This window comes from Molossus molossus, unplaced genomic scaffold (assembly GCF_014108415.1).
Source record: "Molossus molossus isolate mMolMol1 unplaced genomic scaffold, mMolMol1.p scaffold_m16_p_13, whole genome shotgun sequence".
NCBI classification, from domain to species: Eukaryota; Metazoa; Chordata; class Mammalia; order Chiroptera; family Molossidae; genus Molossus; species Molossus molossus.
Genome location: NW_023425348.1, coordinates 86256787 through 86400965, shown reverse-complemented (window position 1 = coordinate 86400965; position 144179 = coordinate 86256787). Strand labels below are relative to the sequence as shown.

Here is a 144179-nt window from a genome sequence, read left to right as displayed (position 1 = left end):
TGCCACCGAGTGAGGGACTACAATGCCTCTGGATTTCGCACCAGCTAGCAGAAGCTTTCCCCCTATGCCCGGCTTTTAAAAGGGCAAGGTCCACATTCAGCTTACCAATTTCTGTAGAAAATTTACCAAAACACGCTTTGCAGGTCTGAGCTGTGCATGCCAGGATAAAGGGAATTTTATATTCGGGAAAAGTCTCTGCTTCTTATTTGTTCCTGGGAATCTGTCTTCGTGGAAGCAACTTTCCAGGTGAGAACTCAGTTCGCTGGGGGAAAAACACTGCTTTGTAACATACACACCCTGTTCTCCCTTTTCTCCTACAACAATGACCATGGTGGGGAAATCAAATGACCTTGTTGGATTTCGATAGGAAGTGCTTGAGCTTATTTAGTGATACTTGGCCGTGGGAAAGGGAGTGTATTCCATCTGAGAAACAACGTTTCTGTATCTGCTATGTAGACAGTAGATGTACTGTGGAAAAACTTCTTGGAAGGACTAAGTCAGTTACCCATTCTGAACAAATAAATGATATGAAGGGATTTGGGAAGCTGGTGGGTGAATGGAGAGGTAATAACATTGGCAAGAAAAGATGCTTGATCCGAGTAACATTTATTTAGCACCTGTTGTATAGAGACGTTATTCTGTTTATCCCATTCGGAGACATTCTAAAGGAGGCAGCTTGTTCCTTGGATAAACGCAAATCAGGAGAGTGAAGTGCTCTGTTGAAATCAGACAGGAAATATGCAGAAAAATATAGACTGGAATGCAGTCCAGATTTACTGTTCATTTAAATCATGTCAAAAGGAAAGTTAATTTTAAAAGTTTTATGTATAATGCTATGACCATAAAATAGTTGTTTTAACTTTAAAATTTTTGCTTAATAAATGTGAATACTGTTTACAACTTAAAAGTAAACATTTCTTTTTATCCAGCATTTCCACTTCTAAAAACTTTATCTTAAGAAAATAAACATGGCCCTAGCTGGTTTGCTCAGTGGTTAGAGTGTCAGCCTTCAGATGGAAGGTGTCCCAGGCCTGGGTTGCAAGTTCAATCCCCAGCCCTGGTCAGGTTTCGGCAGGAGGCAACCAATTGATGTGTCTTTTATCACACTGATGTCTCTCTTTCTCTCCCTCCCTCCTTTCCACTCTCTAAAAATCAGAAAAAAATATCCTCAGGTGAGGATTAACAAAAGAAATGAAAATAAACATGGATGTATATTAACAGAATATGTTCAACAGAATATTATTGACAATAGTGAAAAACAGTAAACAACTTAAATGCCCAACAATAGGAGATTGGTTAAAAATATATATTGTATATGCATACAATGGAATAAAAAAACATACATATTATGTATAATAATGAAACATATATTAACTATATGTACATACTTATTAACATTCATGTTCTAAACATATTTTATGATATGAATTGTCATTTTAAATTTAAAAACAAGTTACCAAATTGTATATATAACATGCCCTTATTTTGTAAAAAAATAAAATAATGTGTAAAAACAAATGGATACTACCTGGCTGGTGTGGCTCAGTGGTTGAGCATTGACCCATGAACCAAGAGGTTACCAGTTTGATTCCCGGACAGGGCATGTGCCCAGGTTGTGGGCCAAATCCCCAGTCGGGGGCGTGCAGGAGGGGGCCAAAGTTCTCTCTCATCGATGTTTCTATCTCTCCTTCTACCTTCCTCTCTCTCTCAAATCAATAAAGAAAAAAAAAAGTACATTTAAAACAAAACAAAAACAGACGGATGTATATTCTCAAGTTAATATGTTACTCAAGTTAATAGTTACCTCTGGCTTGTGGAATTTTTCTTTTTTTTTTTTTTATAAAATAGTTTTTAAGCCCTTGCCAGTTTGGCTCAGCGGCTGAGCGTTGACCTGTGGACCAGAGTCCTGGGTTCGGTTCGCGCTAGGGGCACGTACCACCAAAAAAAAAAAAAAATAGTTTTTAATATTTTGTTTTCCCTTCTAAATTTATCTTTCTATATGCTTAAAATTCTTATGTATATTGCATATTGAATATGTATAAGCACAGATTTACATAGTATAATGAAAAACTATGTACTGTTTTATGTTCTGCATTTTCTTTTAGTACTGTCCCTTGTGCATGTGTGTACTTATGTGTATGTGTATGTGTGTGTGCGTGTGTGTATCATAGTTCTTATGTTAATGGCTCCTTGCAGTTGCAATGTTTACTAACAGGACATTATTTATGTAACCTTATTCCAGTGATAAAAGAGACCATATCTTATTTTTTTCGATTTGATAATGTTGCTTTATAAAGCTACTCTTTACAACTCAATTTTTTGTTTGTTTGAATTGTCCCCTTTGAAAACATTTCTAGCAAGGGGAAGAATGGATCTAAAATGCCTTCTCTGTGGACTGTGCCCACGGCCAATGCTGAAAGTTCACATATAGTGTTTTATAGCAACTTCAAGTTTCAGAACTGTGGAGGATAAGGGAAATATTCTATCTCTTCAGTATGATGGTGGTTTCATGGGCTTACACATGTGTCAAATCTGTAGACTTGTACATATGATATGGTTTTAATTATCCCCATTTAAACCAAAGAACTTATATACATGTATGCACAACCAGTCGACACAGACTTTACGTTGGGGAAAGCAGAAGGGTGGGAGCGAGGAGAAGGGGGTCTGTGAGAAAAAAGGGGGGACATCTGTAGTACTTTCAACAATAAAAAAATTACTCAGAATTAAAGTTGTTTTTAAAAGATGCAACAAACGCCATAATGATGCCAGCAAAGTCTCGGCTTTACTAAAACTAGTAGGTAGCCTGAGTAGGGATAAAATGGCTATTGTTTTCTCCCAAAGGACTGACAAGGAATTGGGGGTGTGGGGCAGGACACAGGCACATGGAAAAGTCAAGGATATTCACTTGTGCAAGCAATGTCAAACCTGCTCAAACAGCAGGTGCACAAGGTAAATAAGATCTTTGGAACCAGAAACATTTCCCCATTGAAAGCAACCATCACCTGTTCCATCTCTGCAAGTCTCTGTAGCTGATCATTCCCAAAGGACATGGGTTTCTTTTATAAATATGTTTTTTTTTTTTAGAGAGAGAGAAGCACCGATGTGACAGAAACATCGATTGGCTGCCTCCTGCACACCTCCCACTGGGGGTCGAGCCCACAACCTGGGCATGTGCCTTGACCGGGATTTGAACCCGGACCTCTCAGTCCATGGGACAATGCTCAATTCACTGAGACACACTGTTAGGGCAGACATGTGTTTCTTAAACAAAAAAAGAATGTAAGAGAAGAAGGAAGGAAGGAAAGGAGGGAGGGAAGGAGGTAGTGAGGAAGGAAGGAAGGAAGGAAGGAAGGAAGGAAGGAAGGAAGGGAGGGAGGGAGGGAGGGAGGGAGGGAGGGAGGGAGGGAGGGAGGGAGGGAGGAAGGAAGGAAGGAAGGAAGGAAGGAAGGAAGGAAGGAAGGAAGGAAGGAAGGAAGGAAGGGTGTCAAAGATGTCACCCTCCTGGAGTCTGGGCTCGTGCAGCTTTGCATCAGTGAGATGTTTGGGGATTTTCACACCACTGATACCGGTGTTGGTGGAGGTGGCAATGAGAAACCTCTGGAGTGCTCCACGCAGAGGAACTGAATTAAGGGACAGAGGTCCAGTCATAAGTAGCAGGCCACTCACTGCTCAGCCGCTGCAGGAAAACCACCCTCTTGCCTCCGTGGTGCCTAGTGAGCATGGCCAGCATGGTCCCAGGAGCGATGCTGACTGAGGGCTTCTCGGCCCCACAGCTTCCAAAGCCCAACATCTGTAAGATAGTATCTAGGCATTTTGCAAAGCTTAGCACTCGGGTACCACACCCTTGTTGCCACCAACTGGTTTTGCAATGGTTACAAGAACTTTCCCCTTTTTCTTTTCAATCCTGGATTTGGGTGTTGAATACTTGCTCGTCCATGGCCGTTTAGGAATACATAGCTGATCAGGAATACTTGCCAGCTCCTCTGACCAGGACAGGGTTTCGGCTGCCATGGTGCTTCCTCTCCTTGGCCTCGGGGTAATCCTTTTCAGCCTTGCCACCAGCATCAGCCTTCCTGGCTTCATGTTTCTTCCTAGCATCCAGCTTCCCAGCTTCTTCACCCATCATCTTGCAATGGGAAAGAGGCACTAACTTTCTAAGTAGTCTGTTTTCATTAGCATCGGTGAATAAACCATGGCACCAGGAGGGTAGGTAACTTTTTAAAGGTTACCGAGCTTGTTGATGCTGACTCTGGGTTAGTCACGGACAGCAACCTAATCCCGAAAGATGGATATTTAAAGACTATGCTTATTAAAATAAACATGTCTTTAATCAGAATTCAGGGCGGTGTAAAAAAGGGAAGTGAAACCTTTCAGAAAGAGAACCATGTGTTTTCTGCCAGTCTCCTCGTTCCTTGGCCTCCCTGAGCACCTCAGTGAGGGTGGCTTCAAAACAGGGCACTGAAGGTCACGGGCACTAGCATAGGACCTGCGACTCTTGTTTCTTGGTGGTGGTGCCCTGTGAACTTTTATGGAGCTCCTCCTTCATAATAAGGCTAGAAATCTAGTGACTCTACTTTCCTCCCTCTTTCAAGGCAGTTGCCGTAGAAGTGGGCAGAATTATCTTACCTGTTACCTCGAAGATTCAGGTAAAGGTGTGTGGATCTAGTTCCTATTGGTTCAGCATTTTCTCATTCCTGGCTGTTTGTTGATCCTCCCCGTAGGCTAACATACCTGCCAGGATGCTGCACTTGCAGGGTGCACAGATGCTGCAGATGTTAGAAAAATCCTTGAGGAAGTGCCTCCCTGAGTCCTTAAAGGTGAGTGGACAATCTCTGGGAAACAAAGGGTGTGTCTTCTGTGGTAGAAGTGGGAAAGAGAACGAGCGTTGACGAAGCATTTATTTTGTGGTGGAATTGACTCATGCTACATCTCATTTAGCTCACACTGCCCCTTTGCAAGGGAGGTATGGTATGGGACCTCTTGTACTGTCCTTGCCACTTCATGTGAATAAATGAAAAAAGTTGTAAAAATGAAGGTTGGTGTATCCATATCATAGAATGCTCCACAGTAATTAGAATTAAAAATATTAAAGTTATTTTTTTTGATTGAAAAGGAAATATGACTAGAATGTATTTAATCAATAGAGAAAAACATTTCAAAATCACATGTATCTGAAATTTTTCATTTCGTAAACTTTGTTGTGTGTGTACATGAATAGAAGGAAATTTATTAAAATATTTTTTTGCCTTTTTAAAAAATTGAGGTATAATTGATATACATTACATCAAAGTTGTATTAAATTCCACAATGGGAGAGTTTATGATTTTTATTCATAAATGTTATTGGTCTGAATATTTTACGGTATAAATTTTTTTTTCATTTTTTTCTTTATTGAATTTAGAGAGAGAGGAAGGGAGAGGGAGAGAGAGATAGAAACATTGATGAGGGAGAACATCGATTGACCACCTCCTGCATGCCCCCCACTGGGGATTGGGCCCACAACCTGGGCACGTGCCCTGACCGGGAATCAAACCAGAGACCTCTTGGTGCATGGGTCAATGCTCAACCACTGAGCCACACCAGCCGGACATGAATATATTTTTAAAAGATACATTTAGTGGGGCAAAAACTAGAGCTTAAAATTGGTTGGCAGAAATGCTCATTAGATCCTTTTCAATTATAAAATTTCATGACTTCACAGAAATAACCTCGTTCTGATCAAACAAGTTACTTCACCATCTTTTCCTAATACAGGAGTGGGCAAACGTAGATTTACAGTTGTAAGTACACAAACCAGAGCTAATAAAGCTATTGTAATAATCATAACCTGTAGGTCTTTTTCCATACGAACAACTGTAAACCTACTTTTACCAACCCCTGTATATTGACCATCCCACTTTCTTGGAATGCACAGGTTTATGGGACCATCTTCCACATGAACCAGGGAAACCCATTCAAGCTAAAGGCCCTGGTGGACAAGTGGCCTGATTTTAATACAGTGGTTGTTCGCCCCCAGGAGCAGGTAAGGTGCCAGGTGTGGAATGAATGTACATCTATGTTTGTATTTGCTAGGTGTTTATCATGTACCTGATGATGTGGGAGACTCTGGGGATATAGAAATGAATCACTGGGATGGTAAACAAGTCTCTGTCCTAAAAAAAGTCCACAGCCTGGAGGAGAATACAGTGAATCCACAGATAAATTACAGCACAGTATGAAATATGCAGCAACAGAAAAATGGATGAGATAATGATGGCCCAACCTCTGCTCTGTGCACCTGAAACTAATATAAAATAATATGGAATGTCAACTGTCATTGAAAAATAAAAATTTTTAAAAGAAGTAACACAGATGGAAAGGTGATTAAAACAATATATGATACATTTTCATACTCATTCATCATTTTAGTTTGTTTTCAAGACAGAACCCCAAACAGCTTCCTGGTGGTGCTAAAGACCAAACACTCTTTGTTATTTCTTGCATCTAGTTTATGGGAAGAGAGGCACCCAAAGGGAAGTTGTGCTAATTTAAGATTATGTTGATGGCATAGATAAGAAGCTAATCTTTTTTTTAATCCTCACTCAAGGATATTTTTCCATTTTTTGTTCAGATAGAGTGGGAGGGAGAGAGAGAGAGAGAGAAACATCAATGTGAAAGGGACACATCAAGTGGTTGCCACCCGCATGACCCAACCAGGGCTGGGGACAAACTGCAACCGAGGTACGTGCCCTCATCGGGAACCGAACCCGGGTCTCTCTGAACCGCAGGCTGACACTCTAACCGCTGAGCCAAACCGGCTAGGGCAAGAAGCTAATCTTTTGGTAAAAAGAAAAAAGAAAAAGGAACATTTCCCAAATGTAGACATCTACATTGTAATCAATCAGACCCTAGTTCCGTTTTTAACTCTTAACCTATGGGGGAAAATTATTTCCTACCTTTTAAAAACATCAACCTTGAAACCACACCAACTCATTAGTGCTAACTCACAACTTCTCATTGTGACACTGCCTTCTCACTGGTGGCTGCATGGTATTGTAACCAACTGTCATCAATAAAGTCAATAAAATAGGGATTTAAAGAAAAAAAACTATAGCCCTGGCCGGTTTGGCTCAGCAGTTAGAGCATCGGCCTGCAGTCCAGAGAGACCCTGGTTCGGTTCCCGATGAGGACAGGTACCTCGATTGCAGTTTGTCCCCGGTCCTGGTTGGGTCGTGCGGGTGGCAACCACTTGATGTGTCCCTTTCACATCGATGTTTCTTTCTCTCTCTCTCTCCCTCCCACTCTATCTGAACAAAAAATGGAAAAGCATCCTCGGTGAGGATAAAAAAAAAAACCACAAACTTTATGTGAAAGGATCAGAGATGCTTCCTAGTGGAAAATTATCAAAACTGCATGTTAGAGATCAATAAGATTTTCTTATAGGGTGTCAGAGCCAGACTTCATCCAAAGCAAACACAGTAACAGCTGGGAGGCACGAACCCCAAAACAACACAGCAAATTAGGTAAATTAAAGAGCAAAGTGACATGGTTGGAGTTGTTGGTTACATACTGTGGCCATGTAAAAAAATTAATGAGATTAAATAGTTAAAATATTTCAAAACTAAAAATGTGTAATTATATTATAATAAGTCAAGTAAAAATCTAAATTGATTATCAAAGGTGGGAGTCGGCGGGAGATCACATCCACAACACAAGGCCAGTGTAGAGCGAAATGGCTTTGTAGCATGCGCGTGGGTGCAGGCGGGCCAAGCTGAGTGAGCCCAGCACCAACTTTCTTTGTTCTCTGGCTTATCCAGGCACAAACTACAGAAACTACAAAAAACTCCATTTAAAAAAACCCATATTCTCTTGGCGCCTCTTAACTGGTGCCGGGGCTGGTACAAGCTGTCTCAGAGGTGAGGAGTCTGCTCCAGCACAGGTCTGGGCCATCATTAATCTCCTTCTTCATGGTCCCTCCAAGTTTCCCAAGGCCACCATTAACCCCTTGTCTTTATGTTTCCTCTGGGTTTCAGTCCCAGGGTTTTTTAGAAAACTGCTCGGTTGTTTACATGGAGGAATGAAGTTTAATTTTGTTAAAACATGATTAACCCTTTCAATTGATATTAAAATATTAAACCTATTGCTACTGGCATGTAACTTGTATAGAAATAAAATTGGTAAAAAAAAAAAAAAAAAAAGTTACCAAATTAAATAATTTGAAAATACTTTGAATTATTGATAGAAACCTAAAGAGAAATATTATTTGAGCTACTTTCAAAAATACATCTTAAAAATTAGGTTTTCTAGTTTTATGGGAGATCATTGACATATAAGAGTGGGTAAGTTTAAATGCACACTGTGTAGATCTAATACACACATATATTACCGAATGATTACCTCCATAGCTGTGGCTGACATCTCTATAATGTCACTTAATTACTGTTTCTCTTTTGTGATGAAAATATTTAAGATTGTTTTCTCTTAGCAGCTTTCAAGTACATATCTTACAATATTACTAACTGTAATCACCATGCTGTACATTAGATCCTCAGAACTGATTCATCTTATAAATTTTCTTTGGTTTCATTCTTTGTAGGTGGGTATTCTAATTCTGTTTCCTCTATAAATTTTGATAAAGACATGTTCACAGCCCACATGTTCTAAAAATCTTTGGATTACAGTAAGATTTATCCTTTTGGTCAAAGATTTTGCTTGTCATTTTAACTCTTTACTTGAGTTTTATAAAGGTTAGAAAAATAACTTTCTTTATATGTTGCCTTTTTATTTAGAAAATCATTTTTTTTTTTTTATCCTCACCCGAGGACATTTTCCATTTTTTTTTTTTTTTTGCACAGATAGAGTGGGAGGGAGAGAGAGGAAGAGAGAGAGAGAGAGAGAGAGAAACATCGACGTGAAAGGGACACATTGAGTGGCTGCCACCCGCATGACGACCATCCAGGGCCGGGGACAAACTGCAACCGAGGTACATGCCCTTAGCGGGAACCGAACCCGGGTCTCTCTGGACCGCAGGCAGATGCTCTAACTGCTGAGCCAAACCGGCCAGGGCTAGAAAATCATTATTGATGTCCAGAAAGAGCTGACAATTGCATCTGCCTATTCTTAAGAATTTGCATAGCATGGTGGAATGTGAGCATTTTTCCTATTCTGATTTGTTTTAAAAATCATAAGAAGGTAACACAAAGTATCTTTGTTTGCTTGTTTTTACTGGAGCCATTGGAGCTAACACATTTACTACTGGAGCATAAACTTGTACAAAAGGCCTTTTACTGAAAGTCTGACAATCCTGTGCTTTTTGAAAGATATATTGCATTCCAAATGGGTTGTCTTTCTTTGAAATGTTAAAGCAATAACAGAGTTAAGAATAATTTAGTTCAGGACATTTTTATTATTAATTCAATAAGGAAATCCATGACTTGACTTCATAATATAAATAATTCCTAGAAAAAGGCAATACGCTAACAACAACAACAACAACAAAAAAACACTAATATTTTAGTATTTAAAAATAGCATAGTATAATGGAACACTGACAACCAGTATGGCAGTCACGAAAAACAAATCTTTTGGTTGGTTCTAATTTTCCCAACCCACACAGGAGATGACAGATGACCTCGATCACTACACCAATACTTACCAAATCTACTCCAAGGACCCCAAGAACTGTCAGGAATTCCTTGGCTCACCAGAAGTCATCAACTGGAAACAACATTTGCAGATTCAAAGTAAGGAGACTGGGACGTGTGCGAATTGCTAGGATCTCCCATGTCTACATCGGTCGGGTTGCTTTTCGTCTTGAAGAACACCCCCACATTCCATCCATCTTTACTTCAAGCCCCAGATCCTCGGCCTGCTGCCCAGTCTTTCCCTCAGCTGCCACCACCTTCGCAGTGAGCTAGAACCCGAGGACTGCAAGGCATGGGGTTTGCAAAGGAAATCATGAGTGATATAATTTCTTACTAACTGAGGACTCATGATTTATTTCCCATGTTCTGTTAGGGATTGTGGGTATGGGGCAGAGCTGGCCCTTTGTCTCATCTCTATTTTCTCATTGTCATATTTACAAAGGAGAAATCTAATGGTTGAAAATATGCTCTCTGGTCCGGCCGGTGTGGCTCAGTGGTTGAGTGTCGACCCATGCACCAAGAGGTTGGTGGTTCGATTCCTGGTCAGGACACATGCCCAGGTTGTGGGCCAAATCCCCAGTGGGGTGATGCAGGAGGAGGCCAATTGATGTTCTTTCTCATCAATGTTTCTATCCCTCTCTCCCTCTCCCTTCATCTCTCTCTAAAATCAGTAAAGAAAAAAAAAATTATTAAAAAAAGAAAATACGCTCTCTGGAGTCAAACTACCAAAGATTGTTATCCTGTTAAGCCTGTAATTAGTTATGTGATTTGGGGCAAGTAACAACCTCTTTGTGGATCAGTTTCCTTATGGGTTAAAATGAGGATTATACTGCTATTCAAGCCCTGGTTGATTTGGCTCAGTGGTTAGAGTGTTGGCCTGCGGACCAGAGAGACCGGGGTTCGATTCCAGCCAAGGGCATGTACCTCGGTTGCAGTTCATCCCTGGCCTTGGTTGGGGTCGTGCAGGTGGCGATCAATCGATGTGTCTCTCTCACATCGATCTCTCTCTCTCTCTCTCTCTCTCTCTCTTTCTGTCTCTCTCTCTCTCTCTCTTCCTCCCTCCCTCCCACTCTGTCTGAAGAAGGAAAAAAATGTAAAAATATCCTTGGGTGAGAATTAAAACAAAAAAATAGTATTCAAAACATAGAGACGTTTAATTAAATATGATCTTAAATGAGAAGTGCTTAGCACTCACCATGTCTGGTTTTATCCGTTGGTTTTCAAATGATCCAGAAACAGTGACTTCAAACGGCAATAATTTATTAGCTCACAGTTTTGTGGGGCAGCAATTTAGATGGCACTCAGCTAGGTGATTCTTCAGCAAGTCTCCCCTAGCTCATCCACGGCTGCCGTCAGCCGGGGGTGTCGATGGGCTGGTAGGAGCCACAGCCCCGGGCTTGCTGTTGATGCTGGATTTGCTTGTGCTGGCCATTGACTGTGCTGGTAGAAGTGGATTGGGCAATGTATAGAAGACACAGGATTTTCAAAAGTAGAAAGAGAAGGTAAAAAAAAAAAAAATCAAATAAAAATAACAAAAAAAGAAGAAAGAGAATGTAAGACTCAGGGCACCATCCCCTTTCAAGCTTCTTATTAAACTATATTTACTGTTGTTCCATTGGCTAAATCCAGTTTCATGGTTAAGCCTAGAGTCATATCAGGAGGAAAACTCAAGATAGCGAGGAAAGAACAAACCTCTGAGGCCATTGTAGCAACAATGTACTGCACAGAGAGCATAGACTTGTTCCATACATTTTGGTTATCACGTCTCTACCTCATCTCTTTTGATAGTCATAACTGTACTGTGATGTGTTCAGGAATTACAGTGTTATCTTAATGTTTAAATTTAAAACTATGGGAGTGATGTAGTCATTGTACTATAGAGGCCATGTCATGATTGATCACGGGTTTTGAGGACTCTCAAACTACAAACTTTCCAGCTCCTTGGGGCAGTGTTTCCCGACATTGAAGGAACAGTGATATCTCATGTTATTCCTTATTTGCTCCATCTAGGTTCACAGTCCAAACTGGATGAGGTGATAGAAAATCTTGTAGCTGTTAAATTGGGCCAGGTCAAGCGAACACAATGCCTCCTCTACATGATCTTTCAGACAGCAAAGAAATTAGTCCCTTCCCTGCTGGATGCAGAGAAGCTGTCTCCGAGCAGAGGCACGCACAGCTCCATGTAAGTCAGATGGCAGCCGCTCTGCACTCCTCATATCCCATCCCCCCTACTGCAGGAGCCCAGGTGGCCGTCTGCTGACAAAACGATCACCTCAAACTGGGATGGATTCACATCACAGAAATTTACTCTCTGAAGTCAAGGTGTCAGCAAGCCGGTGTTCCCTTCAGAACCTCTGGGAGAGAATCCTTACTTGCCTCTCCCGGCGTCTGGTGACTCTAAGCATTCCTTGGCTTGTGGGTGCATCACTCAGGTCTCTGATTTTGCACTCACGTGGCCTTCTCCTCTGTGTGCCTTCTCTTCTGTCTGTTACAAGGATTGTCATCAGAGATAAGATCCAGGATGATTTCATGTTGAGATCCTTCATTTATTTATGTCAGCAAAGACCCTTTTCAAAACAAGGCCACATTTTCCGGATCCAGGTGGGACCATCTTTTGAGGGGACGCACCATTCAACAAACTATACCTCCCAATTTCTCTTTCAGCTTCTGCTTGGATTCCTTATAACCTATTTTCTCCAAAGCAGCCGGAGTAATCATCTTTTCAAAAATATAAATTAGAACATGTCCCTCTCCTCTTAAAAGACTCTAGTACTTTCCATCTCATCTTGAAATAATTCTGAACTCCTTCATGGCCCTGTAAGAGCATCCATCTACCTCTTAGACCTCATCTCTCTTGCTTACTCCCCCAGCGACACTGGTCTTCCTCCCGCTGTCGATAATTGATCTTCGCAAGCTTAGGCCCTTAAAATCAGTTCTTCCCTCTGCCTAAAAGGTCTTTTCCCCCACCCTGCCCATTCTTTACTCTTATGGCTTCTTTTGTTATTCAGGACTTCTCAAATGGCACCTTACCACTGAGTCCTGGCTACACTACCCACCTAAAGTCATTTCCCACTTATTTTCCACAAATGACCCATTTTTATGTTCTTTTTTTTTTTTTTATCCTCACCAGAGGACATTTTTCCATTTTTTGTTCAGATAGAGTGAGAGGAAGAGAGAGAGAGAGAGAGAGAGAGAAACATTAACATGAAAGGGACACATCGAGTGGCTGCCACCTGCACAACCAACCAGGGCCAGGGACAAACTGCAACCGAGGTACATGCCCTTAGCAGGAACCAAACCCTGGTCTCTCTGGACTGCAGCAGACGTTCCAACCGCTGAGCTAAACCGACCAGGGCCTATTTTTATGTTCTTGATAGCACTGATGATTGTTTGGAATTAGTTAACCTGGGTACATATTTGATGTTTGAACTCTCCCCAACAATATTGCAACCGCCTCCCCCACCTTGAGCAGATACCATCTCTGTCTTGTTCAATCATGGAGCCTCAACAGCTAGAATAGTGTCTGGTATATAGTAGGTGCTTAATAAATACGTGTTTAATAAATTTCCTTCACAGAACAAAAGATTTCCAATGAGGAGAATTTCAACAAATTACATATTTTCTCCCCCTGATGCAGAGCCAAACACTGAAGAGAATTAAAAACTCATGGCAGAGATTTGATCAGGAGACGCCCTACCCCCTGGCCCTGTGTGTGTTCATGTGCAGGGGAAAGTTCCATTCACGTTGCATCACACAGTCCTCCAGAAAGATACCCTCAAACCCATCATCGCATTTGATTTCATGAGATGGACAAGGTCAGGGATATTACCCACCTTCTCCTGCCAGAAAACAGGTCAGGTGAAGAAAGAGCTTGTTCAGGTCACGTGAAGGTCAAGGTATAACTGGGGCTGGAGTCTCCATCTTCCAGTTCTACATGTGGGCCTGTCCCAGGACACCGGCTCAAGCCCCTCACACCGCAGCCGAAGCCTTCAGACTTCTGTGCTCTGTTCCTCGGGGGCCGCCCACACTCCACATCACTGCCCCTCTCTGGACCGGAGCTTTCCCACGGTGGCCAAGGGCCCTCTGCCGCCCACATTCTAAGAGCCCATGACTCTCAGCTCTGGTTCTACATACAGCTAGTGAGCGTGTGCTTCGGGGCACTTGTTTAATTGCTTTGAAACTTCTTCCTTCTAGGTAAAATGAGAATAAAAATACCTGTCCTATCTAGCTTGGAGGGTCATGGCCAAAGCCAAATAAAACCATGGCAGCTCATTTTTGCGGGGTGCTTACTATCTGCCAGGTACTGGTTCTGAGCACCGACATCCATGGGCTCATGCAAGCCTCACAGTGATTCTAGGAGGGAGGTGTCATTCTCATCTCTATTTATTAGATGACAAAATAAAGAAAGTGAGAGATTAAGTAATCAGCCCCAAATTACACAAGCAGTCAATTGATGAACCCAGGCAGCCTGCCTGCAGGGCACAAACTCTTAACTATGCCCCGGGGCTACCTGCCTAGGTGGGGAAATACAATTCTTCACAATATGTATGATATTATGGGCTGTTCTTTTCCCTGTTCCCCATAGCAACCAAGAGATGTTTAAACTCTCATCCCTGGATGTCACCCACGCTGCCCTGGTGAATAAATTCTGGCATTTCGGCGGCAACGAGAGGAGCCAGAGATTCATCGAGCGCTGTATCCAGACCTTCCCCACCTTCTGTCTGCTGGGGCCCGAGGGGACCCCTGTGTCCTGGGCCATGATGGACCAGACCGGAGAGCTGCGGATGGCAGGCACCGTGCCTGAGTATCGAAGGCACGGTCTCATCCTTCATGTCACCAGTGCCCAGATCCAGGCTCTGGAGGAACTTGGCTTCCCCATGTATTCTCACGTGGATAAAGCCAACCACACCATGCAAAGATTGGCCGTCAAAATCCAGAGTGTCCGCATGCCCTGTGCCTGGAACCAGTGGCAATATGTGCCTCTGAGAACACAGGACAGTGCTGGGTGGGCCGGACGTGTAGCAGGAGGAACCTCTGGGTGGATGGAGAGAAGGAATACACTGTAATCAGTGGCAATGGGGTGGTCTCTGGGCTCTGGAGAAACAGTGAGGACAAAGTACAGGACAGGTTCAATCTTGGCACTCCACCCTCATGGACTCCCCTTAAATCGTCTCGGTAGGAAGCTCCCAGAAACATGGCCCCCCACATTTCCAGGACCTTCGTCACACTTCATAATCAGTCACATGCTTTCCTGTGTTGTTCCCCTGGGAACCTGTGCTCACGGGCCCTTGCCAGTTTGCCGAGAGGTGACGCTATTTGGTGGGTTGTATAATTTTTCCCTCTGGCTTTTTACTTATTTTTTAATGTTGGCAGGAGAGTGTCTGTCTTTTCAGCAGGGCACCCTTTCCCAGGTCACTCTCAAGCCTTATTTTATAATCACGTGAAATATAACACACATACACACACACCATATAACTTGGAGTATTACGTAAATGAAATAAGTCACATGGAGATAGAAAATGCCGTATGATTTCACTCATACATGGAATATTAAAACAAACAAACAGCCCGGCTGGTGTGGCTCAGTGGTTGAGCGTCGACCCATGCACCAAGAGGTCACCAGTTCAATTCCCGGTCAGGACGCGTGCCCAGGTTGTGGACCAAATCCCCAGTGGGGGGCATGCAGGAGGCGGCCAGTTCATGTTTCTATCTCTCTCTCCTTTTCCCTTCCTCTCTCTCTAAATCAATAAAGAAAAAACAAACAAATAAAACTCCTAGATGCAGACAGCAGATTGGTGGTTATCAAACAGAAAGGGGGTGGGGGAAGGGCAAAACAGTAAATGGTAAATTGTATGGTGACAGAGGGCAACCAAACCTTTGGTGGTGAGTGTGCTGTAGCATACAGATGTTGAATTATAAGGTTGTACAACTGAAACATATATAATCTTATAAACCGATGCTACCGCAATTAAAAGAGAGAGACAGAGAGACTGTGAGTGCCCAGTGAGAACACTGTGGGGAGAAATCTACACGTACCACGAGCGTTTGCCGAGCACAGCGTGAGGCCCTGTGCTGGTTAACAACATGCAACGGCGACTCCTGGCTGTGAGGATCTGACAGATAAATCATCAGAAGAAAGAGAGGGAGATCACAAGCGCAATCACATCAATACACGTAGACTTAGAAATTTGCGGAGCTATAAAGGCAAAAGTGAAAGTAGATACAAATTTGTATGAGACAGAATCTCAACGGACTTGAGGAGGTGGGAGGCGGCGCCGGTTAGAAAAGGAGGTGGAAGCATGTGCTAAGCCGCTGTGTGTGAAGTGGACTTGAAGAATCTTAGTTTTACTCTGCAGTAGCCATGACTCACTCAGGTAAGTCACTTAAACACCTGGCCCACAGCCCTGCCTGTCTTACAGATGTGTTCACAAGCACATGACATGCTTTCTGTCAAGGTGTTAGGGAGCCGGTCAGTGTTCATCATCTTATTCTCTGCAGCGGATGCCAGTCAGAAACTCTTGCCCCCTTCTTACGATGTGATGGTCTCTCGGGGATCTCGACAGGTCAGAAAATGATGTATCTTCTCTACGTGAACTTGAGGAAGAAGTTCTCTTTTTCTGTTTCTCACCCTTCCCACTCACACCCATCCCCACCCTCTACTCTCTTTTCCCATTCTTTTTAAACTGCCACATCTTTTCTTTTTCTTTATTGATTTTTAGAAAGAGAGGAAGAGAGAGGGAGCAATAGAAACATCGATGAGAGAGAACATCGATCGGCCGCTTCCTGCATGACCCCACTGAAGATTGGGCCACAACCTGGGCATGTGCCCTCACCGGGAATCAAACCAGCTACCTTTTGGTGCATGGGTCGTCGCTCAACCACTGAGCCACACCGGCTGGGCTGACTGCCACATCTTTAAAAGAGCACATTGCTGTCCTGGCAGGTTTGGCTCAGCGGTTAGAGCGTCGACCTGCGGTCCTGAGAGACCCGGGTTCGGTTCCCACTAAGGGCGCGTACCTCGGTTGCAGTTTGTCCCTGGCCCTGGTCGGTTGTGCGGGTGGCAACCACTCGATGTGTCCCTTTCACATCGATGTTTCTCTCTCTCTCTCTGTTCCTCTCTCTCCCTCCCACTCTACCTGAACAAAAAATGGAAAAATGTCCTCCGGTGAGGATAAAAAATAAAAAATAAAAATAAAAGAGCACATTGCTCAAAGCCATTCTTCAAAGCTTCTCCTATCACAGAGCCTTTCCTGAAATGCCCAATTTGAAAATGATTTCTCTCTCCTAGGAACTCCAGCATTTTGCCCACACCTTTCTGGGGGACTTAATTCCGTCGAGTCCACCTCCTTCAAAGTCTGCACAGCTGCTGCCACGGAAGGTAACTGAGCTCAGGGGAAGAAGGGGAGTCTTGCCTCCGGATGACGGAAAGCGATACTGTGAAGTAAGAACCCACAGCAACCTCGAACTGGGGTTAAGTAGTTGAGGAGGACATGATGAGGACATTTCCTTTCTTAGTGGTAGAATTCAATAAATTCATTGATTTTGATCCATTTTGAATTATAATCTGCTAAAGAGGGGAACAAAGAGCCTTCCAGGAAGAAGAAGACCAGAAAAGACAGGCGAGGGATGAGATCAAGTACAAAGAAGTGGTTAGAACAGTTCCTCCCGAGAACTTGCCATGTTCCAGGGACGGCAGAGATGACTTCAGAGGCTGCCGTCAGTGGGAGTGGCAAAGCCAAGGCCGATAAAAGCCCTCTCCTTCATAAAAGCAACGAGAACCCTGGGAAAATGGTCAAAAGAAACTGTCCCAGAACTCTAGAAGTGAACCGAAGGTGTGTAACAATCCAAGGAGCACGTATTCAAGGAAATGGCTGAACCCCGGGAAGAACAGGAGCTGCACAGGGCGGCGTGTGCCCTAGGCCCGTCATCCTTTCCCCAGCTTTTCCGGGGCCAACAGCCCCATAATCTTGGTGAAAACCAGCAGTGGGGAGCATGGGGCAGAACTCCCCAGGACTACATTCTCAGAGGGTTGTTCTTATTTGATCTCTGGCATTTCCCTACAAACCCCTACTCTCAGGGGTTTTCTTTATGGGAACTGAGCTTTGTAAACATAAACAGGAACCTGGAAGACTACGTGTATACGGAGCTGCGTGCACGCCCAGAAGAGTAGAGACAGATCTAAGCGCTCACCTCTGCCTGGCGACCTCGAGGCTGTCCACACAGGAAGCGAAAGTGGGGGCGTCTGCACCCCGCGGGCCTGTGCGCTGAAGGCCTGCCCCAACACAGCTGCAGAGCCGTCAGCAAAGTCTGGGACAGCAGGGGGCCCCATCATGTAAGGAAATCAGCTGACCACTGAGCTAACTGATCAGAAACTTTTGTGACCACACACGACGAACTTTATGAATATATTTACAACCACTACATTGTACACTTTAAAGGGAGGAAGTTTATGGTATGTGACTCATACTGCAATAAAAAAACATAGAAAAATGAATGTACAAAAGATAAGCTAAAGCAATAATTGGCAAAGGCAATGATAGGTAATTCGTAGGAGGAATATTGGTGACCAACCAATATCCAAAGTAAACATATATAAGTGATCATCGATCTTATGCGAAGTCATCAATGTCCTATTAAATAAGATTTTTTTTTTATCCTCACCCAAGGACATTTTTTGCATTTATCTTCAGATAGAGCGGGGGGGGGGGGGGAGAAACATCGATGTGAGAGAGACATATCGACCGGTTGCCACCCACATGACCCCAACCGGGGCTGGGGACAAACTGCAACCAAGGTACATGCCCTTAGTGGAAACCAAACTCGGGACTCTGGTCAGCGGGCCGATGCTCTAACCGCTGACCAGATCTGGCCCGTGGACCAGAGAGACCCGAGTTTGGTTCCCTCTAAGGACACGTACCAAAAAAAAAAAAAGAAAGGAAATGTTTGAGGGATTTTTCTGGCCCTGGTCTTGGAATAAAACGGCAGTTTTATTTTTCCCTGCATTACATAGCTTGTGCTACGTACCCTGTGTTTCTTATAACCTCTGACCTTGATCTCATCCAGAGACCTCCCCACTACCCACAAGTTCATAAGTATGTATAAGCTTCTTAGCCCCTGTCACTGGCTTACTGGGGTACATGCCACACAAAAACCAGCCTAACACCAGGACATCATCCCCACCTCGGTTACCAAGGGCTGCGCTCCTACCAGGCTGTCTCTTTCCCACAAATACGTTCTCACCTTGAATCTGCAAATGTTGCCACCAGTTGACCATGCCAGGCAAATCAAAGACCTCATGCAAATCCCCTAGATTCTTAGAATAAACTCGTTAAGTATTGGTGTAGTGATCAAGGTCATCTGTCATCTGGATGGATTGGAAAAAGACCAAAACATGGATCTGGGGACACTGGAGAATCTATGTAAACAGAAAATGTGTTCATCTGAACTCTGACACAAATATCACAAAGGAATGAGCTCAGGTTCCATTAAGAGAACAGTCACTCCTACCTGGACTTGTGGCCAGTGATGACTGTTAAAATTAGGCCACCTGTCCATCAGCACCTGACGTGTGAGTGGGTTCCTCTGGTGTAGATGTAAAATGGTACTGTAAACCTCTAGCAATCCAAAGAATCGCGAGAGTCGAGACATTGGGAGAGGACAACCCAGCAACCTATAGCTGTGGGTAAACCTTGAAATTAACTCACAGACTCTAAGGTCTGTGGGGGTTGGGGTCTGTGTACAGCATGTTCACCTAGTGGTATCTGCTTGAATGGCTTGAGTTACAGGGAACTCATTACCCTCAAAGACAACCTAATCTGTCCTTGGTAGCTCTGACTATTTTTTAAAAGATGTCTCTTTTCAATCTCAGTCTGGGGCCATGAAGAAACATTGTTCATTTCCACTTGATAGAACGTCATGTGATTGAAGGCTACTGCCTTAGTAACACTTAATGACTCTTTAATAAGCATTTCTCATAAGCCAGCTACTAGCCTAGGCACTGAGCTCACATCATCTAATTTAATTCTTGTAAGTATCTGAGGAGGCAGGTACTATTATTTCCATTTTAGAATTGACAAAACTGAGACTTCGAGTCATAGAGTGGTTGCTTAAATTCATGAAGCTAGGAAATTCCAGATTTATCCAGCTCCTCGCCTCATGGTTATTCCACTTCTCTAGTATGAGCAAAGTTTGGGGAAGGGTTGTGGGAGAAACACTGACAGAAAGAACACATTCCAAGGTGTATTCGTTGGAAACATGGTGAGGTGAAACTGTGGCTTGTCATTTGCAGACTGGCCTGACTTCTCCAGTTCCCGCAGAGGCTGTGACAGAGCCCTCCAGGCAGCACAGTGGGTACAAGTGTGCCCCCTGGAGTCTGGACCGGGGCTCTACCGCTCACTTATAAACAGACCTGAAGACGTTTGCTTGGGTTCTTGGTGCCCCAGTGTTCTTATTTTCTAAATAGGTAAATGATAGCATCTTGGTGTTGTACACATTAAATAAAGATAATGAAAAAAAATGTTAATATTATATCTGGCCTGTGGTAAGCACTCTGTAAATGTTACCTGCTGTCATCTTTGCCCCAAGTGCGAGGCAGAACCAATGCCACATGCCAGGGCTTCAGAACCCAAGTCCAGCGCTTTTATTATTGTGCTTGGGGCTGGATCTGAGCCAGGTGACTGTAGGAGGAGCAACTTAAGTCTCAGAAGCCTTCGTCTGGGTGCAAACTGCTTGTGCCTACATAAGTGAGGTAAGCTCAGAACAACCTTCACCTCACAGGTGATAACGTGGAGGCTGTCCCCAGTTACAGAGGGAAAGGGTTCGATAAGCCAGCGCTCTGGGTTCTTCTTCAAGACGGGTAGTGACCACACACGACAATATTCAGAGCTTTCTAAAAATCTTACAAGGGTTGGCAGCCTCTTTTAAAAATACTTTTATGGCCCTGGCCGGTTTGGCTCAGCGGTTGGAGCGTCCACCTGCGGTCTGGAGAGACCGGGGTTCGGTTCCCGCTAAGGGCACGTACCTCGGTTGCAGTTTGTCCCCGGCCCTGGTTGGTCGTGCGGGTGGCAGCCACTCGATGTGTCCCTTTCACAGTGATGTTTCCCTCTCTCTCTCTTCCTCTCTCTCCCTCCCACTCTGTCTGTACAAAAAATGGAAAGATGTCCTTGGGTGAGGATAAAAAAAATAATAATAATACTTTTATGTTTTATTGTTTTTACCTTTAAATTAGAGTTGCCATACAATATTATATTGGTTTCAAGTGTACAGCATAGTGCTTAGACATTTATATACCTTACAAAGTGATCACCTCATAAGTAACCCTCCGTCACCATACTACACATATACTATTATTGACTCTCTATTCCCGATGCTGGACACTACATCCCTGTGGGTCACTTTATCACTGGCAGCTTGTACTTCTTCGTCCCCCTTCACATTTTATGCCCATCCTTCAGCCTTCACCCCCTCGTTTCTGGTAGCCATCAGCTTGTTTTCTGTATCTATGAGTTTGTTTCTGTTTTGCTTTTTTGGCCTCTTAGTTCAAACTTATAGCTAATACTGTAACCAGAAAAGAGGGGGCTGGAGTGAATCTTACCTTTTTTCTTTTTAAGTCTGTGAACTATCTTTATTTTAATTGAAACGTATTTGCCATATAACATTATGTAAGTTTACATGTACAATGTTCATTTGATACATTTATATATTGCAACAGGATTGCCATTGTAGCCTTAGCTAGCATCTCTATCTCATCACAAAATTGTCTCTTCTCTGTGTGGTGGAAATGACTAAGATCCAGTCTGCTAGCCGGTTTGAGTGAGACGGAGGCTAAAGTCAGGTGTATAGAATCCGCAGGGAAGCAGGACGTCCTTGGGAAAGTGTGTTCAGGGAAGCAGCCCTTGAGGAGCTCGGAAAGGAGTAATGATGCCTTTTACCAAGTAACAAATTCAACCAGGCTTATTCTCCCTTTGTCGTCATGTTCAAAGAAGCTACTGGGCAGTAGGAGAGATTATCTTAATGTTGATATCTAGAATAGTTAAAGTAGAATGGTGGTGTCCAGTCACTGGAGGGAAAGAAAACTGGGGAGTTTAATGGGCATACATTTCAGTTTTACAAGATGAAAACGTTTTGGAGATAGATGGTGGCGATGGTGACACAGCAGTGTTAATATTCCTAATGCCACTGAACTGTGCTTAAAATGGTTCAAGGGCCAGCTCTATGGTATGTGTATTTTTAACCATGTGTATGTGTGTGTGTGTGTGTGTGTGTGTGTGTGTGTGTGTAGGAGGGTCACCCAGTTTCACAAGACAGCCTGCAAGATGTTGTATCTGTGTGGAAGGGGAGCGCCCACCCCAACTGACCACCTAGCTTGCAGGTATTGGTGGATCCTTTGAAGAAGCTAGCTGTGTCCAGTGCCTCTTAAGCTGGGTGTGTGAGCAGGAAATTAAAGAAGACTCTGTCAGTTGTGTTCATAATTGTTTATAAAGGCTTAGTAACATTCATTTCACTTTTCTTGTGGATTTTAATAAAGAATCAAAAGAAGTGTTTATGTTTTGAAAAAAAAAAAAAAACAAAAAAAAAAACCTGCCTGGAGAAGCGAGAGGCTCGGGCAGGCAACACCTGCGGTCTGCACTGCCCCCTGCTGGTAAGTGATGCCAATGCGGAGAGGAGCGCTCCCTGCTTTCAGAATAAAATCTGAATGCTCACCACTAGGGGAGCCTTTTATTTTAGGGGCACTCAGCTTTGAAGACAGGTGGGAAGGCCCTGGCCAGTTTGGCTCAGCGGTTGGAGCGTTGGCTTGCAAACCAGAGAGCCCCAGGTTTGGGTCCCGCTAGGAACACACACCTAGGTAAATAAATAAAAATTTAAAAAATAAATGGAAAACAAATTTAAAAATAAATAAAACAGGCAGAAAGTATACTGGTGGGGTAAGAACTTAGTTAAAATTCTGCACCATAAACTAAGAAGGTGGAAAGTCACCCCTTCTTCATGTTCGCCCCTTGCGCTTGCCCCTGTGTTTCTACCTCCATATCCCCTAAACCACATCGCAGCTTCTACCAGGTAAACCATAACCTGGTGACTTTAAGGCTTAAAAGTGATGATTTCCTCCCAGGATAGTGGTTTCACCTCTGTTCCTGGTTTTATCTCTATAGGCAACGCACTCAGTATACTGGTGGATGGGTGGATTCTATGTCACAAATTCTTCTGACCTTTGGTGGCAAAGCATTTTTTTCCCCTAAATTTCTGGTCTCACCTAAAAAGACTGAAGTAAGGATAAAAGGTTCCATCCACTCAGGAAGCCGAATGTCTTCCATTAACTTCAGCAGGGAACTGGGTGTTTCTACTTTCGGCTGTGTGGAGGAGAAAGCAGGTGTTTGGTTATCTACTGTTATATGACAACCCACCACACAATTTAGTGCCTTAAAACGGTTTTTTACCCCTCACTATTCTGTGGTTTGACTGGTCCACGGGGTGCTGGCCAGGAGGGAGCTCAGTTGGGCTGGATGTCTTTTTTGTTTTTGTTTTTTTATCCTCACCCGAGGACATTTTGTTCAGATAGAGTGGGAGGGGGAGAGAGAGAGAGAAACATCGACGTGAAAGGGACACATCAAGTGGTTGCCACCACAACCCAACCAGGGCCGGGGACAAACTGCAACCGAGATATGTGCCCTTAGCGGGAACCGAACCCGGGCCTCTCCGGACCGCAGGCCAACGCTCTAACCGCTGAGCAAAACTGGCCAGGGCTGGGCTGGTTGTCTATGGAGGCTCACTTACATTTCCTGTAAAGATGGCAGCGGGGCTGGGCTAAGCCAGGACACTGGCAGAGTGGGGCTCTGTCTCTCCAAACAGTCTTATGGTGTCTCCCTTTCCATGCTGCCTCTCCAGCAGGTAACTGTTCAGGGCTCTCAGAAGTGCAGGAGGTAGGCTCCGAACTGTCCCAGCGCCACATCTGCCGCCGGAGTTGGTTAAAGTGAGCCACAGGGCCAGGCTAGATTCACTGTGGGGTAGAACCTCACAGGGGCAGGAATCCTGGGAGGGGTGGTTAATTGGGGAGCATCCTTGGAGGTTGGTTACAACAATGGGTAAGAAGAAGATGCTGAGATGTAGAAGGGTGAGCAGAGAGAAAAGCCTGAATAAAAGCATAAAGTTAGTAAAACAAATAAACAAACACAAGAGAATGGGCTGGTTCAAAGTGTTTGAAAAGAAGAGTAAATGGACTGTGACAAAAATGTGACAGGCACCAGAGAGGTGTTGTGGGACAGCCCCCTGAGTCAAAGGGAGAGGGCTGTCTCCAATCTCGATCCTTATCTTCTCATGTAAATGAATTTATATAGGAGACTCTAGATAATATTTGCATTGTGTTCAGTGAATTATTAAAGCAAGTAAATTTATTTTAAAAGTGAAGCATGCATATGTGTTAATGAAACAAAACAAGCAAACCTTGACATCTGGTTTATGAAGCACAGACGGGCTCTCAGCTAATCTGAAGAGCAAATAGGTTCCTGCTTATATACCTTTCTGTCCATAAGGTTTTTGATGTTTTAAGTTCCTTTGCTAGATATCTTGGCACAGATTAACTCTAAAAGTCTCCTTTTTTCATTACGATTGCTTTCCCACAATTTATGGGAAGCACCTGGCTTTTTTGTTTATATTCCTCTTTTTTCCTCCTTTCTGCTAGTCTAACAACTTCGTGATATGGTCTCTAATTCCTCCTCCTCCTTTTTCCCATCCTGTCCTGCATTTTTTTTCTGTGAGAAGGAGAGGTTTTAACATTGTTCTCTTGTCCAGCTGGTGTGGCTCAGTGGTTGAGCGTCGACCCATGCACCAAGAGCTCGCCGGTTTGATTCCAGGTCAGGGCACATGCCCAGGTTGTGGGCCTAATCCCCAGTGGGGGACATGCAGAAGGTGGCCAATTGTTCTCTCTCATTGATGTTTCTGTCTCTCTCCCCCTCTCCTTCTTTTCTCTAAAATCAAAAAAAGGAAAATATATATATTGTTCTCAATATAAGGCCCCGCTACAAGCAGTCTACAAAGCTTTTTGGCTTTAATTTCCTCCCTTAGTTTCCCCTGTTGCTCCTGCCCTGATATAGTTCTCCTAACAGGACCACTGATTGGAATAGTCAGGAGGCTGAAACTTTGAATGTCAGCTATTTGGATTTCATTTCATCCAGTGGTTGTCACGTCTAACTGAGCCACAGAACCTCCTACAGACTGTGGAATGCCAGCTTCCCCCACATCATCAGTACAACCTGTCAATGTGACAGAGCACACCATCTCAGCAGAGATTTGACAGTGTTTCGAGGGGAAAAGACAGGGCTAGAATTGTTTGAGAATTGGACTTTCGGTTTCAGGCAGGTCCCCCACTGGAGAGGGGGGAGGTCCCGATTACGAGTGGATAGAATCACAAAACAACTATGTAGTTGGAACAGCAAAGTAAGGTAGGCAAAGGGTTTCCATCACCAAAGGCCCAAACTGCCTGTTGGTGCTTTTGTTGAAGAGTTGACAGATATTTTGAAAAATTTTAAGATGAATCATCAAGGCATTTATGGAGGCAAGAATCTCCTGGAATAGTAAAGTTATGCTAATGAGGACAATGGAATAGCAGTGTCATGTAACGTAAAGAGTAAGCTCTGTGGAGTGTAGGTATTTTGGTTCTCAGAACTTTGTCAAAATACAGATTCTGAGAACTCATCTTCAGTAGTTCTTATTCGATGAAACCCAAGAACCTCTGTTCTTTTTCTTTTTTGTGGTATGTGCCCCTAGCGGGAACCGAACCCAGGACTCTCTGGTCCGCAGGCCGACACTCAAACGCTGAGCCAAACTGGCCAGGACAGAACCTCTATTCTTTTTTTTTAATTAGTAAATAATGTAAATTAAAGCAAAACAAAAATACAAAATACCACTTTATAGCTATCACATTGGCAAAGATTTTAAAACATTGGATAATATCAACTGCTGATGAGGATATGGAGAAAAACAGGGAAACTGTTACAGCAATTCTGTAGAGCAAATTGGCAATGTTTAGTGGAACTAGGTATATTATGTGCATACTCTCTGACTTAGCAGTCCACTCTTTTTTTTTTTTTTTTATCCTCACCCCAGGACACCTTTTTGCATTTATCTTCAGATAGAGCGGGAGGGAAACAAGGGGGGAGAGAGAAAGAGAAACATCGATATGAGAGAGACACATCGAGGTGGTTGCCACCCACACAACCCCAACCAGGGCTGGGGACAAACTGCAACCGAGAACCTCTATTCTTAAAAGGCTCTATTGAGAATCAATGCTACCAGCTGAAGGATAGTGGGGCCCACACGCCACCCCAAAATATGCTGTCTTGGTATATTGCTTATTTTGAGCTGAAGGCATTTGAAAAACAGCAAATGCAGGGAGAAGTTTTCTCTGAACTTCCCTTATCTGCCGAAAGACAGACCGTCCAAAAGGAACTCAACTGTCATTAAATCCCCTCCCTGGGAGTTTTATCAGCCAGAGAAGATTGACTCTTCACATGGGAGAAGAGGAGAACTCGGCACCGCAACCCGTTCAACTGTCATAACCATCCTGCCCATCTATTACTCTCAGGGCCCAGTCGTCTTTCTTAAAAATCAATTACCCTCCCTTACAAGGTCTACAAGTTTCCCATTCCTTTCCCTAGTAAGGTGGCTTTTTAAAAAAAAAAATTTATTTCTTTATTAATTTTAGAGAGAGAAGAGGGAAAGATAGAGAGAAACTTCATTTGGTCACCTACATGCCCCCCACTGGGGATCAGGCCCACCACCTGGGCATGTGCCCGGACTGGGAATCAAACCCGTGACCTATTGGTGCATGGGTCAATGCTCAACCTCTGAGCCACACCAGCCAGGCTAGTAAAGTGGCATTTAAAACCAAGTTCCAACCCTGACCAGTTTTTCTCAGTGGTTAGAGCGTGGGCCTGCGGTCCAGAGAGACACGGGTTCGGTTCCTGCTAAGGGCACGTGCCTCGGTTTCAGTTTGTCCCCGGCCCTGGTTGGGTCATTTGGGTGGCAGCCACTCGATGTGTCCTTTTCACATTGATGTTTCTCTTTCTCTCTCTTTCTCTCTCTCCCACATGCTCTGTCTGAATAAAGAATGGAAAAATGTCCTCAGGTGAGGATAAAAAAATAATAGTGATAATAGTAATAAAACTAAATTCCATAGCCACCTCTGTAAGTTACTCATTTTCCCCTGGGTCGCTCCCATTTATACCTGTTATATAAACTTCTTTCTTTTCTTTTGTTAATCTGTCTTTTATTACAGGGCGTCTCAGTTAAGAGCTCGGAAGGCTAGGGGGGATTTATCTTTCCTCTCCTACAAAGCGGTGAACCATTGCAGGTTTTTCATCTGTGTGTCTGCCTGGATCCCAACTGTGCTTCGGAAGTCGGGGCCACCTGTGCGGGGGCCCCAGCAATCATCCACACAAGGTGGGGTGATGGCGTAAACTGTGTTTTGAGGACATGGGTTAATTCTGTGATGCTGGGCAAGGCTTTTCTCTTTCCTGTTTTCCTCCTCTCTTGGATGATCCTGGGCCTTCTCCAAGCTACGTGGCAGAGAATGCAGGTCTCCATTGCCAGGTAAGGCAGACCCAGGAGAAACCCTTGAGGAAACACATCACAGGAAAGGCAGGGAGGCTGCGGGAAGCAGGGATTCCCAGGTGCCTTTGGCAGGAGGGGAGCAGCAGGGACCAAACGCTTCTTTAAGCCTACAGGTCGCTTGGTCAGTGACTCTTGGGTGTGCATGGCAGGGGGGTCTTAGGGGTGCACACAGAGGGAAGAGGAGTGATTTAGAGGTTCAACGCAGAATCCCCATCAACTTGCATTCAGAATGAGAAAGGCCGTAAGACCCCCACCTGGAATGTAGGACCCCTGGGCCACCCCTGACTTGAACTGTCAGCCCAGCAGACTAAAAGTCCCCCAGATTTTTCAGCCTACCTGATCCCTTATAAATGTAATCTTGGGTAAATGTACCCTTATAGATGTCATCTTCGTTAAATTACTCTATGTTCCCCCACACACACACACACATTCACAGATGTTTACAAAAATGTTCACGGAGATTGAGTTTCTCATCCAAGGTCACAGAGCTATTAAGTGCTAAGGTAGCTCCCAAATCCAGTTCTGCCCCCTCCATTTTCATAAGCAGCATAGTTTCTTTCAAGCAGCATGATAACAAGATTTGTCCTTGTTATAAAAACATGTAAACAGCCCTGGCGGGTTTGGCTAAGTGATTAGAGTATCAGCCTACGGTCCAGAGAGACCTGGGTTCGGTTCCTGCTAAGGCTGCGTACCTCGGTTGCAGTTTGTCCCTGGCCCTACTTGGGGTTGTGCGGGTGGCAGCCACTCGATGTGTCCCTTTCACGTCGATGTTTCTCTCTCTCTCTCTTCCTCTCTCTCCCTCCCACTCTATCTGAACAAAAAATGGAAAGGTGTCCTCCGGTGAGGACAAAAGAAAACCATGTAGACAGATAATGCTGCAGTGAATAAGGTTATGAGTCCATTGAAAGAAGTCTCTTCTTTTGTAGTATTAAGACCCCTTTGCATATTCATTCATTCATTCATTCATTCATTCATTCATTCATTCATTCATTCGTGTGTTCTCTCTCCAAGCATGCATTGGGAGACTTGTAGGGTATGGAATGAGACCCCTACAGGCAGAGACAACATTTAGCCAGTAGCCTCAGGGAGGCTGTTAACTTCTGATGTGCTGGGCCTGCGACTTGCAGGGTATTAAATGTCTGTGCTGTTTCCCAGCCATCAGGGCAACTGTGTACACACTCTAAGAGCTCAGTTGGAATGCGTGCAGCCCGAGGCTGGGGTGTGGACTGAGCCTGGAGGCAGAGTCAAGAGGCAGGGACTCAGATCCAGCCTTGCTACATTCTGTCTTTGTGTGACCTTGTGCACCTCACTTTCTCTGGAAATCAGCTTCTCTGCGGGTAGGAAAGTGGGCATGGCCTGCTACCATTTTTGTAAAAACAAACAGTGTCTCTGAGCCTGGGCACTCACACAGAAGCCTGTGGGCAAGGATCCGCACAGTGGTCTTTGGGGAGCAGACCCATGGGGAGGAGGTCTTTCCACTGTGTCTAACCTCTTTTAATTTTCCATAGCAAGCATTTGTTGTAATATTTTTAAGTGAACAGCTTAAGTCCGACTTGTTCCTGTTTTGCAGGAAGTCACAATTCTCATTCAAGGTCACACAAAGCCTTGGCAGCTGACTCAGGCTGTCTGCCTGTGTGTTCCTTACGCTACTCGTGAACAACTGGGGAGTGTGAGGCTGGGCACGTCCTAATCCTGGGCCTCTGCAAAGGCTGCCCTGGGCTGATAACCACACATCCTCACAGGGTTTTCCTTGCCCTCAGCCTGCTGGCATCTGACCTACGTCAGCAGATGCTCAGCCACTGCTCAGTCAAAGCACGTTTACCTTCTCTTGTGTCACTGCTATGAAACCCACCCCACCAAACCTGATGGATTTCCAGACTCCTTTGGATTTATAGCGACATGAGGTGATTGTTCCTATCACAAACCTAGCCGACTGAGCAGGATGTGAGGAAACAGAATGAATCCTTGTCCCTGGCCTAGGTAAAAGGTCTGAGCCGGCAGGAGATCACATCCACAACGCAAGGCCAATGCAGAGCAAAATGGCTTTATTGCATGTGCCTGGGTGCAGGCAGGCTGAGCTGAGAAAGGTTCAGCTCCGAAACAGGATTGGGGTGTCGGTTATATACCCTACTTTTAGCTTCCAGCAGTTCCTACCGATGTGCTTTATCTAGCCATGGTCCACCTTGCAGTAGGGCTGGTCCGGTATCTCGTCCGGCATCTGCTGGGTTATCCATTGCCTTGTGGATAATCCAGATAAACCTTATCCGTACTCAACAAAAGGCTAAGCAAAGGTCATGCAAGCAACACAATTTCCACAGTTTCGCCTTTTGCAAACTTTTACCTTTACCCCTTAAACCATTACTAACCCTTTCCCTGGCCGGTTTGGCTCAGCGATTACAGCGTCGGCCTGCGGACCAGAGATACCCGGGGTTCGGTTCCCGCTAAGGGCACGTACCTTAGTTGCAGTTTGTTCCTGGCCCTGGTTGGGGTTGTGTGGGAGGCAACCACTCGATGTATCTCCCTCTCTCTCTCTCTCTCTCTCTCTCTCTCTCTCTCTCTCCCCCACTTCATCTAAAGTTAAATGCAAAAATGTCCTCAGGTGAGAATAAAAAATTAATAAATAAATAAACAAATAAAAAATAAAACATTACTAACCCTTTCACTAGGAAGATACACCAAGAGGAGGGAAATAAGCTTTACTGTTTTCCCAGGAAACAGTCTTCTCTCTAGCAAATAATCCATCCCAAATTACCTTATGATACATAAATCACACTTTATATTAAAAGAACGTAAAAATAGAGGTGGGAAAGAACCGTGGTGGTGGAAAGTGCATGAGACTCTGGATTCAGACAAATCTGGGTGCAAATCCAGGCCTTGGACAAATCACTTACCCCAATTTACTGAATGAACACTGTCCTTGGTGCCTGGCACTCTGCTGGGCATTTTGTATGCAACAGCTGAAACCTGGAGGGGTTTGTATTGTTTCATCTTATAACAGAAGAGGGAAGTGGGACTCAGAAAAAGGCCATGCAAGTAAGTGGGAGAACTCAACTGATGAAATGAAAGATCCTATTCAGATCTTGAGAGAGCAAGGCAGGCACCTGCTTTTCTAGATGGTGCCACCTCTCCCATGCGTGATGGGTACAAAGACTTCTGCTCCAAGCTCACTGCTGTAACCAGGTCTGACCCAGATGGTACCACTAGGTTATGTGATTCCAGGTGCCCTTTGCAGGAGCCTTGTTTAACTGCAAAGGCCTTAGGAGGTGCACAAATCAAGACCCTGACAACAACCAGGAAGGAGAAGCACCATGCTCAGATCAATGGGTGCAAACTGTTCTTTGGCTCACATGAACCTGGAGTCAAATGCTGGCTCCATCGTGTACCTGACTGTGACCCTGGGCACTTTACCTGACTCTCTAGGCCTCAGTTTCCTAAGGTGTGGTAGGAGATTGTTGAGGGCTTAAAATAAGATTATAAAGCACCTAGCCCAGGGTCTATTTTGAGTAGAGGCTAATCTCAGGGGACAGGTCTCCCTGGAGGGCTCCAAGCAGATGGAAAAGGGGGAGAAAAATTCTTCGGCCCTGGACTGTTTGTGGGGTACGCTAACCCCCCTTTAGCAGCTCTGTCCTGCTCACACCCAGCACTCTGAAACATTGACACAGCCACCTGTCACCTCTTAGAGTTGCCCTGAGCTTGCCCCAGTCCAAGAGGGGGCTCCCCTCTGAAATATCTGCTGATATTCCAGGAAACCAGCCTGGAGTGAATGTGACATGTGACTTCCCAGCCACAGTGCCCACAGGCTGGTTGGCCACCTGGCCAGAGGCCCAGGCTGTGTCTCTAGGCCAAGTCCTCACCCAATATGCGCCTGACACTTGCAATAGCAGGACGTTACCTGCATTCTGTGGCCAGCGCCGCGGTGACGAAAATATCAGGTGTTCAATAGATAAGGCTTGATTTTCTACATAGAGATGAATTCTCAGGCCCCTCGGGCAGCGGCCAGCTCTTCACAGGCCTGGGTTATCTCTCCCTGGCGCAGCCCAAAGCCTGGAATCAGCTAGGTTTCACTCCCCTCGGTGTTTCTGATGAGGCGCGTGCTTGAAATTCTTTCCTGAACACTTCAAGGAGAGGCGACTGGGGGAGGGGACTGCTCCTTAGGGAGGGGCCGGAGTCCGACTGAGTCAATGTCCGGTGGGTGGGCATATTTCAGCTCCCAGGCCAAGGCTCTCCCCTCCGAGACTCCACACCATGGAGGAGCTGAGGGGCAGCAGGCTACCAAGGCGACATTCTCCAGCTTTGGCCCTGTGCCGTGCGTCACTGCTGGTCCTGCTCTTTGCAGGGCGCAGCAGCATGGGGGATCAGGGAGTGCCCGGCATTCAAGGCTGCAAGCAAGCCCCGCAGACAGTGTCGGTGCTGGGGGCTCTGCCCGGAGGCGGCTGGGACAACCTGCGCAACGTGGAGCTGGGGTTGGTGCTAATGCGCAACTACTCACAGTGCCGCACCACGGAGGACGGCGAGTACCTGATCCCAGACCAAGTGCACGTAGTGCCGCAGCGGGAGAGCGTGGTGGAGACCCGCGCCGAGCTCATAGACGAGTGGCTCAGCTACACCGACACCTGGGCGGCCTCCATCAACACCGAGCTCTCCTTCCTCCCCAGCCTCAATGGTAAGTTCTCCGTCGACTTCCAGAACGTCAAGAAGTACAACCTGGAGTACGAGACGGTCACGACCAGAGTGCAGGTCCGCTACAATATCTACTCTGTGAAGGTCCCGGAGGCCCCCGACTTCCACCCCGCCTTTCTGCAGCACCTGCTGACCCTCAGCGACCACCTGGAGAACAACCAGACCCAGGAGGCCGAATACCTGGCAGAGATGCTTGTGCTCAGGTACGGCACGCACGTCCTCACCCACGTGGAGGCCGGGGCTACCTTGGTGCAAGAGGACCAGGTGAAGCGGGAACTGGTGGGCAGGCAGGCCGGAGAGAGAAGCAACATCACGTTGGCCGCCTCGGCCATGTTTTACCACGTGGTCAACGTCGGGGCCTCAGCCTCCTGGCAGGAGCAGAACCAGCTCATCCAGGACTACGTGCAGAACCTGGTAGCCTCCAAGACGCGCAGCCACGGCGGGGCGCCCTTCTACCCGGGCATCACCCTGCAGAAGTGGCAGGAGGGCATCGGCAACCGGTTGGTGGCCATCGGCAGGTCGGGCCTGCCCCTGCCCGCGTTACTGGAGCCCGAGGCGCTGCCTGAGCTCCCGGCGCCCGCCGTGCGCCGCGTGGCGGCCACCGTGCGGCGCGCCATCCACCGCTACTACGCGGTCAACGCACACCCGGGCTGCGTGAGGCTCGGGGCGCCCGCCTTCAATCCCCAGGCCAACGTGGACGACGGCTCCTGCGACGGCGGTCCCCAAGCCAACTTCAGCTTCGGGGGCGTTTTCCAGGAGTGCAAAGCCGTGTCCGGGAAGGACGCGGATGGCCTCTGCCAGGCCTATCGCGTCCCGAACCCACTCACCGGCAACGCCTCTTGCCCCGCCAACTACAAGGCCAGCGTCCTGCACAGCGAGCTGAAGACATCAAGCAAGACCCGCTCTGAGTGCCAGCAGCAGTGCCAGAGGTGCTGGCTCTTCTTCCAGTGCTGCCAGCCGCAGTGCGCCATCCGCGAGCAGCGCAGCGTGGTGCGCCTGGACGCCTCCTGGTGCGTGCCCACCCAGTCCTCCCTGCCTGCCGCTGCGGGCTTCCTCTTCGGAGGCCTCTACAGCCCCGACCACCCAAACCCGCTCACTAGGGGCCAGACCTGCCCCCCCTACTTCTACCCACTGGCACTCTTTGGGGACCTCAGGGTGTGTGTCAGCAGCGACTTAGAGCTGTGTACAGCCCAGGCCGTTCCTTTTGGGGGTTTCTTCAGCTGCCAGATGGGCAACCCCTTGGCCGGCCTCATGAAGGGCCAGAGCCCTGGGCTCCTGCAGGAGATGTTCTACCAGGACAGTCCCACAGCCCACCCCATGAAGTGTCCAGCAGGGTACAGCCAACACCAGGCTTACCTCAGCGAGGGGTGCCAAATCCTCTACTGCCTCAGGGCCGGGGCCCTCCTGGACCAGGAGCAGGCAGCTGTGCGCATGCCCCCATTTCTCCCCCGCCCCCCCTTGATCAACAACAGCTACCTCTCCTACCGGGTGGACGCCAGTGGTCAGCATGTCTGGGTGAGGCCGAAAGGCTCTGACCACTGGCAGCAGGCCAACATCAATGACCAGTCCCTGCCAGTCAACCCCTTGAACCAGGCTGGCTCCGGGCCCAGCCTCGGGGCCATTGTTGGCACCTGTGTGGGGACCACAGTGGCTCTGGTGGCTGTTGCTCTGGGGGTAAGCTATGGCTTCAGGTACTATAAGAAAGGGGGCTACCAGAAAATGCAGGGGGGCATTCTGACCCAGGAACAGAGCACCTACGGGGCCACTGAGCCGGATGCAGAACACGTCTCTGTCTGCACAGGCAACCCGGAGAATTCTGTCTAAACCTTTAAGTAACCAAACACAAATGTGGCTTGTTAGTAATTAAAGCTTTAGCCCATTCTGTTCCTTCTACCCTACATAAATAGTAAGATACCCAGCCAGAGCATAGAATTGGCCCCACCTTCTGAGCGTACCAATGTAGAACTAAACTGCTTCTTTGAACCTTCCTGTAACTCGCCTAACACATGTTCGTCCCTGTGACAATCCCTTTCCTTAACGTCCTCTGCCCTCTGCCCCCACCGTTCTCCATGGCGGCAAGGAGCCAATAAACCAGCTTTGTTCAAATACAGGTGTATTCCTGGTGGTCTCTGGGGGGGGGGGGGGATCAATAGGGAAGATAGAACATATAAGAGATATAATATAGTTATGAAGTTGGAATTTTTTTGGTAATTGTTATAAAATTTATTTTATCAATCTGTTTTCTCAGAATCATTGCCTCGGACCCCAAAAGTTCTCTTTTGGGCTGTATCTAAGTTGAGTTATTGTTTTTTTCTTTCAAATAGGTCCAGGCTTACTTGTGGATCATGAGATGACAGAAAATATAGTGTATTGCGTAAAATAAGTGTAAGAATTATTTTGTGAAATTTTGTTTAAGTGATATATTAAGTTGATCATAAAAAATGGTCCGTAATCTTTTTGTTGTTGTTAATCCTCACCCGAGGATATTTTTCCATTTTTTATTTTTCTTTCTTTAAAATGTTTTGTTCGTTGGTTTTAGAGAGAGAGGAAGGGAGAGGGAGAGGGAGAGGGGGAGGGGGAGAGAGAGAGAGAGAGATAGAAACAGTGATGGGACAGAATATTGATTGGCTGCCTCCTGCATGTCCCTCACTGGGGATTGGGCCCACAACCTGGGCATGTGCCCTGACTGGGAATCGAACCAGCGACCTCTGGGTGCATGGGTTGATGCTCAACCATTGAACCACACCAGCCAGGCTCCATTGATTTTTTAAAAAAAGTAGACGGGAAGGAGGGAGAGAGAGAGAAGGGAGAAACACTGACTGGTTGCTCCCACTTGCGCCCTGGCCAGGGCCAGGCTTTGCACCTGCAACCCAGACATGTGCCCTTGACCAGGAATTAAACCGGAAACCCTTCAGTGTGGCGGCTAATGTTCTAACTACTGAGCAACACTAGCCAGGACTCTAATCATTTTTGACTCAGGATAAAAATGGTATTGTTCTTTGGTTTAAACTAATATATATCAATACACTGGGTCACAGCATAAAATGTATTTCAAAGTGTGATCAGTCAAAACATGTAAAAGCCCCTGGATGTTTCCAGTGGATGTTCCATGAAGCTTAGCTTCAGAAAACATGCGAGTCCCCCCCATCTATCTTCCCCCTAACAGTTCCCACGGAAGAGTCTGCATTTTGGGTGTCCTGTCTAGCTCAGGTTTGCCATTCTCTAACCCAAGACAGCAATTTCTTGGGAACAAGGTTGAGTTTTGTAATGTTCTTGGGACACAGACCTCATCCCAATTTAACATCAGAGTGTGGGTCTCTGGTGGTCACAGGAAGCTGGTGTCCCTTAAACCCTAACTTGGGAATCACAGGGCATGCAGCACTGAAACCGGCAGATAACCTGTGGCCAGGTCTGGACTGCCTGTTGTCACGAAAGCCAAACTGGAGAGACAGGTGCTGAGGTGAAGGAGAGTTTGCAGCTGGGGAGATGGGACACCTTTCTTGTCCTGAAAAACCCATCTCCAGATCTCAGAGCAAGCAGAGGGTCTCAGAAGGAGGGCGGGGAGAAGCAGGACCAAGACATGGGGAAAGGACTGTGGTAGGGAGTGGAAGGGGGTTTCTGGTGATTTGCAGTCCTTGAATTTGAGTCCCTGGGGGGGTCTTGGGTCTTCATGAATATCTTCATTACTGGCCCCCGGAACGAGATGGCAGCCTTCTGAAACTGGTCAAGCGGTGATCAGGGGGCCTCATCTGGTGTTCCTGAGACCCAATCGATCGGTCTCGGTGGCCAGGCGTGTACGTTCAGGGCTTCGGAGTGTTTTGTCCTTGCCTGGTCAGGTGAGAACTGCCACAAAATCTTCGCCAGAAGACAAGGTTAGACACATACAGTCGATTAATCAGTTACTTACACGTTCTGTTAGTAAGAGGGTGGGAAAGGAAGAGACATTTTTAAAAATCATATTTGCATTCATCCCTGTGCCCCTCTCAGGACCTCGTCCAGATGAGCCCCTCGCTGGGTGAGTTTTTGGAGCCAGTTCTCAAGCACACGGAGAGAGACCCGGGCTCGGGCTCTGGCGCTTGGGAAGTGTGGCCTCGGGGGTGGGGGGGAACCCTGCCTCCCCGACCTGGGTGACCTCAGCGAGCCATTTTACTGCTTGGGGTTTCAACTACTCTAGCTGCAAACTGGAATGGATCAGGATACTGGGAATACGCCTATTTTACCAGAGAGGAAACTGAGGCTCAGAGAGCTTGAGTAGCTTGGACAGGAACCTGAAGCTGAGCAGAGCAGCCAAACCACGGGCGTCTGGGTCCGACGTTGGCCTCTGGCAATTCCTCCTGCCTCGGTTTGGTTCTCTCTGAGGTGGAGCTGGCGATTTATTCCCAGGTCACTTGGGAAGATTGAGTGAGCTAAAGGATGCCCAGACTTTGGAACATCCTGACCTTCCTAAAGTTGAAACCGATCGTGCTGATATTAGGGGTCTGATTTGATCCTGCATTAAGAGTTGGACCCCAGAGCCAAACCAGACAGACCCGGGCCGACTAGTGAGGAGACAGGGGCAAGCTAGGCAGTGAGGGACAAGACCATAGGAAGGGAAATAAACTGGAAGACCTTGTAAACACGGACAGGATGCAGCTTGCCTGCAGGGATCACCCTGTGAACAACAAGATGATTTATAGCTGAACCCAGTTTGGTGGGAAAACACAAACCTTAGATGTGGCAGAGGCAGAATTCTTTGAAAGAACCAATCAAAAGTTAGCAAGGCATATATCCACCCCTAGACAATGGAACACCATGGGCGACCCTTTTGGGTCCCCTCCCCTCTGCGGGGAGTCCGTCTGTCTTTCAAATAAACTTTCCTTTCACTTGCACTTTGTCCGTGAGCTCATGCCTCGATTTTGCGAGATATGAACCCGGACATGTACACCGTTGCTTGGTTTCACTAGCCCTGTGACCTTGGGCAAATTGTCTCTCCTTTCTGAGAACTAATTTTATCTACAAAATGGAGATAATCATATGACTATTGTTGCCAGGATCAAAGGAACTAATGCCAGGAAATCCTTAACTACAGTGCGTCAGAACTGTCAGACTGGCGGTAAATCCTAGGGTGACACGTTGATGGGAGCAGCAGCGGAGAGCTGGCTGTACCCATCTGTGCTCAGGGCTCACAGTGCAGTGGGTCAGACACCCACAAAACAGAAATGACTCATGGTGAAAATGCCATAGAGCATCAAATAAAAACCTTGTGGGGAAAGAACCGTGGGACACAAATTCTAACCGGGCTTCTGGGACCGGACAGGACTGCCCTCAGACAGGCACATTTTCAGATTTGTTCAGTTCTGACCTGGGAGGATCCTTTCAACAGCAACTGAAGGTCCCTCAATGATGGTCTCAGTTCATTTCCTGGAATAACCCCCAGGCTGCAAACACTCAGATTCCCCCCTCTCCCACCTCCCTAAAGGGGTGAGGTGGCGATTGGAGCATAATGGAGGTTTTGGTTTGGAATTAAAAAAAAAGAAGGGGGCCCCCCCTAAAGTCCAAATCTGAACTCTTATAGAGACCGAGAGAAGTGCTGGTCATAATTGCACAGGACACGTTAACCCGAACATGTCACTCCACCTCGAGAGGTGACTTGTTTGCCCGGGGCTGACCCACCTTGTCACCCTGATCGCTAGCTTCTCCCTGTGATGCACACCCACGGTGCTGTACACACTGGTCCCCACGTCAGGTCCATTCCTGGCTGTGCCGTTGCCTGTTGAAACCTTCCTCATCGATCTAGACTGGGTTCAAATGTCCCCTCCCCCAAGAATACCTTTTCATTCACCCCTTCTCCTCGGACCCTCACATACTCCTTCCGTCTCCAGGAAGCATGCCTGTCCTCCTCTTCACCTCCTTAGTGACTAGGAGTGTGCCACTTTGCAAGAGTTCTCACCGCTTGACTGGAGCTCTTTGAACGGGGGAGGGATGGCGTCCTGCCATCCAGAGCTCAGCACCCAGCAGAACTAACCTGGTAGATGTTCTACAGGAGGTCTTGTGCAGTTCCAGGTGATGAGACCCAGCTATCAAACCCTTTTAGATTACCTGCCCCTCTTGGATTCCTTTTGTTTTTTTAACCCTCCCTGAGGATATTTTTCTATTTATTTTCAGATAGAGTGGGAGAGAGGGAGGGAGAGAAAGGAAGGGAGAGAGACAGAAACATCCATATGAGAGGGACACATCGACCGGTTGCCTCCGTCATGACCCAAGCAGGGCCAGGAACAAACTGCAACCGCGGTACGTGCCCTTGACCGGAATCGAACCTGAGACTCTTTGGTGCAAGACTCTTTGGTTCGTGGGCCAACACTCTAACCGCTGAGCCAAACCAGCCAGGGCCCCTCTTGGATTCTTTTTGTTGTTGTTGTTGTTGTTGTTGTTTTATCCTCACCAGAGGACATTTTTTGTTCAGGTACAGTGGGAGGGAGAGAGAGAGAAACATCGACGCGAAAGGGACATATCGAGTGGCCACATGACCAACCAGGGCCGGGGACAAACTGCAACCGAGGTACATGCCCTTAGCGGGAACCAAACCCAGGTCTCTCTGGACCACGGGCCGATGCTCTAACCGCTGAGCCAAACTGGCCAGGGCCCCTCTTGGATTCTTAAATGTAGTATTATTTCATTAATAAATCAGTGTTAAGCCCTGATTTGCCCATGATAAGAGCTTGGATAAATGCAAAGATGAATTAAACTCAGTTTTCATTGTCTCAAAATGTTCTAGGCAAGTAAACAGATAAAAATAAAAGGGCGGGGACAGGGGGAGGTGGTAGCATGGTGTGAGGGTCTGGTCCCGTGTCCCTTTGAGAACTGTGAGGGACAGGGCGGAGAGGCTGCTGAGACCCCACCTGGCTGGTGACTGCAGGATGACTGTCAGGGAGCTCTTCCTTGTGACATCGCCGTGTCTTCTCCCAGAACAGGCTTCCCTTGGACAACTGGGTGGCTGCTATCGCTTGGACACTGTAAGTGATACAAAACAGAAAGATCTGCCTCCTCATTTTGACTTGCAGAAAGCTTAGACCTAAGTTTTGGCCCCTTCTACAACATTTTTGTTGCTAAACTCGATCTTAGTTCCAACTTTTCTGTCTTTACATTCCCTTTTGATTAACTCATTTTTTTCGAATTTTTATATGTATTTTCACAGAACATCATCAGTTATTACTATTATTATTATTTTTTTATCCTCATCTGAGGACATTTTTGCATTTATCTTCAGATAGAGCGGGAGGGAGAAAGGGGAGAAGAGAGAGAGAGAAACATCCATGTGAGAGAGACACATCGACTGGCTGCCACCCACGGGACACCAACCAGGGCAGGGACAAACTGCAACTGAGGTACGTGCCCTTAGCGGGAACTGAACCCAGGACTCTTTGGTCTGCAGGTCGACGCTCTAACCGCTGAGCCAAACCGGCCAGGACTTATTATTATTATTTTAATAAAGAGAAATGAATACCGAGCTGAGCAGTTGTGAAAGGGGACATACAAGGAAGCACCTGGCCCACCTCTGAGCCCCACCTCCTGAGCCCGGCCCTTAGCTCAGCCACAATCTCACACCTCTAGGCTTAGGCTTGGTCCAGACCCACCCTGTCTAGTGACTGGTCTCTGTACTTCTTGGAGGGGAACTGTCGTAAACCAGATGGTCTCTGGTGATCTCAAGAAGTTCCTGAAAATGTGACAATGAAAACTAATTTTAACTTTAATTGTTTCTCTTTATTTAAAGCAGATTGGGGCAGGGGGTAAATAAAAGCAGGATGTATGTATGTTATAAAAAGTGTGTTGCAGCACCAAAAGGCTGGGAATCATTAAACTGCAGGCAAAAGAATCAGCAAGGTTGGGAGCTCAAAAACCAGACTAGGGTTCATGGAATGTCTGTTGAGCTTCGTGGTCTGGGGAGTCCATGGTGGGGAGAGAAGAGGGTAAGGAAGGTAAGGCATTCATTTGCCCTAGCCAGTTTGGCTCAGCAGTTAGAGTGTCAACCCGTGAACCAGAGTCTTGGGTTCATTTCCGATCAAGGGCATGTACCTCAGTTGCAGTCCAGTCCTGCCCCGGTCAGGGTCGTGTGGGAGGCAACCAATCAGTGTGTCTCTCTCACATCAATTATTTTCTCTCTCTCTCTCTTTCTTTCTCTCTCTCTCTCTCTCTCTCTCTCTCTCTCTCTCTCTCCCTCCCACTCTATCTAAAGATTAAAAAAAGAAAAAAGTCCGGCCAGTGTTGCTCAGTAGTTGAGCATCAACTCTTGCATCACGAGGTCATTGGTTTGATTCCCGGTCAGGTCACATGCCCAGGTTGTGGGCTCGATCTGCATGCAGGCAGCCAGTTGATGTTATCTCTCATCGATGTTTCTATGCCTCTCTCTCTCTTCCTTCTTCTCTTTTCTTCTCTCTAAAAGCAATAAAGAGAAAAACATTTAAGTCATTCATTCATTCACTTATTCATTCTTCAGAAGAATGACCTTTTACTAAGTGCTGAAGATTTAAGAAAGAAAAAAACCACTGAAGGATAAAATATAGGAAAAACAATTTTTGTGACCTTGAGTTAGACAAAAATGTTTAGATATGACACCAAAAAGCACAATCCATAAAAGAGCACGTTAATAAATCGGACTTTGAAGGAAACCAGAGTATGTCATCCTCAAATATGCTCTCAGACATAAAAATTATTTTGAGCTAAAAGCAATTACAAAGCAGCCAACACACACAAAATAACTCCTTCTTTTTGGCCTAAAGACAAATTCCTTTTACTGGAGACAGACCCTTATCAAGCCAGAGAGGAATCTGCAAAGAAACCGTCCTCCATTCCTTCATCTTCCCGAGGCGATGTCCCTTCGTCCTCGTTCCTCCACAGACGTGTTCTTCGTCGTGTGAGATGCTAGATAAGCTGGAATCCTCAGCTGCCATTTGAGTGAATTTGGTTCCGGTTTCTCCAGCGTCAAGTGCGCTGAACGCTTTCCTCTTGTTGATCTGTCTTTTTGTTGAAGTCCCAGCTGAAGACCTAAGGTGAGTGGAGGTCAGGTCTTGCCTCCCTTACAACTCCACGGGAATTTAAGAGGAGAAGAAGCATGATGTTCGTAGGACTCTGGGGGCAGCGCACCTGGCTCACAGGCTGGGGCCTGCGTTTGCACAGGGCGCCGTATTGGAACACGGCCGCACTCCTCTGTTCGCACACCGCCCGTGACTGCTGGCCTGCTCCAAAGGCAGAGTCTACAACGGAGAACTTGTAGCACACACGCCTAAAAATATTTACCATCTGGCCCTTTAAGAAAGGTTGTTAGCCTTTCAGATGAAGCACGGACTGTCCAACAGAAGCCAAGATGTATTCATCCTTTCAGCACCATGGTAACCAGTGGGGACTGAGATTCAGACACACCATCCCGGCCATGGTCCTCTTCCCTCTGGTGCAAGCAGCTTGCTTCCAGTATCCAGATCCCCTCCAGGCCACCCCAGTGAGCCATCCAGACATGATGATTTCTGTGAGAAAAGGTCAAGAAACCTTGGTCGAAAGCCAGAAGCATCCTCCCAGAACATACCACCTTCCCTTTATCACTGTCTTGCCTGTCCCCTCCTCTCACTCAGGTCTCCTTCGGTGACCGTCCACAGCACGTCGGGGAAGACGCAGCCCCTGTTTCCAAGGAGCCATACACACAAACAGTTAATACCAAAGTGCTAAGTCATAGAATCGTGATGTCCAGAGGAAGTATGGCGTGCACACCCAAACACCTCCGTTGGAATACCGGTTCCGCCAGTTACCAGCTCTGCAGTGCTGGGCGGGCCGAGAACCTTTCTGAGTTGTAGTTGTCTCGTCTGTTAAGCGGAAATGATGATAGTACCGCAAGCAGCGGGGTGTTGTGAGGCTTGGGTGAGCCTCTAAGTCAGTGTCAGAACTCAAAATTATTGGCAGCGGCCATGGTGGTAAGAGTACTTAGAAGGAAAAGCAATAGTGATACTAGATGGTGTACAAGGTTTGGTCACAGCAAAGAGGAGAAGGCAGTGATGTAGGTGTGTCGATCAGGGTTGTTTTCACAAAGAAGGTGAAATGGGATCTGAACCAGGGCAGAAGTCACTCATGTGGAGAGAGAGGTACAGAGAAAATAAAATGAAACCATTCTGGGGAGACGCAAATTTGCCCAGGATGAGAGATGGAGAGTAAGGTGGTTTTCTGCTATGTCTTTGGTCGACTAAAGCTCAGGTGACCGTCAGAATAAGAGGGGGCTCTGCACTTGGATTTGGACAAGGGGACCTTTTCAGCTCCCTTTAGGACTAAGGCAGAACTGACCTGACTCCTGGTGATTTTTTCTTATCTTTCCTTCTTCTCACGGTCTCTTTTATGCTGACTTACGGAGGGTCACTGATCTAAACCTTGACTGCGTCCTCACTGCCTACAGAACCAATCCAGAGTCCTTTGCGTGGTTCTCAAGGTGCATGCGGCTCTCAGTAATATTGTTTAGGCTACTGATGAAACTCTCATGGACCCTAGTTATTTTTCTTGCTGATAAATTTTGCAGTGGAGATAAGATGAATTTATTTGACTAGTAAACCCCAAAAAAAGTGTTATACCTAAAATCTTGCCTGTTTAACCAAACCAAACCCGAACACTGCTTTCAGATCAAATATTTTTTCAGATCGTGTGATTCTGAAGAGCATTTTGGGTTTGTTTTTATTATATTTTTGAGAAAGTTTTATATAAGTACTTAATTCACGTAAGCCAATTAAGCAGGGCTCTTTTACAAATTAGCAATACCTTCCTGAGAGAATACCACACAACACACACAGACATACAAACAGGTGTAAAGAGAGATCTGGTAGTTTCATTAAACTTTCAGCCATGAGACAGATACAATAAGGCCCAAACCCACTGATTTATAGCACTTGGAATAAGTTAAGTTCATTCATTCAGATGTGTAAGCCGTTTTCTCATGAGTATTTGGGGGGGGGGGCAATTAAGATTTGTATTTGACCTTGTCAAGGAGCTTGGAGCCAGAAGAGCAGATTATGCTTAAAAACAAGAAACAAAACAAAGCCACTTTTTTCCCCTTCAGTCTAAGGAATTGAAGATGCTAAAGAGAGGAGGGCTTTGACCTGCTCCTTAGAGCAGCATGTCTGGTTTTGCTAAAATGTTTAGAAAAGGACAGTTGCACTGATTCCCCAAAGATCCAGGGTGTAAGCTGAGTGACGTCACAGGTGGATCTACCCATCCAACCATGTCTTCCTAATCTGCTTCTTTCCTTCATGATATATAGTTTTATTTTCACTTTGAGGAGCAGGCTTTTAAAAATCCCTATCAGGCTTTGAATTTTTAATTTCCAGTTTTGCCAAATCTGATCAAAGTGTGATCAAATTCTTTCAAATATCTTATCAGATTTTAGCTGGGATAAGCAGTAAATATTTCTGGCAGTATTAAACAATTCCGTGGACTCAAGGGGGTGCACAGGTCATTCATTACCAACCAGAGGCATTTCCTCTGACAGCCAAAAGGCAGAAACCACAGCCTGCTTATCCCAGGGAAACTCAGGGTCCTATGACTTTGGTTAAATTTAGTTTTAAATCCTAACTCTAAAAACCATCCCTTGCCTGGCCGGTGTGGCTCAGTGGTTGAGGGCCGACCCATGCACCAAGACGTTGCCAGTTTGATTCCTGGTCAGGGCACATGCCCAGGTTGTGGGCCCGATCCCCAGTGGGGGGCAGGCAGGAGGCTGCCAATCGATGTTCTCTCTCATTGATATTTCTATCTCTCTCTCCCTCCCCCTTCCTCTCCCTCTAAAATCAATAAGAAAAAAAACAATTTTTTAAATGAAAATAAAAACCATCTCTTTCTCTCTCTATATTATACCCCCCCAGAGACCTGTCCTTTCCCCCTGATAATCAGCAACCCCCAGGCAGTAGAAGATAGTAGCCCGGACCTGACTAATGGTCCCATGGTCAGAACCTCTGGCTGGCTAAAGATAGCATCTTGACCTAGATTTTGTGTCAGCTCCTGAGCCCTAAGTTGGAACAACCCCCTTGCTACTTCCCGGCAGAGGGACACTGTAGCAGACCTCAGAACTGTTCTCCAGACCTGAAGAAATGATTCATAACCCTTAGCTCTGACCAGTCATCTCCCAACCACCAGAATCCCTAACCCGAGGTGTTTTGTGATGTTGCCCTATATAATCTGTTACCTGAAGGCCATCGGGGCGTTCGGGCTCTGAGCCAGCTTCCTGTTCTCCCCATTCTCATGGATGGCGTCATTCATCAATAAATAGCCAATATTTCTCCACTGCAATTCTCAGTGTCTGGTGCTTGGCTCTGCCAACGCTGGGTGGATGGACTCCTCGTTTGATAACACCAGGCAGGCAAAAAGCCAAGCCAAGCCCTTAGGGCCCGGGCAACAGCCATGCCTGGGAGAGAGGATAAATAACCAATTGGTCTTACAGTCTTTGGTTGTAGGTACTTCTTCTTTTTTTTTATTTTCACCCGAGGACATTTTTCCATTTTTTGTTCAGATAGAGTGGGAGGGAGGGAGAGAAAGAGAGAGAGAGAGAGAGAGAGAGAGAAACATTGACGCGAAAGGGACACATCGAGTGGCTGCCACCCACATGACCAACCAGGGCCGGGGACAAACTGCAACCGAGGTACATGCCCTTAGTGGGAACCGAATCCTGGTCTCTCTGGACCGCAGGCTGACGCTCTAACCGCTGAGCCAAACCGGCCAGGGCTGTAGGTACTTCTTATAGCTTTACTTTTTTTGTTAGCCTATTATAGGAGATTCTTGCTTTTCATTACCGCTTGGGTGATCAAAGTTTCTTTGGTGATGTTTACAGAGCTTTATTTTTTAAGTTCTATAGTCTTTTAGAAGCTTCAAAGAATGTGCTCCATCGTCCCTGAGAGGTTTAGAAGTCCCTCTCTAAGGGAGGGTCCTGGAGGTGGACTTAAAGTTTTTCCTTATGTCTGTTAGAATGTAAAATTTTTTTGGCAGAGTTGGTCCATTTTATTCAAAAAGCAGAAGAGGAGGAACCAAAATGTTTGTACATATAACTAGTTAGAGTTCCTGGAGACTTTTAGAGGGTGAAGATTCCATGATAAAGATACATTCTTGGCCCTGGCAGGGTAGCTCAGTTGGTTAGAGTATCTTCCTGATATGCTAAGGTTGTGGGTTCGATCCCCACACAGGGCACATGCAAAGATCAACCAATGAATGTATAAATGAGTGGGGCAACAAATCGCCCTCTCTGTCTCTCTGTCTCTGTCTCTCCCCCCTCCCCTTCCTCTCTCAAATCAAAACATAAAAATATATTTAAATATATATATACATTCTCCTGACAGGTGTCATAGCTAGGCAAAAATGACAAAAGATATCAATCAAAAGCCCCAGGGAGATTGTTCATCTGCAAGCTCATTAGATTGGGGGTAGGGGCGTAGGCCTGAAAAACAGGTTTATAGAATTTATGTCTGTGTCCTCCCCTATGAAGTCTATTTCTTATTAATTGGCTCAGGAAGTTTCAGAATACGAAGTGAATAAGTTTAGATTTCTTTTTGTTTAGTTCAGAATTTGCTTTAGTTAGTTTCAACTTTGTTTCTTGAGGGGAAGCTATCTCTGAACCACTGAATTTCTTAGCGGCCTCTCAATACCAATGGAAACATGCTCCTCCTTCAGCTTGTTTAACACAGCTAAGATTTTCTAACTGTGCACATCAATATATTGAGTCTGGAATCCCAAAAGAGACCCAGAGTGGCCATTGTGATTCCAAACTGTCCTTCTTATCAGAAGTCCATCGGGACAAATATTTAGCAGAAGATAGCCTGCAAATCCAGCTGCCATTGTAGAATGAATGGGGATGTCCCTCCATGAGCAGACTCAGAAAGAGGGCATCCCCTTACACCGGTATCAGAGGAGCCAAGAATTAAAACTCTGAACCTCGACTGAAGGAGGGAGGTCCGGGACCCAGAGAACTCACCGCTGGAATTCTGCAGCAGCAGGGAGCCAGCAGAGCGCCAAGGGCTCGGCCAGGTACCTTGCTGGGACCCCGCCGTGGGAAAGGGCAGCGTTCTTCAGATTCCATGACACTGGCATCATCTATGTGAAAAGATCGTGAAGAGTTTGGAGGCTTTGGCTAGAAATAAATGATAAAGATTTATTCATGGGTCTTGGAGTTTGCAAACGAGGAACACAGCTGGGCACACACCCAGAAATGTTCCGAAGAAGAAAAGTGAAAGGTTCTAATAGTAAAAAGTGCATTGTTGAGAATAACCAGTCCTACATTCTCAGCCCTAGGATCAGTCCAGCATGCTTCTCGGTCAGATGCCAGCCAGTCTGGATATGGATGTCGGGAGGTCTGGATACCTAAGTTCTTCAGGGGTATTCAGAAGGTTATGCACAGGACTGAGAAGTTCAAAAATTGCACATTCCCAGGCTAGTCAGAACAAGAATGCATCTGCTCCTGCCCCAACCTTCACAATGTTAATAATGTTAGCATCTTGGTGAAAGTGAAGTTTGTGTTATGAGTTGCTGTTCCCAGCTCCCAAAGGCGGATGGGAGGTAAGGGTGCTAGAGAGCCCTGGATGAAGAGTGAAAAGAACGTAAACAGATACCCAACGTTTTCCAAGGTGAAGCTGGTCTAATGGAGAATCAGGGAGGGAATGCCCCGGCCTAGGTTGAAATTCTCATACTTCTACTTTCTAGCTGGGACACTGGGGCAGATTAGCGAATCTTTCTGGCTCCATTTTTCTGTGTTTAATGATGGGATCAAAATGAATGGAGCTTGAGTTCCTTCCTGTATTAATAGGAGGGGCTGGTGTATGGCGTGACGGCTATATGTCCAAATGCAGGCTTTAACACGTCCTGGGTGGTGCCTTGGTGTGCATGTTTCTTTGGCTCTCGGGAGAGCCTGCCAGTCTTCTCCAGAACGTGCCTGAGCCGCCTACTGTGAAAGCCACCTTCTAGGTGTAGTGATGGCCTGAGTCTCAACTCTCCTGGAGGCTGTGTGTGAGCTGAGGCAGCTGCCAGTGGCCAGAGGCCCACAGACGTGGCAGGGGAGGTCTAGGCTGTGACCAAGGGATCACGGGAAGCAGCTGGTATTTCTCTGAGATCCTTCAGAACTCTCTCCTCAGTCGAAAGTCCTACATTAATCCAAGCTACTCAAGACCTTAAATATACTTGATGTTTGTATATCATTTATCAGTACTTTCAGATCCTCAACTTGTCTACACCTTGTGATGACCTGTGGAGTTAGTTTTTGCCGTTCTTGTTTCATAAATGAGGAAGCTCAGAAAAAAGTGATTTGTCCCAAAGTTTGGAAACTTCATAGAGTTGGCTGCAGAGTAAGATTTGGTATAACTCTATACTGGCTTTATCCAAAAAAAAAAAAAGGTAAATTTCATTATAAGAGGATCTCAGTTACTAGGTGTTCCATGGCAGTGGGGTGGGGTGACCTTTGGAGACAGAACTAAAACTCTAGTCTTAACATATAGCACCAGAGCAGGGGGCTTGGACTAGTTAATGTTCACTCTCATTTCCTTCCTTTGGTCCTCAGGCCAATGCTCAACCGCTGAGCCAAACCGGCCAGGGCAAAACAATTTTTTTTCTTTATTGATTTTAGAGAAAGAGGAAAGGAGAGGAAGAAAAGATAGCATCATCGATGAGAGAGAACATCAACTGGCCGCCTCCTGCATGCCTCCCACTGGGGATCAGGTCCACAACCTGGGCATGTGCCCTGACCGGGAATCGAACCAGCGACCTCTTGGTGCATGGGTCAATGCTCAACCACTGAGCCACACCAGCTGGGCGGTTCATGTCCTTCCTTTGTGACAGAGAGATTGTATCTCAGAGGATTACATGACACCAAATAGTGTAGAGATGCCTAACATAAGTAAAGGCAGTATTTCTGTTTCATACTTCCTTAAACATGTGGATAAAAATACAGAACCTCTTAGCAATTTTCCATGTTTCCCCCTACGTAATTCCCCACAACTTAGTTTCTACCCTCCAACTGACCAGGAGTGAGCTAGTCAGGGTTCTTCTGCCTTTCAAAGGCTTGATCGGGGTTCAAATACTTGACATTAAACCATCATCAAAGGAAATCGTCCCCATCTGCAGTCTGCCTTTGCTAGGCCGAGCGGCCTGCAGAGACTTCCCCAGGGACCTGGCATCAGGGAGTTGACCCAGCCTGACTGAGCCTGGCCTGGCTGGGAGGATTACAATGTTAAAACCACTCAACAGTCCCCTTGTTCATCCAAAGATACGGAAGTCCAAGCAGCAACTCACGGTCTCGCTGAGGTGAGATCTTTATTGTGAGCCCTGTTGCATCTTTTATTTTCTACTTGCCCAACATAAATCGATCCAAATAACAGAAGAATCACATGCACACGGATGTTCATATCTCATGCCCCACACACGTGTCACCAAAAGACCAAATTGTATGTTTACTGTCTTTATCTGTGGGCCTCAGAGCTCTAGAGAAGCTTCTACGTAGCAAGAGGAAATGGTCATTACGTTCATGTTTGGAATGTACCAACATTCAGAGGGTTCATCCTTGGGTCTGAGGCTTCAAGCAGAGGTGGGATAAAACAAGAGGCGACACTGTTTTTTACGACAGCCTGGCCTAAGCACATGCAATACATCAATTGACTGTTACCCAACTTCTATTTTTTTCTTCTTTTCCTGGTCACCAATCCCTCCCTTTCTCATCCCGATGGAAGCTCCTCCCCCCACCCCATGCTCGGCTACTTCATGAGGTGAGGATGCATGAAAATCATTTACAACTTTTCAGACACGTCTCCCAGAAATAGTCACTTGTCCTCTCCTGGTGTGACCAGCGGTCACCACAATGAGTCATCTGTTGGGCTTTCATCCACAACGGCCCCAAATAACAGCAATTCCAGGGCCGTGACTTTACACTTTCCATTTTTATTAAACTCTCACTTTCGCCCTGGCAGGTTTGGCTCAGCGGTTGGAGTGTCAACCTGTGGACCAGAGAGTCCTGGGTTCAGTTCCCGCTAGGGGCACATACCAAAAAACAAACAAACAAACAAAAAACCTCTCTCTTCCCTCAAACCTGATTATCTTAATGCTAATTTCATGCTTGGCCTTTGAGTTTGTGCTAATTTGCAAATCTTTTCCAAACTGCTCTCTTAAATCAGTGCAGGAGGAATGTATCAACTGTCACACATGCAATTCCTTGAGTCAGGAAAACAGACTCTTTCCCCACAGAGCGTTTCTGGAGACAGTGGGATGGAAGGGATCCTCTTTACAAAATAATAGTTAGGGGCAAAGAACTAAATGATGCATTTCAATCATGCACACACAGACAGAATATGGTTAGAAGCACCTATTTTTATAGAATTTTTGTTTATATAAAAATATGATTTCCCAGAGATCCTATCCATACACAGATCTAAGAAACAAAGGAACTAAAATCCAAAGATCAAAAATCTCTTTTGGATTGTGGATGGTTAGTAGACGTGTAGAGACTCCCAGTGTCACCATTCTCGTCGTCTGTTATGACACGCACCTGCAGCTCTGGCCTCACGTCGGTCCCTTATTCAGTGTTTCATCCACTTCAGGTGAGCATCGTGCGAAGTCCACACATGCAGATCCACACCTGCACATGTCTTTATTATTATTGCTAAGTGCTCGTTTCCCCCTTCCTCTGTCTTTTTCTGACGAGTCTCCCCCACTTCTCTTGAGGCATACTGCTAGTTTGAGGGAACGGATGCTCAGCTCAACAGATCTGCTCACACGTCTCCCTAGTTCCTCCCAGCCAGTGGTTAGTACTTATACCGTTTCTGGACCCTCTGCCGCTTCAAAAGTGCCTCATATGCATCAACATGCCTTCACACAAGACTCAGCAGAGCTCACGCCGTGCTCCATCGGTCTCGGAAACCTCGCAGATGTCTGCACTGCAGCCTCCGAACAGAAAAGCCAAACACTTGAAGTAGTGTCCGCCTTTCAGATTGAGCAAGTTTGTAATCAGTTATTCCCCATGAAGAAATTTTAGTCATCACCTTTCTCTATTAAACAAAAAGAGCCTAAAATACTATATAGATACATTTAAGAACTTCCCATTAATAGGACTTTATCAATAAAAACATACTGCTCCTAAGCAGAAGAAACCATTTAAAAAAGGAATAGCTTGAATTAAATAGACCTCTCTGCACTCAGTGGGGAACCATCTACCTACATCACAATTCCAAAGGAAATAAAACAAAAATTAAACCTCCAGGGGCCTAGCTGGTCCTCCAGGGGCATTATGGCCTCACGTTTTTCTGACCAGGCATCTCTTTCCTGTTCCTCTCCTGATTTCTATTGACTTGGGACTCACCCAACCACCGAGACACAACTAACGCCTCCCTCCTCCAGGCAGAAGCAATTTCTGGTCCTCACTGGGCTCCTTCCTTTAACTCCGTAGCATTTAAACCCCTGCCTTCCAATTCCAGCTGAGTACTGATCTCTGTTATATGCACACAGCCTTGTCTCCACACTAGAGCAGGGCCTTACTTCCCCTGTATTACCCTAATTTCTACCCCAGCATCTTCCCATAATATTGACTTCACGGAGCTTTGGGAAAGGACACAAGCTGTCACCCACCCCACCTCATACCTGTGTGAGCTAGCCCTCTCTGACTCGAGGCTCATTTAATACAAAAACCGCAAATAAACAAACAGAATTGAAATAAACAGAATTGATCTGGCCCTCAGTTCAAGGTCTTGCACCTTTATTGATTGTGGTGTGAAATGATGAACATGAAACAGCGCTGCCCCATCGTTGTGAAGCGTGGGCTTCCCACTGGGAACGGAGTGGCCTCGCCTCTCCTCATGACCAAGTCCAGAGAATGTGCGGTGAAGGAGTTCTGTGACTTTTTAACCCGAGCAGTGTGCCCCTCCCTGTCCTCCAACGCTTGGGTGACAGTGTCCGCTCCGCAGCATTGATTACAATGTGTGCTCACCTGGTATACGCTGTGCCAGCCCCGGACTCGAACATGCATGGGCACTCGGAAGCAGTGAGTTACCGCACGCCCCCAGCTTCCTGAGCGCAGAAGTCTGGTTGGCTTCATCTTTCCCCCAAGCAGACTCTTGGCATCCCCACTGCTCTCTTTGCCAAGTATGGACAACAAATACTGCCTTTGACACTAAAATTGTGTCCTTTAGGACACATACAGTAGTCCCCCTTCATCCATGGGGAGACATTCCAAGACCCCCAGAGGATGCCTGAAACTGTGTGGATAGTACAGCACCCTGTTTTTTTTTTTTTTTAACAGTAAGAGATTAACAATAATACAGTAACACACTGTACTAAACATTACGTGAATGTGGGCTCCCTCCGAAAACTAAGATGTCTGAGTGACTATAGGTGGGTAGTGTATACAGCGTGGCTACACTGGACAAAGTAATGATTCATGTCCTGGCTGGGATGGAGTGGGACCGCATGAGATATCATCACGGTGCTCGGAACAGAGCGTAGTTTAAAACTATCTCTTTGCTTATTCCATAAGTAACTGAAACCGTGGGTAAGTCGGCTTACTGTAGGGGTGGTTTACTCAGGGCTAGGGACAGACCACACGGGTCTCTTCCCCAGCCCTCTGTGCACAGAGGGCTGCAGTCTTAGCGGTTCATAATGGGCTTCTAAAGCGAAGGGCATACGGCTTTGAAATGAGAAAGATCTGGGGTCATACTTAGTGCGCCATTTGCTAGGTAGGTAATCTTGAGCAAGTTACATTTCTGTTCTCCGGTCAGCCAAACGGGAATACTACCACCTCCCTCAACAGGGTTGCGAACATCACAATATACATAAAGCCCCTGGCTTATTGCTTCAATAGAGCAGATACTCAATAAATGTTAGTTACTATCTTTATTATTCAAGAGTTTAAACTGGACAGAGTCCATGATTTTTAATTCTGTTATAGTCCTCTCAGAAGAGTCTTCCAGGACTAGAGTTAGATATATTTATCGTGTGAGGACGTTAAATGTCTGTGGAGGTTACTTAGTGGGTAGAAAAGGTTAGAGCATTGAGGTGGGACAGTGATACCCTGCCTCCATTCCCGTACCGCCCCAGCTCCCGTCCTTCCACCACTAAATGTATGTGCCCGTTTGTCCATGATGAAGATGCCTGTGGTCTTCAAGGTTTTCAAAAACTTAAGAATGGGAAAGCGAGGCCTCAGAGAACTATATGTCCCCCCAAAATGTATGCACACTTAACAGCTGATGGTTAAGTTGATGTTTCTTTTCAGATTCGAACTCACTGGAATTTATAATTATTCCAAGTGTGTATACATTTTCTTGGGACATCCTATATATTCCACTAGAAAAGAAAAGGAAGAGAGAGATGGGTAACTGCTACTTTTGTTGTTTTTTATCCTCACCTGAAGACTTGCTTAGAGGGGACGCGATGGAGGGACGGAGAAAGGAGAGAGGGAGAGGGAGAGGGCGAGGGAGAGGGGGGGAGGGGGGGAGAGAGAGAGAGAGAGAGAGAGAGAGAGAGAGAGAGAGAGAGAGACATTGCTTGGTTGCCTTGTTTGCTGCTCACCGACTGGGGATCGAACCAGCAACCTAGCAACCTAGGTGTGTGCCCTGACTGGGAATCAAACAGGCAACCTTTTTGTGCATGGGACAATGCTCAACCGAGCCACTCTGGCTGGGCTGCTACATTTTCTTGTCCTTAGCAATATAGTGGCTTCCGTGTGCTGAGATCCCAGTCTGATGAGAAGAAATGACTCGAAGGTCATGGATGGACCTCACTGTCCACTGCGAAAGCTCCTGAAGCACCTTTAGGCCCCACAGCTTCTTTTCAAAGAGACCACCATCTCCAACAATAACGGGCATCCCATCAACCTCATTAGGGGGGATCTTGTGTTCCAGGAGCGCCATTAATTCCTCCAGCCGGTACGCAAAGGCAGCAACCTGGAGCAGAAGGGTGTGTATTGCTTGATGGAAGTTGCTGTCCGCTGGAGTAAAATGCACCCGTTGGTCTTCTAAAAGCCTGGCCAACATGGCGTGGAAGGTGCGATAAGCTTGGAGGTTCTCTTGGAGTCGCTCAGCCTCCGTCAGCTCACTCCACCGCCCAGTGCTTGCCACTGGCACCCCATGCACGGAATCCAGGTCTATGTTCTTGTTCAGGCCCTGATGCTTCACCTGGCCAAGGATACAGAAAACCATCACAGTCTCACTTACATACTCCCCAAATCTTACATAAGATCATATTCACTTCCCTGGTCATGGATCCAAGTTATAAAGAAAATAAAGCCTGGAACAGAAGCTCTGCATTTGGGGTCCATGATCCGACTTTTGAAAGACCCTATTGTCCTTGAAATTATACATGCTGCTTTGACTACCTGTTTTTCTTGGGAGAACCTGCAGCTTTCGTGAGGTTCAAAAGGTTGAAAACCACTGGTCTGGGGTAACTTTCCCTTCCCACTTAAAACTCCCTCCTAGAGTATTTTAATCATACTAAGTTTTAAGTATTTTAAACATACTTGAAGACACTGGCCACACCTAGGAAGCCCTAGAATGTAGCCACTGCAGAATTCTTCTAGTCATCCTTTCCTCCATTGCCCACTCCCAGTGGTGAGGACAATCCTTTGGAGAATTCAGTAGAAATAAGTTAAAAAACTGGTACTTCAGAGTCTGATTTTTGACTGGTAGGGTTGTGCAAAGACTCTCTCCACAGGATCTAGTTTCCACAGCAGGTCCTATGCAGAGACTGATAAGAATCTCCCACTGTCAGAAAACCAATCTGAAACCCATGGCTAATGCTTTAAGAATGTGACACTTGCCAGAGAATCTTCTAGGGGATCCTTTTGATAATGTAGGAGCTTTCTTTTTAGATCCAGAAACTTTTTTTCCCTTTTTATATTGATTTTAGAGAGGTTCCGAAAGGAAGGGAAATATCGATGTGAGACACATTGATCAGCTGCCTCCCATATGTGCCCCAACTGGGGATCAAACCCACAAACTAGGTATGTGCCCTGACGGGGAATTGAACCCGCAACCTTCTGGTACACCAGATGAACCAACCGAGTCATGTCAGTCAGGACACTCCAAAAACACTTCTAACATGTTTAATTAGAAACTGGGTGCTGATACTGTATGGAAGAAATTGGTTGGGTTTACACTGTTCTTTTCCCAATCCTATAAACCTTCATTCATATAGTTCAAAAATTCAGAACAAGGGATTCGAAGAACCCAACCTTAAAAGGGCTCATGGTTAATCTATTCTGGTTGAATTCAGATTGTAGGCAATCAAATTAGGAACAGCCTCCAAGACATATAGCCAATCCTACCTAGCAACCCATATGTTTTATTCAAGGAACACGTGTCTTTAAAACACCTAGAGAAAGAACATAGGCTCATGAGTTTCTTTAAAGGAAGGGCCCATGTCAAATGATATACGTGCCCAATATACAACTATGATTAGGGTTTTCATTATTGGTCGTGGGGCTGGAGCATGATGGTAAGGGGTTGGAGCAGAAAAGATGAAGTGAAAACAGACAACAGCAAAATAGGCAACTTACATAAGATTCCGTAAGAGCAGCCAGGTCTGAACGAATCTTCCTTGCTAGCCAGATAGAGTGGCTACAGAGGTCCCGGCGGTGAGGGGTTGGCGGTGAGTGTTCTGCAAAAGCCATCCCCTAACTCTACTGTCCCAGAAAACAAGTGAGCCGAGTTTGTTTCTGTCTACACTGTTCCAAATGAGAAATGTGACTCTCACACTAAATCCACTGGGCATTCTCTAATGGAATGGTGCACCCCACCCCCACCCCTGCCTGACTCAGAGGTGGCAGCAAATTCCTGGCTGTGGATTTTTGTGCCTGTGGAATCAAAGGCCCCTTTTACTCAGCGTTTTTTCTCCTGCATCTCTCTCCTCCACTGAGTGCTTAGCCTACTTGTTTTTATGTCATTGTTTTGCTTTTGCACTTAGCAACAAGGTCACTATCACACTAATCTTCATGACACCCCTGCCTAATGTAATCTATTTTATATACACATGTAATTATTTCATTTTATTACCACCCTCCCTTGTGCTCCCATGTCCCTTTCTTTTTTTTTGGCCTGGGCAAGTATTCAATAGTATTACATTATTATTGATATAGCTGCCATTGATTAAGCACCTACCCTGGGCCAACCCTGTGCTCAAGGCTTTAAAGACTGTATTTGATCTTCAGAATAATTGCATGAGATAATTATTTCCTTCATCTTACATAAAAAAAAAAAAAATCAAGGCTTAAAGAAATCAATGTGCACAAAATCCAATAACTAGGCTCAAAATTTCAATATTCAAGTCTTTGATTCTACAGCTGTTTCTCCCATTGACTTGCCAATTTTCATTGTCTAGGTAGTTCACATTTTGTTCAAGAAACAAAGTTTATGTGAAAAATGTTCTTTAAAAATATAGCTTATTTTACTCCCACCTTTTGCTATGTACTTAAAGTTAGTTTAATTTACCTTTATTACAAATCAGCTAAGAAAGCATCTCTGATCTCAATCATGGTGCCTTCCTCATAGCTATAGGATGAGGAAGGTACTGTTTAGGCCTGTTCTTTTCCAAAGGACAGGAAACACCCAACTCTGACGTGGTAACATTACTAAAGCAGTTTCACTCAAGTGACAACATGTTTTTCTTTTTCTTCCTTATCACAGTTATACCATATGCTTCTTAACAAAATGAGAAGATGGTTTGGGCTTTGAAATGAAGGCAAGAATTTAAAAGCATTTGCAGAGTTGCTCCTCTATTGCATTTAGCTCAGTGGGTTAGTGATGGTGCTAATTGGTAGAGGTTGCAAGTTTCAACTTCAGATGAATCAATTAGCTTTCACCATTTCCTTCCACAGATATTGCCTCTAAATTGAAACATGCTTTCTCAGAGGCCAATCCACAGGTAAACAAAGGAGAAATAAAAGGGAGAAAGAAATGAGACCTGTGTGGCTGTCACAGAAGGCCTTTTAAGAAGGCAAAAAGATTCTATTTTTTTCCCTTATCGTACTTTGCCAACTGATCACAGGATCATATGGCATCTCAGCATTAGAAATAAAGAACTAAACAGAGTCAAAAGTTAACCACCTGATTCTCCACAAGAGCAAACAGTATCTGCCACATAAACCTGCTCTGAGGGCACCTGGTTTTCTTCTTCAGCAGCATCAACTGCTTTGCCCTAGGACAACTGTAACTTAGTACAACCAAGGAAGACCAGTTGCTTCCATGAAGACTTTTATTTTTCTTCTTTACATATTTATTTTGGATATGCCTTACCTAGATTAAGAGAAAACAAGAATTTGAAAAGCAGAGTATCCCTTTTATTATAATTTCTTTTTACATAACTTTTTCAACCTAGATTCAGGTAACTACCTGACTCTCCCATCAAAGGAGAAGGGTCCTGCACATTACAATAAGCAAAAAGGCTTTTAGGAAATAAAATATTTTAAATTGATCCATTACAATTTTTCAGTTTTCTTGAGTACATTGGAAAGTGGGAAAAAGGAGAGAAAAATGGCATTTCAAACAACTAGACTGTAATAACCTGTTTTAATACACACTTTATATTTTTTCTCCAAACAGGTACAAAGGAGGTTCAAGTGCTCTATGTGGATGCCTTTCCATACCTTAATATATATATTTACTACTCCCAGTAATCCTGGCCAGTGTTTATCTAAACTCTCTGAAGCATATTAAGTCTCAATTATGCAAAATAACCCAGGGCAATCAAACAAAGGGGAAGCACAGAAATAATGCTTGTATCTCAGCTACAATTTCAGAACCCAGAATTGCCAATTCAAGATGGAGAATATGCAGTGGGGAAAAAAGGTAGTAGAATTTGACTAAAAGTAGAAAATGCAGAATTTTAAGATTCAAAGAGCTCCTTGGAAGGACAATGAAGTAAACAGCATGAGGAGCAGAAAGGAAAAAGGGAAGAGGGGCAGTATAAGTTGGTTACTCACACCAACTCTTTCCTGTGCTAGCAGTCCCACCTCAAAAGGAAAAAGACAAATTCATGAAAAAGACTTAAAAATTTATTGCAAACTGCTATAATAATTTATTGAAGCAATTTGTAGGCAAATGGTAGCTATGAAGAGGATTCGAAAAGGGAGAAAGAACAACTTTAATTACTAGAACTTTGGCAGGGAGAGGAGTGTGAGATAGGGAAGAACACATTTCCTTCTATCTCATAAAGTTTTGTTTTTTTAAATGCAGTTTGCTTTTGTGTACATGGCTAAAATATCTGATTACTAACTACCAAAAAATGTAATTTATTGGCATAAAGGATAAAATAATGTGACAAAGACAAAGGTAAATGTGGGGAATAGATGCTAGCTAGTGAAACAGTACAAAATAGACTTAGATGGGGGGGGCAACTTTGTTGTCGACCCACCCAATCAGTCATATACTTTCAAATCTAAAACATACCAAAGTCAGCTCCAAATCCTTGCTGTGGGCAGGAAACATATTCTACGTCCCTTACATCCTTTTCCCACTTTATACCCCCACACTGGAGGGACGGCAAGTCTGCCACTCCAAAGAGAAACAATAGTGCATTTAAGACCGCGCACTGTAGGTGTCTCACTCCCCACTCCCTGGCATCCCAGCCACTGGCACTAGTGGGTGTCAAGTAAGACTCTTTCAGAGATGACATTTTGTTACCCTCTGCTTAGGAAAAAAATAAATCAAAGAGAAAATTGATAAACTTTGTAGTTTTAGTGTTTGTGAAAAACAAGCTGTTCCTTATTTTGTTCTGAGCAAAACTTCATTCTTTCCAACAGCCATCGCACATTTCTGACAAACAATGCATAGGGCAAGCCTTGAATTCCAGCTTCTGAGGTGCATAGGAGGACAGAAATTGCCCTTTTAATTCCCTAAAAATGAGCCAAAATAGGTTTTCATTTTCTGGGAATTATGAACCTACACAAAAACACTACCTGTCTCTCCCATGGACAGTAACAAGCAATCCACCCCATGAAAATCACCATCTCGAGGGAAGTGTAATTCCCAGGATTTCAGGTGGAAGCCACAGCTATTATTACATTATTAATTTTGTCTACGCAAGCCTTTCCTCTTCTGAAGTGTTATTAAAAGGAAACAAAACAGGGCAATTTTCTTTAACTTAAAACTGTACAACTCCTAGACTATTCCTTCACTAATGGCAGTGTCCATCACTAATTGGGAGCTGGAATGAACCAATGATAAAGCAAAGCAAAAACAAAAACAAAGCAAGAGGCCAGAGCTGGGCCAACAGGGAAATATGAGTAAAGAAATGATGGGGACAAAATAAAAACAAAAAACAAATTCACAAGAGAAAATCTTGTATCTGTAATTCAGACTCTGAACAACCTTCCTCATCCCCTCAAAATTCCTAAATCTCAATGCTCTAAAAACTCACAGAGCACTAATTGCCACAAATTTAACATTCTTCCCTAAAAAGGCTCCTGGAAAAGCACTAAGCTACTGTAGTGATTTCATTAGTGCTGAGGACCAGCTTAAAGGCCACTGGAGAGCTATGATTTCAGAGGCTGGCTGTGCTTCTTCAACCCTATATCTTGCCTTTAAAAGTACCTCTTATGGAAAGGACCCCATGCCAGAATAATCTAATCTCTCCCAGCCCCACAAAATATAGCAACAAAGACAAAACAAAAAAAAATTCAAAAAAAAAAAAATCAGACTTTCCGTTAATAAATAAGGAATCTCAGGTTCCACAACACAAAAACACACATGTTCAAAGTGCAAATTTCTGCCATTAAACTGGGACTTTTCTGTCTCACTGATACACAGCCCTGTCTGATGGTCAAAAAGACCATGTAAAGGGCAGCCCCCTCCCTATTGGGAGCCTGCTTCCAAGCAAGTGAGCACCACTGAGAACCATATGAAGGTGTTGGGAGGAGGATGAGGTGCTGGGGTCAACGTGGTCCCCATGTATCCCTCCTTTCTGAAACCCGGTGAGGAATGGAGGACAGGGGGTGAGAGATGTGTGCTGTTTTAACAGCTCACCCTACTAAGGGGCCCTAAAGTGCCAAGTCAAGCTGTCAGCCTCCAGAGATTAGAAATATGTTACTTTGAGGGTACGTGTGCTGCAGTGGGTAGAAGCCAGACCACAGGGCAGCAGTAGAGGAGGAGAAGGAATTTAGAGGACAGTGTGTACTACTAAGAGTTATAAGCTGATTTGGAGCATATAAGAATGACAGGTTGGAAAAGGGGATCTGCTAATAGCAGGAGGTCTGCCTGACTGGAACTGAGCATGAGGACAACACTCACTCTAAGAGCTTCTTATTTTTTGTCTACCTTTCTGGTAAAGGCAACATCAATTTTATAAGGGGGACAGGAGAGGGAGATGTGAGGGTGGGTGTAAGTGTGTGTGTGTGCTGTGATCCACATTGGAAAGAGCAGGCCCTTCAGTTAATTTACTAGATCTTAAATGCTTTAAATTTTTTTTGTCCTTTTTATCTTTTAAGTACAAAGTCTGAGCTGTCCCAGTGCCTAAAGTCTTCCCTTCTACTAAGGTCCAGTAGAGTCTGAATCTTCAATCAGAACCTCTGTGGTAGCACCGAGTATATCCGAGTTCATGACCAGCCCTTCAGTGCCCCCACTGCTGCCGCTTCCCACAAAGATCTTCCCATCAGCCATCAGGCTCACCCGTTCTGTCCCACTACAGTATGACTTTGACATCCCTTCAGCCTCTAGCAGGAGGCACTCTCCAGAGGTGGAGTTTCCCAAGGGCTCAGGAAGAAGAGGAAGACCCTGACCATCTGCAGGTTGTGTCAGAGACTCTGGGTTAGTGCCCAAGATATCTGTGCTGGTGATGAGGGCGCCTGCATTGGCAGCCAGAGCTTCGGCAATCAGCACCTCAGGGTGGCTCTTGGCTTTGTGTGCCACTACGCTGTCCTTCTTCTCAAATTTTTTGCCACAGATATTGCAAGAGAACTGGTAGAAGGAGTCTGCATCATGCTTCTTCATGTGCCAATTAAGGGATGCCTTTTGCCGACAAGTAAATCCACAGATCTCGCATCTAAGGAGAGTGGAAGAGAAAATGGCTGATCAGATACAGAAATAAAGAGAATTCTTATTCAAGTCAGGGTGAGAATTTAGAGGTCACATACATAAGCAATGGCTAGTAACATATACTTCTTGTGAAAGACTAGAAAAAGTTACCAGCTAGAACACTAATCTGATTTCTTTTCTTCTATGTGTTTAAAAGACAGAAGAAATAGAAGAAAAAGTTCACTAACTAGGTTCCCCCCAACAACACCCACTCTAATTTAGTAAAAGTAAAGGATGATAGTGGCAGATGAAATGTCTATAAAGGAGCTAACTTTCAAATGTGGAAAATGTACTTCTCACCCAGATGTTTATCAATAAATGAATACTCACTGTAATGGCTTCTCGCCTGTATGAATCATCCGGTGCACTGCCAGATTGTGGGAACTCTTGAAGGCCCGAGCACAATATTCACAGATGTAATCCCTTTGATCTAAGAAGAAAAATAATGTTCCATTAAAAAACCCTTTAAGTATTTTTTTCCCTAGTTTACAGTGAGTAAGTAGATGATTGGGCAGGTCAATTTAGAGTAAAAGCAACACTGTTTTCAATGTATAAACACTAGATAAACAAAAATTTAAAAAGAAATTATACAGTTTTGCTTTGTTCTTTAACTCCATCCATTCAGTAGCATAAGGACCTATTTATTTATACATTTTTAGAATTTGAGAGGCAAAGCCTTTTTTTATTTTTAATCCTCGACCGAGGACTTTTTTTTGTTTTGTTTTTTGTTCAGAGAGAGTGGGAGGGAGAGAGAAGAAGAGAGGGAGAAAAACATCGATGTGAAAGGGACACATCAAGTGGCTGCTACCCGCACGACCCAACCAGGGCTGGGGACAAACTGCAAACAAGTTACGTGCCCTTAGCGGGAACCAAACCTGGGTCTCTCTGGACCACAGGTCGACGCTCTAACCGCTCAGCCAAATGGGCCAGGGCTGTTTTTGTTTTTTAAATTGATTTTAAAGAGGAACAGAGAGAGAGAGAGAGAGCGCGTGCGAGAAACATCAATCAGCTGCCTCCTGCACATCCCACATTGGGGATCAAGCCTACAACCTGGGCATGTGCCCTGACTGGGAATTGAACCAGTGACCTCTTGGTGGATGGGTTGATGCTCAACCAACTGAGCCACACTGGCCAAGTGAGGATCTATTTAAAAAACACCTAGATAGAAATATATGAGCACTAAAATCCTAATGTTAATTTTACCAGCAATCCAGATATTGGATAAATACCTTGGCAAGTAAACAAGCACATTTTTCATGTATTTCATTTTCTACAAATGTTACCCAAGCCAAACAATTTATACTTCTCTCAAAAGATTCAAGTTGCTTCTATCAGATATATAGCACAGTACCTATATTTACCTTCTTCTCCTACCCCACATCATCTGCACATTCAACTACCTCCCTATGTCATTTCACAACCCCCTCAAATTTCACAGGATTTTTTATGAATTTGGTGACATGGTGGGGAATCTAAGTGGCAAAAGAGCATTGTATTTAATTATTTCTTCATCACTTGGTTCACAAGAGAGTGCACAAACAGATGCTTAATATCATTTGTTGAATGAATGACCACAATATTTTCTATGACTTTCACTTAAAATGACTACAAATAGAGTGAAAACACAAGGATAAGTTAAAAGGCAAACAATAACAAAATTAACCATATATTCTATCCCAAACAGTTTTAAAACTAAGTATGGGAGAAGAGCCAAGTTTTTCTCAAGTGTGAAGGTACTCGGAAACCTCTTGGGAATCTTATTAAATGCAGGTGCCGATTCGGCAGGTCTGAGATTCTGTATCTCTAACAAGAGCTCAAGTGATGCTAATGCCCATCAGTCTATTTTCTACAGGATGAGAAGATCTAAAAATGCACAGTTCTAACCTAGACCCGGCTGGTTTGGTTCAGCGGTTAAAGCATCAGCCTGCGGACCAGAGAGTCCTGGGTTCGGTTCCCGCTAGGGTATGTATCAAAAACAAAAACAAAAACAAAAAAAATGCTAACCTAAAGACAACTCTTAGTACCTCCCAGGTCTTGTCCACTTTTCTAGCTCCACAGTGGCATGGCAAACTGAAGAGGGTATCCACTGGCTTAAATAAATAAATTTTCAAAGTGAGTCCATGTATACTAATTTGGAAAAGGAAAACTCTCTACACTAACATCGTAAAATTGTATTAACCAAATATAAATATTTGGAATGAATTGAATTTCTAAACATTTGTCATAGCAGGCTCGTGATATTTAGCTAAAATAGTCTAAATTGGATATCAGAGAGAACTTCTGTGTGGGAAAAAGAGTCTAACAGGAAGAAGGAGCAGAGAAATGGCAGCACCTAGCAAGAAACAGAGGGCAGAGAGCACTCTCTGAAGAAACATAGCATAATGCAAAGACTGTAGACTCTGGAATGATGAGATCTAAGTTCAAACCCTGGTGTTTTTTGAAAGTTTACCATGTGCCAGGCCCCATGCGATAAATAACAAATTATGCTATCTCATTTCATCTTTATAATCAAGTGTCTGGCACGTACTAGATTAGCACTAATATCCAGTCCAAATTGTTCCTATTAGCTACACTGCACTGAGTTTGTCAATGGCTAAAAATGAATGGAATTTGAATCCACTCTGTATCTTGTATTATTAAAGCATTCCGTTTCTCTTTTTCACTAAGTATCTCCTAGAGGAGGTTACATGTGAATTTAGCAGCTGGCCTTTGTGATTTCAACAGCAGCAGAAGTCCCAGGAGTCATTTAGTATTTACCATAAACCATAAGCAAACTTCTTTACCATTTAGGTCTTTTCTTCATACTCCTCACTTTTAATCTACAAGCATCTACCTGAAACAGAATTAGAAAATCTTGGTTTTGCCAAACTCTAGCTGCACCTCTGGTATTTTGGCTGTAAAACAAGACCAATACAGCAAACTTGGTGGTGCTGAATGGATGGACTAGCCATAATAGTGTTCAGTACACTCACACACAACATGTGCTCAATAAAAGATCATTATCCAGGTCATAAAAGTTATTCTCAAAGAAATCAAAGAAAAAAATTTAAAAGCCCTGGGTTTGTACACCCCTTGTAAAATTTATGTCATTAAATTTTGCTTTCCCACCTTTCTTATACTTGACTGTAGACTCTTTTAAGATTTATTTTAAATATATATACATATCACCACTGGTCTACACTTAAAAGTACAGTGTATTTATCTACTTGATAAAGCATTTTATTTTGAAAGTACCTGTATGATGTTTGGCATGTCGCAGAAGTTGCTTCTGGAGTCTGAACAGTCGCCCGCAGGAGGGATGAGGACATACGTATTTCTTCTTCAGCAAATGCTGATATTTAATGTGGTGCTAAAAAAGTAAAAGAAAGTGAAGAGGGATAAAAATTAAGGCTTCCTAGACATCTGTTTCTTTGCTAAGTCAAAAATGCTGAAGAAAAATCAAATATTCTGTGTATGGATAGAAAGGCAGTATAATCAAACAGTTAACAACAAAGGCTATGGAAATAAACTTGGATTCCAATCTGGGCCTGTCATTTATTGGCAGCATGATCTCAGGAGATATGTACTTCAGTACTGTAAGCTCCAGTTCTCATCTACAGAATGGAGATCACCTAACTGACTCATTGTTGTGAGGAACTAGGGATCATGCACTAAACTATATTGTGTACAGTGCTTAGTGCAGCAAACAGCATATGGCACAATAATACTAGCTATCATTATTGTAACAAAATCAGAATCAGAAGTAAAGCCTGAATCTCATGTTATACTTGCTGCTAAACCAAATATCAAACAGGCACTAAACTTTAATAATTACTATTTCACTTTCATGTTTTCTGTGAGACCTAAACATAAGCTGTCTCTTCACTCATATTTTAAGAAATCTTACTCACTTTTTAAAAACTCTACAAACTAATTAGTTTTAATTTATTTTAAACGGTATTCAGGAAATCACTGTTTTGAGTTACAAATTTTATTTTAATACACATTAAAATAAAATCTGTTCATCTGTGTCTTGGTGTGTTGTTATAATCATACCATATCAAAAGTATTTATATCACAATGGGAAACACTAAAATTTTCTAAGATTCCAAGGAAATCCTCTGTTTGAGCTCAGGTTCTTAGACACTTTTCTTTATTTTCAAACCAAGGACTGAAGTAATTTTATGTTTAAAGAAAGCTTTTTCTTGACATTGCATGTCAATGATAAAGCCTACACAAATCCACACATTATAAAGTCCCATGAAGCTTCAGAACCAGTAACGGTACATAACCTGAAAGGCTGTCGTCTTACACTACAACGTCACTGACCTGCAAGTAGCGAGGGTGAGCAAGAACGGTTCCGCATCCTTCCATTTCACAACGCACGTACTGGATTGGAGGTTTTTTCCTAAATCAGCATGTAGGAGAAAAGTTAGTAACAGAAAAGACTGCCCAGTGACCTTTAACTCAAACTGCACTATTAGGGAATAGCAACTTTAGACTATGATATAGTTTGATAATAAACAACACAAAATAAACTAGTAACCCCCCAAAAGCCAAAGAAGTATTAAGATTTTTATTTTATTTTTATTTTATTTTTTATTTTTGGTATATGCCCCTAGTGGGAATCAAACCCGGGACTCTCTGGTCCACAGGCTGACGCTCCAACCACTGAGCCAAACTGGCCAGGGCAGTATTAAGATTTTTAGAAAGGTTAAGACACTGCAGTAGAAATAAAAACGTAGTAACTCTGCATCAAGGACATTAATCAAGTTGCTTTTGCCCATTCCTGCAGGATTATTATGATAACCATATGTGCCTACCACGAGAAACAAGGTACAACATAGAAGTATAAATTCTCACCTCCTTTTGGGTAATCGTGGACTTTTGTCATCTTTTCGTCTTCTTCCTCTCCTATAATTAAAAAACAGAGTAAATTGTCCACATATTCTGAATTGAGGTTTACTGAGTGAAGGATAGCTGAAGACATATATACTCCAGACCAAGGAGCAGGTGGCAGAAATAAAGGCTAACCGAGAATATAGTCACAGATATATCTGGCAAACCAAACCAAGATTTCACTCCAAAGTAATTTTACTGTCAAATAAGTCTGCATCACAAGTTAAATATATGCTATTCATAAACTATATAGTACGACAGGAGATTTGGATAAACTACAAGATTACCACTTTAAAAATTGTTTTCAGTGAAAAGTCTACCACTTAAATCTTGTCAATTTAAAAAGAATAAAAGAGTCTATTATCTAAAAAACTCTAAAATACAAACTATAGTTTCCTTGCAAAAGAACCAGAAAGCCTACACTTAAAAAATCTTATTACTGCAACAAGAAATGGTTGCTAGACAGAAAGTTTTAACCTGATCAAGGTTATTACGTTATTTGCCTGATATGCCCTTTTGAAGATCCACATTTGCCAGTTTTTCTTGCTGTTCTACTCCTTCAGCATCTCTGTCTAACTCATTCATTTGTATTTCTTTTTTAAAATTTTGATTTTATGTGTTTATTTTCAGGTAGAGAGAGAAGGAGAGACAGAGAGAGAGAGAGAGACATCGACTGGTTGCCTCCCAAACGACCCTGATCAGGGCTGGGGATGAACCGCAACTGAGGTATGTGCCCTTGACTGGAATCAAACTCGGGCCTTGTTGGTCCGTGGGCCAATGCTCTACTGCTGAGCCAACCCGGCCAGGGCTCATTTGTATTTCTTTAAGTACTGCCTTGAATTACACTTTTCAAGTTTTTGAGAAAAGTCTCTGCAATACAACTAACTGTCAGCTGCTTGAAGCAACAAAACAGGATGTGGCAAAAGTAGATTTATAGTTGTGAGTACATGAAACACTTTATTCTTGCATTACTGTTTATTAATTATTGTATTATTTTCCATATGAACTGCAAACCTACTTTTGCCCTACCCTGTTTGTATAAGTCAACATCCCTCTTCACACTCCCACCTTTTTTCCACTAGTGGCTTCAAAGTGTTAAGTTTCCATTTTTTAGTAGTATTTGCCCACTTACTTCCTAGGAGGTTCTTCATCTTCCCTAATTTCATTCTCTTCTTCTTTCACCTCTACCTCGACTTCCACTTTAATTTCTTTCTTCTCTTTCTCTTCTTTCACCTTGCCTGATTTTCTCCGTGGCTTTGGAGTTTCCCTGAAAACATGAATACATTTCAACATTGGTATCTCGAGCAAAGCAGCCTTTCAAAGAAAATATAATAACAAGGTAAAGCCTGAGGTTATCATTGATTTAATGTAAAACAATGATCCTTAGCTCATGAAATGAAATTTCCAGTTAACCATTCCTCATATGCACAGTAATGACAAATATTTCAAGCCTATGAGTTGAGTCCCCCCACCCCCACCCCAAGCTAATGATGCCCTAAAATCAAATCTATAGTTGTAAGGAGAAACAAGATAAAAGTAGAAAATTCCAAGTATTCAGGCAATTCATGATACCTGGTTATGATAACACATATAGACATCATAATAATATGGATATGATCAAAGTAAAGTTCTATAATGGAAGAGAGGGCTATACGAGGGGTAATAAGAATGTTAGACTTGCAAAATAAGTGCACAATTATCCATTTAAAATTAAATCTATACCCAACCCATTAGTTTGGCAAAAACATGCTTTCTAAACTTACTTTCCACTGACATGTCTGGAGTAAAATGAGACATACCTTTCTAAGTGGGGTTTGTAGGTCTCATCTCTTGGGTCATCTTTGAATGGTATTTCCTCTTCACTGATTAACATCTCTTCTTCCTCCTCCTCCTCATCACTACTAATAAGAAGCAAATAAAGATTAGAAATTCTAGTTGTAAAGATGATATCTCAGGGATTTTTAAAATTTTAGTTTATGTGTTACAGAAGCGAGCACTGGATTTTATTAGGTAAATTTTTTTGGAGGTAGCCAAAGATTCACAGTAAGCTATCTAAAATTTTTATTCTCATGATCTAGTTGACCTGTACTCCATAGCTGCTTTATCCTGAAGAATAACTGGAACTAAAAATCCTAGATATGTTATCACTTTATTAAATAAAAGCAAGGTGATGAATGCTCAATGGCATGAAGAGTTAAAAACCAATCAACTTTATAATACTATGTCTAGTAATCTGCTGTATAAAAAAAGATCAACAGACCAAAAAAAAAAAAAAAAATCACATGACTCATCAACAAAGATATTGATACAATTAAAAACCCTGCCCTGGCCAGTTTGGCTCAGCGGTTAGAGCATCGGCCTATGGTCCAAAGAGACCCGGGTTCGGTTCTCGCTAAGGGCATGTACCTCGACTGCAGTTTGTCCCCGGCCCTGGTTGGGTTGTGTGGGTGGCAATCACTGGATGTGTCCCTTTCACGTCAATGTCTGTCTCTCTCTCTCTCTCTCCCTCCTACTCTTTCTGAACAAAAAATGGAAAAATGTCCTCAGGTGAGGATAAAAAAACAAAAACCCTGGTCTAAACATCCATATTTCATATTAGTGACTAGCATGGAATAAGCCAGAACACACAAGGAACTCAAGGCATGATTTCTGAATTACAGAATTAAGGATTACATGGTTAAGGATCTAATCAAGAACAAAGTGGAATCTAAACTAAATACCAAGACTGACATTAATTTCTCTGTTAGAGCTCAAAATTCTTTCAAGTAGAAAACAACTTTGAATCACTTAATGTGATTGTGCTCTATGTTCCCAATGGTTTAAATATAAAATATAAAATGTTTCTCACCTAATGCCACCTGGAGATTGATGTTCTTCCGCAACTTCTGAAAAAAATAAAGACAAAACATTATCTATGTAGATGTATTCTCTCCCTGCAGCTAAGAAACCAAATTACTACCTAAGGTAATCATACAATAGCAGATTATCTGCAAATTGTCAAAAAAAGAACCCTTCCTATATCGCCACACCTACCCCCTGAAAGTTAAACTGTTTTGGTAAATGTTCAACATTACATTTAAAAGCAACAGGCAGCCCTGGCCAGTTTGGCTCAGCGGTTAGAGCGTCGGCCTGTGGTCCAGAGACCTGGATTCGGTTTCCGCTAGGGGCACGTACCTCAGTTGCAGTTTGTCCCCGGCCCTGGTTGGGTCGTGTAGGTGGCAACCACTTGATGTGTCCCTTTCACATCGATGTTTCTCTCTCTCTCTCTGTCTCTCTCTTCCTCCCACTCTAGCTGAACAAAAAATGAAAAAAATATCCTCGGGTGAGGATAAACAAAATTAAATAAATAAATAAATAAAAAAGCAGCAACAGGCAAACTGGTTCTTAAATAACCACCCTCTGCTTGCACCATACCATAATCAAGCTGATCTGTATTTGGTTCTGACTTGCAAATGAGCTGCAATGAACCAGTCTTGGACCTAGAGCTTCGGGTGTTCTCTGTGTCACGATGCCGAGAGATAGATGTCCTGCTGCTACTGCGCCAGCCCCGGCTAGGCCGAGTTGTAGTGATGGAAACTTCCTGAGGGAGGGTAGAATCATCTTCTTCCTCTTTCTCTTCCTTGGGATCTAAATGAAAACATATACCATTCTTTTTAAGCTTACAGTTAACCAAACACCATCCTTGTATATCTACTATTGTAAATTCAGTTAAGGAAAAGATAAAAAAAATTTTTTTAGAGAAAAAAAACCCTCAGCTTTTACAACAAATAGAAACAAAATGAGAGAAAAATCAGTTAAAGCTTATCCTATTGTCATCTCTCTAAAGAAAAAACTTCATATTGCAAAGTAGTAATTTTATATGGCTTTATCTACTAAAAAGTAGAATGCTAAGAGGAGTATACAAAATATACCAAAGTAATTCAATTCATGGAATTCTAACCTTTAGATTCTAAGACAAAAGAACCTAAATTAAGTGAGTGGTCCCAGAAAGGTAAATGAAGTAGAGACATTAAATAGAAAGAATCAGCCCTGGCCGGTTTGGGTCAGTGGTTAGAGCGTCAGCCCGCGGACCAAAGAGTCGTGGGTTCGATTTCCAGTCAAGTGCACATACCTGGGTTGCAGGTTCGATCCCCTGCACCAGTAGGTGCTGTGTGAGAGACAATGTGTCTTTCTCATATCAATGTTTCTCTCTCTCTCTCCCCACCCTTCTCTGTCGCACTCTATCTAAAACTCAATAAAAAAATATCCTCTAGTGAGGATTAAAAAAAAAAAATAGGTCTAGATGTTTTAACAACCAAGAAATTCAATAGGAATGCTTCCCTTGACTCTTGCTGCTCTATATTTTCCCCATACTTTATTTTATTATTATTATTATTAGTAGTAGTAGTATTTTGGTACTTGCCTCTAGAGGTGCCTCTCGGGTCCGCAGGCTGACGCTCAACCACTGAGCCAAACTAGCCATGGCTAGGCATTATTATATTTTAAAATAAGTTTTTATTGAATTTTTTAGAGAGAGAAGGAGAGAGATGGAAATATCGACTAGCTGTCTCCTGCACGCCCCCTACTGGGGATTGAGACCGAAACTCAGGTAGGTACCCTGATTGGGAATCGAACAGGGACCTCTCAGTCCATGGGACAACACTCAATCCACTGAGCCACACAGGCCAGGTGTGTTTTCCCTATACTTTAAAGGAGGAAGAATAAGGTGAGATAGAGTCATCCTATCTGCACAATAGATAATAAAAAGGTAGATTTAGAAATTGGCTTTCAAACCTAGAGTAGCTTATTATTTGTATCTACATAAGTTACTATATTATAAGTTAGCTTATTTTGACTCTGGAAGATTCCTTTAATTATCTCAAAATAGAAAAGGCCTTTCTAAGAATAGCACAAAACCTCACGTCTTAAGACTAATACACCTGACTATATAAACATAAAATAATATGCTTTCAAACATACAAACAATAACAAAGCTCAATATTGTATACTCATAACCAGAGAAACTCAAATGAAAATGATAGTTTGATACCACTGTTCCCTTATCATATTGGCAATGATCCAAATGTTTGACCACACTGTAGGAAAACAGGCACTCTCATACAGATGACGGCATGTGCTTCGGCAAAACCTCTATGAAGGACAATTTAGCAATATCGATCAAAATTAATAATGCACAAACCTTTTCACATTAATTTCAACTACTAGAAATTTATCCTATAAAACTACAATCACACTTATTGGACTTCCGATCAAGATGGCGGCGTGGGTAAATGAGGCATCGCGTCCTTCCACAACCACATACAGAACAACCATCATTCAAAACCACCTGAAATCAAGTTGAATGGAAGTCCTACAACACGAAATTAAAGAAGCCGCCATATCGAGACTGGTAGGAGGGGTGGAGGTGCAACAGGCTGGTCCCACACCCACGTGTGGTAGATAAAAATCAGGAGGATTTCTCGGCTGGGAAGGTCCTCCCTGAGCACTGAGAGGTCCCCATCCCACACCAGGCACCCAGCTCAGGGTTTCAGTGCCAGGAAGAGAAGTCCCCGTAACTTCTGGCTGGAAAAACCAGCGGGAACTGAGGCTGAGGGAGGCTCAGGTGGCTGGAGCCCCAGGCAGCTCCTCCTAAAGGGCCCGTGCACAGACCTACTCACTCGGACTTGCACCCTCCAGGCTCCAGCGTGGGGAAGGGAGCTTAAAAGGCACCAGAGACATATGGGGAAGAACTGAGTTTCTTGGCATTGGAAGGAGGGCTGGAGAGGTGACCTTCTCCTGGACAGACGTGCTATCAGAGGTCTTTGTTCCTTTGGTGAGCCCTTTCCTGGGGCGGCAGATAGCCGCCATATCTGGGACTCCAGCAACCCGGCTCGTACTGGTTGCCCCGCCCTGGTGATTCCCTGAGACCCTGTCCTACCCAACTTTCAGGCCCATCCAAGCTCTTGCCAGTTGCTTAACCATAGGATTGGCCTGTTTTGGATCCTGCTTCAAGTTTTCCTAAATTCTTTCAAACGAGCAACATCTGTTCTCAGCTAGCCCCATACTGCTCGTTAAATACTACACAGAAACAAACACAGGGAGGCAGCCAAAATGAGGAGACAAAGAAACAGGTCCCAAATGAAAGAACAGGAAAAAACCCCAAGAAAAGAACTAAGCAAAATGGAGATAAGCAACCTAACAGATGCTGAGTTCAAAATACTGCTTATAACAATGCTCAACGAACTTAGTGAGGGCCTCAAGAGCATTAAAAAGGACCAGTCAGAAATGAAGGATGCAGTCAGAAATGAAGGAGGCACTAACTGAAATAAAGAATAATTTATACAGATTCAATAGTAGAGTAGGTAAAGCCAAGAAGCAAACCATCGATTTGGAATATAAGGAAGCAAAAAACATTCACTCAGAACAGCAAAAAGAAAAAAGAATCCAAAAAAAAAAAAGTGAGGATAGTGTAAGGAGCCTCTGGGACAATTTCAAGCGTACCAACATTCGCATCTTGGGGGTGCCAGAAGGAGAAGAGAGAGAACAAGAAATCGAAAACCTCTTTGAAACAATAATGGCAGAAAACTTCCCTAACTTGGTGAAGGAAACAGACATACAAGTCCAGGAAGCACAGAGAGTCCCAAACAAGGTGAACCCCAAGAGGCCCACACCAAGTCACATCATCATAAAAATGCAAAAGGTTCAAGACAAAGAGAGAATCTTAAAAGCAGCAAGAGAAAGGCAGCTAGTTACCTACAAGGGAATTCCCATAAGACTGTCAGCTGATTTCTCAAAAGAAACTTTGCAGGCCAGAGGGGAGTGGCAAGAAATATTCAGAGTGATGAAAAGCAAGAACCTACAACCAAGATTACTCTATCCTGCAAAGCTGTCATTTATAATCAATGGCCATATAAAGAGTTTCCCAGATAAGAAAAAATTAAAGGAGTTCATCGCCACCAAACCATTATTATATGAAATGTTGAAGGGTCTTTTTGAAGAAAAAGATAAAAAATATGAACAAAATGGCAATGAATACATATCTATCAACAATTGAATCTACAAACAAAATGAACAGGCAGAACAGAAGCATTATCACAGATACAGAGAACATTTTGTTGGTTGCCAGATGGGAGGGGCTTTTGGGGAATGGGTAAAAAAGGTGAAGGGATTAAGAAGTACAAATTGGCTGTTAGACTGACAAACCTCAAAGGGAAGGGGGTTGAGGGGTGGGAAGAAATAAACCAAAGATCTTATATGCATATATGCATAACCAATGGACACAGACAACAGTGTGGGGAAAGGCAGGAGGGTGGTTGGAGTGGGCAGGAGGGTGTTAATGGGGGGAAAATGAAGAACATCTCTAATACATTCAATAATAAAGATAAACTTAAAAATATAAAAATAAAAAAAATAAAACTACAATCACACTTATAAAATGACTTATATATAGAGTAAATTGTCCTAAAACTGTTTTTGGTAGTACAAGGGTAGAGAACTAAATTATCAGGAGGGAATTAGTTATATCAATTTTGATATATCTAGCCAATAAGTAATAGTATAGAATCAACTCCATGACACTTTATTATGCAAAAAATTCATATCCATGTAATACACAAATATATGTATATTTGCCTGTTATATATACATACATGTGTATATATGCATGTAATATATATAAAAGGTATGTTTCTTATAGATGATGATAATTCTGGAGGGATATACAAGAAATTAACAAACATTCATCACTTACAGTGAAGGTCCAAAAATACATCTAGCAATTCCACCTCTAAATATCTACACCCTAGGAAAATAAACTAATACATGGAGGCTCACTGCAGCATGTTTTTAATAGGTAATGAGTAGAAACAACCTAACCTTCCATCAAGAATAAAGTGTATAAATAAACTATGCTTTATTACCAAGATAAAATATACAGTAAAACCTGTATAAAAAAACAAACCAAGCCCTGGCCAGTTTGGCTCAGCGGTTAGAGCGTCGGCCTGCGGTCCTGAGAGGCCCGGGTTCGGTTCCCGCTAAGGGCACGTACTTCGGTTGCGGTTTGTCCCCGGCCCTGGTTGGTCGTGCGGGTGGCAGTCACTCGATGTGTCCCTTCACGTCAATGTTTCTCTCTCTCTCTCCCTTCCTCTCTCTCCCTCCCACTCTATCTGTACAAAAAATGGAAAAATATCCTCGGGTGAGGATAAAAAAAAACCAAACAAAAAATGACATGAAATTATTGGTGAAAACACTGTTAAATGGAAAAAATAAGACACAAAACTGTCTATCTAGGTAACATTTTTTTAAAAGATCTGTAAAATACAGTTTCCTCCACTGTGGAACACGGTGGTGGGCTATTTCAGCTTTAACTATACCGTTTGAAAGTTTTATGAGACTATATTGAGGTGATAGAATACAATTAATTTAAAATAATGTAAAAGTGAATAGCAGTGGGAACTTCTAAAAATCTGACATAATTATTAAATCAGATGCACATTTCCATTCAGTATTCCTTTCCACTCATTACTGCCTTTCTCACCCTTCTCCTATCTGAATTACTTTAAGTATCAAAATAACAATAATAGAAGGCTAGAGTTGAAAATATCCTAAAGATTATCTAGTTCTAAGTACAATCCAATGCGTTTTACTCATAAAGTAACTGAAAGGCCAAAGAAGACAACAAGATCACAAAGGTAGTTAAGCAGACCTAGACCTAGAAATCATGTCTTAAGACTGGTAATTAAGGACTTTTACAATATAGGTTATGGCTGCTTTTGAGAATTTCTTCTAAGGGAGCTATTCACCACCTTCCATCAAGTATTACTACATTAAATAAGGAACAGAAAATTCTTTTACTCAATCCAACTAAATCAATTTGGACTTTAAACCTATTCCATAACCTTCCTGTATTCAATAAAGCTCTTTTCTTCTTTACAGCGAAAGGACTGTATGCCCACCTCTTCTAATACTGTGGATCTCATCCACTGGACAAATGATAGCAACCTGATGAGAACTGCTTATTCTCATAAATAAAGCATAATAGCCTATCTTATGAAATACCACACCCATCCCCCAAAACTCTAGACTTAAATAAAGCATTGTCAGGGAGTGACAGAAGCAAAAATGTTCTTCGACACACACATACACACACACACACACACACACACACACACACACACCAACCACAGTCAACTTTGTAAAAACAGAATAGTCAAAGGTTTACAGCAACCTGTAAACACTGAATCAAGAAAAAGATGAGTTAAGATATCTAAGCTGAAGGAAACAGAGCCTTTAGAGACCACGTAAGACAAAGAATATGGTTTTTAAAAAATATGCTCAAAGAGCTATAGGAAACCAGGAGAATGATGTTTCATCAAATACAATGTCAACAGAGAAAGGTTAGTCCCAAGACAGTGGAACAGGTGGAAGCTGCACTCACCTCCTCACATGTCCACATCAAAATTACAACTAAATTATGGAACAGTCAACCTGGATAATCATTTGAACTGAAGACTAGTTGAACAGAAGTCTTATAATCAAGTATGTAAAGAAAAGGTCACATTGAAATTGGCAGGAAGGGTAGAGAAGCAAAACAGGCCAACCCTGCACCCACATGTGGTTGAGAACCCAGAGGGACATCTCAGTTGCAGAGGTGCCCCCGGAGGAGCAAGGGCTCTCAATCACAACCCGGGCTCCCCAGCCCCAAGCACCAGTGCCAGGGAGAGGAGCCATGTAACACATGGCTGTGAAAATCAGCAGGAATTCCATCAACCTGGGTGAGATGGAAGGCTGCTGCTGGAAACCCAGGAATACTCTTGAAGGGACAGAAAACAAACTCTTGCTCTGGGCTCTAGTAGCCAGTCATACAGGGAGAGACTGAGTTGTGTGGCTCCAGGGAAAGAATTGGAGGAACAGCCCCCAATGTCCCAGTGTTGAGTCTTTCGTCAGCATAGCCCACAGGTGCCAACTTTATTGGGTCGGGCATTCCCTGCAAATGGCATGAGCCTAGGGAGCTACACTAGCTCTGGCTTGATGACTCCCTGAGGCTCTGTCCTACCCAACTTGGGCTGTAGGTGATTGCCAGCAATCAGCCGGGGCCCACCAGTATAGTCTTTCTTAAAAAAACTCTAGAGGAATTCTGGGCAAGCTCGAAGGGGTATCAGAGACACATGGAGAGAGTGAGTTGTGTGATTTCAGGATAAGGGCTGTTTCCTCATCTGCCTGACTGGCACCATTATTCCTGTACAGGGGTGTTCCCCCCACAGGGCATTAGCCTGGGAGCTGCACTAACTCCACCCTACCCAGCTAACACACACTGTGAGATCTGTCAGCAGTGGCCAGCCTAGGCCTACATTGAAAACTTTCCTTTTTTAAATTTTTTGTTTAATCCTCACCTGAGCATATATTTATTGATTTTAGAGAGATGACACAGAAACTTCAATTGGTTGCCTCTCATACACACCCCTGTTGGGGATCAAACCCACAACATACCCAGTCAGGGTAATGAGCCCTAACTGGGAATTGAACCTGTGACCTTTTGGTGTAGGGGATGATGCTCCAACTGAGCCACCCTAGCCAGGGCACATCATTTGTAAATTGTATTGTGTGTTAACCACCCCAAGTCAAGTCTCCATCTATCACCATTTATTTCCCCTTTCCCTCTTTTCCTCCCCCCAACCTCCTCTCTCCCTCTGCTATTAACTATCTATAATTTTGTCTAGGTCTATAAGGTTTTTGTTTGTTTTTGCTTAATCCCTTCACCTTTCCACCCAGTCCTCCCAACCTCCCTTCCCTCTGACAGCTGTCTGACTGTTCTCTGTCTTGATAAGTCTGTTTTTTTTTTGTTAGTTTATTTTGTTCATTAGATCCCATATGTAAGTGAAATCATATGGTACTTGTCTTTCTCTGACTGGCTTATTTCACTTAGCATTATATTCTCCCGGTCCATCGAAGCAGTCGCAAAGGGTAAGCCTTCTTTTTTTACAGCCAAAAAATAAGTTGTTTTTAAATGGGCAATCCATACAGGGATTAAGAAAATAATTCCACTTACAATTAAAATCAAAAGATACTTAAGTATTGCTAAGATAGTAACACTCCCCAAATAGATCAACAAATTGAATATAATCCCTATCAAAAACCCATCGTTGTTTTCAGCAGAAATTGACAACCCGACCCTAAAATTCATATGAAACTGCAAGGGACCTAGATTAGCCAAAACAACATTTTTCTTTATTGATTTTAGAGAGAGAGAGAGGGAGGAAGGGAGAGAGAGAAACATCGATGAGAGAGAACATCTACTGGCCATCTCCTGCATGCCCCCCACTGGGGACTGGGCCCACAACCTGGGCATGTGCTCTGACCGGGAATCGAACCAGCGACCTCTTGGTACATGGGTCAACGCTCAACCACTGAGCCACACCAGCCAGGCATTAGTCGAAACAATCTTGAAAAGAACAAAGTTGAAGGACTCAATTTGTTCTTCCCGAGCTCAACACTTATGACAAAGCTACAGAAATCAATCAGTACTATACTACAGGGTGGTACTGATGTAAGGATAGGCATATAGACCAGTGGAACTGAAAATAGAGTCCAGATATAAACACCCACATATGGTCAATCAAATTTCAACAAGGTTGCCAAGACCACTAATAGGGAAAGAACAGTCTCTTCAACAAATGGTTTAGGGGGAAAAAAAAAATCAATCAAACAAGAAAACCCCAAATGGTTCTGAGACAACTGGATATCCACATGCAAAAAATGAAGCTGGGCCCTGGCCAGTTTGGATCAGCTGTTAGAGCACTGGACCTCAGACCAAAGGGTCACAGGTTCCATTCCTGCTCAGGGGCACATTACCTGAGTTGCAGGTTCAATCCCCAGCCCCAGTTAAGATAGTGCAGGAGGCAACCAATTGATCTGTCTCTCTGACATAGATATGTCTCTCTCTCTCTCCCTCCCTCCCTTCTACTCTATCCAAAGGGGGGGAAAAAAAAAATCAATGGAAAAGTGTCCTCAGGTGAGGATCGAGAGAAAAAAAAAAAAAAATGAAGCTGGGGCAGCTTGGGCGGTGGGAGAAACGGCAGCAGCCAGGCAGCCCAGGTTCTCAAAGGCTTTCAGCAAGTTACGGCCCTCAGGCACCCAAGCATGTACCTGCCCTCCCACTACACCAACATGACGTCCAAGAGGAAGGTCAGCCCCACCAAGGGGATAGTGAAGGAGAAGCCCAGGAGGAGATTGGCCAGGTTGTCAGCTAAACCTACTCCTGCAAAAGTGGAAATGAAGTCAAAAACTGCGGCAGGAAATATTCGTCAAATACCTAAGTGAAAATGATAAAACTCAAAATTGATCCTTTTAGCTACTCATTATATGACAGTCAACCTGACCATAGAACATGGTGCTTTTTTTCAGGATAAATCTGCAGACAAAAAATGCAATCAAAAGGGAAAAGGAGAGCATAGAGAAAACTGGCTGAAGTGGCTAATCAGGAACCTAAAGAAGACCTACCAGTGGAAAAGGGAGAAACTAAAAACGAGGATGGCAGGAGAAAAGAAAGCCAAGTCTGTTTGATATCATATACCATGTCTTATCAGTGGTCCCTGTCTCCCTCCTTGTATAATCCAGAGGAATATTTTTATCAACTATTTTGTAAATGCAACTTTTTTAGTAGCTCTAGAAACATTTTTAAGAAGAGAATTCTACCTCATCCCATTCTTTCTTTTTTCTTTTGAAATCCTCACCTGAGGATATGTTTCCATTTCTCTTCAGATAGAGTGGGAAGGAAGAAGGGAGGGAAAGAGAGAGAGAGAGAGAGATGGAGAGAGAGAGGAAAAAAAAAAACACATCTATGGGAGAGAGACACATCAATTGGCTGTCTCCTGCATGACCCCGACCAGGGCTGGGGACCAAACCACAACCAAGGAATGTGCCCTTGACCAAAATCAAACCTGAGACCTTTGGTCAGCAGGCTGACACTCTAACCGCTAAGCCAAACTTAATAAAGGAACTGAAGGAGATAGAAAGGTGTCACATATTTAACTGGTTCCTAGATTTACAACCTGAACAATTGGATGGATAGTGGGAGCATTCACAGAAAGAGACAGTTGTTTCGGCTGTTCTGAGGAGATAGAGAACATGTTTCATTTTGGGCATGTAAGTTAGAGACGTCTGCTGAGTAAAATATCTGTGCATACATAGACCTTCTAATAAGCACTTTAGCACTTTACTTAAAAACAATAAATAAATAAATGGTTAGAGAACACCTGAAACTAGAGGAAAATCTCTCTCTCTTTTTTTTTTTTATCCTCACCCGAGGATATTTTTCCATTTTTTGTACAGATAGAGTGGGAGGAAGAGAGAGAGAGAGAGAGAGAGAGAAACATCGATGTGAAGGGACACATTGAGTGGCTGCCACCCGCACGACCAACCAGGGCCGGGGACAAACCGCAACCGAAGTACGTGCCCTTAGCGGGAACCGAACCCGGGTCTCTCCGGACTGCAGGCCGATGCTCTAACTGCTGAGCCAAACCGGCCAGGGCTAGAGGAAAATCTCTTAATGAGAGGTTGAACAAATAAGTAAGAAAAATAACTAGAAAGGCCCTGGCTGGTTTGGCTCAGCGGTTAGAGCGTTGACCGGTGGACCAGAGACTCCCAGGTTCGGTTCCCACTAAGGGCACGTACCTCAGTTGCAATTTGTCCCTGGCCCTGGTTGAGGTCGTGTGGGTGGCGACCACTTGATGTGTCTCTCTCACGTTGATGTTTCTCTCCCTCTCTTCCTCCCTCCCTTCTTCCAGCTCTATCTGAAGATACATGCAAAAATGTCCTCAGGTGAGGATAAAAAAGAAAAAACAACTAGAAAGAAAAAGGCAATTTAGGAAACAGAAAAACATATGTTTTTTTATATAACCTAGAGTGAGAGACAAGTATATCATTAAATAAAGAAAAGTATACTACAGGGTTTGGCAAAAGTAGGTTTACAGTTGTGAGTACATGAAAGTTTATTCTTCTATTATTTATTAATTTTGAATTATATGAATAACTGTTAACCTACTTCAGCCCTACCCTGTATTTTACAAAAGTACACTCAAAAAAAGCTCTTGGAAATTAAAAAAAAGAGAGAGAAAAAAAATTTGGCCTCAAAAATGACACAGAAACCCTGAGTGTTCCAGTCCTGGAGATTTTAGACTCAAGACTGCAACACCCATTCTTACATAAATTTCCAATCTGTTGGTTTGCCACGTGAATTTTGAACTTGACAACTCCCACCGTCATGTGAACTAATTCCTTAAAATAAACCAATCTCTCTCTCTCTCTCTCTCTCTCTGTATATATATATCCCATTGGCCATTTCTCTGAAGAACCCTAATACAGACTCTGGTAGTGAAACTAATTCCAGAGGAAGAGAATCTTAAGGATAAGTTTTCTGAATTGGTTTTGGGGACTGATTAAAGGACTAATGACTACTTCCAGTAGTAAAGTGAGCACTGAAAGTCCATTGTATGATGTGGCAACAAAAACAGGCAAAAACATCAACAATAGATACTTCATTCAAATACTTATAATAAGAGTCCAGGTTCTAGTGATCATGTATTTGACACCTTACAACATTTCAAACTTACAAGTATAATGAGATTGCCTGCTTGCACCTAAATTGCGCCAGATAAAATGGAAAGGTCAAGATGTGCTCAGAGATCCAAATTCTCAGCTCAAGTACCACATAAATGATCTGAAAGAAATCTTTATCTCCTGTAGCTACAAAGCTGAGATTGCTGAAAAGCAAATCCAGAGTGTCACACCAAGACAAACCTGGCTATAGGCACTGCTGAGTACCTAATCGGCGAGAGCAGAGACCAACACTGAGTCCCTGATATGGTCCTATTCCCAGTGGTGGCAGGTTCACTACATTGGACCAATTCTATCATGGAAATGGCAGTGTTTTGTTCTTACTGGCATAGACACACACTCTGGATATGGATTTGGCTCCCCTACACACAATGCTTCTACCAAAACTACCATCTGTGGACTTACTGAATACCTTATCCAGTCTTGGTATTCCACACAGCATTTCTTCTGATTAAGGAACTTACTTCACAGCTAATGAAATGCAGCAATGGGACTATGTTCATGAAATTCACTAGTCTTACCATGTTACCCACCATCCTGAAGCAGCTAACTTGATAGAATAGTGGAAATGGCAAGAACAAAAATTGGTGAGATTGTGAAGAAACAGAAATACTCATTTACTGGTGATGAGAATAATATAAGGGCCACAGCCACTATGGAAATGTTTGCCAGCTTCTTAAAATTAAACATACATTTACCATACAATCAAGCAATTTCACTCCTGGATACATACCTCAAGAAATAAAAACATCTGTCCCCTCAAAAACTTTCCCACGAATATTCAAAGCATCATTATTCACAATAGCTAAAAAGTATACCCACTGACGAATGGATAAATCAAATGGATTATTTCCACATAAAGGAATACTATACAAAGGAATGAGAATACCAATACATGCTACAATATGGATTAACCTCAAAAACACTATGCTAAAAGAAGAGAGTCACAAAAAACACATATTGTATGTACAAGTCCATTTATAAAATGTCTACAAAAGGCAAATCTATATATAAAATTATATACCTGAATTGGGTAAATTTCATGGTATATAAATTATGCCTCAATAAAGTTGTATTAATAAAACAGTCATAAAGGACAATAACTGAAAGCTACCCAAATGCCCATAAACAGTAAATAGTGATATATTCACACAATGGAACAATATACTGCAATAAGAATAATCTATATAACAAACACAACGTAGAGGATTGTTACATAATGGTGAGCAAAGAAACCCCACACCAAAGAGTACATACTGTAGTATTTCATTTATATAAAACTCAAAAACTGGAAAAACTAATTTTTGCCATCAAAAGTCAAAATGCTTACACTAGGGGATGGTCAACCATGTTCTGTTTCTTAAACTGGGTAATGGTTCTATGACAAGGCTCACTTTGTCAACACTCGCAAAGCTGTATATTTTTAATTGCACTTTATCACCTATAATCCCAGAAAACATACTGAAATATCATATGTCCTTCAATCAGGTATGATTAAATAAATTATGGAATATACATATGCAGTAGCCATGCTTAGATGCTCACAAAGTACCTATTCACCTTTTTCTTTCCTTAAAAAAAGAATTAATCCCACTCTTAGAAAGAGGGTGGGATTCCTGATTACTGTAAGCTAATAGTTTTCAAAATGTAGTCTGTATATCCAGAGGGACCTCAAGAACTTCTGAAGTTCAAGGTCAAAACTGTCCACAAAAAACACATTGGGATTTTGATTAAATTACATTTACAGATCACTATGGGGAGAGACAGCTTTTTTAAATAAAAAAATGTTTTACTTTAAGAAGAAATTTCTAATTAAAATTTTAAGTATGGTTGGTATACAATCTTATATTGGTTAGTTTCAGATGTATTAATACAGCAATTCAACATTTTTATACCTTACAATGTAATCACCCCACTAATTCTAGTAATCACCTGTCACTATGTAAACTTATCACAATATTATTGATTACATTCCCCTTCCCCTTTTTACCCATGCCCCAACCCCCTCCCTTACGATAAGGTCTGTTTCTACAAGTCTGCTTTTTGTGTTTTTATATTTCACATAGAAGTGAAACCATATTACCAGCATTTGTCTTTCTCTGCCTGACATTTCACTTTAGCATAATACCCTCTAGGATCCATCTATGTTGCTGCAAATGAGAGACTTCATTCTTTTTTATTGCTGCCTAATATTCCGATGTAGGTATGCATGTGTCTCACATCATCTTCATCCATTCACCAATCAATGGACACCCAGTGCTTCCATATCTTGGCTATTGTAAACAATGCTGAAATGAACACAAGCATGCATGTGTCATTTTGAATCATTTTCATTTTCTTTAGATAATACCCAGAGGCGAAATTGCTGGGTCATATGATACATCTATTTTTATTTTGATGAAGCGCCATACTTTTTTCTTATAGGAACTACACTAGTTTGCAGTCCCAGCAACAGTGCACAAGGGTTCCCTTTTCTCCACATCCTTACCAACACATTATTTGCTGACTTTTTTTGATAGCAGCCATTCTGATTAGTATGAGGTAGTTATCTCATTGTGGTTTGATTTGCATTTCCCTGATGATCAGTGATGTTGAACATCTTTTCCTATCTGTTAGCCATCTGAATGTCTTCTTTGGAGAACTGTGTTTAAGCATCATTTCTATGCCCTCTGACCATTTCTTGATTGGATTATATTGCTGCTGAGTTGTGTGTCTTATATATTTTGGATATCAACATCTTGTCAGATATAAATTTGCAAATATATTCTCCCATTCAGTTGGTGGTCTTTTTATTTTGTTAAAGGTTTCCTTTGCTGGGCAGAAGCTTTGATGAAGGCCCGTTTGTTTATTTTTGCTTGTTTCCCTTGCTCAAGAAGATGTATCCAAAGATATTACTCAGAATGACGTCAAAGTTTACTTCCTATGTTTTCTTCTAGGAGTTCTATGGTTTCAAGCCTTACATTTAAGTTTTTAACCCATTCTGAGTTTATTTTTGTAAATGGTATAAGAGTGGTTCAGTTTTCCCAATACTAATGAACAATACTGAGTCTTCAAACCCATAAACAAGGTACATGGCTCTGTTCACTTAGGTCTTTAATTTTACTCAGCAATGTTTTATACTTTTCAACACGTAAGTCTTTCACATATTTGTCAGATTCAGCCCTAAGTTGTTTAATTACAATTTTCTGCTGCTCTTGTATCATGTAGGTGGAAGCTTCAAGACGCCTTGCAGCTTTTGCCTTCAGCCTTTGAAACACTGCCGAGACCATTATGACATGAAAAGATCTGAACTGAAAGACCAACAAGGAAAGGAAACAGCCCAACTATAAAATAACAAATTGCTGTATTTTAAATAATTAAATTTTTGGATAGTTTGTTACACAGCAATAGATAAGTGACACACGTTTAGGCAGAGTCACAGTAAAAAAACAGAGTTTAGAAATTCTCTCTGAGACGAATTACAAATAGAAATAGCCAAAAGGAAGTTCGGATACAAGTTGGGCATTTAGTTAGGATCAAAGAAGCAAGGCAGCAATGAGGTAGGCCAGCAGAAGAATAAACCACAGTTACCTGTAAGGGTATTAACTGCACTGAAGCTAAAGGGGTCTTTGCCAGATGCAGTTAGGTCAATCTGGTTAGTTTTAATTCAGAGGAGCTTGATCCTTCTTGGACTTAAAATGTCAGGGGATATTAAATCAGAGCTAATTCCTTTTTGTAAGAGGTTCTGGTCCACTGAGGATCATATCTCAGTGTGAGGGTAACATTAGGGCCTCAAGAAGAGACGGATGTCTCTTAGAAGTTTTGGATTCTTATTGGCTGAATATAGGTTTCCCCACTCAGGACCTTAGGTTTCTTCTGCTCCAGTTTTCTTCTACCGGGACACTCTGCTGCAACTGTCAAGTGGTTCCAGCAGAAAAAGAAATTTCAATACAAAATATTTACTATATATAACAGAATAAACATATAACTGTGTCAGAGATGGTTCTTATAATGTAATCGGCACATTATAAAGCTATTTCTTTGTAAAAAGAGACACAAAGCCTTATTTACCTCATTTATAAGACGTCCATAACTGAAATGAGCTACTACTAATCAAGGCTTTGTAAACCTGTCTGACAATCCAGATACATCATAAATGAGATATGTCTGTACTTCTGGATGTCTGAATTAGGAAAATGATTTAAAGGATATGGGGCATTCTCAAGAAGGAACAAGATGTCCAAGTAGAGCATTCTCACTCTGGGAGAAGTAATATGATTCCTGCTACCTTAAAACAAAGGGCGAGGAAGGAAATATAACAAATAAAATGCCTATCTAATGTACTGTCAGTCATGAGACATAAACATTTTTATAACAGTCAGAAACTTGAGTTTCTGAAACCTGATCAGTCTACTCTGTGTATATCTATAATTAGCTCTACTTTGTTTTCCATAAATAATTAGTGAGGTCCACATTGAAATATTAGCCAATCTCAGAAGAATTAAGAGAAGTCAGGAAAAGTGAGTTCTTTTCTTTTAACTTATATTTAAGACAACTTTATAAGAGTATCGTTTAACTTTTGAAAGAGAGTTGTTTCAACTAAAACTGATAGCATATCTAAGGGTTAAGAATGAAATTGTATGTGCCTTGGTTCAAAACAAAGAGAATGGTATGAAAACAAAGCCAAGCTAAGAAGGAACTAGCCAGTCTCTACCCCTCAAAATTTCTGCTAATATTCTGGAAAGTTCCACAATGATGATGATAACCCTCTGACAGTGGGTAAACTAAGCTTTCACGTTTGAAGCTTTTGCTTTTCGCTCTGTGGGGAATGTTCTTCATCCAGATTATCTACCTGCATATTCAGATCTAAGCTCAAATGTCACCTTTTCAAGATCTTCCCTTGCCATCTTAATAGAAAATTAGCTTCCCTACCTCCAACTGCATCTATTTGATTACCAATATAACCCAGTACCTAGAATGGTGCTGGACACACAGTAGATGCTCAATAATTACTTGTTGAATAAACACTATTTTTGCAAAGCAACTTTCCATTTGTTTAATATATACCCACTAGGGTTAAATAAATGTAGCAAGAACAGAAGCCAATATCAAAATGTTTCTTCTTTATTATTATTTGTTTGAAAAACAAACATGGCACTTTGCAACTTAATAATTTAAAAACAGTTAAATTGCTTTTCTGTGTGTGCAATAGTATTTATTTATTCAAACATGTCAAAGGTTCTTATCTTTACTGAAGGAAAGTATATAAGTTCAACTTGTTTGGAGTAAATAAGACTAAAAAATTCTAAAACATCTTTTTGATATTATAATAAAACACGGAGTTGTACTTCTAGAAAATATTACAACCTGTTCAAAGTTTTAAAAAAAAACCTCGTCCTGGCCGGTTTGGCTCAGCAGTTGGAGCGTTGGCCTGCGGTCCCGAGACCCGGGTTCGGGTCCCGCTAAGGGCATGTACCTCGGTTGCAGTTCGTCCCCGGCCCTGTTTGGGTTGTGTGGGTGGCAGCCACTCGATGTGTCCCTTTCACGTTGATGTCTCTCTCTCTCTCTCTCTCTTCCTTCCACTCTATCTGAACAAAAAAATGGAAAAATGTCCTAAGGTGAGGATAAAAAAAAAAACCCCCCTCAATCTTTGGAATACATGTGAGTTACTTCAATTAAAATCCAGCAGAATGCCTGGCTGGTATGGCTCAGTGAACTGAGCATCGTCCCACGGACTGAGAGGTGCCGGTTCGATTCCCAGCCAGGGCACATGCCCAGGTTGTGGGTTCGATCTCCAGTAGAAGGCATGCAGGAGGCAGTCGATCTATATCTCTCTCACATGGATGTTTCTATCTTCCTCTCCCTTCCTCTCCCCCCCAAAAATCAATAAAAACATTTAAAAAAATCAGCACAGTGAACATGAAAACTATTCTGGAGTTACAGAATAACTTTTTGAGAAGTTACATGACAAGGACAAAGGAAAGGAGGTGAATTCTAAATATTAAACAGCACAGGAAATGGTATCTTAACTACTACATTTTCCTTTTCTTTTTTTTTTTTATCCTCACCGGAGGACATTTTTCCATTTTTTGTACAGATAGAGTGGGAGGGAGAGAGAGGAAGAGAAAGAAAGAGAGAAACATCGACGTGAACGGGACACATCAAGTGGCTGCCATCCACACGACCAACCAGGGCCGGGGACAAACTGAAACAGGTATGTGCCCTTAGCAGGAGCCGAACCCGGGTCTCTCTAGTCCGCAGGCCAAAGCTCTAACCGCTGAGCCAAACTGGCCAGGGCATACATTCTTCATTTCTTTATTCACTGATCTAGTTGTATAAATCGATGTTAAGATATAGCTTTTATGTACTGTTTAGAGTTGAAAGCTATTGTAATAAGTAAACCAATGATGACAACACGGAGACGGGAGCTGGAAGAGTATCTATTTCTTCAAGATTTTACAAACTTAACAGCTACTACCATTTACTGAGTGCTCAATGGATGCTAGGTATTGAAATTATTTGCAATAAAAGACAGAACTTGAATTCAAACCTTAAGGTCTCACTCTAGATTCAGAGCATGTAACTGGTGAACCAGAGTAGGAATGATTTCTAGACTGAATTACCCATAATGCAGTTTTAATCTCTCCACAGCTGCACAACTACTGTTTAAGAAGTAATTGCTGCCCTGGCCAGTTTTGCTCAGTGGTTAAGAGCATCGGCCCACAGACTGATTCCAGTCAAAGGCACGTACCTCAGTTTCAGTTCAGTCCTCAGCTCTGGTTGGGGTTGTGCGGGAGGCAACCAATCAATGTGTCTCTCTCACATCAATGTTTCTCTGTATCTCTCTCTCTCTCCCTCCCACTCCATTTGAAGATGAATGGAAAAATATTCTTGGGTGAGGATTAAAAAAAAAAGAAGCAGTTGCCAACTTCTGGTTTAATACATCTACACAAAGAGCAATTAATTTATCTCCCAACAGAGGGTTCAAAATTTCAACCACATTCTCCAAGTTTTATCCTCAAGGCAATCCAAAGTAATTTCTTTAGACATACTCTTTAGACACACAAAGTAATTTTAGCTCTGTTGAAGGCAGGTTGGGAATATTTTATTTTATTTACAAATATATTTTTATTTATTTATTTTTAGAGAGATGAAAGGAGAGACAGAAATATTGATGTGAGTGAGAAGCATCGATCGGGGCTGCCTCCTGCACGCCTCCTACTGGAGATTGATCCCACAACCTGGGCATGTGCCCTGACCAGGAATGGAACCGGGACCTCTCAGCCCATGGGCCAATACTCAATCCACTGAGCCACACTGGCTGGCCAGGAATTTTTTTTTAAATAAGAACTGCTTTGGTACTTGATTGCCAGCTGTCTCTACATTTCCCCACTTCATAAAATTTCCAAAATGAACACAAGTCCTTCCATTCTTGGCAGATATACCCCATTTTCTAAATAACAACAGCAACAAAACAAAAAATTTCTAGACAAAACAGTCATATAAAACTTTCTACACAAAAATTTATCTAGTACAAAATACTTTTGCCTTGTATACTACAAAAATACTAGCCTCAGATTCTAAAATTCAGAGAAAAAAGAAACCTGAGCACTGACATCTATTTACAAAACAGCCATTACTTCAAGTTAGTTTCCTAACAGTCATTCTTTTTTTATTATTTATTTTTTTCTTACTGATTTGAGAGAGGAAAGGAGAGATAGAAACATCGATGAGAGAGAACATCGATCACAGCCATTCTTTAAAATGGCATAAAATTCAGGTTTTAAATATGCCGTATCTATATATGTATATATATGTATGTTCGTGTGTGTATAGACAGAGAAAGAGAATAAATTAACCAGTCACCCTCTAGTTATTAAGTAGATTCCTGTCAGACACAATAAATGAAATATGCTTAAAAAGTGCTTAAAAGTATATCTGTTCAGTCTTAAGAAGGATGCTATACATTTAAACTTAATGTCAAGGAAGACAGCCAATGACTAGAAAAAATAATGAAACAAATGAGCAACTGGCCCAACATAATTGGGTCAATTTTAATAACTCAATCTGCAAAGCCAGAACAAAGTCTTTTAAAAAAGCATTTAAAGACAAAAAGTGAATATTAGCTTCCCTTCACAATTCAGATAAGAAGACTACATTCAATATACATATTTGGTTTGGTAAAACTCTTTAAAGAGAACAACCTAACGACCTCATTTATTATTCACCAGGCTGAAATCTTAGAACACTTTCTTTCCACATTCTTCAAACTGCATTTATAATTTGAGTCTCTATCAGCATCAAGATTTTGTCTACACTTTACTCTGTATATTGTGTATCAGTTCTCTCTTTGTTACTTTACAAAAGAGAGGGTGCTTTAAAAAATGCAATAAACTGACATCAAATAACTTGCTTTTCCATTATTAGGTTTCTAAATAATGTCAAAATGTTCCACTTGCCCAAACCTGCCTTAATCTATAGGTTCTATCTATTTCAATAATTATTTACTACATAAAGGTCACTTATATATGGTAACAAATTATCAGGCTGAAGTTCATTCTATTTTCTATCATAAGATAATAATCAGTATGAGGTACATTAGAAGTAAAAATGACTAAGTCTTACCTTTATCTGTTGTTCCTTTTTCTAAACACCTGGAAGAAATAAAATACCAAATATTAAATAAACAATCTGCACACTTTCTTAAAGCACAAATGTTTATTTATCTCTTTCAGGTTTATCTACAGGGATTCAGAAAGCACCTAGCAGTGTTATCCAACAGAACTTTCTGCAATGATGAAAATATCCTCTATCTGCACTGTCCAATACGGTATTTGCACATGGCTACTGTGTGCTTGAAATAGCTAGTGTAATTGAGAAACTAAAGTTTTAATTTTGATTAATGTAAATTTAAATAGCCAGATGTAGCTATATTTCATAGCATACAACTAGAGTATCATTCAAAACTGTTGTTCCTAACTGTAAAAAGATATTAATACAAAAAAAGGTTATATTAAGTGGTTATATAAGAATATGTCCTTATTTTGCACAAATGCAGTAAGTAGGGGTGAAATGAAATGTTTGAGATTTCCTCTAAAATACTCCTTGCCAAAAGAAAAAGGGATAGAAGTATCAATTAAGACAAAATCTAATTGTTAAATCAAGCTGAGAAACAGTGGGGTTTCATCATACTATTTTATCTGGTTTTTTATATTTAAAAATGTTCATAATAAAAATTTAATGAACCTAAAAGAAAACCCTAAAATCATTCATTGTTAAATCCAAGAAAAAAATCCATTTCTAAAAAGGCAACAAGATCAAACCTCAGAAATAAGTATCACTTGCATCTTACAAATTAGATAGCAACAGTGAAGAGTTTAATGTGTTACTAACCACTAATTTTTTAAAAATGTTACTCCCATGTTTTTAATTTGGGAAAATTTCTATCATACATAACTGTTGGGTACAGTGTAACGAGGCACTCCTATACCCATTATCCAAATTCAAACTACAACATGACTTATGTAAAGATGGCACACAGCATTTCTAAGCAGTACAAAGTTTTTTTTTGTTTGTTTTGAAAATAAACCTAATACAAATGAAGACTCTTAGGTCACAAAAGAATATCAAAGCAAATACAGAAGTCATACCATAATACAGATTCTGTTGTCTTTAGGAAGAATAGCTTTCATTTTCTCATTTCATATTTTTTAAGGTATTATAACTTTATTTTAAATTATATTGCCAATGTCCCAATTAACAATTAGCGGAAAATAATACTAATCATCCTAATTCTAAATAAAAAGTAGCAAAATAATTGCTAAGAATAAAACAATACAATAAATATTCCTAAAACCTTTGGAATGGTTCAGTGTTACTATTACCATATTGATCACCATGAAGAAAAACGCAGGATCTTATTCTTATACAACCGAAGCCTTTTCCAAAGAACCATAAAAGTTTTTTTCAATTCATTCTCACTATCCATGATTCTATATTACCCAAAGATTTATTACCATTTTACTTACATGAAGAATATAAACCAAAAACGGAATTTTATGTACCAGAAAATGGAGTAATATTTTGTTTCCTTCATTTGTAATCCATCTGAACCTGAAGGTATACTTCTAATACTCAGTTTTGGTCAACGTTGTTATGCAACAGCTAAACTAGACAATTTAAGAAAGTATTGAAATTTTAAATTCTGATAAACAGAGGACTTATTATATGGCAGAATGAAAAGCCTTTTTGCATTTTAACCTAGTTTAACAATCATATCGTTTCCATCTTAGTAAAAAAATAGATGTTTTAATTTATGAGTTAAGAAAAAATCTGTGGAATAATTTTTTTTAATCCTCACCAGAGGATATGTTTTTATTGAGTTTGAGAGAGAGGGGAAGGGGGAAGGGGGTAGAGGCGGAGAGAGAGAGAGAGAGAGAGAGAGAGAGAGACACACACACACAAATCAATGTAAGAGAGAAACATTGATCAGTTGCCTCCCATATGCACCCCAACGGAGGATCAAACCCAAAACCTAGGTATGTGCCCTAATGAGGAGCTGAACCCACAACCTTTTGGTGTACCAGAGACGCTCCAACCAACTGTGCCACCTGGCCAGAACAAAACAAAAAAACAAATTTTTTAAATGTAGATGAATATATAAACATCTGCATTTGAAATATAAGAATCTTAATTCTGGGGTTTATTGGCTAAAATACAGAAAACGATGAGCCTAATTCTTAGAGTTCTGATATAAAATCTTTCTTCAAATTTGGTTAATCTTTCCTTAGCCTTTAAGGTTTTTAAAATTAATTAATTTTTGTTACAGATGCTTCCCTTTTAGCCTTTAAGTTTTAATATATTCTCTTAAGCACATTCACTGAAAATGTTATTTCCCTTTACAGAGATTTCCTACTCTTCTCGTTAACTTCCGAATATTTCAATGCAAATGAAAAAGTCATTATAAACTTAAGAACGTTTATAAAAACTGTAACCTAATTATCGTCTAACTATAAATCTCATTTAGCAAATCATAAATTATCAGTTACAGATGAAAATGTGTATTTAAAGAGGTTAAATGACTTGCCCAAGGTCACTTGGTGAGTAGTAGAAAGCTGGGACCTGAAACTTTCTAAGTCCAGTGCTTTTGCCACTATACTATTTTGTCTTCTAATAGGAAACAAGGTTTCAATCAATCAAATTCGCTGTATTTACTGACTTTTTAAGCTACTGTACATTTTGCTGCCTCTTCAATCAAGAGAAACAAATGTAGGTTAAACAGCTGATTAGTGGAAGTGTATAGGGGGCAATGTCGAGATATGGAAAAAGGACCTAAATAAAATAGGCAATTAATATAGAGAGTAATAAATCTCTCCTTTTTAAAAAAATTGTCATGTTATTAGGAAAACAGAGATGAATCAAGGTCAGAAGGGACTTGATCAGGGTTCAGAAAAACTGATACTCAAAACCTCTCGAAAGGTCTTAAAGATTAAACTTCCTACTTAATAAGTTTTAAACTTTCATCCTTCTGAAAATCTGTAAACCAGGCACACATGATTGATGAACTTCCACTAATCAATGAGACTTCCCAATATACTGCAAGGTCCTTGACTATGAGTTTCATGTTTCATTTATCTTTATAAATCCTAGCTCAGCACAGCATCAGGCCCAGTTACTGCTCAAGGTTTACACCAAGCTGAAATGCTTTAGGACTCCTTTGACTTCCAGGGTACGCAGTAAATTGAAAATGTGTGAAATTATGCTGAAAATTTATTTTAACAGTCCAATCAAAACTGTGTAATTTAAAATACGTAATCAAAAGATATTTCTGAGTGAAGGCGACAGGACACTAATTAATACCTTTTGTGATATTGCATGAAGTGAGGGAGGAATGCTAAGAATTAACACTATTCTTCCCCACAGAAATATTGTGGAGAAAAATAATTTAATTAAGTCATCTTTATCCAAGTTTGCATGTTGTAACATTTATACTGTCGAAGTAAAAAGACTCATTTAGTACATTTTGGTCAAGAGTCAGGGGAAATAATTAACTGTCATGGTAAAGCTACTGCTGAAACAAGAGGGAGGAAAAGGTGTCAAGGAAATGACAGGTATATTTAACTCTCAAATGATTAGGTGAGAATAAATGGGAATTAAAAAATATATATTAAATTATTAACCTTCCCATGTACGGTAATAGAGAAGAAAATGAAAAGAAAAAAAGTCCTATTTTGCGGAATTTACATGAAAACACACAACTACACACTTATACCTCTATCATGCCACCACTCCTCAAAACAGCAGCTTTCAATAAATACTATGTAGCAGGCTCTGTGCTGAGTCAGATTTTCAACCTGTGTGCACAAGAATTTTTAAAACATGCAACACCTGACTAGTCAGGGGCACAGACCTCTTTTCCCTTCGCCTGTCAAGTAAATAATGACAACAGACAACACAATAGCTATCTGGTGTTAACGAGTCAAAATTATACCTATTTTTTGTCATATCAGCAAAAAATATATTTTTGGCGGGTTGCAGAATTTTAGTAATCAGTTTGTGTGTGCCTACCATGAGATGAAAGAGGTCGAAAAGTCGCTGTGCCAAGTGCTTCGCACGCTGTTTAATTCGCACAAACTACTCTCACAGGGATTAACATTCCTACAGACAGGAACCCGAGGCACAGGCTGTTTCAAAAGCGGGCGCGAGGAGCGAATGTGCAAACATGCTAGTGGTAACTTCGCTCTGGCACCGAGGCCTTCTGAATCTACAAGCCGTCCTCCCACACTCCACTAGGAAGGCGGGCACTGAAAACTGCCTCCTTTCCCTCAAGTTCCCTGCTTCCCCATCTTCTTGAACGTGAACGTCAGAAGACACGAGTGACGTTTCTGCCAGGCATCAACAGCTAAGGTGACTAACTTCTGGGATTTTCAACGAAGGGAGACTCTCGGCCAACGGTGTTACAAGTTATGTTCCTGGCTCCTCTACTGTCTCTAGGAAATAAAGGGGCTCCTTTCGGAAGACTCTCACTGTGAGGGGGAAGGACAGGAAAACGTAGGCAAGAAACAGCAAGGAGGGCCAGGCGGCTCGCTGCAGCGCGGACCAGCCCGCGCTCAGCCCGCGGAGCCGCGCTCCCTCCCAGCAGTAGAGCACGTTTCTACGAGTGAGGAGTACTGTGAAAACCTGGCCGTGACAAATGCTCCGCAGAACGACTAGTCCGACCCGCGCTGAGGCTACCGAAGGGGCGGGGTGGGGGACCCACGCCCTTCCGAGGGCTGGGATCTGGCCGTCGGTCCCCTAACGGGGTGTGATGTAAGGCGGGAGCAGAGGCCGGGGTGCGGGGTCGGCCCGCGACGGCAGGGCGCGCGCGAGTCACCGGGGAGCGGGAAGGGCCCGACGGACACCGGGCGGTCAGACAGCAACCTGGGAAGCGGCGTGACATCGGCCGTGCGAGCCGGCAGGGGGCAGAGCAGGCAGGATGTCACGTGGAGTGGGCACTACGGGAGCCGAGAGGGCTGCGTGCGGACAGAGGGGGGTCTTCCCCACCGCCTGAAAGACTGCGTTACTCACAGGAGTCGCGGACTCTTCTTGCCCTGAGCTGGAGACTGGGGCTTCGCGGCATGAGACTGCAGCCCGGTGGCGTCCGGGGGCCTGGCGCTGGGGCTGCTCCTCCGCCGGCGGGGATACTCGGCCTTCCTCCGACGGGACACAGCGGCGGCGGCGGCCGCAGCGGCCCGGCCCCGGTCCCGTCCTCCCCTCAGCACGCGGCTGCTAGTGGTCCCCGCAGGCGCCGCCGCCGCCGCCGCCTCAGGGGGCTGTTGTTGGGGCTCCTCAGGAGCCGCCTTGGCCGCCGCCGCCGCCTCTCCCCCTTCCTGGTCCTGCTGCTCCGGGGGTCTCGGCTCTTCTGTCTCCCCCGGCATCGGGGCTCGTCCGTCCCCCACCCCCTCGTCCCAGGCGGTGGAGGCGGAGGCGGCGGCGGCCGCGGCGCTGCTCCCCCCGCCCCCCTGCCTCCCGGAGCGTCCTGCACTCTCTCACTCTGCGCTCCTCTCTCCCCCCCCACCCCTCCGCCCGGCTCCGAGGGCACCCCCCCGCCCCCTGCCACTCAAGGCCCGCTGCCGCGGTCGCCGCGCGCGCGCGCGCCCGACAAGGCGCTCCGTGGGCCAATCGGAGAGGAGAAATGTCTTCTTCGCCCCACCCCTCTCACGCAGCGACGTACCGGGTTCCCTCCCCCACCCCTTCCTTCAACCAATCAGGGAACGGCTCCAAGGGAGCGCGCGAGGTTTCCTTCCCCGCGCACCCGTTCTCACCGTTAAACGGCTGCGTCCTGCGACAATCTTACAGTGACCTTTGTCCCCCTCCGGAGTTCCACGCGCGCTAGGGCCAGTGGGAGGGGCAGGTCTCGCGAAAAGGTTGGTGGGAAGAAAAACGCACCTCTTTCCCCGCCTCGCGCGCTCCCTGGAGTGGCTGCGCGCGCACCTGCCTCCCTAAGGAGCCGCTAATGCCACAAGGGCTCTTTCTATCCTTCCTTAAGCCGCAGAAGTAGCCTCGGCGTTCTTCTGCCTCCACCCCGATCCCACTTTCCTCTGTGTGGCCTTTCTGTCCCCAGCGTTGCCAGGTCTTGCAGTGAAAAGGGGGAAATTTTTTGAGCTGTCGCTTCTCCTTTAAGAAAAAAAGCCCCGTCGCTGCCGGATGAAAGTCTCTGAAAAAATGGCGGCGGTAGAACAGAGGCGGGGTCATGAGGGCTTGGAGGAACCGCCTCTCCCGCGCAGGCGCACAGTTAACTTGCCCGAAGGCAACCTGGGAGGTGAAGTCCTGCTTAGGGTTTAGGAAAAAAGATGGGAAACCAGAGGCGAAGAGGTTGCCGGGAGTTTTTGACTGATGCACGATGGGGAAAGTAGTTTGGTATTTCCACAGTGCAAGTGTACTTTTTCTGGGAGGCAGTATTTCCGGGTTAAGGCGCAACGCCTCTGCAGATCCCGGCGCAAGTTTTAGCCAGTTGCCTGCCAGGATTTTCCGGGAAGATTTTCCCTGCTTTTCCTCTTGGCGTTGGCGAAGCGTTTCTGCTTTTGGATGGATGGCACCTCCTCTGGAGCAGCAAGCGTTTATGTCCGCAATATTTGTCTCGTTGTACTGTGTCTGACCTACCAACCTGCGAGCCCCTGGAGGTCAGGGACTGAATCTGGTTCTGTGGGATCCTCGGGGGCCTACCTACCGTTTATTTGATTCTTAATAAAACTTTATGGAAATAATTGTGGAGTTGTGTTTACTGGACATTGTTGAGACCGAGGAGCAGGCGGCGACTGCTTGGCTTGGCTGTGGTCGCTGGGCTGGAGGGAAGATGTTAGCGTGACTAGAGTCACTAACCCGGAGAAACTAATGACCTCAGACTCCCGCTCTGACGCCACCTGCTTCTGCGGTTTTTACATGTTTCTGCTGTACAGGAAGCACGGCAGATTAGCACTTTTGGCAGAATTTCCTTTCAGGCCAAGAGTGTGTGCAACTAAATCGTCCTATGGGATAAACGGGAGTTGCCATTTGCTTATCTACAAGTTGCATTTGGTGATGGTAGTGGGCCTCTCGCATTCCTTCATTTCTTCCTTTCATCCATTATAATCCAGGAACGATTTGCTGGACCACTTTCTTTTTTTTTTTAGTAGTGAGGCTGACATTAGACAGTATTATTATAAAGGAGTTTTTTGGGTTTTTTTATCCTCACCCGAAGACATTTTTCCATTTTTTGTTCAGATAGAGTGGGAGGGAGAGAGAGGAACAGAGAGAGAGAGAAACATCGACGTGAAAGGGACACATCGAGTGGTCGCCACCCGCACAACCAACCAGGGCCGGGGACAAACTGCAACCAAGGTACGCGCCCTTAGCGGGAACTGAACCTGGGTGTCTCTGGACCTCAGGCGGACGCTCTAACCACTGAGCCAAACCAGCCAGGGCTGGACCACTTTCTTACCCCTGGAAAAGAAAGCATCGCGGGGTAAAATGCCCAAAGAAAGCGGATGGAAACAAGATCTGGGGAATCAAGTTATAAATTTCACATTAATCATTTGGTTAAGGCGGCAGATACAGTACAGTATTTGCAAGCCGAGCGCTGAAGTGCATTTTCTCTTCCAGTACTTTGGCTCAGTTACCACTTCAGATAAGGCAAATGTTTTCTAATTTTTATTGAGTGTTTTGCACTTTCATGAGATTAATGACATTTCAGTTGCAAAAAGTGGCATAGAGTGGATGGGAATTTTTTCAGACCCTCTTTTACAGTATGCAGGCTTTTGGAACAGCACTGACACCCAATGGCTGCTCAAAGTAATACAGAGTGGGACTCTCCATTAAAAAAAAAAGTCTTCAGAGTCACTAGGGAAGGCAGAATAAATGATTCCTTTAGATCATCTAAAAAAAGACCACTGTGTTATAGAGGAAAGTTCATAAGCTTTGAAGTTAAATGTAGATTATATTAGGTAGAAAAGCTTCCTATTAATTCTATTACTTTAGCAAATTACTATTCTTTTAATCTATTTCACCACTGGTAAAAAAAAAATAAGGGTAATAGCTATTTCACAGGACCGTAATTATGGTTCTTTACACACTGCCTTCCCATAGTAGGCCTTTCTAAATGTTTTACTTTGTTCAAGGTGAATAAAATTAGCAGTTTAAAAAAAGAGGTAAAAGTTAACCTCAGTATCACTTCTCAGAAGACTGCTATGAAGCAGTGTAACTAGGCAGGAATTGAGAAGTCTGCAGTCTAGCACTGTGTGTCTTAAATCTTCCAGTCCCTTCTTTATGATTCCTGTAGTTGTTTACATTTTGGACCACTGAAATAAACCAGGCCCCAAGAATCCAAAAGTGAATGCACCTCTGCCACACTTAATGGATTTACAATCTATTCAGGAAATCAGATAAATATAACTTATATATAATCAGATAAAGATAGCAAAGTGAATCAGGTGCTGGTGAACTCTAATGGACATTTTATGAAACAAACTATGCCTCCATGGTCCCCCAGCTTCACAGAAAGAAAAAAAAGGGCAAGTTTCCTGATGCACAGTTGCAGTGGGACACAAACATTGGGAAAAAACACAAGGCAGAGCTACCATTCCCATGAACTGAAGATGAATTCTGGCATGTAATAGGTGCTCAAATTTTCCAAAATTTATTTTGAATCTAAATTGCCCTGGCTAGTGTACCACCAGAGTTCCAATTTTACTACCCGCCTTTCTATGTCAGTCCCATTTTTAAAACTCTGACCTATAAAAAAGAAACTCACCAAATCAAAAGAGAGGAAGTGCTAAGCAAATACAGGAACCAAAAAGGGTTATAGAGGCTGCTTCACACCGTTTTATTCAGTTCCTTTGCGGTCCTCTTCTTCAGCACAGACCAAAGCAGTTCCTCACAACCTGTGGTACCAGAGCATCTTGGCTGTGTGACAATGGAAGAATTGGGTGAGTGAGGAGCCTCTTGGTAGAGAAACTGAGGGAATAAATACTTGGCTGCCATCTCCATGCGTGGTGGGGTGTACGACTAGCCAGATGGAGGGTAGTGCCGGAAGATTTTATTTTCACTTCTCTCCTGACCTCAGCTCACCAAGAGTAAAGCATGAGGAACTCTGATTGTATGGGGAAATATGGGTTCATTGCTTTGGTGGCTGAGGGTTTGGTGCGAACCACAGAGTAAATTTCGCACAAATACTTTTAGATTGAATTGTGATTGAAATGGTCATTTTTTAATGAGCATTTGCCCTTTGGGGGCTACTGAAGATCATACAGTGATCACACAGTAGGCAACAGTAGAGATGTGGTTTGAGGAGAAAAAGAAAGAAAACTGTATGACGAGCAGAAAGAAAAATACAAGAGTGAAGGATTCACAAAGATTGGAGAAGGGCCAGAGTGGTTTCAATTGTTCTATGATTTAGTATTAAATCATGACATATTTAATGTCATGACATAGCACTATAATGCCAGAGATGTTGTTACTCAGCCTTTTATTCAGAGGAAGTCTGAAGGAACAGATTACTGCGGCCTTCAAATATAATACCTCCTTCCATTCCAAAGCAATTAAAACCAGTAGTGAAACTGGCCATATTGCTCAAGAGAGATCCTTGATTTAAATCTTTGGAGTAATGTAAGGTTTGTCATTCTTGGGAATTCATTCTGTATCCTTTGCCAACTTTTATTGCTGACATCCTTACTAACACTGAGTCACTAATGCAATTTCCAAGCTATATTAATACTACAGTGTCATGAGTTTTTGTGTATTTGGGGTATGTCAAAAGTGCAAACAACGACAAAAAACATCTTGCATATTGTCTTTTTTAAAAAATTGGGGTGTAGTTTGAGAGTTGGAAGAATAGTATAAGGAAGGCAAGTCATAGGAGGGAGGAGGAAAAGGTGGTGTTTGATAAATACATATTGAACTGTTTTAGAGGTAAAGTCTATTTTGACACTTGGGGTAGAATCCAAATTCTTACCCTGTGTGAGAGGTGGGAAATTTCACATTTTTACCTGAGTTCCACTAGAGCCCAGCTTTGCTTTTCTATTTTAGGGATACTGAATGGCCTTCATGCAGGTTATTAAAAAAAGCAACTAATACTTTTTCAGTCACTTAAACTAAAATGACATTTTTACATATGTTAATCAGTTTAGTGTCTGAAGCGATCCTCTAAAATGGGTATTATTCACTTTTTTTCCTCCAAAATGAGAAAACTAAGAAAAGCAAAATAACTAGTTCAGTGTCACTCTCAGGAGCACCTGATACCAAAACGGATTAAGCTACAAGGTGTTCTCCTGTTTGAGAAATGTGTTGGCTCAGGTGTTCTGGCTGATAGAATAACCCAGATAATAAAAACAATAACTAAATAGATTTACACAGTTTTGTATTTCTTGAGCAGGATAAGTGGTAGAGAAATCTGGTCCAGAAATGTAGAAAGAACCATGCAGCCTGGTAGGTAATATTCTTGTAGATGATTCAGGTGGCTAAACCGCAACCACTTCAAATTGTCGTCAGTCCAATAGCTACTCTAAAAACTTAGGGTGGGTCTCTCTTCCTGCTTTGGAGAAGTAGTGTGGAGGACAGGTTGGTACAGGTATGCCTGGCTTTCCTTCTGCGTTCTCCATTACACAGGGAAACCAAGAACAGACTCTGGCTCTGTATTAAGTCATTACAATCCAGTAAGAGCCCCCAAGAGACCTTGCTGTACAAATCTTTTCATGTTAATACCAATAACTATTAGATTTCTACAGATGAAGGGCTACAGAGAAGGACTGTAGAGCTTTCAGTCTGGTATCCCCCACTACCAGTCACCCCATATTTGTCATATTGAAATTAGTCATCTTCAAATTACAGAATCTGGCAAAAGACAAGATAATCTTGGGGTGTGGGTGATATGTGCGCTTAGGAAACAGGAAGAGAAAGGCCTGTCAACTCATGACCCAGACAAGAGAGTTTCAACAACTTTGGCTAGAGGGTCCTTATAAGGGTAGCCTTCTACTCTTAGTTGTATGGTTTGTTTCTCTTGTAGAGGGTCTCCCTTCTCTCGGAAACTAAGGTTCATATACTGAAATTGGTTATAAGTTTCGAAAGTCTTCTCTAATCTATTGTGTCACCCTCCATCTCTTTTTTCATTGCAATTTATTTGTTGAAGGGTAATTTTCTCTGAAGAATTTAGCTCAGTTTTCTTATCTCTAAAATAATGCATAAAATTCAATATTTTATGAAAACAACTATGAAGTATCACCTCATACCTCTCAGAATGGCTGCCTTCAACAAATAACAAGTGCTGGCGAGGGTGTGGAGAAAGGGGACTCTAGTACACTGCTGGTGGGAATGCAGACTGGTGCAGCCACTATGGAAAACAATATGATGTTTCCTCAAAAAACTAAAAATTGATCTCCCATTTGACCCAGTGATTCTACTTCTAGGAATATATCCTAAGAAGCCTGAAACACCAATCAGAAAGAATATATGTACCACTATGTTCATAGCAGCACTATTTATAATAGCTAAGATCTGGAAACAGCCCAAGTGTCCATCAATAGATGAGTGGATTAAAAAGCTGTGGTACATGCACACAATGGAATACTATGCAGCTGTAAGAAAGATCTCTTATCCTTTGAGACGACATGGAAGGACCTGGAGAGTATTATCCTAAGCAAAACAAGCCAATTGGAGAAAGACAAATATCACATGATCTCACTTATTTGTGGAATACAATGAACAAACAAACTGAGGAACAAAATAGACTCAGAGACATAGAAGTAGGGTACAGACTGACAAACCTCAGAAGTGGAGAACGGAAGAGATAAACCACAGAACTTATATGCATGTACGAGTAACCATGGTCATAGACAACAATGCTGGGGACGAAGGGTGGGGGGAGGGCCAGATCAGGAGCAGGGTGTCAATGGGGGAAAAAGGAGAAACATCTGTAACAAGAAACCAAACAAACAAACAAACAAAAAAACAGGGCCGAACAGCAGCTTCCTATATACAATTAGATGGCAAGTTATCACTAATTAAACTCTGTAAAGTTATGTTTCAAATTAAAATACTTTATTGCTCAAACTAAGATTTTTGTGAATATAAATATCTAGTATTTTCTTATAGTAGAATGAGCTATACATATGCTCACAATGTTGACCTTATGAATATTTGTCTTTTTCTTTTCTTTTTAGGATTTCCATCCACACAACCATAAACCTAAGCAAATGGTCATATTAAATATATAGGGAGAAGATGATTGAATAAATTGAGCAATTGAGACCCCCCCCCCCCACATTCAGTAATACAGGATGAAAATCAACTCCAATTAATTTGGACTTTCTTTCAATTGTATTGATTCTCCTTTGAGGAGGAAATGAGAATTATGTTTGACTGTCTGAAATGTCTATTTTTTTTTAACATTATAGAAACTCTCAGTATCATTTGTCAATATTAATTTTAAAGTATCGGATTTCCATTGTATTGTGTGTAATGCCATTTCTAAAATTAAGCATGTCACAACAATTGCATCTATCCTAAATAGCAAGAGTTATAAAGTTTTATATCATTAAGAAATTCAATACATTGTGATGTGGATGACTTAGTAAGATATGTAGATTTTTTTAGTGTTTTTATTGATTTTTTAATTTTTTAAATTTATCTTTATTGTTGAAAGTATTACAGATGCTCCCGCCCTCTTTTCCCCACTGACCCCCTCCTCCCCGCTCCCTCCCTTCTCCCACACTATTTTCTGTGTCCACTGGTTATACATATATGCATATAAGTTTTTTGGTTTATCTCTTCCCAGCTGCCCCCTCTTCCCTCTGAAGTTCATCAGTCTAACAACCATTAATTTGCACTTAATCCCTTCACCTTTTACACCCATTCCCCCAACCCCCTTCCATCTGACAACCATCAAAAAGTTCTCTGCATCTATGAGTCTGTTTCTGTTCTGCTTGTTTATTTGGTTTGTAGATTCACTTGTTCATAGATATGTATTTATTGCCATTTTATTGTTCATATTTTTTATCTTCTTCAAGAAGACCCTTCAACATTTCATATAACATTTTATAAAACACTGGTTTGGTGATGATGAACTTCTTTAGCTTTTTCTTATCTGGGAAGCTCTTGATATGTCCATCGATTCTAAATGATAGCTTTGCATGCTAGAGTTATCTTGGTTGTAGGTCCTTGCTTTTCATCACTTTGAATATTTCTTGTCACACCCTTCTGGCCTGCAAAGTTGCTTTTGAGAAATCAACTGGCATTCTTATGGGAGTTCCCTTGTAGGTAACTAACTGCTTTTCTCTTGCTGCTTTTAATATTCTGTCTTTGACACCAAGACACATCACAATTAAAATGAAAAAGGTTATAGAAAGATATGTAAATTTTTAAAAAATATATTTTTATTGATTTTTTTAGGACAGAGAGGGAGAAATACTGATGTGAGAGAAACATTGATTGGATGCCTCCTGCACGCCCCCTACTGGGGACTGAACCTACAACCCAGGTATGTGCCTAACCGGGAATCCAACCGGGACTGAGAGGTCCATGAGATGACACTCAATCCACTGAGCCACACCAGCCGGACACATATATACATTTAAAAAATTAAATTTATCATGTACATTAGTTAATAAAATTATATAGTTTCAAGTGTACAATTCTATAACACATCATCTGTACATTGCACTGTGTTTTTACTACCCCAAATCAAATATCCTTCTGATACAATATATTCAACCACCATTATCCTTTACTACCCCACCCCCTTTTCCTTCCGGTACTGTTGTCTGTATCTATGAGTTTTTGTTGTTTGTTCATTCTTTGCTTTCAGTTTTGTATCCCATGTATGAAAGATCTGTAGGTTTCATGTGTAAGAAATGATTAGATCTTTTCTTATGCCATAAAGAAACATTCATACCCCCAACATCGAAAGTAAATGAAAATCTTTTCTTTAAAATAAAGTGTGAGCCCTGGCCGGTTTGGCTCAGCGGTTAGAGCGTTGGCCTGCGGTCCAGAGAGACCCGGGTTCGGTTCCTGCTAAGGGCACGTGCCTCGGTTGCAGTTTGTTCCTGGCCCTGGTTGGGTCATGCGGGTGGCAACCACTCGATGTGTCCCTTTCATATTGATGTTTTTTTCTCTCTCTCCCTCTCACCCTATCTGAACAAAATATGGAAAAATGTCCTCAGGTGAGGATTAAAAAAAATAAAAATAAAAATTAAAATAAAGTGTGAAGTTCATTTTCTTCATCTGAGGACTTCAGATCTAGACAGATCCTTAGAAATAATATAATCTAGTGTTTTGCAAACTTCTAAAACTACCACCTATGGTAAGGAAACCACTAGAGATCCACTCATGGGTCTTGACCCACAATTTGAAATATACTTTTTATACTATAATTGCTTTATTATGTAGATGAAGAAACAGCTTCAGAGAATATGTCATGCCCAGATGATCCAGAGAATCCATGTGAGAATGAGGACTGGAATTTCTGACTTAAAGTTAATGTAGGGGCAGGGGATCAGATAGCCCAGGGTCAAACAGCCAGGTTCTGAACCCAGTAACAGTGTGAACTCAAACAATTTATTTGGCCATTTCTTGATCTACAAAATAAGCATAATAATATCACCTGCCTCAAAGAATTACAATAACTAACTTAAATGTATAAACTCCTGACCACATTGCCTATTATATATTAATTTTTATTAATTGTTATTAATTTCCTCATAACAGAAAGGTAATATTGTAATACTTGTCATAGAGTTTATTGTTTTGTCCCAAGAACATACAAGAGAAACAATCTCAACTATTTGGTTTACAACATCTTGCTTGATTTCATAATATCTGTTTTTTTCCCAGTCTCCTTTTCTCCCCACACTCTAAAAGACAGAATATTTATACTCTTTGGGAATTTTGTTATGTGCATGGGATATAAGAAAATAAAAATTAACAAGTTTAAGAATAAATATTACTGTCTTGGTATATTTTTAAAAACTGTAATATAATCACATATTTTTTGATAGTAAGAATATGTATAATTTACTTTTTTTCTAGTTGGGGATCTTTATGAGTGATTCACCTCAAATAAATGACAAAAATTAATACTCTGCAATAAAATAAGTCAAATTATAGCGTGAGACTATGAAACTGGATGCAACCATAGGAAATAAGAAACGGGCCCACAGCATGTGGAGGCTTTGAACATCTTTTGGTAGAATAGACCACATTCTAGAAGTAAAATAAGGAGTAAGGGAAGATGTTTTAAGAACATCTCAACCTAAGAGAAGAGGGAGATGAATGGAGGCATAGGGGGAGCTATTTAAGGAAAATTACTCCAGAAGACTTCCATATTCTGTACTCTGATTCCCTGTTGTACTATGATACAGATGCTTTGTTGGAAGAATTGGAGCGCTCCACCCTCCAGGACAGCGGTGAATACTCCAGCTCGGCTCCTCTTCCCGTGGATCAGCACTCCAAAAATGAGAGTGACGGTGCTGAGACCCCAGCCATTCCTTCTGTTCGGGATGACACAAACCCCTTTCCGGTAACTTTTCCTTTATCGGAGCGCCTTGACTATAGACATTTGAGTGCTTTCTGAAAACGAATTGTATCTCATATAAAATAATGTGAAAGGACAATCATATATCTAAGAATAAGAAAAAATATCCCTCAATGATAACTTAAAGGTGGTTAGTTTTGGAAAGAGGAAAAGATTGAAAATATCATCATAGAAGAAGTCTCTGAGAACTAATTTTATTTTTTCTATGGGGGCATAATAATAGTGTATTCCCTAATTAACTTGGGATATTCTGTTATTACTGTCAATAAGGCCAGAGATCTCCTGGGCAAGGCCACATGGCAGCTCAGACAAGTATTTTCAGGGTGACGTTTTAGGGTCACCACTTTGCAGGTCTGATTTTCTAGTGAATATGTTAAAAACATTCAGATATTGGTATAGCCAGAGGTAATGAAACTCTAGGAAACCAACACAAACAAACTAAACTCATAAAAAATACTGTCTCAAAACATCAGAAATTCAATTTATTAGTTTCTGGTTAGAGTTAAAACTATCAAGTAGAACAGATGCTAGTCTTTGTGTCCTATGGATAAGTCTACATGCACCTACTTTATAATTAGAAGATTGCTTGATAAGAATGGAGTTAGTGCAAGAGGAATTAAGTAGATGCTCTTCATTTCTGGTGTTTTTGAACTCTGATATTCGGATCCATCCTTGTACACTAGTGTATGAAATCACCAGTGGCACAGCTCCACAGTTTGAGCCCAGGGGTAGGTTTCCCCTTTAACTGTTCTTCCCTCCAGCTACACAGATAGAGCTTTAAGGGTATACATTCATCTCTCTCCTAGGGAGCTACTGTCTTTGTTCTCATTGCTAAATCATAGTCCTAGGTCTCTAACTGGTCTGCTACCCTTGCCCCCTGCAATTTATTCTTAAAATAGCAGCCAGGGTAATCCCATAAAACTTAAATCAGATCATGTCATTTTTCTACTCAGAATTCTCATCTAATCTGGAGTACAAGTCACAGTCATTTTACACTGATCTTTGTGGGGTGGCCATATGTCTTGATTCACTTTGAACCAAGAGCCAGGCCTGGGTTGTTTTCTTGACATCCATTTGTTGGCCTTACCTTTTACCCCAGATTTTCCATTTTTTGTAAACTTTTCTTATTAGAATTTATAGTCAAGTAAACCAGCATGGGTTAAGAAACCATTATGTTCTTTTGGCTTTTTATATGGTCTCAAGTAGTAGTATATAAAACACACATACAGTCAACAGAGTTCTTACTTTATTATGGCTAAATCTAAAAGATGACTAACAATAAGTCATCTTTTCCTGGTCCTGTTCAGACAAAACCTAAATGATAGCCCACTTTCAAGAATATTATGCAAGGTGCTGGCTGTTAAAGTGAAGAGTTTAAGCACAGTAGTCAGACTAGGTAATTTCTCTGGTCATGGGTGGTGGTGGGAATAGTTTTGAGGCTTTTCCCCTGCTGGCCACATGTTATACCACCATTCATGCCCTGCTGTGTTCCACTTGGTGGCCTTTGAGATGCCGGGATCCTCCTCAGGGTCAGAAAGAAAAATAGGAAATTGTGGTTTAATGTCGTACAAATTCTATTTTTCATCTAAATGTTTCTGTTAAAGCAGTTTTTGCATTGTATGTATAAAACTATAACTGTTTAGCCCTGGCCAGTTTGGCTCAGCGGTTAGAGTGTCGGCCTGCGGTCTAGAGAGACCCAGGTTCGGTTCCCGCTAAGGGCATGTACCTGGATTGCAGTTTGTCCCCGGTCCTGGTTGGATCGTACTGGTGGCAGCCACTTGATGTGTCCCTTTCACATCGATGTTTCTCTCTCTTTCTCTTCCTCCGCTCTATCTGAACAAAAAATAAAAAAATGTCCTCAGGTGAGGATAAAAAAAAAAAAACTATAACTGTTTAATTCTTTGCTAATACCTTTTAATTTGGCAATAAAAACTTTTAGTAGCATTTGACTCAAAACAAAACCAAAACTACATGTTTAATGTTCTCAAGAAGGTTGATATGAATGTGTCATTTCCACAAAATATTTGTCAATATTTACTGTCCACCATGGAGGTAAGGAGAGGTAACACTGTCTCTTTGAAAAGTGGAAGACACAGATATGATGAAGAAGCATCAGCATTTACTTCAAAAGTTAATACTTAATTTAAGAAGAATGTAGACCAAGATGATGACTTAACATGTGCAGCTGCAGGAGGCGTGTTTGCATGTCACTGTGAAACACACCTTTCCGTTTGGGTCAACTGACTCTGAAGTAATTGTGCTCATTTTCAATTCCAAGTTTTTTGTGCTTGGAAGTAAAGTGAACTGGTGATGATTAGGAAGTTGATTCCCTTTGCCAACCATCAGATAAGGTCAGATTTATATCAGTGTCATTAGAGGCCCCAATTAGAGAATTTGTGTATTGCAAAATGGTTTCATTTTGTCATATGATTCAAAGGATCAGCATAAAGTAGAAGTTCATTCTTCTGTCAAAAATGAAACATCTGACATTGTTAATGCCATTGTAAATTTAGTTGAAAAGTTCAACAATGAAGACTAAATGTTGTTTTTTGGGGGGAGGAGTGATAATATGAATACAAATTTGGTGGAGAACAGTACTGTGGTAAAATTAATATTCTTAACATACTAACAAACCTATGGAGCAGAATGCACTTGGAACTGATTGTGATGTCAACAAGTGTGTGACTGCATTCAAATAAGCTGCAATATTCTACCAATCAAAATACACAAGTATTATATGTGTATATAATCTAAATCAGAGTGTATATGTGTGTGTGTGTGTATCATCTACAAAATTTTTGTGACAGAAACTGATGTCGGATTCCAAAATATTTCAGCATGACTGTATATATTTTCTCTCTATCATCAATTGGATTTTAGAAATGCCTGAGGCTTTGAAAAGCCATTTTGTAAAGCAACCTAAATTTAGGTCACAGTAGGTACAAAATCAGTTGGAAATATTTAATAAAATATTCAATGAATGTAGCATGAAAATTCAGTGTTTGAAGCTTTTAGCAAGTTGCAATTATATAAAACAAAGCTTACAAAAAAGGAAGAAGCTCAAATTTCTGCCTACAAAAGCCAGGAGGGAATTAAACAAATCAAAAGATGAGAGCTCAAATGATTTAATCCCCTAATTTGAAAATTGTGCTTTGTAAAAATCTTGACTTTGACAGAGCTCTTCATTTTAATTGGATAAATTTACATTCTCCACCAGAATGGGATGAAATTGTGAAGGCCTGTCATTTTGCATTATCAACATTTGATGAAATGCCTAAAAAGATCACACATAGAAACAACTTAATAGATGTATCTTATAAATATATTATTGAAGAAAGGTGCTTTGAATGGAGGTAGAAATACAGCACCTGTGAAAATATTGGGGCTGAAATATTTATGCATATATAATATAAATAGAATTGAGAATATCCTCCATTTACCAGGTATTTTCTGAACTTATAGGTTCATCAGCATCTAGAGAGAGTACTTTCTCAATGAAAAAATTATGGTCTACAGAGAAGTATCAATTAAAAGCGTCAACAAGTTCAAAAATATTAACCATAAAATGCAGCTTTGCAGAAGACTGTGGCTTTATGAAAAAAAATAAAAACAAATAAGATAATATTTAACAAGACATTTTCAGAAAAATCTCTACATTGCAATGTAAGAGACAATAATGGCTACATAACCAGTTAAGGTATATGAACATATATCAAGAATAATAATTTACTTGTGCTATTCTTAAATGTTCAAATAATCAATAGAAAAGGTTTATAATTTTTTTGGCTTTGCTGGTCATAACTATGTGTCTTTTTAAAATATTCTAGAAAATTTTACTTTGAAAATAAGTAAAATTTTGTAGTTTCATCAATATAATAAAACCAAAATCTTGGTCAATAAATACATATTTTTAAAAGTATGCAATATAAAATATTTTTAGTAGACTCTTTCACTCTCAAAAGTGTTCCCAGTTTGAACAATAAATTATATGGTCACCCTACCTGTGTGTTCTGGCCGCTTTTACTTTTTGCTCCATCTCACTGATTCATTCTGTTCAGGCTGCACTGTTCCCAGATGTTCTAGGGTGTTCTTGCTACTGTTCTTTCTACCTGGACCAGGTTACTCCTGATATCTGCAAACTTTTCTCACCTCCTGTCAGTTCATGCTCAACAGTCCCCTTCTCAGGGAGTCCTTCAGCAATCTATTTATTTATATTTATCTTTATTTTTAATTGTTTTTCAGTTACAGTTGACATTCAATATTATATTAGTTTCAGGTTCCAGCATAGTGGTTAGACCATTTTATAATTTATGAAGTGATTTCCCTGATAAATCTAGTACCCACCTGGCACCAAACATAGTTATTACTATAGTATTGACTGTGTTCCCAATCCTGTATTTTACATCCTCGTGACTATTTTATAACTCTCGTTTGTATTTCTTTTTCTTTTTTTTTAGGTTTCTTTAAAATAAAAAAATGTTTTCAATTACAGTTTACATTCAACATTATTTTTTACTAGTTTCAGGTGTACAGCATAGTGGTTAGACAATCATGTGCTTTACAAAGTGTGCCCCCTGATATTTCCTGTACCCAACTGGCACTATACATGGTTATTACAATATTATTGACTATATTTCCTATGCTGTACTTTACATCTACATGACTATTTTATAACTACCAATCTGTACTTCTCAATCCCTTCACCTTTTTCACTCAGTCTCCCACCTGCCTACCCTCTGGCAACTGTCGGTCTGTTCTCTGTATTTATGAGTCTGGTTCTATATTGTTTGTTCATCTATTTTGTTCTTTTGATTCCACATCTAAGTGAAATCGCTTGGTATTTGTCTTTCTCTGACTGACTTATTTCACTTAGCATAATACCCTCTAAGTTCACTCATGCTGTTGCAAATAGTAAGGTTTCTTTCTTTTTTATGACTGAGTAATATTGCATTGTATATATGTACCACCACTTTTATTTTTTATCCTCACTTGAGGACATTTTTTCCATTTTTTGTTCAGATAGAGTGGGAGGGAGAGAGAGAGAGAGAAACATCAACGTGAAAGGGACACATTCAGTGGTTGCCACCAGCCCGACCCAACCAGGGCCAGGGACAAACTGCAACCGAGGTACATGCCCTTAGTGGGGACTGAACCTGGGTCTCTCTGGACTGCAGGCTGACACTCTAACCACTGGGCAAAACCGTTCAGGCCTGTACCACCACTTTTTTATCCACTCTGCTATTGATGGGCACTTGGGTTGCTTCCATATCTTGGCTATCGTAAATAATGCTGAAATGAACATAGGGGTGTGTATATTCTTTTAATTAGTGTTTTGGATTTCTTCAGATATATACCCAAAAGAGAACCACTGGGTCATAAGACAGTTCCATTTTGAATTTTTTGAGGAACTTCTATACTGTTTTCCACAGTGGCTATACCAGTTTGTATTCCCACCAACAGTGCACGAGGCTTTTCATTTCTCCACATCCTCGCCAACACTCATTGTTTGTTGATTTATTGATGGTCATCATTCTGACAGGTGTGAGGTGATATCTCATTATGGTTTTACTATGAAGTTCTCTGATGATTAATGACGTTGAGCATCTTTTCACATGTCTATTGACTATCTGTATGTCCTCTTTAGAGAAGTGACTATTCAGTCCACTTTTTAAGTGGATTGTTTGTTATTTTGGCATTGAGTTGTATGTGTTCTTTATAAATTTTGGATATTAACCCCTTATCAGACGTGTCATTGGCCAATATAGTCTTCCATTCAGTGGGTGTTCTTATCATTTTGTTTTTGGTTTCCTTTGCTGAGCAAAAACTTTGTAGGTTGATGTAGTCCCATTTATTTTTTCTTTTGTTTCCCTTACCTGAGAAGATATATCAGAAAAAATATTACTAAGAGAAATTTCAGAGATTTTACTGCCTGTGTTTTCTTCTAGGATTTTTATGGTATTGAATCAATTTGTATTTCTTAATCTCTTCACCTTTTTTACCCATCCCTTCAACACCCCTCTCATCTGGCAACTATCAGTTTGTTCTTTATATCTATGAGTCTGTTTTTGTTTTATTTGTTTATTTTGTCTTTTGGATTCGACATATAAGTGAAATCATATAGTATTTGTCTCCCTCTGTCTGACTTATTTCACTTAGAATAATACTATCTAGGTCTATGCATGTTGTCCTAAATGGTAAGATTTCATTCTTTTTTATGGTGATGAATGCATTTATAATTGCCATTTGTTCTGCATTTCCTATTTCCCATCCCTGATTAATGTTACATATTAATTAATTTATTTTTTACATATTTGTTTCTTATCTGTTTCTCATTATGTAAGATCCAGGGTAAACAATTTTTGTGTGTGTGTTTGTTGTTGTTTTGTGTTTTGATGGCTGTATCTCTAGCTCTGACACATGACAGTCTCTCAGTAAGTATTTGTTCAACACATAAATAAATTGCTAGCCAACTATCCTTAGAGTCACACGTTCTTATTTTGGTATGTTAAACTTAATCACGTTATGATCTTCCCCTAGCCACTATCCTAGAGGCTTTGCTCTGCCTCATTTTGTGTGTTTTATACTTTCTATCTGAGTACTTCTCTATTACTGTGCTTTTAGGGCAGGGAGAGGGGTATTGTTTGTTCCCAGGGCATATACCCTGCTTAGAATTTGGCCTTTCTCTGTGGTATGGCTGGTATTCCTCTGCCTTATAAAAGGATCTCAGAGATATGCTAATCATCAGTCCTCTAGCTAAAGACATTCTCTAATTCTGGGTGTAGATGAACATCAACATTCTAACAGAAATTCATTCTCTGTCTCTCTGTCTTAGATGCAGCTCGTGTACACTACTGATATCAAGGGGACCCATGTCTACAGGTATTGTTTAAATGATTAAATACTTGACAAAATAAAGTTATTAGGTAATTGTTATAAATTTGTGTTTGGATAATACTTTGCTTAGAACTCCTACTAAACTCCTCTTCTTTCCATAGTGTTTGAGCAGAGGGGGAATTCTGCCAAGCTGACTGGGTAATTTCTCAAGGTGCCTTTTAGATGGGTGTTGAGGCTAACGGACTCTGCTGCTTCCTTTGCACCCGGAAACAGTATAAATAGTTTGAATCATCACAGATGTTTTGGCCCAGCTAGTCCAGGTTGCAGAAGAGAACACTGAATGAAATTTCAACAAGACGTTAACACAATCAGAGCTAGGATCAGAGTTGAATTAAGACAGTGGGTCTCCATGGCAAAGTGATGAAAATAGACTTCTTCTTTTTATAGTTGCTCAACATTTATTTAGTGGATGGAAGGATCACTTTTTTTTTTTTTTACAAAAGTTACAGATTGAAACAGATACATTTACTACATAATTTCTACTGCCCAAACCAGAACTGACAGTGAGAACAAATAAAAAGACCACAGTCCTTGTTCTCTCTTCAGTAATGGCTTGAAATTTTTAAAAAATCAGACAACGTTTTGGGAAACAAAATAAAAGCCTTAAAATTGAGATGTAAAGGCTCATGTTTGGTAAAGAGTACTAGGCCACCCCTTATTTGGTTTCAGAATTGCTGCCAATAGTGCACACTTTATGCCAAAATAAGGAAAGAACCTATGCTATCAAAAAGTCTCTGTATAACTTCCCACTTGAGGATACTTTTACTTTGATGGAAGGGAGGCCAATTTATTGATTCAATTGCCAGTGTATTTCTGTTCCAGGATGTTGCCTGGTGAGCATGCCCCCTAGACCTCTCTGTCCACCCCCTTGTGAAAAAAGCAAACAAAGCAACACAATAACTGCAAAACAGTGCCGGGCACACAATAGGCTCGCAGTAAATATTTGTCTTTTTGAATCCAGGAAACCAAGACTTTAATAAAAACCCTAATGAACATGTGAATGTATAACATGAAAACCAGCCCAACCAACAGCCATTTCCTGTCTGTCTGGCATTGTGATCAGCTGATGGCACACCAATGCTAACTTATCAGTACCAGCTCCCCTCTGTGAGTCTTTGATAGATTTCCCATCAGACCCATTCCTCCCTCTTCTGTTGCTCTGCCCTGTATTCCAGGGGAGCTGACCCCTGTGGGTGGGGTTTTGCAGGCTCCAAGGGCTTCAACCAAGGGAGCCACTGTGGAGAGACTAGAGGGTGAAAGGCAAAGACATTTTAGGCATTCACCCCCAAACTCTCTCTCCACAGTCACCATCTGCTGTTACATCTTCTTTAGGGCTTCAGCTGGAGCAGAACAGGTCTGCTATTGTTTCAGCTTATGCCGGTGGACCTGGGCTCCGGTCTCTGGTCACTTTGCCTCTTTGCTTTGTCCCTTCAACCTAACAACTTCCTGCTGTGGCTAATTTCTGGGTTCCCTCAATGTCTACTTTTGGTGGGCGTTAATCCTCACCCAAGGATATGTTTCCATTGATTTTTTTTAGAGAGAATGGAAGACGGGGAGGGAGAGAGAGAAAGAGAGAGAGAGAGATTGAATGGTTGCCTCCCACATGACTCCAGGGTCGGGGATCAGAACTGCAACCCAGGTAGGCACCCTTGACCGGAATTGAACCCAAGGCCCTTTGGTCTGCAGGCCAGGGCTCTGTTTGCTTTTTTACTTCTCCCATCACCTGTGTAATCAAATTTCTGGATTAAATTTCTTCTCTTAGTCCCAATGTTTGTATTTTCCTGAGTGGACCTCAACTGATATACTCCCCATTGCTGAATGATGTATGCTGTGTAGACCTTTCTGGGAGAAGGAGACAAAATCCAGGTGACCTAGTAAATATGTAATACAGTGACACAAATCCCTGAGGCTCGTATAATTCAGAGCAGACAAGGCTGGCTGGCCTGCACAGATAGAGCATGAGACTCAGAAGCTAGATTCTTGCATCCTGTGTTCACCATTTCCTCTGGTTTGCTTAAATGAAGCAAACATTGCTTTAGACCTTGAAAGTATATCCAATGCCAGTTGTGAATTTAACACTGCAAAAATATTTCCAATATAGTGATGTATCAATAGCATTGTGACCAATAATTTAGAAGTGTATCTTTTACATGCACAAAAATAATTTTGATAAGAAGAAGGAGAAATAATTTATTAAAATATTGCAGAGGAGAAAAAAATCCAGCACAATGAAGCTTCTCACTTGAGAAGTCTGGATTCTCTTAAACACATGTTTTGTGATTTATGTCATTAAAATCTCTGAGCAGGGAAGTAAGGTGTTTCTGATGGCATAGCAAAGCACCTTTACCATCTTCAAGAGGTCAGGGGACAAATCAAAGGTGCTACAGAGACACCATCATCAGCCCATTTTCTTTCTTTTTTTTTTTTTTTTTTAATCCTCATCCGAGGACATTTTTCCATTTTTTGTACAGACAGTGTGGGAGGGAGAGAGAGAGAGAGAGAGAGAGAGAGAGAGAGAGGGAAACATCGATGTGAAAGGGACACATCGAGTGGCTGCCACCCGCACGACCAACCAGGGCCGGGGACAAACTGCAACCGAGGTACGTGCCCTTAGCGGGAACCGAACCTGGGTCTCTTTGGACCGCAGGCGGACGCTCTAACCGCTGAGCCAAACCGGCCAGGGCTCAGCCCATTTTCTTACTTAGAGTGTCATACTGTTGACCTGATTACTATTGGGGTATCATGACAATGATTTACCTCCCTTTATACACTGCACTAGGAGTCTATTTAAAAGTCAGTGGGAATTCTTTGAATAAATACATGTACGCCACTGCTGTGAGACGGACAGGTTTTTAGGATTATCTAAACCCATATAAGAAACTACATTTATCCTCCCCTGGGGCACAGGGCAGTAGAAGGTGCTCACTGTCCAGCCACCTTCTGTACCTCCAAGGACTGAATCAATCACTTGTATACCTGACCATTTTTGTTCCCAGATTTAAAAAAATAAATAAATCGTATGTCTGGTAGGAGGTCATTTGTACCTAAAAAGACACAGCCTTTCATCTTAAGAGAAGATGTGCACCTTCCTCCTGCGTTTTCCTTGTTGTTATCAAACATGTGAGTCAGTAGTGTGACGTGTACCCAAGAGACAGTCTTGTTTTTCTTAAGAGAGAAAGAGATACATTTTCATTTTGCTCTTCTCCTGGTTGGTAGATATATAAAAAATAAGTAAAGGAGTAAATCTATGTTTTCATTGTTGAAAATATATTCAGTGAATGTCTTAGAATATTTGGCTTTGTGTGTGTGTGTGTGTGTGTGTGTGAGAGAGAGAGAGAGAGAGAGAGAGAGAGAGAGAGACAAAGAGAGAGTCAGTTTTATGGGCAATTAGTGAAGCCCACTTAGTTAATGTTGATTACAAACATTACTTGAGTCAGTTGCCTGCATGATCCAGTTTTTTCACTTCTCAAAATTTACTTTACTAGCATGGAAATAATCAAATATGGGTGCAAATACTTATTTAGCAGTCTTGACAACGGCAAAAATCAGAAACAGCTTAGGAGTCTAACAATAAACGATTGGCTTAATAAATCATAGCATGTTATACATTTGAAAACGATATAGCCTTTAAACATTGTTTGTAAGGTAGTTTAGCATGGTGAGAGAGAACATAAGCTTTGCAGGCTGCAGGCCCAGCTCTGTTCTTTACCAGCTGTATTATGTGGAGCAAAGTTTTTACCTTCTCTAAGCCCCAGTTTTTCATGTGGGAGTGACAGTACCTCACTGTTAGGTTGTTATAGGATTTAAAGAGGACAAGTGTAAAACCCTTCACAGAGGGCCTGGCTTAGTGCAAACAATATATGTTAGCTATTATGGTTGCAAGGGACAGATAAAGATTTACAGAAGGATATGGAAAAACACCTATCTTTAGTAAAGGAATGGTGGTTGAATTTGTTTTCAACTGCTTTTCAGCACCTATCAATGTATTTATTTTTTTATTTTTTTTTATCCTCACCTGAGGACATTTTTCCATTTTTTTGCTCAGGTAAAGTGGGAGGGAGAGAGAGGAATAGAGAGAGAGAGAGAGAGAAACACATCGACGTGAAAGGGACACATTGAGTGTCTGCCACCCACACGACCAGCCAGGGCCCGGCTGCAACCAAGGTATGTGCTGTTAGCGGGAAACGAACCCGGGTCTCTGGGACCGCAGGCCGATGCTCTAACCGCTGAGCCAAACTGGCCAGGGCTGTATTTATAAATTGTTTCTGTTATTTTTTACTATAATGCATTATATTAATCCATTTAATAATATCGAACCATCCTTGGATGCCTAGTATAAACACTACTTAGCCATTGTATTTTTTAAAAAATATTTTTTCTTTATTGATTTTAGCAAGAGGAAGGGAGAGAGAGATAGAAACATTGATGAGAGAGAACATCGACTGGCCACCTCCTGCATGCCCCTCCTGGGGATTTGACCCATAACCTGGGCATGTGCTGTGACCAGGAACAGAACCAGCTACCTCTTGTTGCATAGGTTGATGCTCAACTGCTGAGCCACATCAGCCGGGCTAGCCATTGTATTTTTAAACACACTTCTGCTATTTTTATTTACCCTCCTTTCTTTTTCTTTTCCTCCCTTTCCCTTCCCTCCCCTCCTCTCTCTCTCTCTCTTTCTCACTCACTCTCTCTCTCTCATGTGCAAGTATTTGAATAGAGTCTGTATTCTGTGTCTTGGGTTCAAAATTTTATTTATTAATAAATTATTCATAATCCTATGGATTTATAAGCAACATCATGTACATTATCTAAACTCTATCAGGGGTCTGAAAAGGGTAAATAGCAAATATTTTAGCTTTGTGGACCATAAGGCGCTCTCTGTGTTACAGTTATCCAACTCTATAGGACAACAGCTGTAGACAGTATGAATGGGCATGGCCAAATTTGGCCTATGGACCTCAATATATGGATGGATGCCTATTCTATAGTCTCATTAATTTTTTGTCTCTCACCTGACATTAAAATTTTTAAAAATACCATTAACATAAAATAAAAAACACATATGGACCCCAGTCTTAAAGCACTTTCAGGGCTGGCTTTGCACCTGGCTACTGGGGACAAATGGCTTGCCAGCTACATGTCCTGTGCTTTTCTTCATGCGCTTGAGAACAAGAGTCAGTTTGTGGGATGAGGAGAAGGAGATGTGGAAACACATTTTCAGTCTAGTATCTATATTTTAAAATACTGTCTCCAATTTTACTGACATCTAAAAATTTAATAGCATTTTCTGGTATTTTATGTGTAGTTTAACATTTATTTGAGTTTTGATATGTTGGTATGATTTTTTTTCTCTCCCTATAGTGACATCCCAGAGCCAAAGGACTCATCACCACCTTCCAAAACCTCAGCAGCAACTCAGTTGGATGAGCTCATGGCCCACCTGTGTAAAATGCAGGCCAAGGTGAGCGTAGGCCCTATGAAAAAGCCTTCAGGTTCATCTTTCTTGGAACTCAGTTCCTCCTCTTAAGGAGTACTTCTAAGTTGTCATTTACTTTCCCAGACTAAAGTTAGTTTGCAATGAACCATTTCTTTCTTAGCTCTGTCCCCAGCTATCTAGTTCTTCCCCCTGGAGATAGTCAATATATTTTGTTTCTTTCTTTTTTTTTTAGTCTCTGTTTCTTTTTCTTTTAAACTCATCTTTATAGTTGAATGTATTACAGATATCTCCCCCTTTTTCCCCATTGACCCCCTCCTCCCCAATCTATTTTTTGTTTCTTACATAACAATTCAGAAGTATTCTGGAATATACAAGCAAATAGAGATAGGTGTAAACGTAGATGTAGATATACATGTATTACTGTTTTATTACTTAGTTATTTTTCATCCTTAATATTGGTCACCTTTGCAGGCCTTTAAGATGTTAACTTTTTTTTTTAACCCTCACCTGAGGATATTTTTTTTATTGATTTTCAAATAGAGTAGGAGGGAGGGTGGGAGGGAAAGAGACAGACAGAAACATCAATATGTCTCTTCGATTGGCTGCCTCTCCCATGACCCCAGCCAGGGCCAGGGGAACCTACAATCTGAGAATTGAACCTGAGACACTTTGGTGTGCAGGCCCACGCTCTAACCAAGGAGCCAAACCAGCCAGGGCTAGATGTTAATCTTTTCAACACTAATCTTTTCAACATTAAGTAACATCATATAATAGAGGAGGAAGGAAATCTGTCAGATGATAAAAGTTTCTTGCAGGGGAATGAGCACTGTGGGCCAGTGAGCTATTGTGAGGTTATTCCTGGCAGGGAAAGTAGGGTAAGTCGAGGCCTGAAGTCAGACTGTAAGGGATCGCGTTCCGGAGCCCGCAGGCCTTCAACAATGCAGGCTTTCTACCCGCAATGAAAGGTGAGACTGGAAAGGTAAAGCCAGGGCAGTGGCTGGGAGGCTTTGGGCGTCCTGCGCTGTGTGCAGATGCGATGCTGGAAACACGGGCCGTCTGGAGTTCTCCGATCAGGAAGGATTAGAGGTCCGCCTTGGAGCTGAGAGGGACGGCATCAGGACTTAAGTTGATGAAGGATACATTGGGCATCTTTTCTGTAATTGGAGGCTCTTCCTTTGAATATTGTATAATAAGTGTCTCGGAGTTTTGCTTCAATAACTATAATTCATCAGCAAGTCTTATCTGACAGTTTCTCACCACCTTCTCCGCTAACCCTGGTCCGAGTCGTTATTTCTGGTTTGAGCCTTTGTAATACTCTCCCACCTAACTAGTGCCTCCGTGCTGTCTCTCGGCCTGCCGGGATCGGTGCAACGCTATGAACCTACAACCACATGCTGGTTGGAGTGAGGGGAGCTTTGCAAGGTAGTAAATGCTCTAGATCTCTGGACGCAGTCCCATTTATTTGCAGGCTGGTACCCCCAGGTTACAAGTGGATTTAAGTAAATTATTTCCCTGAGTTGGCATTACTGCATACACCCTAGTTTTGTCTCTTGCTTTTTAAGGGAAGAGACCTTGAAGCCAAAAGATAACAAATCCTTATACACATGCAAATGAAGTACTCAGTACACCTGGGCCAGGTCCCCTCCACCCCCAGCTAGGATTCTGAGAATGCATTTAACACAAGGTTGAGAGTGCTTAACACAAAGTCAAAAAACATCCATCTTCCAACCCCCCAACCCCACACCTCTGATTTCATTCTACACTTCATTCCTCACCCGGCTACCACAGGGATCTTATAAATCAGATTCTTTCACCCTCCAGTGGCTCCACCACCCTTGGAACAAAACTCCATGTCCATTACCTTCTCCTGCCATGCTCAGTCTCGCTCCCTGTGCTCTAGCCCACTGACCCCACAAATACCAATATTTCTAAGTACATCACTCAAGAATTCACGCATATATATCACATCTTAGAGGTCCTTCTCTAATCACCGTCACCTCAGTCAACCCACCTTGATCTCAATGTATAACTTGTATCTTATTTCTATCTGACATTGCATAGTATATTTATTTAATTGTTTATTGTCCATCACCCAGGGAATGTAAACTTCATGAGGGTAGACGCTTCAGTGCTCTTATACGTTGTCTCTACCGAGAGCCAGCCTAGAGCAGGGGTTGGCACAAAGTAGGTGCTCAGTAAACTCTGCAGAATAAATGAATAAAAAGGCCCTGGCCGGTTTGGCTCAGTGGTTAGAGCGTCAGCCTGCGGTCCAGAGAGATCTGGGTTCGGTTCCCGCTGAGGGCACGTGCCTCGGATGCAGTTTGTCCCTGGCCCTGGTTGGGTCGTGCGGGTGGCAACCACTTGATGTGTCCCTTTCATGTCGATATTTCTCTTTCTCTTCCTCTCTCTCCCTCCCACTGTATCTGAACAAAAAGTGGAAAAATGTCCTCGAGTGAGGATAAAAAAATAAATAAAAAAAAAAAAGATTGTTGACCTGTGGTCATCACAAGAGCCAGAAAAGTATTGTCTTTATTTATTCAAGTTCCTATGGTCAGAGAAAGGTTTATACATGAAGAAAGATTAGTCAGATTTCATTCGGCTTGAGGAATTTAGAATGAAAAAGAGATGAAAGAATTTTTATTGGTGTGACAAGGTTGGACTCTTCCCTACGTTGGAGGAAGATTCAGGAAAGACTGAGGGTCCATCAGTAGAGGTGAGTTAATAGGGTCATGAAGAAGAAGCCATGAGGATAAATGTCCATGAGGCTGATTCTCTTCACGGTTCTCTCCTTTGTACCAGGTGGCAGTGAAAACAGATGTCAGCAAGAAGTACGTACCAGACAAGCAGGATCACAAGGCCTCCCTGGACTCCATGCTGGGGGGTTTGGAGCAGGAGCTGCAGGACCTTGGCATTGCCACAGTGCCCAAGGGTCATTGTGCTTCCTGCCAAAAACCTATTGCTGGAAAGGTGGGATGGGCCAAGATGCTGGTCCTACAGTCACCTGTGTCTGCGTGTGTGTGGTCTGTCTCTGAACTACCAAGGATTGCTCTTTCTCCATATATTCTAAGATGTTTTAATAATAGTTAATAATTACTGATCACTGATGGTGCTCTGGGCAGAGTTAAGTGCTTTAAGTATTTCTTCACTTAATGGTTACATTCGTCCTTGAGGGAGACTCTAGTATTGTTCCCTTTGTAAAGATGAGGAAATTGAGGGCTCAGGTCTAAGGTCTGGTAATAGGTAAGGCTAGGATTTGAACCCAGGAAAATCAACTCCTGAGTTTAAGCTCTTAAGCTGTTTTCTGTGCTGCTGTTATGGGGAGGAACTTTCTCACAGCTTCCTCTGTGCAAACGTTCCTAGTTTAAATTGATTGCATACAATTTTCAGCTGCACTCAGCTTCAAATCATGGCCACTAACTGCTCCTTTGCATCATCCTTCACCAGAACCGTAACAGGGCTTTGAAACCTGACTCTGTATGGGGCATGAGATAAGCGGTCCAGATCAGAGGCACAAAAACTATCTTTTGGCTTTTTCCTCTTCCGGGGATCCCTTCCACACCAAGGCTGTAGTTATCCGTTGTCTATCACTATGGTGCTCTATTTTGTTTCTTTCACTGTCTGGGGCAGTATAGTGGTAACAAACATTTACAGGCTTTATCTGCAGGAACAGCCAAGAAATTGGGCACCCTTTTTCTTTCCATAAAGCATGGACAATAGACCACGCAGGTAGGGCCTAGGTCTAGGCCTCAGTGTTGTGTAACCCCAGGGGGTGTCATTTACTTGGAATACTGTGCGAAACGTGCCCACCACAGATGTGCCACCTATAGGCCCTGGAGCACCCTACTGGGCTCTCATGCCAGGCTTTGTTTCATCCCCCAGGTGATCCATGCTCTAGGGAAAGCATGGCATCCAGAGCACTTCATCTGCAGTCACTGCAAAGAAGAGATCGGCTCCAGTCCCTTCTTTGAGCGCAGTGGCTTGGCCTACTGCCCCAAGGACTACCACCATCTGTTTTCCCCACGCTGTGCTTACTGTGCTGCTCCCATCCTGGACGTAAGTAGATGTCCCTCCCCCTGCTTCCCTGCAGCTTTCACTCACTCCTTCAGAAGCAGGGTCATGTTTACAGCTCTGCAGCACTCTAACCCCTCTCCGTGTGTTCCCTTTCCAGAGAGTGCTGACGGCAATGAACCAGACCTGGCACCCGGAGCACTTCTTCTGCTCTCACTGTGGAGAGGTGTTCGGGACAGAAGGTACAACCCGGGCTGCCTTGATCTGCTTTCTAGACCTGCCCTGATTGTCCAGGATTCTGCCACTACCACCCAAGTGCCCCTTTCAGTACTGGACGCCATCTTTCTTTACCTTCTCCCAACATGTGTAGATTTTTGTTTAAATTGAATTATTTTAATCAAAGAGATATGATTGCATAGTTTAAAAACTCAAACATTACTTCAAGGGTAATATTGAAATTGAACACTCCCTTGCTCCTCCTTTCTCCACCCCAAATCTACTTCTCTCTTAATGTTTTTTAGCTTTTTCTTTTGTTATTTACTTATGTGTTTTAAATGATACATTACTATAAATTGACACCCCCCCCCCCCCGATTTTAATCATTATGTATTCACTTTGTACCAGAGAAGATGAAGATTTATTTTTTTTTTTTTTATTTTTTTTTATCCTCACCCGAGGACATTTTTCCATTTTTTGTTCAGGTAGAGTGGGAGGGAGAGAGAGGAACAGAGAGAGAGAGAGAGAAACATCGATGTGAAAGGAACACATCGAGTGGCTGCCACCCGCACAACCGACCAGGGCCGGGGACAAACTGCAACCGAAGTATGTGCCCTTAGCGGGAACCGAACCCGGGTCTCTCAGGACCGCAGGCCGACGCTCTAACCGCTGAACCAAACCGGCCAGGGCGAAGATGAAGATTTAGAAATGTTATTACGATTCCACCTTACCCCCAACATATTTCCCCTCCCCCATGTTCTCTATATATAATCAGGTCATAATTACAGGTCAGATCAGCATTCATTGTGTACAGGTAGATAATCATGTAAATATTGCTCACAGTTGAGCCAGGTAGCAAATTGACAGTAGAGAATGGATTTTGGAATCAGACTGCCTGGTTAAAAATCTAGGCTGTGTATTTATTAGCTATGTGATGTTGTTCAAGTCATTTAACCTCTCTATACCTCATTTTCCTTACCAGTAAAATGGGCCTAATAATAATGCTTACCTTATAGCAGTGGTTCTCAACCTTCCTAATGCTGCCACCCTTTAATACAGTTCCTCATGTTCTGCATGTGGGCGGACCCACCTGGAGACGGATAGAGGAGCGGTGTCTCGGTTCCTAAAACCATTGAAAATATGTGTTTTCCTATGGTCTTAGATGACCCTTGTGAAAGGGTCGTTCGACCCCCAAAGGGGTCGCGACCCCCAGCTTGAGAGCTGCTGCCTTATAGGGTCATTGTGAGGATTTTAAGAGTTGTCATGAATGTTTAAAGCAGTGCCTGGCAACGATGGAGACAATGATTATTACTATCAGTGTCCTTTTTGTAGAAATTTATTTATTTATTCTCTTTCAGCCATTTCCTTTTATTTACAGTTTGTGTTCAATGCAAATCAATTCCATAAGATGAGAGAGAAGTCACTATGAATCAAAGCATAAATACACAAACACAATATACAATCCAAAATAGATGTACAGCATTCAGGTATGAAACAAAAGGGAATGTTCATTCACACACACAGTAGCTTGAGATCTGCTGGTATGGTGTTCCTGGGTAGCTTTCTAAAGGTGGAAAAAATGACTTTGGTTATCAAGACTACTGTGGCTATATTAGATACTGGAACATCTAAGCATCAGTGTGTGACCATATGAACAAAAGACTTTAGGGAGTGACTACTTTTGAAAAGGTTCTGAGCTTGGAAGCAGTTGTTAAAAGATTTACTTTCCAGAATTAAGCCCACATTAGGCTTTGGATCAATTTCTAACTACCTAAAATATTGACCAATAACAGAAAAGTATACCAAATGTGGCTATTCTGACTCATAGTTTTTTTTAAAAAAGTATGTACAGAAAGATATAAAAGTTTTTCTGAATTTAATTTAAGCTTCCAATCTTCACTTCCCAAATACCTCATTTACAGTTTTGGCCCCTTCATATATTTGCCTTTTCAATTTTAAGATCTGTCCATTTTACCTTCAAAACCAATCATTTTTTTATGATTGTAAAAAGTATCATATGCAGAAATAAGAAGCATTTTGAAATTAGTTGAGGTCAGTGTGCTTCTACTCTTTGGAATTAGTTTAGCTCAATGAATCTGGTGCTCTTGTTTGAGTATCAGCAACATTTACTCATCATGCTTAGATTTGGGGTAGATTCCAATCCATCATTTCCCTGGCACATATCAATTATTACACCAAAAGTCAAATAATATGTCAAATCCAAAGCCTCAGAGTAAAGAGTTCAGCTCCGAAGAGAACAGTGATAGCTTAACAATGTACATTTTTATTTAGAGTTCACCGGCATTAAGTTAGTACTGTGAAACAATGTGCTGAGAATTTATAGGAACACCTGGAAGTTCCTTCTAATGCACATATAAATAGAATCATGGCTTTTTGCATTACCTGTTTTAGGGCCTTATAACTTTAATAAACTAAATGAAAACAGACTGTTCCAAATTCCATCCTGTATCTATAGATAAGATAAAATCTATTCATTATCAAGGTAGAATTGTATGTGTCCATACTTCTTAAGCCACATTTAAGGAAATAACCTCTGAACTAATTTTGGATGTGTCTCTCTTCATCTTATATATTAAAGTCCAGCAGATTTAACATTCATCACCTAGTCAAACCCTGCATCCTCTTCAAACCAATCAAATATGAGATCCTCAACATTTTCTGTGTCAATAAAATTTGGTGTGGAATTAGAAGATTCCATGAAGACCTGTTTTTTCCTTGTCACACTGGATGTCTAGATGCCATTTGGATTGGGTTTAGAAGATGGAGAAGGATAGACAATTCTTGGCCCAAGTCTTTTAACAGTAGAGATGTAGAAGAGCCAAGGAGATCACAAAGACACTGGCTGTTGACTGCAGAGCACCACCGCTTGCCTTGGTGGTGGTATTTGCTGAACTTGGAGTAGTTGAGGTATTGTGGGAGGGGTTACTTGCAGGTGTTGCAGGAGTTGTTTGATTTGAATAAATCTGCGTGGGTAGGAGCAGCGCCAGAAGCAACAGCCGCAGTCCAAGCCTGGCTACCATGGCTCTGCCCATGTCCGCTATGTTGGTGCGCTGCGAGTCTCACTGGATGCTGCGTGCGTGGAGAATCACTGGTTCCTGGCGGGCTCAGGCAACGTGAAATTTATTTTTTATGAAGTTAATATTTGGATCTTTTTTTTATTAGCTTAATTTTTATTATACTTATTCCTAATTTACCTGACAGACTGTTAAATCCTTCTCAGAATGGTGAACCACATATGGTAGGTCAGTTCCATTGATTCTTTCTTGTGGACATCTGTGCAAGAGACTTCATATTCCTGCTCCAGCCTGAAATGGTTTCTCCTGAGACCTACTGAGAAGCAGTTATTCTGGGTCATTATCTTGGAAATTCCTTTTACTGTTTTTCTCTTTGGATCCTCTGTTTCCTGGATCTCAAGTCTTTTAATACATGTTACTGTCTTTATTTGGGTGGAGCACATCCTCTAGTAGCTCCTGAGAACAGGATGGGAAGTAAAACTTTTGAGACCTTGAACATCTGAAAATATATTTGTTCTGTTCTCTACCTTAAGTTGCCTGGGCAGACAATTCTAGGTGGAAACTATTTTCCCTCATAATTCTGAAGACTTTGCTTCACTATCTTCCAGTTTCCATAGTTGAGAAGTTTTTATTAAGATTTTTGTTTTTATTCCTGATCCTTTCTATGTGATCTGCTTTTCCCTCTCTCTGTGTGTGTGTTTTACTTCTGTTTTCGAAATTGTCTTGATATTTTCTTGACTTCTTCTTTTTATGTTTGTTTTGAACAAATATGACTAATGCATGGAATCAAAAAGTTTCTTTATTTTGTCTTTTCCTGTCTTTTTGAAATTAACTCAGTGGGGAATGTTTTCTCCTTCTAAATAAAAACTTGGACAGTCCCATGTTTTTTATGATTACTCCTTTTTTTTTCTTTTAAACATTTTTATTAAATTTATTGGGGTGACATTTTTTAATGAAATTATGTTTCAAGTCTACAATGCTATAATACATCCTCTATATACTGCATTGGGTACTCACTATCCAAAGTCAAATCTCCTTCTGTTACCATATATTTGACCCCCTTCACCCTCTTTATCCTTTCCCACATACCCCTGACCTCTGGTAAATACCATACTGCTATTTGTATCTACAAGGTTTTTTGTTTTCATTATTTGTTTGTTGCTGTTTGTTTTATATTACAACCAAAGGAAATTATATAGTTCTTGTCTTTTTCCATTTCACTTATCTGGCTTAACATAATGCTGTTGATTTCCAGTCCCTCCAAAATTGAAATGGGGATAGAAGGAGATGAGACTGGAGGGCAGAAAAATTCTAACTTGTCTAGTTCCATTATAAAGTTTCTTTATGCTGTCTGGGCTTGGCAGATGTTTAACTCTGATTTTTTTTTTCTTGGATATTTTTGTGGATTTAGTACAGGTTCCACTGTAAAGTCTTTTTTTTATTATTAATTAATTTTTGTTACAGATGTTTCTCCTCCCCCCCCCCACTGATTCCCCCCTCCTTCTCCCTCCCTGCCCTGTCCCCAGCTTTGTTGTCCATGTTCATGCATACATGCATATAAGTTCTGTGGTTTATCTCCCCCCCCCCCCCTCTCTCCTGGGGATTGTCAATCTGTACCCCACTTCCACGTCTCTGGGACTACCCCATTCCTCAGACTGTTATGTTCATTATATTCCACAAATAAGTGAGATCATATGATACTTGTCTTTCTCTGTTTGGCTTGTTTCGCTTAGGATAATACTTTCCAGGTCCCTCCATGTCGTCTCAAAGGATAAGAGATCTTTCTTTCTTACAGCTCTTAGCACATTTCTTTGAGGATCCCTTCTACACAGATTCTTTATTTCAGGGTGTACGTGGTTTTCTACAGTGATCTCTTAAAAATTATTCTAATTATCTCTTTCACTCACATTTGCATGTGTGGACCATGGGAAACTTGTACCATTTTCTTGCAGTCAGTGGGGTTGAAGTTGATTTTCAGGTACATCTTTCACTTCAGCTGCCATAGGCCCTTCAGCCAGACTCTCACCTATGGCCTTTTTCAAGGGATAAGTTAAATACCATCAACAGTATCCCACTAATGGCAGGGGACATATATCCAGCTTTCTGAGTGGTCCTATTGAAGTCCCTCTCTTGACTTGAGATTGGAAAGACCCATACCTCATCCCTCTTGAGGGTGATGGTGGAGCACCCACAGCACAGTTTTCTCCAGAGAAATCCCTCTCTCACTTTCCCTTTCTCTTTACCTGTTTTGTATCCTCAGTGTGAGTGAGGAGTTCAGGAACTGTGAGAAGAGTCCATGGCTATCTACTTGGAGAGATGTCTTGAAGCTCAATTTGAACTTTGATATCTATGGCATCTCAGTCTTACATCTTGTTACATTGGTCTTTACCAAACGCTGTTGATCTTTGGTTGCCTGTTTCCTCTTTAAGAATGAGACACTGAAATGCTAATTGGACAATAGGCGGGACGTGTGGACTGTTGGACTCAACTGTGTTGTACTTCGGATGCTCCAGCCATGTTGCTGGGAGGCTCCTGAATATTAATATTTTAGGCCTTTAATTTTGAATCAATTCTATCCAAGAGATGTTCTCTGTGCCCACACTATGGAAAATTTAAAAAGGGATTGGAAGATGAGGTTTCACCATTCAGAATGTCAGCTTTTATCTAATTCCCATTTTTGAGTAGAAAGCTTTACTCCTTTCCTCATGGTGCCCAGTATCTATGGTTTGATATTTCCATAACGAATCACTGCATCTTATGGTGGGGTTGGGAATCTGATCTTCTTACAGCTCCTCAGACTTGCAACCAATCCTGTTTCCAGCCTTGAAGACTATGTTATGCATTCAGTTCCTGAGCCCCTCTGATGTTATGGAGCTCCGGATGGCTCGAGTTTTATTGGCACCTCCTCTGTCTGGAGATGTAGGTTTCAGTGTTCTTGTTTTTGCCAACCTAGTTGTCACACTCCTACCTACTTTAAATTTTTGAAAATTTTATTGATATCTCAACTGTGGTATCTTTTTTCCTTTTCTCTTTTTCCTATGGGCCTTTCTATTTTGGATTATTCTTTAACTATCATGTCAGTGGTGTTTCAGGAGGAAGAGAAGATAATCTCACGTGTCTTGTCCTCAGCAACATGGACTTTCCTAATGATAGGCCCATTATTATGTATATTTCTAACTACTATTCCTTTAATCCCAACCACAACTGTGTGGGACTAATTTTATTCCATATTTTACCTAGCTATAGATGAAAAGTGATTTTCTTAAAGTCATACAATTAGAAAATTAAATAGTTGGAATTTGAAATAAGGCCTTATTTTTGCAAATTCCATGTTTTTTTTTTTTTTTGTTTTTTTTTTTTACAACATCGTAATTGCCCCTTGACAGAGACTCATTCCTATTCTTCTCTTGGATCTTTTTACTTTCTTGGCACCAATCTGATGCATTTTATTTGAAGATAGAACTAGATCGAGTAGCATGGATATAATCTACCAGCAAAATGCTTTGTAGTAATTTGCATGTTCACTGAAGCTTGTTCAATGTGTTTCACAAGTCATTAGGCCTTTCATTTCTAGATTGCACTTTAGTTCAGTAGATTTTCATTGAGATTTAATCTAAAGCATATTGAAATGTGTCATGGTAAATTTACATTGCACTGGTAGCCTTAGAAGTCTGAGAGTTGAGTAGAATAATCAGCAAGTGAACACTGCCCAGGAATAATTATAACGTGGAAGTTGCCTGAGAACAGAACAACAGGATACAGACGTATTTCAAGAAGAGATGTAAGTTAGACTCAAAAGGGAAATATCCCATCCATAGGATGACCAGAAAGCACCATTGCTCTGGACTTGGGCCTCTTCTAAACCAATAGGCAGATTGGTTCATTTATAACTTCATATAAATATGAAGCCACACCTAAGATATATTTATTTAGACCACTGATAAAAAAGGCCATTTACTAATCAGAAGCTCCTCTTGGGTAGTATTTTTATTTTTCTCCTTTGCTTTCTGTAAATGGGTCTCCTACCGTATGGTTAGTCCATTAATTAGGTGGCATCCTGCCTTATCTCAGGTCGCACAGTCACACACAGAGCTTTTATGATGACAGCTAAACGATGGAGCCTCCTGGGAAATTAAATTCATCTGCATTTTTGTTTCAGTTCAGGGAATTCCTCTTTAAGGCTCAAGTTTCTAAGCACATCAGACCTTAACATCCTCCCATAGGGACCGGGTCCTCATTGCCTACCTTTCTTGTTAATTGTTCATTATCCAGGCCATGCAGGTGTGCCTCACCAGAGTATAAATGTCCTCTCTTTCTCTGTGGCACTTTTAATTGTTAGTATTTCTCATCCATCCTCCAGAGGTAATTGGCCCCACAGAGAGCCTCCAGGTAAAAAGGTGGTGAAACTTTCTCAGTTTTTTGGATAGCAAATGCAGGGGCTGATTACTTTTGATTTCTCTCCTGAGATTCACCTGAGTTCAAACAGAGGCTGTTACTTCCTGCTGTATCTCATTCTTATGACCAGCTACCCTAAAAATGGCTGGATTAGGGTCATTCCTAGGTCTGTTGGCATGTCTTACAGTTTTCTCAAGTAACACTGACTTACAGGCAAGCTCAGTTTTAGGTCATTTGCATCATCTGAGGACTTGTTAGAAGTGCAAATTCCCAGGCCCTGTCCCAGACCTACTGAATCAGAAATTCTGGGGGTGGGGCCCAGCTAGTAATCTCACCAGGTAATGGACACGTGAGAGCATATAAGAAATATTGGGCCACACAAAAGAAAGAAAGGTGGTTGCTCACGTTGGTTTGTTTATCTTTTTCTTTAAAAAATTTTTTTCTTTATTGTTGAAAGTATTACAGATGTCCTCCTTCTTCCACCCCACGCCCAGGTTTGTTTTTTTTAACACTAGGCCTTCCCACAGTCAGTTGCACTTGATCAGAATCTAGAAATTCTTTGATAAAGTAAAAAAAAAAAGATAAAGCGAGCTCATCTGTGTCACAGGGAGAAGAACACAATAAAATTATTAGTTTAGATTATTAGATCTATGGGCCTCAGAAGTCTGTTAAACTATCTGCTTTTCCAAGACAGCATCCTTGAACAAGGCATATCAAATAGTGACCGGAGATCAGGGAAAGACTGCAGCTACCTGATTTGGGTGCCAATCCCTGGCTGCCCCCATTGCTTTGTTTTTTGATCTGGCTGTACTATCAAAGTAGATTTCTAGAAATAATGTTCATGGGGGGCTGCTTTCCAATCCACAGAGCATGCTTTGCTTACATGCCATTTTAGTGGGCACAAGTAGATTTTCATATTTGCAAAGCTATTGGCTAATGATATTTGGGTTCAGCCGATACTATCAGGTCCCACTGAGAGGTTGAGGTCAAGATGCATTAAGATTTCTTTGTAGTTCTTTTTGCCTTTAGAATACATTCAATAGGACTATATAGTCAAGATACTGTGTTTTAAAGGCATTAGAATGAATTATTGCCTTTTTTTGGGTCATATAATCAATTTGATATGTAGTTAAGTTAATGTGTTTCAACTTGATTCAATTTTTAGGGATAAATTTTATAAAACAATGATTAAAACCATATATTTATTTAGGGACCTTTGTATTCACTATATTTCTCTGAGATATATTTAGTAAATATTTTCCTAAGTTTGTGCTTTGTCTTGGCTTTGCATATAGTATTTTTTTGGTCATGTATAAGTCATTAATATATATTTTAATGTAGCTAAATTTATTAATTTTTAACTTGCTTTTCAAATTTGAGCCATTTTATGACAGTTCTCATTTCATTTCCAAGTGAAAGAAGACTCCATCCACTTTTAATTTAAGTATTTGTGTATTTTGAATTATTATATTTCAATCTCGCATCTACTTGGAAATTGTTATTTCATGGTACTTTATTTTAAAATATTAGGCAGTTCTTTTCCAGGTGCTATTTTATGTACCTGAGATATGTTGTAACAAGACCAACAAAATCTAGTTTCTTTCAGAGCTAATGTCCCAATGAGGAAAGACAGACCAGAAAGATGCTCTAAAGACAATGAAAAAGATGAAGTGGTAGTACAGGCTGGAGAGATGTCTCTTCTGTAAGATGATTTTTTAGCTGATTTATGGATTACAAGGTGAGGCTAGTCATATTGAGGCCTTGGGTGGAACTTCCCAAGTACTTAGAATGGTTAGTACTAAGGCATCGAGGAGGAATAGCCCTTAACATTATGAAGTGCTCACTGTGAACCAGGCACAATACTAAACCACGTTACCTGCATCATCCATGTATTTCTCATAGTAACCCTTTGAGGTAGGTATTTATTGTTCCCCCCATTTTGAATATGAGATCACTGAGTTTGGGAGAATCTAAAATCATTGGCCTCTTCTCAACCACTGACTTGGCTTAAGGTCTCAAATTGCAACCGTGAACTCTTGATTTTCTCTCTCCAGGCTTTCACGAGAAGGACAAGAAGCCATACTGCCGAAAGGATTACTTAGCCATGTTCTCACCCAAGTGTGGGGGCTGCAACCGCCCGGTGTTGGAAAACTACCTTTCAGCCATGGACACTGTCTGGCATCCAGAGTGCTTTGTTTGTGGGGTCTGTACACTCAGTTAATTTTTTGGATTTAGGGAAAGTCACGCATTCTCCTCTCCGAGAGGCAGAGCTGCTAAGAGGGTTCTCAGAGTGGGATAAGGAATTGACCTGGGCTTCCTAAAGGAGACTCACACAAAATGTGGGCATTTGATTGTCTGTTTTGCAAGGGGGCCATATTCTAGCCTCTATTTGTCAAGGACCCAACTGAATTCCTGCAATTGGCAGGAATGTCTAGACTGTAAGTTTTATTTTGCCAATGTTTTAATCTTGACATCTTCATTCCTTTCCTTTCTCTACTCTCCACCCCTCCCCAGGACTGCTTCAGCAGTTTCTCCACTGGCTCTTTCTTTGAACTGGATGGACGTCCATTCTGTGAGCTCCACTACCATCACCGCCGAGGAACCCTCTGCTATGGGTGTGGCCAGCCCATCACTGGCCGCTGCATCAGCGCCATGGGCCACAAGTTCCATCCTGAGCACTTCGTTTGCGCTTTCTGCATGACACAGTTGTCAAAGGGAATCTTCAGGGAACAGAATGACAAGACCTACTGTCAACCCTGCTTCAATAAGCTCTTCCAACTGTAATCCCAGCTGAACCCACAGCCCCTTCAGATCCCCTATAAAATGTAACCAAGAGAGGAAAGAGTACATTTGTTGTTACTGACCTTCTGCTCAGTAGGCTTACAGAGAAAGTAAAGGTGATGCAAAAAGAAGGGGAGGTCTAGACGTTACATGACTAGGCTTATAGCCTTACGTTTCAGACTTCTAGTCTTACTTTTTTAAATTGGGTACTTGGATTTAGATCTGGGTCCTGCTACCTAGTGCCTCTGCAGATATATTTTTCCACATGCACACATTCATTTTATAACTGGTTTTCTCACATTTCTCCATGTACACCCTCTGATGCCCTGTTCACATCTTCTCTCTTTTTCAAGCTTCTCATATTTCCCCGTGACTCAGTTTCCCACAATCATAGCTGTGGTCTTCATCCTTGCTGTCAGGAATCATGGTACTACTCTTTAGCTCCTTTTATCTCCCTTCAATATATTTCACTTTTTCAAGAGGAAGTAGATCTTAACTGGACCACTTTGAGTGCTGACATAATTGATAAGTAAAATGGCTTGCCTGTGTGTAGTTTTTAAATGCTTTTTATTATGAAGGAATTAAGAAGTACAAATTGGTTGTTAGACTGATGACCCTCAAAGGGAAGGGGGGAGTGAGTGCGGGATGAGATAAACCAGAGAATTTCTCTGCATATATGCATAACCAATGGACACTGACAATAGTGTGGGGAAGGCAGGAGGGGGTGGGATTCAGGAGGAGGGGGACAATGGAGAAAAGAAGGGGGATAACTGTACTACATTGAATAATAAAGATGAGTTAAAAAAATAAAATGCTTTTTATTTACTTTAGAGAGGAGGGGAGAAAGAGATAGAAACATCGATGTGAGAGAGAAACATCGATCAGTTACTTCCCGTATGTACCCAGACTGGGGATCAAACCCACAACCTGGGTATGTGTCTGACGGGGAATTGGACCAGTGACCCTTCGGTGCACAGGATGATGCTGAACCAACTGAGCCACACTGGCCACGGCAAGTGGTTTGTGTTTTGATGACTCGATGTCATATAGTTTGGTAGATAAACCTTCTACTTCTCATATTAATATGCTAGGCACCTAATGCAATTAAATTTTTATTGTACTTTTTGTTTATTTTCATACAATAAGCATATTTTAAATGAAAAGGAGGGACTCCTAGTCACTAACTTTTAAAAATTTTATAAATTTGGGCCCATAATATTAATTTAATTTTATTTTTTTGCATTTAGATAAATGAATCATCTTATAAGATCATAAAGCTTCTTAAAATTGTTCTCATCAGAGAAAAACTGGATCTTTACTAGGCACTTGCAAATTCACAGTTGCAAATGTATGCATATCTGCAAACTCATAAAACTGCATATATTAAATATGTCCAGATTTCTTGTATATCAATTATATCTCAATAAAGCTGTTGTTTAAGAAATGAAAACACATCTTTCTCAACTCACAGTTGTTTGTTGAAGACAGACAGGATGGCTGTTCTTAGACCATTTCTGCAGAAAGATGTTATAATTTGACCATTTTCTGGTTTGGATTAGGAAATCCAAGCTCCCAATAAAAAAATCTCCACTTAATTATTTGTTCCTCTGAAAAATATTATAAATAAAGTTGTAGAGAAGCTAGTCAGGTTATTAAATAATCTTTCTCGTGTCCTACCTCACTCAAGTAAGCTTCAGAAGAAGTCATCCTTACTGAAAAGAGATATTGATGAGATCTGTACTATATCATTCTTACCATGATCTTAAAGATTTGGTAGGATTATTTGTTTTTGTTTTTGTTTTTTTTAAAGATTAAACGACTAAGGAAAACTCCTTAACTAAAGGTATTTCTAAAAAATAGAACTGATTTGGTGTCTAGATTGGTGTGGCACGGAACTTCTTGGAGAACGAATGGATTAAATTATTCTCGCCAGGTTTTATTCTGTCTGTCTGGGTCCTGCTAGCCAGTGCCTTCGCAGATACATTTTTTCACATGTACACATTTGTTGGAATGAACGGTAAGGGGTTTTAAGAGTTAAAAGGAAGTGGTAACTGTTAATTCTATGAAATAGGAACTTCGAATGCATCCAAGCTATGTGGGAGGCTGCAAAGACAGGGGGCCATCTGGCCTCGTGTCCTGTTTGGTCGGCGGAGAGCACCAGACTAAGCAAAATTTTCGTTCAACTTCTAAACATCTCCTTTACTGCACTTGACTCATGATGTCATACGCAGGTGTTCATATGGCAGTGTCTGTGGTTGCTTGGCAATCTGACAAAGTGAACTTGGGGTTTAGCCTTTAAGCAAGAATGTTCAGGTGCTAAAGCTTTTTGTTAAGGGTGAGCTATTTTGAGATTTCAGTAGATCTAAATATTTTTAAATGTCAGAGAAAAGCCAGAGTTCACCAAGACGCAATTAAGAAGTGAAGATTTTTTTCTTCTCACAATAAACATAAGTGGTTATACTGGTTCAAAATGAGATGATGGCTTCAGGACCAGTGTTTTAGCCACAAGGAAGCCACTCACAAATACATAGTTTTCCTTTAAAAAAAAACACCACATAAGTACTGTTTCTCAAACGGATCACCTGTTTATTCTTGATTCTGAGTAACTCCAAGCTTTAAAAAAAATAAAAGGGCCTATGGCAGGGCTGGAACCAGGAAAAAGGGGGCAGCAGGGGAAAGAAAGGAGGGACATCTGTAATACTCTCATCAATAAAGAAAAAAGAAAAACCCCTCCCCTCAAAGAGCAGGGCTTTTCCACCAGTGAGGTATATATATTCCTGAACGACTATGCTGTCAGCCGGAAACTCTATTCTTTTTTTTTCTTTATTGATTTTAGAGAGAGAGGAACGGAGAGGGAGAGAGAGATAGAAATCGATGAGAGAGAACATCGACTGCCCGCCTCCTGCATGCCCCCCACTGGGGATCGGGCCCACAACCTGGGCATGTGCCCTGACTGGGAATCAAACTGGCAACGTCTTGGTGCAGGGGTCGTGCTCAACCTCTGAGCCACAGCAGCCGCGCAGAAACTCTATTCTCAAAGAGGAATTTCTCAATTAGTTGGCCACTTAGTCTGTAGAATAAGTATATAATCCTCCAAGGTGATACTTTGGTAAAGACAATTATTTTTCACACAAGTGCTCGCCTGTATTTCTCTCACTCACCCTGGGTTGTAGGATGGCAGCCAGCCACATGCTTTCTTTTTCATGACCAGTAGAGGGAGAAAGAGTGCTTTCCTCTAACTTGGCGAGAAAAGTCCCAGGGCTCGGAACCTAACTGGGCTGGCTTAGGTCACACGCCCACAAGAGATTTTTGCTGCAGGAATGGACTGTACAGCTTGGCTTAAACCAAACTGGACCGTTCCTAGAGTTACAAGAAGGACTAAGTTCCGGAAAACACAAGGACTTTGTGGAGGCGATTCGAATACTTAAACAAATCTGGGTACTGCTGGAAAGGGGTCATGAATCCAGAACTTATATGACTATATGTTCAAATATCACAATAACTTTGTACGGTGACAGATGGATTGTGGACTGTTAGTGGTGATCACTCTGTAAGGTGCATAGATGTAGAATCTCACTATGTTGTACACATGAAACTAATGTAATGTTGTATGTCAACTACATTTGAATTAAAAAGAGCTTTACATTCCAGATCAGATTTTTTTTCTAAAGCAAAAACATTAAAGTGTTTTCTGAGTTTCAAGGTAACACAGAAGACACGTAAATAGATTATCTCCAGTGCCCGGAGGGGACATGTCTGAGAACTCTGCAGAGTTTGAAAGTAGAGGAAAGCCAGAAATAATGGTGTTACAAATAACAGAAAGAGAGGCGCTGGTCTTCCCTGGGCCCCTAGGGCACAGCAGCTTCGGTTTGGAAACTGGAAAAAGAGCCCTCCCTGCTGAAATAAAGGTGAGAAGGAACAACAGCTTTCTTTAGGGGCAGGTGTCCTAGACATGAACAAGTGGTGGCGGCCACTAAAACATGGGACAGGAGAAGCGACTGTCTGTCCCCACAGTGCTGTGGAGGCTGTTACTAGACAAAATCCACCATCAGGGCAGCATGCAAGCATGGAGGGCACAGACTCTAAGGAGAACCGGGAATCTACTGGGGTCCACTGGATGAGAAAAACGAAAATTCAGATCAGAGCTGGTGCTTGAGTGATGTTGTTGCAAGTGCATAATTTATTCTGTACAAAAGGAGACAATTTATGTAGGCATTCCAACCTCCCCATTGTGCCTACATTAATCACATGCTTTGTGTCAAATTAATTTCCTGTGGGTAGATAGCTCCTAATTGTGTTTAGGTTCATAGTCTGGACAATGGAACAGACTTCCTGGCATCTTGGTGAGAACAATCTACCTTCCCTTTCTGTGTATTTAAATTTTTTTTTTTTTTTTTTTTTTTTAAGAGAGAGTAAGGGAGAAGGAGAGAGAGATAGAAACAGTGATGAGAGAAACATCAATTGGCTACCTCCTGCATGTCCCCTTCGGGGGATGGAGCCGGCAACCCGGGCTTGTGCCCTGACTGGAAATCAAACCAGTGACCTCTTGGTGTATGGGACGACACTCAATCCACTGAGCCACACTGGCTGGCTCCCCTTTCTATTTAGATGTCACTAAATCTCAACAAAAACAGCATTCTGGGAATAATGATTTTGCCTGTGATAACTACCCCAATTCCTGTGAGAGACACCCCAGATCTCAGGTGTTGATGCAACAATTCCTACAGCTGAGAATGAGCATACCAAGAAATCAGAGGATTTTGCTTCCTTTAAACTTTTTTTTATTCCACAGCCGATTATTTTATTAACTCTGAATAGTTTAAATTCTAACAACAGAACACGGTCTTGAATGAAAAAAAAACTATACATAATACCAAATTTACTAAACAGAAGCAAGCCATTGGTATATTGTCTGTACACTTTCATTTGTTTGAAAAATACAATCTAATCTGGAAACAGCCCAAGTGTCCATCAGTAGACGAATGGATAAAAAAGCTGTGGTACATATATGCAATGGAGTACTACGCAGCTGTAAGAAAGAAAGATCTCTTATTCTTTGAGACGACATGGAGGGACCTGGAGAGTATTATCCTAAGCGAAATAAGTCAAGCAGAGAAAGACAAATATCACGTGATCTCACTTATTTGTGGAATATAATGAACATAACAGTCTGAGGAACAGGGTAGACTGAGACATGGAAGTAGGGTACAGACTGACAACCCTCAGAAGAGGGGGTGGGGAGGGAGGAAAGAGATAAACCACAGAACTTATATGCATATACGCGTAACTGATGGACACGGACAACAAAGCTGGGGATGGGGGTGGGGGAGATGGGGAGGAGGGTGTCAATGGGGAAAAAAAGGAGAAACATCTGTAACAAAAATAAATTAATAAAAAAAAGAAAAGAAAGAAAGGAAAAAAAAATACAATCTAGCCCTGGCCGGATGGGCTCAATGGTAGAGAGTTGGCCCCTGGACCAATGAGTCACAGGTTCGATTTGGTTAAGGGCACGTACCTCGGTTGCGGTTTGTCCCCGGCCCTGGTCGGGCCCTGCGGGAGGCAACCAATTGATGTGTCCCTTACATGTCGATGTTTCTCTCTCTCTCTCCCTTTCTAAAAAACAAACAAAAAAAGAAAGACAGAAAAGTAAAATACAATCTATGGTGATGGTTGTACAATTTTGTGAATACACTAAAAACCACTAGATTACACTTTAAAGGAGTTAATTTTATGATATTTGAATTATGCCTCAATAAAACTTACTTTAAAAAAATTATAACAAGCCCTGGCCGGTTTTGCTCAGCGGTTAGAGCATCGGCCTGCAGTCCAGAGAGACCCGGGTTCGGTTCCCGCTAGGGGCACGTACCTTGGTAGCAGTTTGTCCCTGGCCCTGGTTGGGTCATGCGGATGGCGACCACTCGATGTGTCCCTTTCACGTCGATGTTTCTCCCGCTCTCTCTCTCTCTCTCTCCCTTCTACTCTATCTGAAAAAAATATCAAAAATCTCCTCAGGTGAGGATAAAATATATATATATATATAAAATCAAAATGTCTGTTACAAAATCTCACTGGAAATAATATATGATTTTTTTCTTCTTGTTAGCATCATATTTAAGCACATACACAAAAGTGAAATAAGAAAAATAAATGTCTTCCTTTAAACTTTAACTCAAAGGAGGAAGACAATTGGACTTATCACAAGAAACAAATACAGTGATACCTCGGTTCTCGAACGCCTCGAATTTCGACCAAATCGGTATTCGACCAGGAGATTCGAGAAACTTTTGTCTTGGAATCCGAACAAATATTTGGAACTCGAACTTCCGAGATGAGCCGAGTTGAGCCGAATGGCGTTCATTCGGCCCAGCGCGCCTTGCTCGCGTCATCAGTGTGAGTGCAGAGAGAGAGTCACGCTTTGTGGAGAGAGTCACGCTTTGTGGAGAGAGTCACGCTTTACACCGAATTTAACCCTTAGACATACTGTACACTTTTATTTCTTGTTGAGACTTATGTTTTTCTACATACTATATACAAAATAGGCCAGTAAATAGGCATTTTCTGGGGCTTGGAACGAATTAATCCAGTTTCCATTATTTCCTATTGGGTTTCATTGCTTCGGTTCTCGAACAATTTGGTTCTCGACCGTCCTCCTGGAACGAATTATGTTCGAGAACCGAGGTATCACTGTAGTCAAAGGTAGTATCTGCTCACTCCCAGGGCCTTTTACATTAAAGCACAGTGAAACACTTTGCATTTTAAGTCTGAGGCCTCCTGCGGATGGCCGATATATTTAGAGTAAATAAATTGCTATATTTAGAACTAAAATATTGTTTCTCTCCAATTTGTTAATAAAGTTGAATAATGTGTATCAATATCGATAAGGGGGAGAGGAGGGAACCATCATCCTCTAAGATGCAAACATGTATTATAAATTATGTTATATACGCTGCTTTGTCTAGTGCTCATCCACAGAAAACTATTAAATCTTTAGTGTTCCTGTGAAGTTGAGTACGTGTAGTAAAACAGTGGGTTTTAAAAAAATCTCCATGTCTTACTTGCAAACCACAAAACAAAGAAAAATTTTACAGTGACAAGGTAATTGGATTTACATTTATCCCGAAAGCGGGTCCTTGAAGACAGTTGGGTTTACAAGAGGTCACTTGCTCACTGCAGGTTCTTTTGCATTTTCAGACACGAATTAAATGTGGGAGGCAGAGCGTTGTCTAGGGTACTGTGCTCATTTTGAAAGAGGAAAATAGGAGGGGAGCATGTTATAAGATATATACGAGAACTTGTGAGTGGGGTAAAGGTGCCGTGTTCAGAGCTTCCAGCAGAGCAGGAAACATGAGAAACGAGAAGGGTGACAATATAACACCACCCTCTTGCGGAAAAGAAGGCCATGGTGGTGGTGGGAGGGGAGGGCGTCGGCACTCAGTGACTTCCTTTATACACACTGCCTGGGGGAAGCCATCCCTTATCCTACAGTGTCTCTCAGTTTGGGTTTTCCTTGAAGCAGACCCCCCGATGAGGATTTGTGTGCAATAGTCTATCTGTGACGGGAACTCTGGATACTCAGGCAGGAGGGTGGGGGAATGAGAGAGCCAAGGGAAGCGGGCCAATTCAGCGTGCATTAATGAGCAAGTCACTGCTGCGGGAAGTCGGAGCTCAATATTCCCGAGGACCTCTGAGATTTATTGTAGGGGACAACCAACCCCCCCACCCCACCTCTGCCTCCTCTGGCCCGCCCTGCAGGCACGCTGGGCGTGCTTCTCTGGTCAAAGAAAGCCCTCAGTGCCTGAATGCCTCAGCCTGCACCTAGCAGTGAGTGCCAGCAGGTGCAGGCGGGGAACCTACAGCACCGGAGGGGATAGTTATGAAGGGGGAAGTATGTAAGGAAAAATCCATCGGAAGACTCTTCGAGTCGCTAATAATCACATCCTTTGAAGGTGTGGTGAGCCATTTATTTGCATAGCTTTACAGTTTTCCCAGATTTATGGAGCTTAATGCCTTTCATCTAGTGTATTAATTAATGGTGGAGAGGATTGAGGAAGGGAGTGGGCAAGGATTATTATTTCCATTTACCTGTGGAAAAAATGATCCATTACATGAATAGGCCAAGATCACTCAATTTTAGGGATAACACTAGAACCAGGCCAATGCTGGCTTAGTCTTTGCCTGAGATACATTTTTTTTTTTTTAAGGCTCTATATCAACAATGTAAATGAAGCACATCTCAGAAATATGGTCCATGGGTGAATTTTCAAGGGCCACATGAGGGCACTAAAGCAGGACAGGGATTCTACTAGAGCCTATGTTGTTTTGGGTATAGCGACAAGTAGCTTTGGCACCAACAAGCCAAAGTTCAAACGTCGGTTCTACCACTCGCACACGGTGTAAACCTTAGTTAAGCCATTTATCTTCTCCAAACTTCAGTTTCATAGTACGCTAAATGTGGACAGTAATACTTCCCATGTGGGTTGTTGTGAGGATTAACCAAGATACGAGGTGAGAAGGGGCTTTGCAAACTGCCAAGAGCCACACGTGACAGGCTGAAAGGCATTAGCAACAGAGTCCGAGAGAGAAGCGAAGAAGTCAGCTTGGCTCCCATCTCTAGCATTTCCCCAGAGACTGTGAAAGTGTAGCAGGCTCTTCGTTGTTTCGGGATGATCTTAGAGATCTTCCTTAAGGCTCAGGATGAAGCCAATGGCACTGAACATGCTGGCAGATTAGGAGAAGAGCTTGAGTTTGAGCTCATAATCTTCCTTTGCAGCCACCTATTGACAAAGTCTTGCTTAAGAGTGAATGATTTCCGAGGCTCCGGAAATCCATCCAGGTAGCTGCTTCCATAGATGCGACACAGCTAATGTCGGTTAACAGAGCAGAGCCACAGGGAAAATAAAGTTCGGACACTTCCAGTGCAGGCATTTTCACTGCCTATCAATGGCCTAACCATAGTTCAAGGGAAATTCTCAGGAAAATTCTTATCCTCATCGTTATTTGTATTCGCTGGCTAGGGCTGCCATAATGAAATAGCAGACTGGGCGGCTTAAACAACAGAAATTTATTTCCTCAGAGATCAAGGTGCCATCGGGGTTGGTTTTTCCTGACGTCTTCCTTCTTGGCATACGATGGCTGCTTCCTTGCGGTGCCTCCCTAGTTTCTCTACCTCTTGTTATAAGGACAATGGTCCAATTGGGCTAAAGCCCTGCCTCATGACCTAATTTAACCTTTATTGCCCCTTTAAAGGCCCAGCCTCTAAATTCAGACACATGTGGGATTAGGGCTTCACATATAAACTCTGTGGGAACACAATTCAATCCAACACTTAAAGAATTACAACTCAGTTACTTTGAAGAATACAGTGGCGGACTTCCGGTCAAGATGGCGGCGTAGGGAAACGCAGTATCGCGTTCTGCCACAACCACATCCAAGTTACAACAAAACTACAGAACAACCATCATCCAAAACCGCCTGAAATCAAGCTGAATGGAAGTCCTACAACTACGTAATTAAGAAAAAAAAAAAAGCAGCTACATCCAGACCGGTAGGAGGGGCGGCGGCGCGAGGGGTGGCGGCAGCGGCGCGGCGGCGCGACGGGCTGGTCCCACACCCAAGTGTGGCGGATAAAAATCAGGAGGCTCCCGTGGCTGGGAAGGTCCTTCCTGAGGACTGAGGGGTCCCCGTCCCACACCAGGTGCCCCGCTCAGGTTTCCAGTGCCAGGAAGAGAAGTCCCCATAACTTCTGGCTGGAAAAACCAGCAGAAACTGAGGCTCAGGGAAGCTGACCTGGCTGGAGCCACAGGCAGCTCCCTAAAGGGCCCGCGCACGGACTGGTCGGACTCTCTCCCTCTAAGCTCGGAGGGGAGGCAGCTCGAGGGGCACCAGAGACATACAGAAAAGAACTGAGCTGTTTGGCACTGGAGCGAGGGCTGGAGAGGGGGCTTTCTCGGGGACAAACGTGCTGTAAGAGGCCTTTGTTCCTTTGGTGAGCCCTTCCCTGGAGCGGCAGACAGAAGCCATATCTGGGACTCCAGCAACCTGGCTCACACTGGTAGCCCCGCCCTGCTGACTCCCTGAGGCCCCGCCCCACCCCGCCCCACACAACTTTCAAGCCCACCCAAGCTGTTGCTACTTGCTTAACCATAGGATTGGCCTGTCTTGGATCCTGCTTCAGGTTTTTCCTAAATTCTTTCAAACAAGCAGCATCGGGTCTCAGCGAGCCCCATACCTCTCATTAAGTAATACACAGAAACAAACACAGAGAGGCAGCCAAAATGAGGATACAAAGAAACAGGTCCCAAATGAAAGAACAGAACAAAACCCCAAGAAAAGAACTAAGCGAAATGGAGATAAGCAACCTAACAGATGCTGAGTTCAAAATACTGCTTATAAGGATGCTCAATGAACTCAGTGAGGGCCTCAAGAGCATAAAAAAGTACCAGTCAGAAACGATCGCTGCACAGTTAGAAACGAAGGAGGCTTTAACTGAAATAAAGAATAATTTACATAGCTTCAATAATAGAGTACGTAAATCCAAGGAGCAAACCATCGATTTGGAATATAAGGAAGCAAAAAACGCCCAACCAGAACAGCAAAAAGAAAAAAGAATCCAAAAAAATGAGGATAGTGTAAGGAGCCTCTGGGACAACTTCAAGCGTGCCAACATTCGCATCTTGGGGGTGCCGGAAGGAGAAGAGAGAGAACAAGAAATCGAAAACCTGTTTGAAACAATAATGGCAGAAAACTTTCCTAACTTGGTGAAGGAAACAGACATACAAGTCCAGGAAGCACAGAGAGTTCCAAACAAGATGAACCCCAAGAGGCCCACACCAAGACACATCATCATCAAAATGCAAAAGGTTCAAGACAAAGAGAGAATCCTAAAAGCAGCAAGAGAAAGGCAGCTAGTTACCTACAAGGGAGTTCCCATTAGGCTGTCAGCTGATTTCTCAAAAGAAACTTTGCAGGCCAGAAGGGAGTGGCAAGAAATATTCAGAGTGATGAAAACCAAGAACCTACAACCAAAATTACTCTATCCTGCAAAGCTGTCATTTAGAATCGATGGACATATAAAAACTTTCCCAGACAAGAAAAAGTTAAAGGAGTTCATCACTACCAAACCGTTATTATATGAAATGATGAAGGGTCTTTTTAAAGAAAAAGATAAAATGTATGAACAAACAAAATGGCAATGAATACATATCTATCAACAATGGAATCTACAAACAAAATGAACAGGAAGAACAGAAACATTCTCATAGATACAGAGAACATTTTGTTGGTTGCCAGTTGGGAAAGGGGTTGGGGGAATGGATGAAAAAGGTGAAGGGATTAAGAAGCACAAATTCATTGCTAGACTGACAAACCTCAAAGGGAAAGGGGTTGGGGGGGTGGGAAGAAATAAACCAAAGAACTTATATGCATAACCAATGGACACGGACAATAGTTTGGGAAAAGGTGGGAGGGGGGCGGGAGTGGGGAGGAGGGGGTCAATGGGGGAAAAATGTGGAACATCTGTAATGCATTTTACATCCAACAATAAAGATGTGGAAAAAAAAAAAAAAGAAAATGAAAAAAAAATAAAATAAAATAAAATAAAAAGTTGAAAAGTTAAAAAAAAAAAAAAAAAAAAAAAAAAGAATACAGTGGCAAAGATACAGTTCTGCGCCTGATCACCAGCTAGGTGGCTTCATTCTGCGAACTCATCCCTAACTCACCCCATTTTATTATGTCCACAGGTGATAAAAACCCCAGAGCTACTGGTAGGCACGTAAACACACACCCTACTAAATATTTAATGTTATCAAGCTTGTGCCACCGGAGAATGGTTCTAAGGCCAGCAGCCTCAGCGCCTGTCTTCCTGCGCGTCTAGAGGAGGCCTGATCTGGCTGTGTGCCCTCATTTCCAGCAGCTTCCTCTCACTCAACGATTACCGCTCTTTTACTCTGCTTTTTTTTTCTAGATTGAAGTAACTGATGTATTTCAAGTTTTATTTTCTCATTTTCTGCTCTGAGGGATGAAAATGTATTCTTCTCCAACATAGCCTTCTTTGAATTTTATTTTATATGAGCAATCACAGACATCATTTGCTGAGGAGTGATCTCCAGCTGCGTCTTGGTAAACATATCTTTGCAGATGATATTCATGTTGGCCTTCTTGACCAATGATTTCTGCTTGGTGGGTCATAAGTCCGTGTCCTTCATGCCTCCGTGTGGTCCATTTGGGAGTGATGTATTTGAGTAGTAGTTGAAAGGTAAGGAAGACTTTATGATGTGGGCCTTGACTTCAGGTATGAGAACCATCCCGACTCTATTGCACATTATTTTGTAGGCAACATGCAAGTCATCATGGTTTTGAACACCATGTACCAAAGAGAGAATGGGAGACAGTGGGAGGTGTGACCATGCCTGAGCTGAGGATCCAAGCTCCCCATGCATACTCCAGTGTCCCATTGGATTTTACTTACAAAACACAGGTGCAAAGATAAAATTATTAATGGTTGGAAGATGGCAAATGCAAATCATTAAACCCAAGGAGGGGACCTTTCTCAGCACGGAGCCCTGTGTGGCTGCAGCCGATGCGTATCTGTGAGGCTGACACCAGAGTCACCTTTGAAGATTGTCTCAACAGAACGAGGGTGGAAATGGTTGAGGCTAGATTGCAGTGGACTGAGTGAATGGGAGCTGATGTAGATTACTCCATCATTTTGAGGGTAGAAAGAGGAATGTCTGTATAGGGTACATTCGGGTGGGAGAAAGGCTTTTGAGAGTTTGGGGGAAAGGATGGGTATCAGGCATATTTGTGGATAAATCTGGCAGGAGCGAGTAAGGGGGAGGGGGTAAAGAACAGGGACTGACTGCTATTGGAAGAGCTCACGAAAGTAAGTAGAGATAGGATCAACAGTATAGATGGAGTGGGCAGGAGACAAAGAGGGGGGGTCTGAGACAGGAAGGGCAGAAGGAGACAAGATGGATTTAAATGGAGAGGTTGAGGGGAAGTTAACATTAGCTGGCCCTAATCTTAGTAAAGGAGAAGAAGGTGTCACCCACAGAGAGTGCAGATACCTGAAGGGTGCTGAGGAGTCAACAGAAGCTCAGGACATTCTTGAAAAATTGACAAATAGAACTAAGTCTTAGAGCCATGGGTTTTAATTATGCCACGAATCAGCTGTGTGATTCTAGGCCAATCAGTTCACCTCTGTGAATCCCAGAGTACTCCCTGATCAAATTAGATGTTTACAAAACGAGACTGATTTATTTATTTATTTTTATTTATTTTTTTTCCTTTATTGATTTTAGGGAGAGAGGAAGGGAGGAGAGAGATAGAAACATCAATTAGCCACCTCTTGCATACCTCCCACTGGGGATTGGACCCACAACCTGGGCATATGCCCTGACCGGGAATTGAACTGACAACCTCTTGGTGCATGGGTTGAGGCTTAACCACTGAGCCACATCAGCTGGGCTAAAATGAGACATATTTGTACAATGCTCAGTATTATAAGTACTTTGCATTTGCTAACTTACTTAATTCTCACAAGTACATACCTGTAATGTGAAAGAGAGGAGTGGAGAGGCTAAGTGACTGGGATGCGACTTCCAGGCACTAGGAGGGAGAGCTGGGGTCTGGATTCACGCATCCGGCCCTGGTGACTGTACTTGTCACTTATGGGCCATCGTGTCTTGTGCACCTTAACACCTAGTGATTTCTTAGGTCTTAAAGGTTGCTGACGTGTTCATGAAATTAACATTTTTAGACAGACTAGTGGCTTCTTGGTTCCTCTTCTAAGTCCAAAGCATTTTTCCTCTGTGAACTTGCTGGTCAGTGTATCAGAGGAAGACAAGCTCTCCCTTTTCCCAGCCAGCAGCCCCAGAAATAGCTCATCACATGAGAGGCTGGAAATGACCGCTAGGTGGCAGCATTAACTCGAAGATGGAAGGACAGAACCTGACATCGGGCCTTGAACTAACCCAAAAGTCAGAATTGGCCTCTCTCTTCTCC

At 42.2% G+C, this 144179-nt stretch overlaps 5 protein-coding genes across 8 annotated transcripts; 3 read left to right on the top strand and 2 right to left on the bottom strand.

The window, feature by feature from the left end:
* Window positions 1–4742: 4742 nt before the first annotated feature.
* LOC118628713 (glycine N-acyltransferase-like) lies at window positions 4743–14692 on the top strand. Its single transcript, XM_036259645.1, has 5 exons — window positions 4743–4820; window positions 5918–6025; window positions 9599–9725; window positions 11637–11808; window positions 14212–14692. The coding sequence occupies exons 1-5, from the start codon at window positions 4743–4745 to the stop codon at window positions 14690–14692; spliced, it is 966 nt and encodes a 321-aa protein (XP_036115538.1).
* A 16762-nt stretch (window positions 14693–31454) lies between these two features.
* On the top strand, window positions 31455–33996 carry LOC118628478 (macrophage-expressed gene 1 protein-like). Its single transcript, XM_036259468.1, has one exon. It carries the CDS (start codon window positions 31476–31478, stop codon window positions 33732–33734), a length of 2259 nt encoding a protein of 752 aa, XP_036115361.1. The 5' UTR covers window positions 31455–31475; the 3' UTR covers window positions 33735–33996.
* Window positions 33997–44183: 10187 nt separating this feature from the next.
* ZFP91 (ZFP91 zinc finger protein, atypical E3 ubiquitin ligase) lies at window positions 44184–93461 on the bottom strand. 3 transcript variants are annotated; one of them, XM_036258025.1, is made up of 13 exons: window positions 92942–93306; window positions 88001–88029; window positions 68219–68431; window positions 67653–67689; window positions 66604–66705; window positions 65937–66071; window positions 64769–64819; window positions 64235–64313; window positions 63161–63275; window positions 60257–60356; window positions 59522–59894; window positions 45871–46026; window positions 44184–44313 (listed from the first exon to the last, which is right to left on the bottom strand). In XM_036258025.1, the coding sequence occupies exons 1-13, from the start codon at window positions 93289–93291 to the stop codon at window positions 44290–44292; spliced, it is 1764 nt and encodes a 587-aa protein (XP_036113918.1). In that variant the 5' UTR covers window positions 93292–93306; the 3' UTR covers window positions 44184–44289. The 3 variants fall into 3 exon arrangements, with proteins under 3 accessions (XP_036113918.1, XP_036113919.1, XP_036113921.1); XM_036258026.1 differs by lacking the exons at window positions 44184–44313; window positions 45871–46026 and having other exon boundaries at window positions 59073–59894; XM_036258028.1 differs by lacking the exons at window positions 44184–44313; window positions 45871–46026 and having other exon boundaries at window positions 59293–59894; window positions 66604–66702; window positions 92942–93461.
* CNTF (ciliary neurotrophic factor) lies at window positions 52479–54943 on the bottom strand. Its single transcript, XM_036258029.1, has 2 exons — window positions 54418–54943; window positions 52479–53038 (listed from the first exon to the last, which is right to left on the bottom strand). Exons 1-2 carry the CDS (start codon window positions 54529–54531, stop codon window positions 52550–52552), a joined length of 603 nt encoding a protein of 200 aa, XP_036113922.1. The 5' UTR covers window positions 54532–54943; the 3' UTR covers window positions 52479–52549.
* Window positions 93462–96696: 3235 nt separating the features above from the next.
* On the top strand, window positions 96697–130819 carry LPXN (leupaxin). 2 transcript variants are annotated; one of them, XM_036259996.1, is made up of 9 exons: window positions 96697–96816; window positions 103240–103397; window positions 110245–110291; window positions 115668–115767; window positions 118543–118710; window positions 119623–119796; window positions 119912–119993; window positions 129452–129600; window positions 129912–130819. In XM_036259996.1, exons 1-9 carry the CDS (start codon window positions 96804–96806, stop codon window positions 130179–130181), a joined length of 1161 nt encoding a protein of 386 aa, XP_036115889.1. In that variant the 5' UTR covers window positions 96697–96803; the 3' UTR covers window positions 130182–130819. The 2 variants fall into 2 exon arrangements, with proteins under 2 accessions (XP_036115889.1, XP_036115890.1); XM_036259997.1 differs by lacking the exons at window positions 96697–96816; window positions 110245–110291.
* The last annotated feature ends 13360 nt before the right edge of the window (window positions 130820–144179 follow it).

Excerpts from the sequence above, each read along its gene's own strand:
- ZFP91 (XM_036258025.1), bottom strand. The coding sequence starts at position 93,291 with ATGCCGGGGGAGACAGAAGAGCCGAGACCCCCGGAGCAGCAGGACCAG. Across the intron at positions 68,432-88,000 it reads AAAAGGAACAACAGATAAAG|ATCCCAAGGAAGAGAAAGAG; the intron begins GTAAGACTTAGT and ends GTTTTCATTTAG. Across the intron at positions 66,706-67,652 it reads CAATCTCCAGGTGGCATTAG|TAGTGATGAGGAGGAGGAGG; the intron begins GTGAGAAACATT and ends GCTTCTTATTAG.
- LOC118628478 (XM_036259468.1), top strand. The coding sequence starts at position 31,476 with ATGGAGGAGCTGAGGGGCAGCAGGCTACCAAGGCGACATTCTCCAGCT.
- CNTF (XM_036258029.1), bottom strand. The coding sequence starts at position 54,531 with ATGGCTTTTGCAGAACACTCACCGCCAACCCCTCACCGCCGGGACCTC. Across the intron at positions 53,039-54,417 it reads CTGCTCTTACGGAATCTTAT|GTGAAGCATCAGGGCCTGAA; the intron begins GTAAGTTGCCTA and ends ATCCTTGGCCAG.
- LOC118628713 (XM_036259645.1), top strand. The coding sequence starts at position 4,743 with ATGCTGCACTTGCAGGGTGCACAGATGCTGCAGATGTTAGAAAAATCC. Across the intron at positions 4,821-5,917 it reads GCCTCCCTGAGTCCTTAAAG|GTTTATGGGACCATCTTCCA; the intron begins GTGAGTGGACAA and ends TGGAATGCACAG. Across the intron at positions 6,026-9,598 it reads TTGTTCGCCCCCAGGAGCAG|GAGATGACAGATGACCTCGA; the intron begins GTAAGGTGCCAG and ends CAACCCACACAG.
- LPXN (XM_036259996.1), top strand. Across the intron at positions 103,398-110,244 it reads ATGACACAAACCCCTTTCCG|ATGCAGCTCGTGTACACTAC; the intron begins GTAACTTTTCCT and ends TCTCTGTCTTAG. Across the intron at positions 118,711-119,622 it reads AAAAACCTATTGCTGGAAAG|GTGATCCATGCTCTAGGGAA; the intron begins GTGGGATGGGCC and ends TTCATCCCCCAG.